This window comes from Alosa pseudoharengus, unplaced genomic scaffold (genome assembly GCF_046254945.1).
Source record: "Alosa pseudoharengus isolate Yale_2024_CS ecotype anadromous, Long Island Sound unplaced genomic scaffold, YU_APseudo_1.1 YU_APseudo_1.1_scf_10, whole genome shotgun sequence".
Taxonomy (NCBI): Eukaryota; Metazoa; Chordata; class Actinopteri; order Clupeiformes; family Clupeidae; genus Alosa; species Alosa pseudoharengus.
This window is the reverse complement of record NW_027468565.1, coordinates 310,631-454,809: the sequence shown is the minus strand read 5'-3', so window position 1 is coordinate 454,809 and position 144,179 is coordinate 310,631. Positions and strand designations below refer to the sequence as shown.

Here is a 144,179-nt window from a genome sequence, read left to right as displayed (position 1 = left end):
AAGCCCTAGAAACTTGACATTTTCAAGTATTGTTACCAGTACCCCCCACTACCCATAACCCAAAATTTGGGGTACTGCACCCAAAGGTGGCGCTCTTGTCAAAAACGCTTATTTCTCCTTACCAGATTGACCTAGACTCAAAATTCTTTCATCATATTAATCTCTACATTCAGATGCATCTTTTTCACCCTGGTCTTATGCTCTAAAAATGTTTACTTTTGCCACAATTTCAGAGAAAAGCCAAACATCATAAAAAGTTTCACAGGCTTCAAAAATTATCAAATCTTCACCATAATTCTCACAGACAATGTTTAGACAAAGCCTCACAAAAGTTATCAAAATAATTTGGATGTGTTGTTCCATTTCAGAGATATAGGCCAATAAAGTTCGACCACTCAGCCCATTTATCCTATATCACCTATATTCCTATATGAGTAATTTTTTTTCTTGGATAACAACCATACAACCATCATTAGGTGGATACCATTAACAGTGCACATTTTCAGATCTGTACTCTTTTTTATAAAGCCCTTAAAGGAGAAGTTCGGTGTGAAATTGACCTTAGCTGTACGGAAAGATGTTGCCGAGTACTTACATGTGTCCAATAGGCACCTTCGCTCACCCCCTAGCATTCCGAATTACGCCGTTTTTAGCCAAGTAGCTGTGGGGGGCATAGCGTAGCCTATGCAGCTAAATCGCTATTTTTACACAATTAAAAAGGTTCCAAGACCCTCAGAAGTCTACCAATGCAGTGTGGAGTTACTTGGAACCTTTTTAATGGTGTAAAAATAGGGATTTAGTTGCATAGGCTACGCTATGCCCCCACAGCTACTAGATTAAAAACGGCGTAATTTGGAATTCTAGGGGGTGAGCGAAGGTGCCTATTGGACACATGTGAGTACTCGGCAACATCTTTCAGTACAGCTTAGGTCAATTTCACACCGAACTTCTCCTTTAATTCTATTGTCAAATGTATGCTAGGAATTTTCTTGATGTTGTGTGTTTGCCAACACACATTTTCACCATGTGAATGTGACAGCAAAATATGTAGGATTGTCAGTAGCTCAGTGGGATAATGCCTAGTGCTGGTGTTTGTTAGGTTGAGAGTTCAAAACCCCGGTAGTGCTTTAGGCTCTAGATCGAATACTATTGGTTATTGAAGATTCACACCATTGAACAGCACCTGAATGACATCAGGCAATCAACATACACAGTCATTAGCCCATTTACTCCTAAAATGCCTGCTAAAAACGCCTATAGAATCCTATGGCATTCTAGACTAAATAACATTATTTCCTGAGGGCTTTCTGAAAACATACTAAAAATTGTCAACGTCTACCAACATTTAATATCTAAGCCTCTGTAGCACCTAGAAACATGAAATAAAAAGCATGCTGCACTACGCAGCATCCAGCGGGAGGGTCAATGTTGCGTCATGCAGCATCCAGCGCAAATGGGTTAGTTGCCAAGAATCAGAATGCCGAGACACTCTGACATTTAGGGGAACTTCTTTGTTTACTATTTTTCCTTCATCATATCATATTTATATTTCATCCATTAGTGTTCTTCTCTACAAATGTCTAATTGCCCCAGAATTTCACCAAGTTTTCAGGTGTACTCTTTCAGGAAAGCCCTTCATTTTATTGTCAAATGTATGCTTGGAGTTTTTCTTGTGTGTTTACCAACACACATTTTCACCATGTGAATGTGACTGCCCATTATTTAGGATTGGCAGTGGCTCAGTGGGATAATGCCAAGTGCTGGTGTTTGTTAGGTTGAGAGTTCGAATCCCTGGTAGAACTTTAGGCTCATGGTCGAATGCTATTGGTTATTGAAGATTCACACAATTGAACAGCACCTGAATGACATCATGCAATCAACATACACAGTCATTAGTTGCCAAGAATCAGAATGCTGAGCCACTCTGAAATTTAGGGGAACTTTTTTGTTTACTATTTTTCCTTCATCATTAAGTCTATCATATTTATATTTCATCCATTAGTGTTCTTCTCTACAAATGTCTAATTGCCCCAGAATTTCACCAAGTTTTCAGGTGTACTCTTTCAGGAAAGCCCTTCATTTTATTGTCAAATGTATGTAGAGTTTTTCTCGTGTATTTACCAACACACATTTTCACCATGTGAATGTGACTGCCCAATGTGTATGATTGCCAGTGGCTCAGTGGGATAATTCCTTGTACTGGTGATCCTTAGGTTGAGAGTTCAAATCCCGTTTGAAGCCTTGGGGTCTGTCTCATTCCGAATACTTACGTCAGTGCACTGCTAATGTGCACTGACCACTTACAGCCGTAGTGCCCACTTTCGATCGTTAGTATTGTTCCAAAAGGAACACTTATGTTAAAAAGCTTACCGGAAATGACGGTATGACGTGACGAACGCAACACACGTGAACGCGAATTTTCAGCCCGCCAAAAATATATGCCGGCGTTTGTTTACAAACACACACGTTCATTAACCAATCGTTCACAGCATGTGGAAACTACATCGCCTCCGACGCCAACGCAGGATCCTCCTACTATTGGCTGAACATGAGGTATGTTCATGTATTTTACAAACACCTATCATGCACAAATTGCAGTGCAGCAGTAGGCTACACCAGTAGGATTAATCAGTCACTTTACCTTTTCAAAACAGTCAGGAGCAGTTCCTTGCATTAAGTTGATGAATTACTAAATGTACACAGCAGGTTCACAGACGTTTTACCATTTCATGTCACAATACTTCAATGCAATTACTAAATGTTTTTTCACTGTCTATATAAATGTTATGCAGGACAGTGACAGTAAGCTGCTAGTTATTATTTTACCATCAGTACTTCAGTGTGCTCCAAGTGGATAAACAATTAAAAGCTCTATCAGTATAAGACTTCACAAAAGTGTATGAATTTGTGCTCAAAATGTTAAGTGATCTTTACACTAACATACACCAAGCAATAGGCAACAGAATAGACAGGCCTATTGATATGCTCTATCATGTACTAATTCTGATGAATGTTAAGAAAAGACAATGAATTAAGGAAAACACAGTAACAGAACCAGATATTCACTTTATTTTCAACAAAAAAACATAATTAATTCACTTTCCTCTCCCCACTCACAGCGTCCTCCCAGCCCCAGAAAGTACTGCCAGATTAATAACACAGTGCCAGTGTTGGCACTATACTTTGATGGCCACAGTGACATGAGGGTTGACTATCGCCTTTCAAGGGTGTCCTTCAACATGGATGTGTTGGGCAGGGAATGCGACCATGGCTGGGGCCCAGAAATCGACACCCTGATCTTTCTTTTCTGGCTTGCCACGCCCTCCTCCTACCGTGTGGTTGCCAGGGCCTTTGCCATGCCCCGGGCAACTATTCACCGTACGTAGCGTAATACAACTGGTAATGCAATGTACTTACTCGAATCCAGTAAAGGTCGCATTTCTCCTCCACGTAAACAAATCTGCGTTGGCAGCACGCCATGGGATAAGCTCCCTTGTATCTTCGTCCGTCCCTAAAACCGATCAAAATACCTCGATGAGACAAAAGGAACTCACCTTGCCCGTCAATAGTATACGTGATATCAAACATTACAATGGCACAACACTGTATTCACGAGCACATAGTCACGAAGCCAGTTTCATAACTTACTAGCGTTCACACAGATAACGTGCTCGTCCCAATGGATGGTTTAACGTGTTAGGTAGCATTAACATATAACGTTACGTTAACTCGCCAAATGATTATGTCGGCTTCAATCTGTGAGGCCACGTAAGTAATGCATTATAAGTAAGTCAGTAAACGTTTCGTATTACTGCTGTTACTTGCATTAATACGATAGAGTTCACATTTATAACGTGCTCGTCCCAATGGCTGGCTTAACGTGGCTTAACGTTGTAGGTAGCTAGGTAGCATTAACATGTAACTTACGCTAATTAACTCGCCAAATTATTATATCGGCTTCAGTCAGTGAGGGACATGTAAGTGATGCATTAGACGACAGTACAATGCCTCGTATTACCACCATTACTTACATTTATACGATTGCGGTGTCGCAGCTCCGGCTGTCTCGGCTGAATTGTCCGCCATTATTTTCAAAATTGGAAAATCTTCCCGACGTCCCTGGTCCCTCCCTTTCCGCTTTGTAGTCAAGATGGCGTCCGTTTAGTGCGAGTAGGGACCATCGTTGCACACTGAATTTTGTGACCGTTTTTAGGGGGTCATCCGGGTACCTGCAGTGCACTGACTTTTTGTGTTATCTACACTATATACTTAAAACTAAGTGTTCGAAGTGTAGAAGTAGGCGGAATGAGACAGACCTTTAGTGTTAGAATGCTGTTGGGTTGTGGAGGTTAGCATACTAGAATAGAATGCTGTTGGGTTATGGAGGTTAGCACACTATAACATTACAGCTACTTGTCAATATGGACTTGTAGTGCAAGGCAAGTATAACTGTATAATTATAGGCTGTTTATAGGCCTGTCACGATAACAAATTTTGCTGGACGATAAATTGTCTCAGAAATTATTGCGATAAGCGATAATATTGTCGTTCTGAGAATTTTCCTCGGGAAGAAGAACACGGCCCACTTGTTGTGTTTTTTTTTCCCCAACTGGGAAAACTGCAGCGGATGATTGTGTTTTAGATGCATATGCATGTTTGTTGTGTTGCCGCTTTTAATTGCGACTGTTTTCCAACAAATGCGACACACCGACTCGCACACGTTCAGTGGTTCACCACGGGCATTCGGTTTAAATCCGAAATGCTCCCACACTGCAGCTGTCGCGTTTGGCTTAGAAACCAATTCCATCTTTTTTGTCTTCATTAGGCGTAGCCTACTCGAACTCGCAACTAGCTTTCTCTCTGCCTAGTGCCTACCGGTATACTTCTCACGCGGCTCTTTAGCTGCACTCTGTGGTAGGCTACGCCAGTAGTCCCGCCTCCCCACACACCATGCGACTGACAAGTGAGTGACATGAGGGTTCACTCATCGTTACTCTAAGGACCCGAGAGAGAGAGAGGGAGAGAGACGAGGAAAACAAACAAGCATGCAAATGGCATTTATCGCGGCCAGAAAAATGATCGAGCTAATTTTAATTATCATGCGATTAATTGATTTATTGAATATCGCGACAGGCCTAGCTGTTTATCTTATTGACTCCAACACAGAACCCACCCCCCCCTTCACCTACCACCACAAATACAATTCAATTCTGTGGGAAACACTGCCTTCCATTATCAAACCCTTCATCTTATCCACAACAAATAAATAGGCCTGTAGAATCAAGTATTGTTAGAATACTTTTGGGTTGTAGAGATTAGCACACTACAATAGAGTATTGTTAGAATACTGTTGGTGAAAAGACTACCTAAGTTTATATATATATATATTTTATTATTATTATATTGATTCTCATTTTCGAATGTACACTTAAATCTGCACAAAGTCCTTGAGGTGAAAGTGCTGTGGAGAAAATGCAGAATTGTTTGGCTCTGCAACCTAACCACGCCCAGTTTACCTGCTGGGAAACCCTGTAGCTCTGGAGCAGGGGCTCAGACCAGGATAAATTGTTTGCTCGCCCTTAGTTCACTCTTTTGTTCATCTCAACCCAGCACTCCAGTGTGTCCTGCTCTGTGTGCGTCTTTGAGTTAACGTAAGTCATCACTTTAATGACCCTCACTATGACTTTTGTGATGTTTATCGGTTTGTAGAGTATCTCTGCCATCATGTGTAAAGTTAAGGTCTTTGTTTGTTGGTTTGGTGTGTTGGAGTCCCATGTGAGAGATGATTAGGTGATGTTGGTTGACTTGGGATGTCAAGTATTGTTTAGCTGTATCTTATATAGCCATATGATTTCAGTTTATTGCTCAAATGTCAATTGGTTTGTTTGTGAGTTGGGATCTGTACTGATTTACTCCATTTCACTGATTACTCCATTTTCTGTTTGTTTCCTCTTTGATGCAGCACACATACAAGTAAAGAACAAAAGAACAGATGAATTGAAACTCAAATAAAGTTCACTTGTGTTGCACCGAAACCTGCCATATCCGTGTCATCACTCCATACCATTGAGCCTTCTGACCGAGGCTCTGCCTGCTCGCCACACACTCACACTACCTCGACCCACATCGCCCCCCTACAGTTCCTTCATTTGGGTTGTGGAGGTTAACATACTAGAATAGAATACTGTTAAGAATACTGTTGGGTTGTGGAGGTTAGCACACTATAACGTTACAGCTACTAGTCAGGACTTGTCGTGCAAGGCAAGTATAATTGTATAATTATAGGCTGTTCATCTTATTGACTCCAACACAGAACCCACCCCACCCCCCTACCACCACAAATACAATTCCATTCTGTGGGAAACACTGCCTTCCATTATCAGACCCTTCATCTTACCCATGACAAATGCATAGTCCTGTAGAATAGAGTATTGTTAGAATACTATTGAGTTGTGGAGATTAGCACACTAGAATACTACTGTTAGAATACTGTTGGGTTGTGGAGGTTAGCACACTAGAATAGGGTATTGTTAGAATACTATTAGGTTGTGGAGGTTAGCACACTAATGTTACAGCACAGGGAAATCCTAATTTTATGCATCAAATTTATTCCAATCCAACTCAAAAGTTTTGAACAACACAAAGTGAAGGTTTTATCCAGATCAAAACCAAGAATAGATTATGTGATCTAATCCAATTTCAGGATCCTTGTTTCCCTTTGAACAACCCATTTTCAAGATTTGATCCAATCCGATAGCCGAAATCCGCTAACTGAAATCCGATAACCAAAATCCGATCACGTTTCTTTTGAACAATTGTGCCCAAACAATCAAAGCATATGTAAAACTAAAAAGCTATGCTACCTCATGTTCGTTTTGCTTGGACCCTGTAAATCACCGCTTGCGGTTATATTTAATATTATTATTATTCCCGTCTCCCTAATTTCTTTCCAGCTCCTGTGCGTAGGCCCTTTGAGACAGAGACACCGTTCCAACTTTAAAACGTCCGGGCAGTACCGGTGTAACTTGCTCGAGAAGATGACGTCAAGTGGGCGTGTCGTTCGTCCGCCATATTGAATTGAATAGAAAGCGAAACTAAATTTACACAGGTCACAAATTTGGTCCGAACGCCACGAAACTTGATGTACATTATCCTTGGACCAAGCCTCACAAAAGTTACTAGAAGGATTTTTGATTTTGGAAAGCGTTTGCCCGTCACAGCCAAACGAAATCGGCGGCGAAGCTCCGAAACAGAAAGTCGTCCATATCTCAGGAACACTGTCACATATCGATACCAAATTTTGTATATGAACTGGGGACTCCAGTGTGAGGGTGCATAAGCAAAAAAAAAAAGAAATATTCCAAAAGTTTCCATCATTTGGCAAACCACCCACAGGTATTTGGTAACTCTCACCATTCACCTTTGCACCATTCCCCTTCTATCACAATGCCTTCCAAGTATGCTCACTGTCTCTGGGTAGCCAGAATGTCTCCGGGCAACCTTGCCCAATCATGAAATCCTTGCTCTGCCATGGGATAGTATGGACTTATGAACTGAAATAGCAAGGAGAACACTAGCTATATATAGCTTACATAATAGACTTTTCACATTGACGGTATTCAAATTAAATTTTTCCTTATTGTTAAATATCATGATGGGAGAGTATTATTAAAATGTTACAAGTATGCAAATTCATATGTTTACGGGAAATTAGGTTTTACTGGGTTGTTTTGTTGTAAAGACATGCAAGGCATTCTGGGCCATGTAATAGATAAACAGTGGTCGGCAACTTGATTTCCATACGTATTAATATGAATAGGTGTTTCTGTAAACCTAGGGACAATAAACAGCAAAAACGACCAGGTTATCGCTCACTGAAGAGGAAACTATGATAAAAACATTGTTTTCCTCAAAGCATGGATTTGACGACAGTACAAGCCGGACATGTCACGTTAATGTTAAATAGCCTACATCCGAACGCTAGGTGGCAACGTTGTATTACATGTCACATACATACCGTGACATCTTTAGAATTATGTGAGCTTCACAATTAAGGAAGTTGCAAATATTATGTAATTTATGATGGGAAATTATTGGAAATGTTATTTCTTGTTTATTCTAATTGCAAACCACACACATCCATTCGTAATCACACGTACACATTTAATACTGAAAGACCCTAATTTCGTTTATTTGATGTTGCCCCTAGCAACCCTGGTGGGTGCAGCCTGTAGTCCAGTTTCAGAGTGATGAGTTCGTGGCCAAACAAGTGCCCAAAATATCGGTTTCCATGTGTAGAACTGTGCTGGATGGTGTGTGTCCTTTATGAAAGTAAGTGTTTTATAGAGTTACAGACATGAGTCATGTTGTTGTAGTGGTCAACATAAATGTGCCCCTTCTGTTATTAGAATGCTAAGCGGAGAAGCATGCTAAGCAGAGATTAAGTATCATTCATTTCTTGTGTGGCTAGTTATAGGGAGGAGATGTATGTTGCTAATTGGGATTTATGTTGTTTAGCGTAATGTCATGGTCATTTGATATAAGATGCTTGTACTCGTAACTTCGTCACTCGTAACTTTAGGACTCCTATTTTTTTTTACTAAGAGTAATTCAGGAAGCATTTTAGCCCTAAAAGTAGCGCCTGAGTCTGTGACAGCTTAAAGGAACACGCCACCCAAAATCAGTAGTAATATATGTTCTTACCTTAACTTTCACGAGTTGAGTCATACCTCTCCCGCGCCGGTAGGTGCACTCAAACGCTCTGTCGCGCGGCGCGAATGTGTTAGCATGTTGCTATGCTAGCGGGCTCTGCCGTGGCCATAGAGAGAGGAACATAGCAGTAATCAAACACCTCCCCGTTTTCCCTACTTAAATACAGTTGCACGAGTAGTTGATAAAAATGTGTACAACATGAAACGTGTCGATTTTCCAAGCGAATAAACAGGAGAACTACAATGTGTGGCGCAATAGCACTTGCGAGTACTTCGACCTAGCGTGGTAATATTATTAACACCTAATTGTAGATCCTATCCACCACAGAGTTTAGAATCCATGCTGGATCGACCCTCAGCCTCTCCCTCCCCTCTGAGCGAGAGAGAGGCACACACACTAGAGATGCGCTGATGGGCTATTATTTCAACCATAACTGCATAGCAAAACTTATCATACATCAGCCATCCATCAGCACCAAAGTTTGTTGACCAATTTTCAAAACTGCACCCGCCCACCATCCGTTGGTTGTTTTAATGTAGGCTATATGGGTGATGCAGCGCTGCTGACGTGAGGCTAGAAAGCCCTTGCCTGTTCTAGAAAGACTGATATAATGCAGCAAATATATTAAAAGGCTAAAGTCGTACATTGGCTAGGCCTATCCCCAGAATATCAGCAGCAAACACAGTCTCTGTCGCGCAAAACAGTCTCCAAATAAAACGCACATCAGCCTGTTGCCTATTCTGCCAGCTTGTGACAATATATCGTCCAAAATGCTTGATTGCATTGCATTCTCCACATTTTTAGCTAAATTTTCATGTACCACATCAGCATTTTTGTTCACTGAACAAAAATGCTGATGTGCGCGTCTTTTTCACACAGACATCGCAATTCATTTTATAGCAGGCCATCGGACAAATATGACGCCTCGATATTAAATAAACTCCGACTCCATTCATTCTGAAAGTCCACCGCACAACAGTGCAACGTGCATGTTCACATTTTTAGTAACAACTGCCAAACTTGCTTGCTTGCCTTACACATTTAAGTTTTCCGACTATTTTTCTTACCTTCTTTTTCCGCTGTGGATGTTATTGAGTTTGTAGAAGTTTTAGCTCTTACGTTCTGAACATCTCGCACTGCCATCGCCCGATGTCATTTCTGAGTCATATCACTCTCTGTCTCTCTTTTAAATGCCTATTCCCTGAATGGTAGGCTACAATTATGTGTTTTATATATAGGCTAATATCTAAACAAAATAACCCAGGCAGTCTCATCTAGGATATAACACAGGTTGAAGTCAACGTGAAGTTGGTTCTATTTAGGGAGGTGAATGTGTGTAAACATCTGTAGATGACTCAGAAATGACATCGGAAGACAAGGAGTGAATAGTGGCAAGAGGCAAGCCGAAGTCTGCTGACAAGGGCCCGACGGTAATTCTAAAGCAATTTACAAAAGATTCACTGAACAAAAATGCTGATGTGGTACATGAAAATTTAGCTAAAAATGTGGAGAATGCAATGCAATCAAGCATTTTGGACGATATATTGTCACAAGCTGGCAGAATAGGCAACAGGCCGATGTGCGTTTTATTTGGAGACTGTTTTGCGCGACAGAGACTGTGTTTGCTGCTGATATTCTGGGGATAGGCCTAGCCAATGTACGACTTTAGCCTTTTAATATATTTGCTGCATTAGATCAGTCTTTCTAGAACAGGCAAGAGCTTTCTAGCCTCACGTCAGCAGCGCTGCATCACCCATATAGCCTACATTAAAACAACCAACGAATGGTGGGCGGGTGCAGTTTTGAAAATTGGTCAACAAACTTTGGTGCTGATGGATGGCTGATGTATGATAAGTTTTGCTATGCAGTTATGGTTGAAATAATAGCCCATCAGCGCATCTCTAGTGTGTGTGCCTCTCTCTCGCTCAGAGGTAAGGGAGAGGCTGAGGGTCGATCCAGCATGGATTCTAAACTCTGTGGTGGATAGGATCTACAATTAGGTGTTAACAATACTAGTACGCTAGGTCGAAGTACTCCCAAGTGCTATTGCGCCACACATTGTAGTTCTCCGGTTTATTCGCTTGGAAAATCGCCACGTTTCATGTTGCGTGGCCGTAGCATTTCTATCAACTACTCGTGCAACTGTATTTAAGTCGGTAAAACGTGGATGTTTTTGATTACTTCTACGCTTAGTTGCCGTCAAAGCCCGCTAGCATAGCAACATGCTAACACAGTCCAGCCGCGCACCAGAGCGTTTGAGTGCACGTACGGACACGGGAGAGGTATGACTCAACTCGTGAAAGTTAAGGTAAGAACATATATTACTACTGACATTGGGTGGCGTGTTCCTTTAAAGCAGGCAGGGACAGCACCAGATGTCAAACAGGAGTTGATAACTAGCTGTATGGAAGGGCCCAACACATCAAAGGCATCTTTCAAGATAGGAGAGGGGACAACATCACCAGGGGAAGATGTGGGTTTCATACAGAGGACTATGTCCTTGAGATCTGCTAGCGATACATCAGCAAAGTGACTGAAAGTAAATAAAGGGCCTGAAGACACCTTAACTGGCGGGGAAGGCAGAGGAGGGGGAGAGAACAGTGCTCTGATGTTTTCGATTTTATCAATGAAAAATGTCTTACATTTCTCACAAGCATCAATACTTGTGAAGAAGCCTAGGAAGAATAGTACAGTGCATTTTCATGCACTGTAATATTAAGAATACTTTGGAAGAACAGCACAGTGCATTTTCATGCACTGTAATGAAGCACACGGAGAAGCAGTTCACATCACCTTGTCTGTATTTCAGATGCAGATCAAGCATGCAATCAAGCATTTTGGACGATATATTGTCACAAGCTGGCAGAATAGGCAACAGGCCGATGTGCGTTTTATTTGGAGACTGTTTTGCGCGACAGAGACTGTGTTTGCTGCTGATATTCTGGGGATAGGCCTAGCCAATGTACGACTTTAGCCTTTTAATATATTTGCTGCATTAGATCAGTCTTTCTAGAACAGGCAAGAGCTTTCTAGCCTCACGTCAGCAGCGCTGCATCACCCATATAGCCTACATTAAAACAACCAACGAATGGTGGGCGGGTGCAGTTTTGAAAATTGGTCAACAAACTTTGGTGCTGATGGATGGCTGATGTATGATAAGTTTTGCTATGCAGTTATGGTTGAAATAATAGCCCATCAGCGCATCTCTAGTGTGTGTGCCTCTCTCTCGCTCAGAGGTAAGGGAGAGGCTGAGGGTCGATCCAGCATGGATTCTAAACTCTGTGGTGGATAGGATCTACAATTAGGTGTTAATAATATTACCACGCTAGGTCGAAGTACTCCCAAATGCTATTGCGCCACACATTGTAGTTCTCCTGTTTATTCGCTTGGAAAATCGACACGTTTCATGTTGTGTGACCTACACATTTTTATCAACTACTCGTGCAACTGTATTTAAGTAGGGAAAACGGGGAGGTGTTTGATTACTGCTATGTTCCTCTCTCTACGGCCACGGCAGAGCCCGCTAGCATAGCAACATGCTAACACATTCGCGCCGCGAGACAGAGCGTTTGAGTGCACCTACCGGCGCGGGAGAGGTATGACTCAACTCGTGAAAGTTAAGGTAAGAACATATATTACTACTGATTTTGGGTGGCGTGTTCCTTTAAGCGAGGACTCCTAATAAGACCGATTCACAAACAATGTTTTGTGGTGGCATTTCACGTCGCGATGTTTTGAAATGCGTCTAACAATCACAAGGGAACAATTTTGCATTGTAGGCATAACTAAGGGATGCAGTAACACCACCAACAACAACCAAAACTAGCCTACTCATTGTTTACATGTACATTAAATGTAACGTTTCATTGTGAATCAAATTAAAAGATTCTCCTCTTTGCAAACGTTGGCATAGGCATATGGTGACAGATTCATTTAATAATGTTGCTGCGTGAATCACGGTAAGCGCGAATGAAGTGGCCACTTCTTAATAGGAGTCACTGTATGGAAGTAGGCTAAGTAAAATAGAGATGTTTAAAATAAGATAAAGTTAGGATATGCCCGCTTGACAACGGCAGAGATAACTGGCCTTTGGCCATAGCAACCATCCATTTAGAACGACTGGCCTTCATAGCAACCAAGGATCTTAGCTGTGATTCATGTAGCTACAGTATGCATACAATGTGATGCAAAGTATAGAAAGGTGATGAAATATACAGACAGGTCAAGAAATATAGTGCAATGTAGTTGATGTGTGTTGATTTACAGAAGGTGGTTTAGAGTAATATGAATTAAATATAAATTAAATATAAATATGTGCAGTGTATTAGCAGTTATCTCATACAATAAGTAGAATAATGTATGTAGTAGTAACATTATAATAGTATAAATAATAATATAGATATATGCAGTGTATTAACAGAATATAATAAAACAGAATAAATATAGATATTCAATATGACATATATAACAGATATGTACATAACATACAGCTATGTGCAGTGTGGAAACAGTGTCATTGTAGTGCAGAAACAACATTATAAGAGTAGTAAGAATAAGTTTATGTGCAGGATGAATAGTATAAAGATCAGTAGAATAACTGTATAAATGTAATTACAGGAGGCCTATGTACATTTGTAAATAAATAGAAAACTATGGGTGAGAGGGATAAATTAATTTTATTTAATTGTAAAAGTAAATTGCATTCAATTCAATTGCAATTAAAAATCTTTCCAGTAGGCTTTAATGTCACGCAAAAAGTACAACCAAAGCTGAGCTTGATCAACTAGAACGTCTAAAGAACCAGAACTTGAGTGTAGTTTTTTGCTGGGTCCCAGGCCATGTTGGTCTGAGGGGAAATGAGAAAGCGGACAGTGCTGCTAAGCAAGCCCTCAATGAAGTCACAGAATGTCAAATCCCTGCCCCAGACCTTAAACCAATACTGAACTCTTACATCTCAGATAAGTGGCAATCTGAATGGGATTAATGTATCAACAACAAGCAAGGAATGTGAATTTTGGCACATTTTCATGATCCACTGGGTCGTTATGGGCCACACAAAATACGGTGTTGCTAAAATTACTCCTATTGTGGCTATTAGAGACATGCGTTCATGAGTATCCAGCTACATTCAATGAGTTAAGTAAAATACATTCACACACACAAAAAAAACCCATCACTAATGTTGTGGACATTCCTTTATTCTTAGATACATCAATAGGCTCTCAAAACAATCCCAAACAGACATAAGGTCTTTATAGAGCAAATCCATATAGATTATTTGTCAAAAAAACCAGTAAAACAGAATTAGGGGATGGAATATATAACATTCACACTCATAGTGTCAGGGAAGTGCAGTAGGACCCAAATGCAAGACTCCACCATGTAGAGTTACGGACAAAACAGAATTTATTCTTCACACAAACTTCACATTTAATCTTTCTTTCTTACGTACATACGGGCTTTGACAAGACAAACAGAGAGACGAGCCGACAGGGAACAGAGAAACAGGAGGGTAGAAATACACATACCAATTAACAGAAAGACAGGACTGGACGAAACCACCGACACAATAACAAGGAACAGGTGAGGAGGCAGAACTGGAGGGAAAACAAACGAGACAGGAAGCATGACAAAATAAGGAGATGGGGCGGTGACAAAGACAGGTGACAGGCAGGTAACACAAAGCACATGGGAAACACACAAAATGGCCACCAGGGTGGCACAAACTCAAAGGTCCGGGCCAGATCCTGACAGTACCCCCCCCCCCTCAATGGACGCCTCCTGGCGTCCCCTGACAAGTCCAACCAGGGTGGGCGGAGGGGGCCTGGACGGATGGACTGGTCCGACAGACCGTAAACACGGGGCAGACTCAGACGGGGCAGACTCAGAGGGCTTGGGCAGGGAACAAACAGACAAAGACTGGATTGACTCGGGCAGGACGAGAGACTCAGACACGACAGACTCAGACACGACAGACTCAGACACAGGGGCAGGGGAAGGGACAGGAACAAAGACAGTGACAGGGACAGTGACTGGGATGGTGACTGGGACGGTAACAGTGACTGAAATGGTGACTAGGATGGTGACTGGGACAGAGACAGAGACAGAGACGGGCACAGTGACGGGAACGGTGACTGGCACAAAGACAGGCACAGTGATGGGGACAGGGACAGACCACTCAGGAGAGACAGGAACAGAGAAGGGCTCGGGCAGAGGCGGGACCGACTCGGGCAGAAGCGGGCCTGGACAGACAGGCAGAGGCTGGGTTCCCGGCGTGGCGTCGGGCGACTGGGCTGCAGGCGTGGCGTCAGGCGACTGGGCTGCAGGCGTGGCTACAGGCGTGGCGTCGGGCGACTGGGCTGCAGGCGTGGCGTCGGGCGACTGGGCTGCAGGCGTGGCTACAGGCGTGGCGTCAGGCGACTGGGCTGCAGACGTGGGGTCGGGCGACTGGGCTGCAGGCGTGGCTGCAGGGGTGGCGTCGGGCGACTGGGCTGCAGGCGTGGCTGCAGGGGTGGAGTCGGGCGACTGGGCTGCGGGCACAGGAGCGGATTCGGCTGCGGGCACAGGAGCAGACGCCTCTGGGCTGGTCACCGGAACGGCAGACTCGGCTGCGGGCGCAGGAGCAGACGTCTCTGGGCTGGTCACCGGAACGGCAGACTCGGCTGCGGGCGCAGGAGCAGACGTCTCTGGGCTGGGCGCAGGTGCAGGCCTCTCTGGGCTGGGCGCAGGTGCAGGCCTCTCTGGGCTGGGCGCAGGTGCAGGCCTCTCTGGGCTGGGCGCAGGAGCAGACGCCTCTGGGCTGGGCGCAGGTGCAGGCGTCTCTGGGCTGGGCACCGGAGGCATGGTGTCAGAGGACCGGGTTGGACGACGCTTGGCACCACGTCTCCTTCGGGAGGGAGGCTTGAGGGCAAGCCTGGTTCCACAGAACTGGGACTCCTGCGAACCCTCTGAGTGTGGAGAGAACTTGACCTGAGCAGGCTGAAAATCTGGAGTGGTATTGGCTAGTTGGAGGCTCAGCTGTCCCACCCTAAGCCCCTGGCACACTGGCCCGAAGCCAGGGGATGTAGGGACAGGATCGATCAGGCTGGAGGCTAGCAACCTCGGTGGAGGGAGCAAGGAGTGCCTGCAGGCTTCTCCTAAAGCCAGTGGTCTGAGCCAGCAACTTCGGTGCTGCCGGAAGTGCTGCCAGCCAAGATTTGGAGGAGAGATTCCTCTCGAGCAAAGTCACTGCTGCCAATTTCCTCTCCAAAGAGGTGCTGCTATTAAGGACGGTGTTGAGTCGCTCAAAAAAGTAGCCGATCTGCTGAGGTTCCTCCCCGGATGGTTCGGGGTCTGCTGGGTCCATCGTGGTCGGCTCGTACTGTCAGGGAAGTGCAGTAGGACCCAAATGCAAGACTCCACCATGTAGAGTTACGGACAAAACAGAATTTATTCTTCACACAAACTTCACATTTAATCTTTCTTTCTTACGTACATACGGGCTTTGACAAGACAAACAGAGAGACGAGCCGACAGGGAACAGAGAAACAGGAGGGTAGAAATTCACATACCAATTAACAGAAAGACAGGACTGGACGAAACCACCGACACAATAACAAGGAACAGGTGAGGAGGCAGAACTGGAGGGAAAACAAACGAGACAGGAAGCATGACAAAATAAGGAGATGGGGCGGTGACAAAGACAGGTGACAGGCAGGTAACACAAAGCACATGGGAAACACACAAAATGGCCACCAGGGTGGCACAAACTCAAAGGTCCGGGCCAGATCCTGACAGTACCCCCCCCCTCAATGGACGCCTCCTGGCGTCCCCTGACAAGTCCAACCAGGGTGGGCGGAGGGGGCCTGGACGGATGGACTGGTCCGACAGACCGTAAACACGGGGCAGACTCAGACGGGGCAGACTCAGAGGGCTTGGGCAGGGAACAAACAGACAAAGACTGGATTGACTCGGGCAGGACGAGAGACTCAGACACGACAGACTCAGACACGACAGACTCAGACACAGGGGCAGGGGAAGGGACAGGAACAAAGACAGTGACAGGGACAGTGACTGGGATGGTGACTGGGACGGTAACAGTGACTGAAATGGTGACTAGGATGGTGACTGGGACAGAGACAGAGACAGAGACGGGCACAGTGACGGGAACGGTGACTGGCACAAAGACAGGCACAGTGATGGGGACAGGGACAGACCACTCAGGAGAGACAGGAACAGAGAAGGGCTCGGGCAGAGGCGGGACCGACTCGGGCAGAAGCGGGCCTGGACAGACAGGCAGAGGCTGGGCGCAGGAGCAGACGCCTCTGGGCTGGGCGCAGGTGCAGGCGTCTCTGGGCTGGGCACCGGAGGCATGGTGTCAGAGGACCGGGTTGGACGACGCTTGGCACCACGTCTCCTTCGGGAGGGAGGCTTGAGGGCAAGCCTGGTTCCACAGAACTGGGACTCCTGCGAACCCTCTGAGTGTGGAGAGAACTTGACCTGAGCAGGCTGAAAATCTGGAGTGGTATTGGCTAGTTGGAGGCTCAGCTGTCCCACCCTAAGCCCCTGGCACACTGGCCCGAAGCCAGGGGATGTAGGGACAGGATCAGGCTGGAGGCTAGCAACCTCGGTGGAGGGAGCAAGGAGTGCCTGCAGGCTTCTCCTAAAGCCAGTGGTCTGAGCCAGCAACTTCGGTGCTGCCGGAAGTGCTGCCAGCCAAGATTTGGAGGAGAGATTCCTCTCGAGCAAAGTCACTGCTGCCAATTTCCTCTCCAAAGAGGTGCTGCTATTAAGGACGGTGTTGAGTCGCTCAAAAAAGTAGCCGATCTGCTGAGGTTCCTCCCCGGATGGTTCGGGGTCTGCTGGGTCCATCGTGGTCGGCTCGTACTGTCAGGGAAGTGCAGTAGGACCCAAATGCAAGACTCCACCATGTAGAGTTACGGACAAAACAGAATTTATTCTTCACACAAACTTCACATTTAATCTTTCTTTCTTACTTACGTACATACGGGCTTTGACAAGACAAACAGAGAGACGAGCCGACAGGGAACAGAGAAACAGGAGGGTAGAAATACACATACCAATTAACAGAAAGACAGGACTGGACGAAACCACCGACACAATAACAAGGAACAGGTGAGGAGGCAGAACTGGAGGGAAAACAAACGAGACAGGAAGCATGACAAAATAAGGAGATGGGGCGGTGACAAAGACAGGTGACAGGCAGGTAACACAAAGCACATGGGAAACAGGCAAAAACAAACACAGGACAACACACAAAATGGCCACCAGGGTGGCACAAACTCAAAGGTCCGGGCCAGATCCTGACACATAGCTCATATTTTTAAAATAAATCAGTGAAAAAGTATCCTGAAAAACAAGCAGCATTTTAATGCCTTAGTCATATTTCATTATTTCAATGATTTCTGATAGCCCAGTTTGAGAGGTGCAAGACGCGTGACATTTTTTTTTTTTTCAGCCAATCACTGCTGTTGTTTTATTTTATTGATTTGATTTTAGTCATAGAAGCTAAATTTGAAGGCAGGCCACAGGTAAAATCCAACGAACCGCATTTCGTTTTTGAGGTATTGCCACTGCTCCAACACTGAAAGGCACTGTTAGAATGCTTGGATCAAGCCAGGTTCAGCATAGCGTATGCCACTGTCTGTTTACGTTGGTGACCGGACCAGGGCAAGCACACTTTTGCAGTTCCCGCCGGAAATGCAGTCTAGTTTATATTATGCTGTATATTCATGTCATTTTTATCCTATGTAGGCTACTACACTATTATCAAGGACATGAATGAATTTATAGAGGAAATTAACATTTGCCAGGAACATGTTTGTTTTCCTTTCCTGTCGATAGCGGTTGATGTAGAAGCACGTAATAGGCTATAATAATTTGACTTTAGCGGTGACAAATCCTGCTGAGAGAGAGAGAGAGCAAAGAGAGAGAGGCACCCCCAAAGTGGTCCTGCGCGCGCGCGCGTGTGTGTGTCTCTGCATGGGGTTTAATTGAAGTCAGAGTTGGTCCGCTTTCAGGCCGCTCCATTATTAGATTAACGTCAGACAGCGCTGTAAAATGTGTGGGAATTTCTCGCATTATGATGGCTAGCGTTGCGGGACTTTTATTAGTATGCTCAATAGTTAGTAATAATTTATGCGCAATCCCGCGCTGAAATTTAGGCCCTGGTTTGAAATGTGCATCTTTTTTCTCTCGATCTCTCGGCGAGCATTTATTTTGCTGCCAGCTTGTGCCAATACGCTATATCGTCCAAAATGCTTGATTGCATTGCATTCTCCACATTTCTAGCTAAAATTTCATGTACCGCATCAGCATTTTTGTTCAGTGAATCTTTTGTAAATTGCTTTACAATAGCGTCGGGCACTTGTCAGCAGCCTTCGGCTTGCCTCTTGCCACTATTCACTCCTTCGTCTTGAAGATTACCTGTAGAATTCTCAATATTTTTGGCCTCAATGTGTTCAGTTACATAGTCTGTCTGTTCTTAGTCTTGGATTTTGTGAAATAAATTTCTAAATATCACCTGCTTGCTGCAGCTTCGGTCTGCACGTCCTTTTAATACCGCATATTTTTCTCTCTCGAGCATTTAATCTGCTGCCGGCTTGTCTCTCCACATCGTCCAAAATGCTTGATTGCATTGCATTCTCCACATTTTTAGCTAAATTTTCATGTACCATATAAGCATTTTTGTTCAGTGAATCTTTTGTAAATTGCTTTACAATTACCGTCGGGCCTATAGGCCTATCGCCTGGCTTGCTTCAGTCACGTCTAAAACTGCATCTTTTTCTCTCTTGTGAGCATTTAATCTGCTCCCAGCCTGTGACTCCACATTGCCCAAAATGCTTGATTGCATTGTATTCTCCACATTTTAGATACATTTTGGTGTACCACATGGTATTTTCTTTCAGTGAATCTTTTGCTTTGCAATGACCTTCCTGCCCTCCTCTTGGCTGCCTTCACTCCGTCTTCATTAACATTAATCTTTTTGGCCTCAATAATCCAGTTACATAGTCTCTGTTTTTGGTTTTGGATTTTGTGAAATACATTTCTAAATAAATGCGACTTATAGTCCGGTGCGACTTATATATGTTTTTTTCCTGTTCATGACGCATTTTTTGACTAATGCGACTTATACTCAGGAGCGACTTATAGTCCGGAAAATACATACAGTACCCTCCAGAATTATTGGCACCTCTGCTAAACCGGTATAAAAAACAATCTGTTGGTGATTAAATGTAATCTCACAATGATAAAAAAAACAGGAAAAATCCAACCTTGAAGGGAAGCACATTTATTTTGAGAAAAAGGAAAATCTCATAAAGAAATACATATTTTCAACTAAAACACGTTGCTCACAATATTGGCAACCCTGAAAAATCTTATATACAAAACCTAACAGAAACATTTTAATGTCTGAGCAATATTTTGGATTTTGCAGAGTATGTCTGCCCTAGATGTACTGTTGTTGTGTTGTGTTAATCTTTTCTTTGAGCCTTTTTTTCTTGCAGGTGTAATGCAGAACTTTTAAATAAAAATTGTATATATTGGCAGAAGGTTATGAACATATATATTCCATATTTACATATTTACGCTGTGAGTTCCGATTGTTAATTGTTATTTGTCCTAAATATACTGCTTTTGTGTTTCTGTTGTGTTCATCTTTTCTCTAAGTTGGTCACTTGCAGGTTGTATCCAGACTCTCAGTTACAATCAGTTTAATTAATTAATTAATGAGTCATTTTCCAACATCGGAAAGACAAGATAATACACTAAATTTAAATAAAAAGAAAGTGTGTTAACAATTGTAAGTCAGAAGGTACTAGGTACTTAGTTGAAAATGCCTATATTTACAGTTAAAACAATGATTAAAAGGTTCTAATTATCTGGAAATGTGACAAACATGCTTGGACAAGGACCCATGGTTATCTTGCCCCCACGCACAGTATGGAGGATGGTAAGAGAGGCAAAAAAAATCCATAAGAACCACTGTTGGAGAGTTACAGACAAAGGTATCATCTTGGGGTCACCAAGTCCCCCAAAAAATCTTCTTAAGTGACCTCACTGCCAATAGATTATTTAGAGGGCATGCCAGGTAAAAGTGCTATTGTGGGGCTGTTTATATTCCCAAAGGCCTTAGGAACCCAATTAAGGTGCATGGTATCATGAAGACCAAGAAAAATCTGGACGATCTGGGGAGATTTTGTAAAGACAAAATGTTTTTTAGTCAACTTTAGCAGAAGTGTCAATAATTCTGGAGGATACTGTAGGAATCTGGACATTGGAAAAGGTCATGTTCAAAAGCCATGTTATAGTTTGTTGAAATCATACAGTCAAATATCATAACTATTGCCGTCAATCGATTAAAAAAAAATCAAAGTCATTACATACTCTGTGATTAATAAAGTAAGGGATAATGGACGACACGGTGGTCTGTTCACAGAAATTAATGCACGGTCGAGGTTGTAAAATGGCCCCGACGCGAAGCACCAAGGTAATGTCTTGAATACCCCCTATGATTTATCCTTTTTTTGCTATTCAAACATTTTGTAGATTTTTGTTCACATCATTACTAGGTTGTTGCCTTTTCTATCCAGTAGGTGGCAGTCCAGGATAAGAAATGTATAGAGACAAAGAAAGCATAGCCTACAAGTGCGAACGGAAATGTAGTGTGTTCTTGGAATGGAAATAAATGTAACCACCTTCAACATACTTTTGAAGACATTATGTGTCAAGTGTGCAATAAATGTAATGAATTTATTAAGGGAGTTTGTCGGTTAGTCGGTCATTCATTCAAAGCAGTGCTTTCTCGTCTGTCTCCTTCAGTCACGATAGCCAGACTGCACTGGGTCAAATGTCACTATGAAAATGTGATTAATCAGCGTTACATTTTTTGACACATTATTTCTGTAATTAATTAATCGAAATTAACATGTTTTTTGACAGCCCTAATAATAACAGAATGCAACTAATACGAGGAGCTGATTCCAGTATTTGAATTGCATGCAAAAACTTTGAGATACATGTTTATAAACACGCACACTGAAGTTGAGTTGGATGTCTGTCTTGTGTTTTAAAAGAAATGATAGGCTAGGTGGATCAACTTTATGTTGCCATTCTGATAATCTGATTACCTGTGTGGCAAGAGGTAGAGCTCGTCAGGAATCCCCCCAGGACATGATGCAACTCGGGAGGGTCTTATCCTGTGCCTGTTCCACATCTCTGCACATTCATCCAGGTCTTTTTGTAGAATGTTGTTGAAGCAGAACCTGAGCAAGCCCCAATGTTCGGGGGTGTCGTTGAATAGACCAGAACATCTCAGGTCCCCAAACAGGTCCATCCAAAATTGAGCTCTAAGGAATACAATGTGAAGTTATGTAGACCACAAAATGAGATGTATGCATTTGCACATGTCTTGACACACTTTGCAATATTAGGAAGATTACACCTTATCTTAAGCAGTATTCAACTCTACTCCTTGTCCAAACTATGGTTCTTTCTAAGGTAGATTACTGTAATCCAGTTGTAGTTGGTCTACCTGCATGTACTTTAAAACCTTTACAGATGATCCAGAAATTAGATTTTTTTCTCAATCAAAGAGGATTTATGATATGCCTCTATCTCTATTTATAAACATAAAATGTTCACACTAGTATGCCCATAGTTATACTTACAAGCAGAACTTTGCAGAGTAAATCCCTGCACTGTTTGATGTTTCCTTTGTAGTTTTGCACTACCACCAAAGTATCTATCTATCTGTCTTTCCTGTCTTTGACATGATTCAGCCTTACACCCCATGGTGGTTATGGTATACATGTAGGCCTACCCTAATATGTGTCTAGCTAGCAGGGCTGTAGTCAAGACCACCTTTGTCGAGTCCAAGACAAGACCAGGACTAGTCGAGATCAAGTCAAGACCGAGTCCAAAGAGGTTCGAGTCCAAGACAAGACCGAGTCCAAAAAGGTTCGAGTCCGAGTCAAGACCGAGTCCAGGACAGGAAAAAAAGTCTTATGCATGACAGTATCAAGACATCATTTTGGGTTATTATTATTATTATTATCTAAAAGCAAAAACAGTGTGACAACACCCAGGATTTGTAGCCATTCTCCTCCAATATTATTATAGGGCTGTCAAACGATTAAAAAAATATATTTTGAAATGAATTAATCTCGATTAACCGCAATTAAAAAGTTCCTAAAGACTAAAGCTTCTTAAATGGCATATTAAATACAACATAAATCACAAAATTAATGAGTAACCACAAAGATAAAAGTAAAACACTTTTATATTATTTAAATGATAATACTGACACAGTAATTGTGTTTTAAAGTATTAATTTCTTAACTCATTGAATGCCAAGCTGTTTTCGGGAGCTTTGCCCTAGAGTGCAAGCAATCTAGACCATTGTTGATGATTTTTGTACAGCCACAGCATATTCTGTGTTATAGCTATGAACACATACAATGGCTCGTTTAAAAGGTGAGACTTTAAGCTCTCGGTGGGTGCAAACCGTGTATTTCTACACGCCTCTGTTCCTGAGAAATCCCAAGCTAAACAGTGGCTAGTTTTCATCAAAATCACAGTTTTTTTCTAGAAATGGAGATATAACGTCTTTCATGAAATATGTGTTGCCTGTTACTTACTTGTGTAAACTTTCCGGGAAGTGATCAGCGAGACCTGTCGAGACCACCTAGTGATAGACCCACGAAAATGGCCTGGTTTTGACCTGACGTGCATGCGTCACTGATTCGACCCAAAGTGGCAACCGAGTTATGATAAAATGTCCAGATAAAATGTCCAGATTGTGCGTTTTCATGAGTTTTCGATCGTCATATATTTCATTTCCATTAATGAACCTAGCCAACTTAGACCATGCCTAGGTTGGTTAAGGGTATTTGGATGTTTGTTGTGGTAATATGGTGGCAGCATGGGGCGTAAGCTAACTGGCTAATTTGTTTTGTGTTTGTGATGGGGCCTAAGCTAACTGGCTAAGCTAACTGGCTAATTTGTTTTGTGTTTGTGATGGGCTGTGCCTAGGTTGATGGTTGGTTGGCCAGGGTTTTTATGGCGATGGTTCAGTCCACATCAACAGGACGGACCAACCTAGCCAACCTTGACCATGCCTGTGGGGTATTCCAGAAAGGAGGTTTAACAAACATTGAGATAAAACTTAACCTCTGGGTTGTCTGAACCTGTGGCGACTAAACCCGAGCTGTCGGTTCCAAAACACCGGTTACCAGTTAGTTCAATCAACCCTGTGTTAGATAACCTCGAGTTGTGCGCGTTCACGGCGAACTTATAAAGGCATCATCTATTGAGAGTCGAAACCATGAGTGAAACCGGCGAAACGAAGAGCACCGTATTTTTCAGAGGCGGAGTAGCAAGTTCTCCTCAAGGCTTACGAGGAGGAGAGAACTGTGATAACAAAAAAAGAGCAAAGGAACGAGACCTTCCTTGACAGAGAATAGCCTAACTGACCGTGTAAATGCGTACGTTTAGGATAGCCTATGTCAAAAGCACAATTAAATAATTTAGTGGACATTACTTATTGTATTGACTGCTTTGAATGATGCTTTCTTAAACTAGCCTACCTTGTCACAGATTGAGTGGGCCATAGACTCCTTGAGAATCACAAATGTAATTTTCTATTTAAACGCGGGTTCTGCAGCTGTTAAACATTAAAGTTAAACATTTACGCTCCAGCATCGGAAGGGTGATGAATGTCGGAAGGCATGGGTAGCCTATCCTCTATCCCCCAGTAGCATACCCATCAAGTTCTCCTGTAATTGCACATATAACATTAAGTTACAGCCTACACATTAATAAGTCTGTAGCGGATCTGATAATATTCTAGTAAGGTGTAGGCCTGCCTTAACGCACTCTGTTGAAATGTGTCGCTCAAATTAGACTCCCGGATAGGCTACATCATTCCTGGCATCATGTTGGCCTACTTGGCCCTGCCATTTCGCCTCCATGTTTGTGATAAGATGTGAAGTATAATCACATATAAAAAGAGAAGTGGCCTATGACCTATCCATTCGACCATAAGGACATTCTGAAAAAGCCAAAGCCCGTTAATTGAAGCTCACCAGCTAAGACAGCCTATCGTCGGTGCACATTTGGAAAACGTAATAATTGATGCTGACCTGCCAGTTGGGTACTAATGATCCTCGTGGGTTTGTGTCCATGAAAACGAATGAACTGCTTTAGCGCAAGGCAAACTTTACGCACCGACCGACACTACAAAAACCCAGTCGGAGAGCGCGTGTGTAGCCTATTAAAAACTATTTTGTCCCAAATGCCATCAGCATTCTTAACCAAACTTAGTGACAACACGCATAGCCCTACCTGCATGACAGCTGTTATGCAGTCTTTATTAATTTTCTATATGTTTTCCCTTTTTTGTAGGCTACTGTACTTGTTTTAATTATATCTTCAATGTGTCTGAGATGTTGTTTGTCCATCTGTCTGGTGGGCCAAAGACAAATGTCCACTATGGTGTAGGCTAGCTAGCCTACATTAAAGATTTATTTTATTCTATTATAATCCACCATGCGTAATGTAGGGATGGAGAATGCTTTTCAAGCCTATAGCCTATATTTAGGATTCAGCTGAAAAACTCTAGCGCTTTTGAAAAACTCGTTTAGAAAAGAATGTATAGGTTATCATGTGATGTCATTTTCTATCGCCCTCTCACGGTGAATTGCACGGATGAATATTAGCCTATGATTTTGTGCTTCTTTGTCAATCGGACCTTCGTCAAAATGAAACGCCATTGTGTGACAAGTGTAAAAATAGCTGCCTGGTTGAACATGCACTGAAATAACCGAACATAATTGAACATAACCTGAACAAAACCTACCCCAAACCTACCCCCTACCAGGTTAAGTTCAGAGCCTATGTTACCATAGTTACTTACATAGCCTGGTCATTTTTGAGCTTTCTGGAACTGAAATCCCAGGTTTACCATTTACTCTGGGTTTACATACCCAGTTAAGTTCAGAGCCTATGTTACCATAGTTACTTACATAGCCTGATCATATTTGAGCTTTCTGGAACTGAAATCCCAGGTTTACCACTAACTCTGTGTTAACATACCCAGTTAAGCAAGTAAACCTGCTTTGTGGAATACCCCTCTGGGCTGGTTAAGAGTATTTTGGGTACTGGATATTTCAATGTGGTAATATGGTGGCAGCATGGAGGGGAGTGTCTCCAGGACGCTGGTTTCACTGTTAAGCCTTCATGAGGTGTCGTGGGCCTAACTTAACGAAACATCGGTGAATGAGGGTGCCCACTTGATAACCCCAATGACATGCCGCATACTATATATTGCTGTTGGATGGGCCATTTGTATTGTGCTTGTGACCATTTGTTGGCAGATTTGTGGGTAGTGTGCTTTTTAAAGTTAAACTTGAGCAGGGGCTTCTGAATGTGTTTTTACCTTGGATTTTGGCACAAGGGATTTTAACATCTAATCCTGTGTATTAATGTAATCCATTAATCACAGAGTTCCCAAAATCACATATAAGGTGTGTTAGAGTGTCTAGTTTCGTAATTTAAAAAAAAAAAGCTAAAAACGTAATATTACGTTTTTGGCACTCAACACATGGGAAGAAAAAACGTAATATTACGTTTTTGGCACTCAATGAGTTAACTTTACATGTCATAACATCAACTAAACATAAGTCACACATTAATTCTATTACTTGTAATATGAACGTAGCCTATTTCCTACAACTAGGTGAGATAATTGGCTATGTTATACTGAAGTTCCACAGTTAGCTAGTAAGCTAACCGTTTTGCATGGGATATTATGGTAAGTGTACATGCTAAATTTGTTCTCAACATGGGGTATTGCAAACAAATTAGGTTGGTAATGTACATAGTTTCGACATGAGTAAGTTACATAAACATAATTCTTCATAATTGTCGTGTTAGTAAAATTATTGAATGTCCTGTGAACTAAAAAATAGATGTAACGTCAACGTGTGATTACTAGCTGTCTTTCCCGGAATCAATGATATAATGTTAACTTGTTTTCCTCTAAAATGGGGCGTGATGCAGATTAAATGTATCTTTATGATGATGCGCCGTTAGGCTACATAAAGGCATGCTGCACACACTTGTTTGGGCTTATAAGCCGGCCAAAGTAGTGGCCAGCCGTGGCCCACTGGTTAGCACTCTGGACTTGTAACCGGAGGGTTGCCGGTTCGAGCCCCGACCAGTAGGCACGGCTGAAGTGCCCTTGAGCAAGGCACCTAACCCCTCACTGCTCCCCGAGCGCCGCCGTTGTAGCAGGCAGCTCACTGCGCCGGGATTAGTGTGTGCTTCACCTGTGTGCTGTTTGTGTTTCACTAATTCACCGATTGGGTTAAATGCAGAGACCAAATTTCCCTCACGGGATCAAAAAAGTATATATACTTATATACTATATATACTTATACAAAGCAGTGATGTAGTACTCGAGTCCGATTTATGCTTTCTCGGACTCGACTCGGACTTGTTCCTTCAAAGACTCGGTCTTGACTCGGTCTCGGACCACAGTGGGAGGAGAAGGACTTGTAATTTCAGAACGATTCCTCGAGACCAGCGCATTTTTTTATGTTCATATAAAAAAAAAATGAAAATGAAATTTCACGGCGGCCACATCTTTGCCCCTTGCGTTGGCCTTGGTGCCCCCTTCTTTCAATATTCTGCTTTGCGTCCGTTTAATAGCGATTTTTATTTAGCCTATAGCCTTTCAAAATAATCTTAGCATCACAGCGCAAACTAATTCATTCTTACACAGTGGAGAAAATGACAGCGCATGGCAAGACAGAAAGTGCGTCCAAACTCACCCATTCTTCTCAGTTGAAATACTCGTAATCATTAAGCCTACTCATCACACAGACACATGTATCACATCACATGAAAGAGTTTTTTCTCAGCTTTTAAAAGATGTTAGCCGCTAATTGCTGTGGTGAACGGTTCGTGTGAAAAGTAAATAATATAATTAAATGTAATATTACATAACATCTACATAAGGTGCTATACCCATCTCCCCTACCCATTCATGTCGGTGGAATACTTCACGAACCCTTAGTTCAACACATGACAAACCCCAGTCCCCGGTACAGTAAGCCGTTCCAGAGTTCCGGTTAAATTAAAAATGTAATCTGCAGCAAGGTCTATATTCATGTCTCCAACTTTGGTCTTTCAAAATTTGTTTAAATAATTCTTCATGATTTCATAACAGGCCAAATACATAATAAATGTTACAAATATTGCCTAGATATAGGTAAATATTAAAATCAGAGGATATACAGCTGAGTAAGAGTTTGTGAAAGGAGTTTTAATGATCAAAAAATCGTCCCCTTAGAATTATAAGGTTCTATCTGACATTTTTGCCAAAATTGAGTTATTTACATATTCTTATTCTGTGACACCTTAAGAAGATGAGGTGAAGTGTTTCTTGTAGTTGTATGCATTTTTGGACATTATATCTGAAGAGGTTTGTTCCACTTAGCAGTATAACTCTATGGAATTCTAAGACTTTGAAGCTCAATATCTCAGAACTACTCAGAACGCAGATAGAACCCTATAATTCTAAGGGGACGAAATGCTAAGCATGCATCTAGGCTATTTGAGTTTCTTAAAGCTGAGCTGTGCTTAAATTGTTCAATACATGATTCCATAACAGGCCAAATATAAAATAAATATTAAATATAGCCTAGACATCTAAATATTAGATGATCAGATGAATTACAGTTCTATGTAATATGTCATGTTTCATGTTTTTGTAATGTTTCATACAGTGATGCAGGTCTACTGCTGTGAATAGGCTAAATACAACTTTGATTATTTTTATAGCCTACTACTGTATAGTTAACTTTGGCCTTGGTGCCCTGACATGTGGCCTTTGTGCCCCCCACCAAATATACCCAACTGAAGGCCAAGTGGCCTTGCCCCTAAAATGGTGAAATTCCAAGCCTTGGCCTAACTGTTGATTATTAATTGGGGTGATATTAAATAATGAATATTAAATAATGAATATGAAAACTGACATGTTTTTATGGTCTTGGTCTCGACTCGGTCTCGACTCCTAAAGGACTCGGTCTCGACTCGGACTTGCTACCTCAAAGACTCGGTCTTGACTCGGACTCGACTGTATTTGAAAACCAACGGACTCGGTCTCGACTCGGTCTCGAACCTTCAAAGACTCGGTCTTGTCTCGGACTCGGCATCGTCCCCATCACTAATACAAAGAGTAGTAGCTTAGGCTGACGCGTTAAATGTGTGCCGCCAAAGATTCTTTCACCGTCACTTGTTCTGTTATCAACATTCCTTTTTGGCTGCTACTATTTGCGATGCACTCTGCTTTCGACAATTATTTACATTAGATTCCATTCTTTTCAATACAACTCCGCACAGCAGCATCGCACTTTGCCGCCGTGTAAATCACAATTCAGTTATATTTGGTCGACGCTGCTCCATAAAATCCATTGTTCATCCAGTGTTTGCCTGTTAAAAACTTCTGCGCTGATGTGTGTGGCAAGTGACAGTGCACCATAGACTGTAGGCCTATAAAATGGCAATGCACTCATGTTGAAAACGTCCTTATTTTCAACTGAACTCAAAAATAATTAATATAGTATGAATATAATATTTTCTGTTTGTTATGCCCTTTATAATGTGTGTAGGCCTACATTTTGTGCACGCACTTCTGCGGTAGCATTTATTTCAGTTTATATCAGCTAGATTTCTGAAGAATATATTGTGTTGCCTCAGGTCTGCTGCACATCTTTTGAAATTTGATTTGAAATAATCAAATAGACCTACGTCTTAGTTAAGTTCAGTTAATAAAGCTTGCTTTGCTTTCATTTGAATCCCAATCAAGATACACAATAATTGCTTTATTGTTAATATGGACTCCTGGAAAGTTCAGAAATGCAAAATAATAGAATTTTAACCATATGATAAAATATGTGATTAATTGTGATTAACTATAGGAATTCAGCGATTAATCGCAATTAAAAAAATTTATCGTTTGACAGCACTAATTTTATTTTATCTTTTCATGGGACAACACTGAAGAGATTATGCTTTGCTACAATGGAAAGTAGTCAGTGTACAGCTTGTATAACTGTCCCCTCAAAATAACACAACACACAGCTGTTAATGTCTAAACTGCTGGCAACACAAGTGAGTACACCCCTGACTTACATTATTAAGGCTCTTATGCATGTTGCTGCTGACAGCTTTGCCTGTCTAACGAATGTTATCTCCGCGATTTAAGATTGTTTGTGTAATGTATAGGCACGGCACGCACTATTTTTACAATTGGCTAGCCTAACAAACGCATTTTATTTCAAAAAGCAACCTGGTCAATCGCTAACAACTAAGTGCACCTAGGCCTACAACTTTCACATCCAAAAGGGTGGAAGCTTCCAGTAGGCTATCATAACTTTTTTTACCGTTTAGTCTGTGCATCGGCGCAGCCTAGTGACAGCTGTTGTTGCGGTAAACTTAAGCTCCTGTCTCTAAATAGTGTAGACTAGGCCTACTTGCTATGTTGCTTGATTTTCTGTAATAAATGCAGCCTGTAGCCTAGGTTACTTCAATAAACCCAGACCAGTTGTGGCATCAGTTTCGCTTTTAAAACGCAACAGTGTAGCGTGATGGGGAGAGTGCTTGTTGCGGGCTATTTAATTTACAGCATAGGCATGACGAGCTCCTTTGTGAGCGCACTAGGTAGTGACTAAAATTGTCATATGGTGTGACATGAAAGTTATTGTTTGTAAAATTATAATGGGGTATTTTGTTTTTAATGTGAGCAATGTATTATAATCTTCTATCATTACTTCGTCAAGATCTAGCATTTCCTTGTGCAAATGTATTACATTTTACAGTATATTTCTTCAGCAATACACAGAGTAAGGCATATGTCCTCAATCTTTCAATAAACGTCATATTCATTTTAACATACCTTGATATAAAAGAAAGAAAATGCTTGTGACTTTTGCTGACCCTATTTTCTATCTGTTCCATTGAGATTTGTATGATTTAGAACACAAAAGCCTTTTTATTTTCATAATTTCTTGATGTCACACCAAATGATATGGTGTCACGCCATATGATAAATAACACCACAAAACAATCTGTTAATACAAAAATGTGCTCAGCGTCATATCTAGATGTTGTCTTTGGAAAATAGACGTATGAGTGCTGCCAGTATTGCTGCAGAGGTTGAAGGGGTGGGGGGTCATCCTGTCAGTGCTCAGACCATTATGCCGCAGGCTGCATCAAATTGGTCTGCATGGCTGTCGTCCCAGAAGGAAGCCTCTTCTAAAGATGATGCACAAGAAAGCCTTCAAACAGTTTGCTTAAGACAAGCAGACTAAGGACATGGATAACTGGAACCATATCCTGTGGTCTGATGAGACCAAGATAAACTTATTTGGTTCAGATGGCGTCAAGTGTGTGTGGCGGGAACCAGGTGAGGAGTACAAAGACAAGTGTGTCTTGCCTACAGTCAAGCATGGTGGTGGGAGTGTCATGTTCGATGGCTGCATGAGTGCTGCACTGGGGAGCTATAGTTCATTGGGGGCAGCCGTGGCCTACTGGTTAGCGCTTTGGACTTGTAACCGGAGGGTTGCCGGTTCAAACCCCGACCAGTAGAAACGGCTGAAGTGCCTTTGAGCAAGGCACCTAACCCCTCACTGCTCCCCGAGCGCCGCTGTAGCAGGCAGCTCACTGCGCCGGGATTAGTCTGTGCTCACTGTGTGTTCACTGTGTGCTGTGTGTGTTTCACTAATTCACGGATTGGGATAAATGCAGAGACCAAATTTCCCTCACGGGATCAAAAGAGTATATATACTTATACTATACATTGAGGGAACCATAAATGCCAACATGTACTGTGTCATACTGAAGCAGAGCATGATCCCCTCCCTTCGGAAACTGGGCCGCAGGGCAGTATTCCAACATGATAATGACCCAAAAACACATCTCCAAGACGACCACTGCCTTAAGGCAGTGCTGTATATAAAATAATGGTGGCCACACAAAATATTGACACTTTGGGCACAATTTGGTCATTTTCACTTACGGGTGTACTTACTTTTGTTGCCAGCAGTTTAGACATTAATGGCTGTGTGTTGAGTTATTTTGAGGGAACAACAAATGTACACTGTTAAACAAGCTGTACACTCACTACTTTACAATGTAGCAAAGTGTAATTTCTTCAGTGTTGTCCCATGAAAAGATATAATAGAATATTTACAAAAATTCTACATTTTGTTGCTCACCGCCCACCCTCCGCATTGGACTCTCTCTCTCTTTCACAAACACACACACACACATACAAATAACAAAGACAGTGAGCAAACAAATGTAAAACACATTAGGATAACATAACTAGTATCAAGCCTTAGAAACTGCCTCCGACTACAGGAGCTGCAGCACAGCACTCTCTGCGGGCATATCTCCAGACCAGAGATTAGCTACCGCTACAAAGTCCATCACTAGATGTCCTTGAATGTGGATAGAAACAAGGAGAACATGGTTAAGCATCAGTTCCTACACCAGATCCCATTGCACTGGACTACCTTTTGAAGTTTGTCACTTGCAACTGTGCAGGCGACTGTGACACTCAGGTAAAAAGCAAGGAGTGAAGTGTATTTCTGCTTGTTGGAACTGTCATGGTAACTCTTACCAGAACATCAACCAGCCAGATGAAAACAGGAATGAGGGAGTGCAGGGGAGTTGAGGGATGAGGTTTGTTAAATCTTAAACTGATTAAGGAAGTTTTGTTTTATAATTGTTCAATAAATCCACTTGTTATGGATTTTTTATGGACTTGGAGTCATTTTTACTCAAAACTAGTACATTTACTTGAGTACAGTTTTGAGGGATCTGTACTTTACTCGAGTATCATTTTTGGGGAGTACTCATGACTTTACTCAAGTACATTTGAGAGGCAAATATTGTACTCTTTACTCCACTACATTTCTATCCATAGCCGTGAGTACCCATTACTTCTTCTAAAAAAAAAGGAAAAGGCAAAAATCTCAGAAACCCTCAATTTGTTGTTTCCCTCTCAAACGTGATTGGATTGTGCAGACGCCACTGATTGGGACAGCCTATCAGCAATCACCTTCAGCTTTCCGCCAAAGTCAACTCCATGGTTAGATTTAGATAAGAGACGAAACCATGGACGAAACAATGGATAAAGACGCAGCAGGTCCATCCCGGGAATGTGCCAACCTGTGGCCCCACCTTGCCAGAGTATTTCAATTTTCTGAACAAGTTAATGATAGTTTTCACTTACATATACAAATACGTATTTTAAATACATTTATTAGAAATACTGCCCATCCCTGGCAACATGGTAAAAAGATATAAATGACTTGATTTTACTTTCAATTCCTTTTACATTCTCCAAGGTATTAACATTTTTCATAACTCCATGTGGCAGTAGTAATGCAATATTTAGAAAATGTACTCTTGATACTCAAGTACTTTTAAAAACAAGTTCTTCAGTACTTTTACTTAACTCATTGAGTGCCAAAAACGTAATATTACGTTTTTCCTTTCCATGCGTTGAGTGCCAAAAACGTAATATTACGTTTTTAGCTTTTTTTTTAATTACGAAACTAGACACTCTAACACACCTTATATGTGATTTTGGGAACTCTGTGATGAATGGAAATGAAATATATGACGATCGTGAATCTCATGAAAACGCACAATCTGGACATTTTATCTGGACATTTTATCATTGCTTTGGGTCGAAATACACGGTTTGCACCCACCGAGAGCTTAAAGTCTCACCTTTCAATCGAGCTATTGTATGTGTTCATAGCTATAACACAGAATATGCTGTGGCTGTACAAAAATCATCAACAATGGTCTAGATTGCTGGCACTCTAGGACAAAGCTCCCGAAAACAGCTTGGCATTCAATGAGTTAAGTAGACATCTGTCTGTTGTACTTTTACTTGTACTTGAGTAAAATTTAGCAAAGGGTATCTGTACTTTTACTCAAGTAATGAAGCTGTGTACTCTGTCCGCCTCTGGTTAAAGCGCACGCGATGTTTAAAGCCATACACAACGGAAAATTGGAACAAAACTAAAGGTAAGCTAGGCTAGTATAGGCTGTATAAAGTTGTCCAAATTAATAGGTTGTAATTAGACGTTGTTGTTGTAAAGATATTGCATGTAGATGTACTATATAGGCTACAACATTTTTATGTGACCAATGCACGAACAAAACCGGGAAATGGACAAATATTATCAAGGCTTTGAATGTTTCCGTCTGTGCACGGGAGTGTCTGTAGATTGGTGTGCAACGCATTCATTCCTGCAGGCCTGTGGCCATGCATGCGCCCTTAAAATAGCATCTGAATTTGCGCATCAGACTTTAGACCAGGGAGTTCCTGGTCTGTGGTGGAATTGACCTGTCGCTAAGCCCCGCCCCCCATTGTTACCGTGTAAAAACTCGGACAAACAAACCAGACTTGATTAGAAATACATTGTGGACAATGGCAGCTGACAGTATATGAAAGCAGGCTTTGAGGACTTTTTGATCGATAAGAGGATTTACTTTCCTCCAGAAGCTAGCAAAAGGGACTTAATTATGCTATGGAGGGGTGTATTCAAAACTTTAGAATACATACAAGGTGACAAGCAGTTGTGGCGAGTAGCCGTGCAAATCACCGTGCAAAAACCACTGACGTTAATGCTAGCTAGCTAGCTAGTGGAAAATTGATACTAAGATATGTTAAGTTACGTTAATATTTGATGTAGTAAGAATATAGTAGTTGGTTAATGACCATTTTCATCTTGGGATTTAACAGGGAACCTGTGCCCACGTTGTTGGCTTAGTAGCCTACATTACGTCGAGCTGTTGCAAACGCGAGAGACGTCCTGTAGGCTACTGCTGATGAAAATATACCCCGTTTTCTAGCCTCTCGGGGTACCAGCTATCAGAATTACACGTCCCCCATGCAAAACGTTTGACCATGGTTATCCGTCGGGGGTTTTTGAGTTAATAAACTCCATAAATAACTATTAATTTGTCATTTTATGCCTGCTCCCTGTTGTTTCCTATGGAGTTGTCCGAGCTGATGTCCGAGTCCCATTGAGGCTGGACTGTCATTGGCTCATCAGCGTTCTAAGGGTGGCGCTTAGCGACAGGTCAATTGTTTTCTGAAACTGCAAAATATTAACAGGGAACGTTTGCGCTGGAACACGCCCTGTCTTTTTGCTGAACCGCACCCGTGGGCGCAATCGAATTCCCTAATTTACAGACATGTACCTGTGGAGGGAAAATTCCAATATGCGCTGACTGCAAAAAAGGAAAGACAAAAGCGTGAGTATACAAAGTCAATTGCGCTGGAGTGCAAAATAGCCCTCTGTTCTTGCTCTTGGATTTTCTGGAAAAGCTCTTGACTGGTTTGAATCTTACCGTAAAGGGCGTTCTTTCAACGTGTCTTGGCAGGGACAGGTATCTAAGTCTCATGACCTCACCACAGGTGTGCCTCAGGGATCAGTATTAGGACCCTCGCTTTTCTCTATTTACACCACTTCCTTAGGTGATACCATTCACTCCCATGGATTTGACTATCACTGTTATGCAGACGACACTCAACTTTACCTGTCTTTCCCACCTGATGACTCTAGTGTTTCCCACCGGATTTCTGCATGCCTTAAGGATATTTCAGCCTGGATGAAAGATCGGCACCTTCAGCTTAATCTCTCAAAAACAGAGTTTTTGGTGTTTCCAGATAAAACAGCTATTCCCCAACAGATTAACATCCAGCTTGACTCAATTTCACTGACCCCAACTAGATCGGCACGAAACTTGGGCGTTGTAATTGATGACCGACTTAACTTCTCTGAGCATATAGCTTCTATTGCAAAATCATGTCGGTTTATGCTTTACAACATTAGGAAGATCAGACAGCTTATCTGACACAAGATTCCACACAACTTCTTGTTCAGACCATGGTCATCTCTAAGCTGGACTATTGTAATTCACTATTAGCTGGCTTACCCGCTTGTGTAACAAGATCATTACAGCTGATTCAGAATGCTGGAGCACGCCTGGTCTTCAATCAGCCAAAGAGGACACATGTAACTCCTCTCCTAGTTACTCTCCATTGGCTCCCTATAGTAGCCAGAATTAACTTTAAATCTCTCACTTTGGCCTATAGGACACTAACTAGATCTGCTCCTAGTTATTTTAATTCAATAATCAAGCCTTACATCCCCAACCGCCCACTGCGGTCTTCTGGTGAGCGCATGTTGTGTCGACCAGTCATGAAAACTGGGTCTAATTCCAGACTCTTTTCTTCAGTGGTTCCATGTTGGTGGAATGAATTGCCCAGTGCTCTCCGTTCCTGTGGTAGTTTTGGGTCGTTTAAGAGGGGTCTAAAGACATTCCTATTCAACATATACTTAGTTGTTTAAGCGCTTATGCGTTATGGTTTGTATAATGTTGTTTTATTTTAATTGGGCTGTTAATTAATTTGACATTATTGTTTATTATTGATATTCTCCTTAATGTAGTCTTAGCATGTCATTGTTTTCATATTATTGATTGAATGGACATTATTGTTTATTATTGCCTTTCCCCTTTTTTTTCCATTGCTTTTTTATTAGGCTATTGATTGAATTGATATTATTGTGTACTATAACTATTCTCCTTACTATTTGACCTACATTCTAATCTGTTCCCTGTTCAATTTTAAATATTATTATGTTGTTTTGTATTTATGTGTCGCTTTGGACAAAGGCGTCTGCTAAATCCATAACCATAACCATTTTGTGAAATCATTTTTTAAATAAATGCGACTTATAGTCCCGTGCGACTTATATATGTTTTTTCCTCTTCATGAGGCATGTGACTTATACTCCGGAGCGACTTATAGTCCAGAAAATACGGTAATAGGTTATTCTAACTGGTATGCTCGATTTGAGGTAGTTCTGTTTGACCTAAGTATGCAAGTGGCATAGTGGTGCAAGTTATGTAAGAGCAGCAGAAGTGTGTTCAGAAGTGTTTTCAGGACACAGGACAACAACAACAAGTTGCAAAGTGTGCAAGTGTACAAGTGGAGTAGTGCAAGTGGAGTAGTGCAAGGCAGCCATTGTGGGTCCAAAAAGTCCAGGATGTTATGTGGCTGAGGGTGGAGGGGGGAGAGGGGGGAGAGAGTTCAGCATCCTAACAGCCTGGTGTATGAAGCTGTTGGTGAGTCTGGTGGTGCGGGAGCGCAGGCTTCTGTACCTCTTCCCAGAGGGCAGTGGATCAAACAAATTGTGAGCAGGGTGACTTGCATCACTCACAATTGTGGTCGCCTTGCGGGTGAGGTGGGAGGTGTAAATGTCCTTCAGCACCAATAATCCTTCCAACTGTGTTCACTATGCGCTGCAGGGCTTTCCTGTTGTATTCAGTGCAGCTTCCGCCCCACACAGCGATACAGCTGGAGAGGATGCTCTCAATGGTGCCTCGGAGGAATTGATCCTCAAATTCAAGTTGAAGATGAAAAATACAAAGGCCCGCATGTCTTAAGTAAGACCTACGCAATGCTGTTTGAAAGAAGTTTCTACGTTAAGCGGTTGAAGCTGCGTTTAGTGCATTAGAAGAAGAATTTTCGTGCACTGTAATAAGAAGAAGACTTCGGATAACAGAACAGTGCATTTTTATGCACTGTAATGAATTCATTGATGGTGATGACTTTCAGAGGGATTGAATACCTTTACAAGTGTATGTACTACACCTTTAAACAGAGAGCTGAAGAAAAAGCCTGGTGCAAAATATTTTTTGCCATACATGGCAAGTATTACCCTTACCAAATTTATGGCCACTTGGCAAGCCCTCAAAACCTTTTCTATCACTAAACCCAACCACAGACTAAACAACATGGTCTTTTAGATCTAGCATAAGGATACATGGATTGAACTATAAGGAATTGTATTTATTTTCTTGGAATCATTGATGTTGTGTTCATTGGTAACCTTACTTTACATTTTTCTGTTAATTATCTATACAAGTTGAGTTGGGTCATACTGCACGGTAGGAAGTAGTGTTCTTCAACATGTTTTATGGAATGTAGGTGACAGACTTTTTCCAGTGTTTGACAGAGGAGACTACACAATGTCAGGAAATGGAAACAATGTAGGCATTACTCATTACTTAGCTATTTTAAAGTTAAAAAATGTACACAGAAGTCTGAAGAACACCTTTCTCCACAGAAATTCTACAAGACAGCTTAAAGAAATAATGAACAAGCAACTTATTGCCAAATCGAGCTCTCATCTAAATACGTAATATCCCAATAGTATCCCAAATTATAATGACATTGTTTAACTTGGATTAAAATGTCAATTTCTCTTTTTTTTTAAAAAAACATCATGGACATTTCTTTGGTGTTGGAAAAAGTTCCTGTAACAATGTTCCAGTAACAATGTCCTATAACTGTGGAAGACACTGACTTCTCTTCAGTGTCTAAAATTCCTGAACATGATGTCATAGCTATGCAATGGCCCAAGCATTTCCATTTTATAGGTGTGGCTTTGTGTCAAGGAGTCTTTCGGAGTGTATCACAGAAATGTGATACATGGATTAGCAATCTAAGAAAATAAGAATTTACAGAGGCAAAACAAGACTGACCTTTATAGCCCTATAAAATAAAGTAAATCAGGAAACATTCCCAAGAGTGACAAACATTTCTTGCTTAAATGAAGAAAAGCCTCAGTACTATCCTCCACCCAAGAGAGAGTGAACCCTCTTTGAAACCTCTCATGAATAAATACACACACACACACACACACTAAAAGCATGCAGTATTCAGTATGATAATACAAATAATGGATGTATTATCCATTTTAAACAGGAAAGGAAACTGTATATCACTTGTACTAAGTCTACTTACAAGACTTAACAAACTACACAACATACAACCAAAGAGTGCACAGAAAACTAAAATAAATTACAAAATAATTAATAAAACTCAGTGCTTTCAGTATTTTGACACTGATATGCCTCTTCTCAGAACATAAGTCTGATTGAGTACATAATATTTATTTCAGATCTGAGATTACTTTTCCCTACTGTTCATACCTTTTATTAACATTCACAGAAGTATTGCACTATTCCTTCCACCATGACAAAAACAAGTTATTCTAGGTAGCAGATTAGGACACTGAAAAAAGAAAGGCAGACTGTATCAAGAGAGGAAGACTGCCCTCTACAGGAACACACATTACAAAAGCATGGCCGTCAAGTTCCAAGTGTGCATTCCAAACTAAAACAATGAAATGGGTCATGTATGTCTGTAAATTACAAAGTGAAAAGTACAGGACACTGTAATAGTTTAGAGGTTGTGTGTGAAATAAGTATGGTATGAAATGGTATGAATGAATAAATATAGTATGAGATCACCTTGGCCATAATATAGACATTCCAACCTGTGCTACATGTATTGACAAGAAATATTTTGCCAGAGGAGACAGATATGTTGGCTTCAGTAAGGTGAGACAAGGAGATGTGAAATGGTCATCTTCTCAGATTTCAAGTTTATCATCATGATAAAGATGTCACATCAATACCAGTACTGAAACTCTTAGGGCCCGAGTTTGAGATAGTAATCTCCCAGGCAGAAAGCTATATCAATGATAGAGAACTCTCCGGTGAAGTGAATTTGAATTTACCAATCACATGCAACCAGCATTAAAGGTACATTGTGCAGGTTTAAGTATGTTTGGCATTTCTCGGTAGCGACTCCCTACGTCTATGCTGTATAGCTATGCTATACTAAGTGAATGATTGGCCTATTATAAGTTTGTTTACCATCAATTTTTTTAAATTATTTATTATTATTATTTGTCTTTTGTCTATTGTTCTTGTTTTGTTATTTTGATCATTTGAATATTGTTTTATTATTGAATAAAAACGGTTGATGATTATGAAATTGGCTTTGTAAAGGTTATATGAAGGCGAAAATCTTGCATAGTGTACCATTGCCTGCCAGATCACAGTATTTTTCAAACCTTATTGCCACCAATCAAAACACTTCTAGATTCCTGTTCAATACCATTGATCACCTCCTGAATCCTACTCCTGTCACTATATTGGTATCCTCTGCTGATGAGTGTGAAAAGTTTTTATCATTTGTTAATGAGCCCCTCCTAAAGCCCCTCCTAAAGAAACCTGGCCTTGGTCCATTCTAAAAAACTTTCATCCAATCTCTAAATTACACTTTTTCTCCTTTCTGGAAAAGGTGGTCTTGATGCAACTTTCTGAAGTGTTAAAGGGTAATAGCATCTTGGAGAAATTTCAGTCAGGTTTCCGTCCTATGCTTAGTCTGCTTAGTCTGTCTGCCTCTCCACCCTCTCCATGTTTGAGTACGGACTGCCCACTACTGCTTTACTACTGTTTTACTATTGTTTTACTAATGTCCACAGCCTAATGTTTTTACTACTGTTTTACTGCTACACTGTTTTTCATGCTATATTAGCACACATGACCAATGGCTTCTGCTACAATACTGAATGGCTGTAACCCTATTACCTGAAACCTGTTCTTGCACTGACATAGTTTTTTAATACCTTGTCTATATTACACTTTACTCTCCTATTTGTCCATATTATTTATTATTTATGCTGGTCTCTAGACCTTATTCTTGCACTGTTGCACTGTTGGACTACTTTTTGCACCTTCACCATGACACTCTCTCTTGAGCACCTTACAATGCACACAGAACTACAGGACTACTGTTGGACTACTTTTTGCACCTTCACCATGACACTCACTCTCTTGAGCACCTTACCATGCACACAGAACTTAAGGACTACTATTGGACTACTTTTTGCACCTTCACCATGACACTCACTATCTTGAGCACCTCACCATGCACACAGAAGAACTACAGGCCAGTCCCGGCCCTGTCAGTGCAAGTGTCTCATGCTTGATCACCCTCAAGCACACTGTGGATTTTTTTTATTTAATTTATATAGTATATTTAGTATTTAGTTTGTTAGTTTTTCTTATCTTCTACTGTCTCTATTGTACAGTGGAGTTTGGTTATATTTTTATACTTATACTTATATGTACCATTTCTGCTGTAAGTGCATGTTGTGTGTGACAGTCTGTCTGTATGCTACTGAGACCTTTGAATTTCCCCTTGGGGATCAATATCTTGGGGATCAATATCTATCTATCTATCTATCTATCTATCTATGCATAGCACTGAAACTGCTCTTATCAGGGTAACCAATGATCTACTAAGGCCCCGTTTGCACGAAGGGAAGACGCAGATATTTTTTATCACAGAAAACGATTATTTCTAAAAACTCCGGCCAAAGTGGAGATTTCTGATAACGCCGGTTATGTGTTGTCATGTCAACTGGGTGAAACGGGGTTTTAGGTTCTAAAACGTCACATTACGCGCCAGAAAATGCTTAACGTCATGTGAGGGCCTTAGGTTTACAGTTTGTTTGGCTACTGATCATGGATGATATTAAGGTGGTACTCATTTTTACATTTGTGCAAATGCTTTTGGCCTGTTTGCATTTGCAAATACAGTTCAAACAAGAAATAGGAAGTGATTTGTTGCTGTTGCTATTTTTTTCGGGATTCTGATTGGCTATCTCCTTACACTGTCACTGACAGGTTTGGCATGCTCTTGACGACATACACGGAGTGAGATTTGGTGGGGCCAACCAAAATTTTGCTGCAGAAATTTATGTTTGGCTCATTCAGCATTATAACCGTACAGTAAAAAAAAACGTACATCAGTGGTTCTCAGGTGTAGGGACCAGGGTCCCAGAGTTTAATTAACATTGATATCAAAGGGATCTACTACTAGGACCTCGGCCTGAACCTGCGTTCATCTGATGCTGTGTCCTAAGGGTGTTTTGTAAGAATTTAAGAAATGTTTGTATATTTAAATTTTTTAATGCATCAATCAGGTGCACTTTCAAAATAAATTCAGAGGTCAGACTTACTTATTTTTATGGAAATATTTGTGCTGTAGCCTAAGCTATGTTGCACTTCAGAATTATAACCATGCACACATGGTGGAATAGTTATGATGATATTGCAATAAGTTCACAACCACAAAACATATATGCTATATTTCACAGTTCAGAAATGTTCAAAAATGTGTGTACATTTTAGCACTCCATGAAATTATGCAGAAGTAATAATAATAATAATAATAATAATAATAATAAGCTTTATTTGTATAGCACCTTTCTTACACAGAATGCAGCTCAAAGTGCTTTACATTTGAAGCATGTAACAAAATAATAGTCAGTCAGTCATTATCAATCACATTTCTTCATTGCTGGGCCGTTTATGATCCACTCAGCAACATATCAAAAATATAGAAAATGACATGTCATAAGACTGGCAGCCTTAACCCTCTTACCCCCCACAAGCACGCCATATGGCAACTGTGGCAAGGAAAAACTCCCATATTCCAGGAAGAAACCTTGAGCAGAACCTGACTTAATAGGGGGAGCCCATCTGCTTCTGGCTGGCTGCGCCCTCCAATAGCAGCAGATGTAGAATAATCTGAAAAAGTAGTCTACAGGATAAGATGAGTTAACTAAAAGCTTTCCTGTACAGGTATGTTTTCAGATCTTTTTAAAAAATATTTACTGAACTCGCCTGCTTGATGTACAGAGGCAGGGTGTTCCATAGCTTGGGGGCATAATGGATAAAAGCAGCTTCTCCACTTTGTTTGTGGAGCACTTTGGGTACGATTAAAAGATTAGAATTGGATGATCTAAGTTTCCTTTGTGGTTGATAAGATATTAAAAGCTCAGAGATATATGAAGGTGCTATGCCATTCAGAGCTTTGTAAGTAATTAACATAACCTTAAAATCAATTCTATAGGAAATAGGGAGCCAGTGCAGTTCAGCCAACACAGGGGTGATGTGTTCTCTCTTCTTAGTCTTAGTTAAAAGTCTAGCCGCAGAGTTCTGTATGAGTGCCAATTTCTTTAGATGTTTTTTGGGAAGACCAGTGAAAAGTGCATTGCAGTAGTCTAACCTGCTAGTGATAAAGGCGTGAATTAGTTTTTCTGCATCTTGTTGAGTTAAAAAGGGCCGCACTTTGGCAATGTTTCTCAAGGGGAAATAGGCTGTTTGAGTAACTTTACTGATATGGGGCTTAAAACTTAACTCTGCATCTAAGATGACACCGAGGCTTGTTACTTTTGGTTTGACCTGGTGTGCCAAGTTCCCCAGATTACTAAGAACAATATCTCGCTTTAGTTTTGGTCCCACCAAAAGTACCTCTGTTTTGTCATCATTTAGTTTTAGAAAAATGTTGCTCATCCACTGATTAATGGAGGTTAGGCATGCAGTGAGGGAGCAAAGGCCATCTGGGTTAGTTGGCTCCACAGAAATATACAATTGGGTATCATCTGCGTAGCTATGGAAGTTTACATTATGCTGACTTATGACGTGGTCAACTGTGTTATATTAGTAACACAGTTCAGTTTAGTTCATTTAAGATAATATATGGGTCATTGTAATGGCCATCTAGCCTATAGCCTACATGCTCTTCCTTTTTCAGGATGTACCCATATCTGGGAACGTATGATGTGAATGTTTGCATATGGCTTATGTCAGGCTTTATATCAATATTTGTGTCTCATTTGATTTTCTTAATATTTTTGCATTAATGTCACTAGTAAGCATGCCAATAGAAATACCACTTATTGCACAGAGACATGCTTTATATCCTCGTATTCGGTACGGTTCACTGTTTATTGTGATATTGGGTTTGCCACGTGTTGTGTTAAGGGTTAGTAAGATATTTAACCCAGAATAATGGGTGTGCACTTTGTGCAAAATGCAAATATGATTAGCCTAAATTGCATGTCGGTTCAATGTTAATTTTCTCGCGAACCATTTATCACAGCAACTTGGCGCTAATATCATTGGAAAGCCTAGATTCCGCTCGTTCACATGAAGTGTGATATGTATAGGTTTAGTTTAGTTGAACCTCATCTGCCAGGTATTTGACCTACCAGGTTGACACTTCAGCGTGAAAAATACTCAATACTCAAAGCATACCTGAAGCCGGGGAAATGCGCCTGGGATGGCTTCTGAAGTAGCATCGCAAATGAGAGAAAATTTAGAAAATTCCACAGACAGGGGGTGCTCTTGAACCCTCTCACCGTCTCTGAAAGCATAACTAGTCGATCAGTGGCTCAACAGGTAGATCTATAGATAGGCTAAACTCATTTTTCAGGCATCTGACCGACCGGGTTGACACTTCAGCGTGAGAAATCGGGGGTGTGGCGTGTGTGCGTGTGAAACTAATCAAATGTGTGTGTCTCACGGCCAATGCGTGAGAGTTAGCAGCTCTGCTGACAGGTGTGCATGATGTTATTTTTGAAAACGGAGAGGGTGAAATGTCCGTTTATGAAAATAGCCGGCCATTTATAAACGTAGCCTAATGGCGGCTGATTCTGGTGAGCACTCTGGTGTTGCTGGATCTCACAGCTGCTTTTGATACCATTGATCATGCTATTTTAATTTTAAACAGACTAAGAGAATGGGTTGGCATAACGGGACCTGCTTTGGACTGGTTCAAATCCTATTTGTCCAACAGGACATTTTTTGTTTCAATAGGTAATTTTACTTCCTCTACCTCAGCTATTACTTGCGGTGTTCCCCAAGGTTCAATTTTAGGACCTATATTGTTTTCCTTGTACATGTTACCTCTAGGCCACATAAATAATCATTTCACTGCTATGCTGATGACACACAGAGCCTCTCAGGCAATCCAAACATGCTTAACCCTTACGTGCCCGACCATTCTAATTTTGTTACAATTTTAACAATGACCAATCGTCAAATATCTCAGCTGACCAATGACTGATTTTATTTCTGAAATCTTCCCCGTAATGCTGACAACATAAACTTTAATTTGATATGATTGGTTAAGAGGTTTATGGCGCGAAATGTTTTGGATACTTGAAGATGAGTCATGAAAAAATAATGTCACTTCAGTCGACTTGGACATTGACGTGGACAGCCGGATGCCGTCTGCACTTCGGGAGATTACATTGACTGATACCCACTGTATGGAATTAATCCTGCTGAATTATATGAGTGATATCATTTCTCCAACCAAGATAAAGTTATGATGTTCTGATGGCAGGCCAGACGGTTTGGCGCCAGGTGAGGTGTGAAACACCAACGATCACAGAATGGGTTTTGGGGGTAAGCCATTGCGAACCATCCCAGCCAAAGGTGTGAGGTTAACTCAATTATCATACATAGGACAAAAGGCTATCTGGGTAGAAGCCAGATTAATTTGCATTGAGACCAGCATATAATGTCTTGACTTGGTAACTTTTAGTGAGTTCAGGCAGACAGGACGAAGGAGAGAGAACTCTCGAGAATATGCCGAGGACAGGCATAGGTTGAACCTTTGTGAACTTTTGTGAACCTTTCTACCATTTTACACTGGAATAAACCAATTACTGTATCAATCCGAAGAAGAGAAAACCTTTTCTATTTTTTTCTTAGACCACACAGCTGGATAAACTGAGGTAAGATATATTTTAAATCTGTTGTAGTTATGGTTTATCTTAATCTGTAGTCCTAAAATTATGTTATTTGACAGTAATACCGTAAGACTTCAAATAATAGCCGAGTCCCAAATAGACGCCTGTCTCTTTTAAACGCCTGGCATGGGTTTGGGTTAAAGGCCGGTCTCCAATAGAGGCCTGTGGCCGGTTGCACAAAGCACCTTAAGTTTTTTCCCTTAAGTATGACCCTTAAGGCTTAATTTCTCCTTAGGTAAGGGATTTACTTAAGGGTGTTGCACAGATATACCTTAAAATGTTTCCTTAGTTAAGGAAAAAACGTGAAGGGATTTACTGCATTGAAAGGGATTTTCCGGCACGGAAATTCTATAGTTTCCACGGAGATTGTTCAACAGCTGTAGCCTACTAGCTGCCTTTGCCGCGATGCCGTTAGTTAACCCACCGAACACAGTAAAGCTTAATGATCGTATCATTCATCTTACCTTAATAATATTCACGGAAATTATCCAGGTAGCAAGTAAAGCATATTCAGTTATATACATTAACTGAACAATACTAGTTGGCAAGTTAGAGATGATCCTGACTGTCATCAGTGCACCAACGTTTTGCCTAGCGAACCGAACCGAAGCTCATAGGCTAACAAGACATCCACATGAATTGTTAACGTTAGCCTACGTAGGCTAAACCACACAATAACAATACGGCATGTTTCTGATAGGCCTATTTGACAGAGTAAGCATATTAACAGGGAGGTTTTATTTTTAATTTTCAAAAGTAGTTAATATACTTCATTTATCAGCATCAATTCAGTTAATAATATGGTTAAGGTAGAGTCAGATGTCCCTTAGGTTTTTCCCCTTAGTTAGAGGTTGTTTGTGCAACAGTTTAAGGGATTTCTTACAAGATAAGGACAAACCCTTAAATACTTCAGGGATAATGTTAAGGAAACCTTAAGGAGAAAACTTAAAGGTGTTTGTGCAACCGTTTTTATTTTAAGGGACCCTTAAATCAGATTTTAAGGGAAAAACTTAACTTAAGGTGCTTTGTGCAACCGGCCACTGGTCTGTTTTTTAGTTTCGGGTTATATTTAATGTTGTAAAAGATCGTCTGTTTAAAGCCCAATTCATACCAAATTTCGCAATGACACGAAAGGAGTTGCAACGGTGTGAATTAGACGTTGCATGCCGTTGCAAAGCATTCACCATGTCTAGTCACAGTTGCAAGGTTCTAGAATGTTGCATCAAGTTGCTGGTTAAAGCAGTTGGCAAGTCTGACAGATTGAGGGGACTTAGCCAAAATGTTGAATGTTTACAACTCTCATGCACCTCCACCACTACCACCAACCACACTCTCATCGAGTTTGTGCCCGTCAGTATGCACCAGACTGCACTAGACTGTGATTGACAGTCAGATCTCAAACAGCCCTGCACTGATTGGACCAGAAGAACCGGGAGCTGTGGATTTGCAAAACAAATAACAGGCTCTAGGTGGAGGAAGAACTGCGGGTTTTTTTCTAAAACGGACTGATTGATGTTTTTTTGTCGGAGCATAGTGTCGGTTTCAGTGAATATGATCAAAAAAATCTTGCCAACTGCAGATTTAAAGCAAAGATCCTTGATTACTAGCAAGATAGAGCAACGTAATTCGTTACTATGGGAGCAAAACGGGACAGTTCCGGTCTGCATAAGTGGGAGTGTCACCTTACGTCACCAAATAAACTTTCTCTCTTAATAAGTCAAGTCAAGTCAGATTTATTTATAAAGCGCATTTAACATGCACATAGTGCAATCCAAAGCGCTCCACAAACAAGACACATAACAACAAGACAAAAGATGCCGGATGGAGCGGCGTAGTCGCCAGCGTACCCATGACATCAATACAAGACAAATACATTTAAAAAATAACAAATACAAAAAATGCCGGACGGAGCGGTGTAGTCGCCAGCGTACCCGTGACACCAAGACATACAAAAGACAGACAACAAAACAAATAAACAAAAAAAAAAAGAAAATATATTTTAAAAGAGGAAAAAGTGATGTTAAAATTAGTCCAATTTCCAAACCAGCTGAAAATGTCCAAGGGCAATGATGATCCGTGAAAACTGCGCACAGAGCTGTGTCCTTACAACCGATGCCAATGCAATGCCAACAAAGTTCTTTAGCAACTGACCAACCCGGTGAATTCACTGGCAGTCTGGAGATAATGTTAACGTTAGAAGCTAGGCCTGCTAGACTGCAGTCTGGAGATGATGGAAGCACAGTCCAAAGTACTGAGCGATCGTGTAGATCCGCAATTCGGTGGACTTAACAGCGACTTTGTTGCTCCGTGAGAATGCAGCTCTTCACCGCTAACGTTAGTTTGCAGTTGGCAAGGCAGCTCGCAGGTCAGCAACAGCTCGGCGGGCACGGTAGATCTTTCGCAGAGAAGAGCCTAGGTCCGGCTGTCCCGAGAGATCCACTCGACCAGACAGTGAAGTGCACTGTTCACGGATGGATGGAAGGATGTCAGAGGCCCAGTTAGTCTGCAGTTGGCATGGCAGCTCGCAGGTCAGCAACAGCTCGTGCTGCACCGCTGACGGATAGATGGAAGGATGTCCGATGCCCAGCTAGGGCAAAAGCTATCCATAGCAAGCTCCCAATGGACAAATTTCAACGACATCAGCTGACTTAGGAGTAAAAAGGACTAAGAATAACACGAAAACTATCAAAAATAGCGTAAATAAATAGGGAAAACATTTAACTAGACAAACCAATACAAAAAATAAACATGACATTACATAAAATTACAAACATTACATAAAAACAAACAAAAACATTATGCCAGACGGAGCGTCGTGTCTCGCCAGCGTCCCTGTAACCTAGCAACCTAATAAGCAATAAGAGCAGATAAACATAATTGTGTTCACAGTATTATTGTCTATAATCATGTATGATACCAATGAATCATTCTTTAGGATATGATATGAGTAATTTAATTAGTTATGTGAAACAAGCTAGATAGCTAGCTAACGCTAGCTTAAAATGCTATACAAGTGGATGGGAGTAGCTATGGCAATACAGCTATGCGCTAACAAGTGATTAGTAGCTGAAGGACTTTGCTTAAACTTAATATACTATTGCAAGTTCACTTGGGTATAAACTATCCACTTTAACTAATGTCAGTAATGTTATTCAGCTAGTTGTCATTTCAAAGAAATTACACTTCTCCGTTTAAAATGTTACCTTAGCTAGGAGGCTAGCTAGCTTGCTAGCAACCGGGCAGTAACTGACAGCAGCATGGTCTGATAATAAGTTGTTGTTTTTTTTTACAAATCCGAAACCTAAAAGATTACAAAATTAGGCTTGAAATTATCCTAAACACTTACAGATTATGACAAAAGTTTCCAAAAACCCCTCAACAAGTCTCCCATTGACATTAGTGCAGCGAGGGCTTACTCTGGTCTGCATAAAGGGGGATATTCCCCCCTCCCCCTTGCAATAATCGAACGCGGAAGTTGTCGAACGCCTCTCGCTCCGCTTTAACCCTCTCTGCTTAAAGCCTGAGAAACTGACAGTTGGTGCAGGTGGCCTGGCCACCTGGCCCAGGATTCTAATTGCTTAATGGCCCTTTTGTGATGTCATTAGCCCAATGTTAAGTCTATGGGGAAATTTTGAATCATTTTTAATTAATAGTTAAAAAAGTATAAAAGTTACAAAAATAAAAAATACAAAGCCCGGATGTCCTAAGTCAGACCTACGCAGCACAGTTTGAATGAAGTTTCTACGTTAAACGGTTGAAGCTGCATTAAGCGTGTTAGAAGAAGAAGAATAAGAAGTCTTTGGAAGAACAGTACAGTGCATTTTCATGCACTGTAATAAAATGCCCAGGAAGAACAGTGCAGTGCATTTTCATGCACTGTAAAAGAAAAAGTAAGTAAGTAAGTAAGTAAATTTAATTTATAGAGCACATTTAAAACAGTTTCCACTGACCAAAGTGCTGCACAGAGGATATGGCTAAAAAATAAAAAATAAAAGCAAATCAGAACAAGCAAAATATAAAAGGCAAGCACAGAGAGAAGCAAGACAAATACAGAAATACAACAGACAAATAGACAGCCCTAAACAAATAAATAGCAACAGTACAGAAGACACTTGAATATGAAGAAGAGAGGAGAGAGATGGACAGCTAGGAAGCAGGGAAGGCCAAGGAGTAAAGGTGGGTCTTTAGTCTTGATTTAAAAGTGGAGGCAGACAGTCTAACATCTGGGGGCAGACAATTCCACAGACGTGGGGCTTCTACCGCAAAAGCTCTATCGCCTCTTTGCTTGAGGCGGGTGCGGGCCACAGAGAGAAGACCCTTGTCGGCAGATCTAAGGGACCTGGATGCTGAGAGAGGATGGAGGAGGTCTGAAATATATGAGGGAACCAACCTATGTAATGCCTTATAAATAATCAGAAGGACTTTGAAGTGGACCCTAAAGCTAACGGGAAGCCAGTGTAAGGAGGCCAGAACAGGGGTGATGTGTTGGTATTTCTTGGTGCCAGTAAGCATCCTAGCAGCTGCATTTTGTACCAATTGCAGACGAGAAAATTGGGACTGGGGGAGACCAAGATAGAGGGAGTTGCAATAATCTAACCGGGATGTAACAAATGCATGAATTACTGTTTCTTAGTCCATGGGAGACAGAGAGGGTTTGAGATGGGAAATAATTATCAGCTGATGGAAGCTACTCTTGATAACAGAACTAATCTGCCTTTTAAAACAGAGCTCTGAATCAAGGATGACACCTAGATTTTTGGCATGTGGCTTGACAAAAGAGGAGAGGTGGGCTAATTTTCCTTCAATCAGGGGTCTAGCTTTAGAAGGACAAAAAAATGACCTCTGTCTTATTATCATTTAGCTGAAGGAAGTTATTATTCATCCAGCACTTAATATCCTGGAGACAATCCAGAAGAGGCTGAATGGAGTTATCAGATCTTAAGGACAGGTATAGCTGGGTGCCATCAGCATAGAAGTGAAAAGAGATGTCATATTGCCGGATGATGTCACCAAGGGGGAGCATGTATAAACAGAACAGCAAAGGGCCCAAAATGGAGCCTTGCGGGACCCCATAGGAAACAGGAGCTGAGGAGGAAGAGGAGCAACCAAGGGATACTGAGAAGGTTCTGTGTCTGAGGTAGGAGCTGAACCAAAGTAGTGCTGTCCCCTTTATGGTCCACAGTATCAAACGCTGCGCTGAGGTCCAATAGAACCAGGATTACATTTTGACCTGAATAGAGAGTGAGAAGCAGATCGTTGGTGACTTTTAGCAGAGCCGATTCAGTACTGTGGAGTGTTCTAAAACCTGACTGGAAGGGCTCAAGGATGTTATGCTCAGTCAGGAAGGGAAGCAACTGGGCCAGCACTACTTTCTCCAGTACCTTGGAAAGGAAAGGGAGTTTAGAGATAGGGCGGTAGTTATTCAAAGAATTTGCATCCAGGTTGGGCTTTTTAAGCAGGGGTTGGACCACCGCATGCTTAAAGGAACACGCCACCCAATGTCAGTAGTAATATATGTTCTTACCTTAACTTTCACGAGTTGAGTCATACCTCTCCCGTGTCCGTACGTGCACTCAAACGTTCTGGTGCGCGGCTGGACTGTGTTAGCATGTTGCTATGCTAGCGGGCTTTGACGGCAACTAAGCGTAGAAGTAATCAAAAACATCCACGTTTTACCGACTTAAATACAGTTGCACGAGTAGTTGATAGAAATGCTACGGCCACGCAACATGAAACGTGGCGATTTTCCAAGCGAATAAACCGGAGAACTACAATGTGTGGCGCAATAGCACTTGGGAGTACTTCGACCTAGCGTACTAGTATTGTTAACACCTAATTGTAGATCCTATCCACCACAGAGTTTAGAATCCATGCTGGATCGACCCTCAGCCTCTCCCTCCCCTCTGAGCGAGAGAGAGGCACACACACTAGAGATGCGCTGATGGGCTATTATTTCAACCATAACTGCATAGCAAAACTTATCATCCATCAGCCATCCATCAGCACCAAAGTTTTTTGACCAATCTTCGAAACGGCACCCGCCCACCATCCGCTGGTTGTTTTAATGTAGGCTATATGGGTGATGCAGCGCTGCTGACGTGAGGCTAGAAAGCCCTTGCCTGTTCTAGGAAGACTGATCCAATGCAGCAAATATATTAAAAGGCTAAAGTCGTACATTGGCTATGTTGTAGCCTATCCCCAGAATATCAGCAGCAAACTCAGTCTCTGTCTCGCAAAACAGTCTCCAAATAAAACGCACATCGGCCTGTTGCCTTTTCTGCCAGCTTGTGAAAATATATCGTCCAAAATGCTTGATTGCATTGCATTCTCCACATTTTTAGCTACATTTTCATGTACCACATCAGCATTTTTGTTCAGTGAATCTTTTGTAAATTGCTTTACAATTACCGTCGGGCCTATAGGCCTATTGCCTGGCTTGCCTCAGCTTCGGTCACGTCCTTTTACAATTTTATCATTGTAATAAAAAACGCAATTTGCCACATAATTTCAACATGCTCCTGGCCTACTAATTAATGCCTATTGTACTTTATTTTTTGCAAAAAGAAAGAAATCCTTGATAAAATAACAAGTCATTCACATTATAGGCTACTTTACACACTGTTATGTCAGGGTGACTGAAAGCCTGTTCTGAAGACTCCCATTCATTTTGACTGCACGAGCGCGTCTTTTTCAGACAGACAGCGCAATTCATTTTAAAGCAATTTACAAAAGATTCACTGAACAAAAATGCTGATGTGGTACATGAAAATGTAGCTAAAAATGTGGAGAATGCAATGCAATCAAGCATTTTGGACGATATATTTTCACAAGCTGGCAGAAAAGGCAACAGGCCGATGTGCGTTTTATTTGGAGACTGTTTTGCGAGACAGAGTCTGAGTTTGCTGCTGATATTCTGGGGATAGGCTACAACATAGCCAATGTACGACTTTAGCCTTTTAATATATTTGCTGCATTGGATCAATCTTCCTAGAACAGGCAAGGGCTTTCTAGCCTCACGTCAGCAGCGCTGCATCACCCATATAGCCTACATTAAAACAACCAGCGGATGGTGGGCGGGTGCCGTTTCGAAGATTGGTCAAAAAACTTTGGTGCTGATGGATGGCTGATGGATGATAAGTTTTGCTATGCAGTTATGGTTGAAATAATAGCCCATCAGCGCATCTCTAGTGTGTGTGCCTCTCTCTCGCTCAGAGGGGAGGGAGAGGCTGAGGGTCGATCCAGCATGGATTCTAAACTCTGTGGTGGATAGGATCTACAATTAGGTGTTAACAATACTAGTACGCTAGGTCGAAGTACTCCCAAGTGCTATTGCGCCACACATTGTAGTTCTCCGGTTTATTCGCTTGGAAAATCGCCACGTTTCATGTTGCGTGGCCGTAGCATTTCTATCAACTACTCGTGCAACTGTATTTAAGTCGGTAAAACGTGGATGTTTTTGATTACTTCTACGCTTAGTTGCCGTCAAAGCCCGCTAGCATAGCAACATGCTAACACAGTCCAGCCGCGCACCAGAGCGTTTGAGTGCACGTACGGACACGGGAGAGGTATGACTCAACTCGTGAAAGTTAAGGTAAGAACATATATTACTACTGACATTGGGTGGCGTGTTCCTTTAAAGCAGGCAGGGACAGCACCAGATGTCAAACAGGAGTTGATAACTAGCTGTATGGAAGGGCCCAACACATCAAAGGCATCTTTCAAGATAGGAGAGGGGACAACATCACCAGGGGAAGATGTGGGTTTCATACAGAGGACTATGTCCTTGAGATCTGCTAGCGATACATCAGCAAAGTGACTGAAAGTAAATAAAGGGCCTGAAGACACCTTAACTGGCGGGGAAGGCAGAGGAGGGGGAGAGAACAGTGCTCTGATGTTTTCGATTTTATCAATGAAAAATGTCTTACATTTCTTACAAGCATCAATACTTGTGAAGAAGCCTAGGAAGAATAGTACAGTGCATTTTCATGCACTGTAATATTAAGAATACTTTGGAAGAACAGCACAGTGCATTTTCATGCACTGTAATGAAGCACACGGAGAAGCAGTTAACATCACCTTGTCTGTATTTCAGCCTTTATCTGTCCTCGCCACAATTGATTTAGCCTCTTCAGCGTACAGTAAGACACCCCATATTGAGCTATGCATCTTGTTTTGATGGTAAAACATGTTATTTGTATTACATGACCATTATATCTGTATTTTTGGGTCAGATGTCAAACCGGGAAATGAAAACATCCTACTCTTTAAAAATTCTACTTGCTACTGTGACTCGCAGTTATGATAAATTGATTCTGTGTTTTTCACTGAGGAGAACACAACACTATCTATCTTTTACACCACAATAGACATTAGGTGAAAAGTAAGATACATCTTGACAAACTGATATTTTTGTGTTTTTTGATGTTGAATTTTGAAGATATTGTTTAAAAAACAATGTGTGTTACACTTAAACTTATTTACTATGATGTGTACCAATTTAAAGGGCTAGTTCTCCTGATTACAGTGGTGTGTATATCTTATCGCTGCCATGTAGCATGGCCACACAATAAGCCATTTTGTCTCACAAAGGCATCAAGTATGAAAAAACGGAATGTTTTTCAAAAGGTGACACATTGATTCTGTTTTCATCACTGAGTAGAGGACAAAATTGTGAATCTCCCATACACTCTATGTTTTTCTCTATCTACAACAGAACTTGGGAGACAAATTAGATTAATCTTAACAAACTGATATTTTCGTGTTTTTTGGGGTTACATTTTAGATATTTAGATATTTTTTAGAAATTATGTATGTTCTCCTCAAACTTATTAATTATATTTTATATAATTTGAAAGGGCTAATGCTCCTGATTATAATGGTGGGTAAATTGTATCTCTGCCATGTACACACACTTTTTGTGCCATAAGGCCATTGAGTATGAAAAAATTGAATGTTCGGCGCGGTCTGTAGTATTGCCCATATAGACAGTAAAGTGCTCAGAGTGACAGGGAGAGTGGGGCGTGGGTGTCTTTGGCGGAAAGTTTTTTTCATATCCAGCACTCAGATGAATGTTGCATTTTGTTCGCAAAAATGACATTGTGCTTGCCTGACGAGCCAGACCCACATTAAAATGTAGGGTCTGGGCACTCACCGTTTGCAGTGCTCAGTCCGAGGGGCAGGATAATTGGTTGTCTTTTAAATTCCATCTGCACGCAATAGCATAGCGCTATGAGTCCCATGTGTTTTCCCACCAGCGGCGCTAGTTGGCTAGTTCAAACTTTTCCCAACTTAAAAAAAGCTATAACTCGTGTCATGCTGTTCGCCAACATCCATCTTCTTTGTTTTCAAGTAGCAGGGAATTCAAGCCAAACCTTTGCAACTCTGCGATCAATCATTATGTTAAGCCCGCCTAACGTTTCTATACACGATGTGATTGGCCCTATCGAAGTTTAATTTTTCCAGCTCGCAAGCCAACGGAGAGTTGCTAGACTAGCCTGGACAGCAAATTACATTTACTGCCGCTAGGCTGCGTCTAGATTTCTAGGCTAACACTGTGCCCTATCTTGGCGATCAGAATGGATGGTCAGGGGGGTAAAGTTTATAGATATTAAAGGCGTGGCCAGTTCACATTCACTTAAAGAAGCCCTATGCAACAATTTTAGCAAAAATGACCTTAATTATGCAGGTTGAGAGACGTTCTGATGGTTCTACAACACTTTCTGGGTTGTTTGGTGGGTGCTTCATCTCCCCCTATCGCTTCTCCGTGGAAAAACCGAATATGCAACTTTCTGAACCCGGACCGGGTAAATGCGGATGTGACTCAGCGGAAGTATCCAATCGCGCCTCGAAAATGTAGTCAGATTGTAGTTTCTAAGAAGACTGCAAAACGGACGCCGACTTGGCTTTGTTGCTGTTGAAATTGTAAGTAGCCTACCCTTGGGTGGTTTGATAGTCTCTTGAACAATGTGTTTGCTCGACCGTTTTATAGTGAGCCCTGTATGTGTTAAGCTTGGTTTCTTGATGGCTATCTCGCTAGCTAGTGGGGGTTTAGCGTAGCAGTCACTTGCTACCAAAGCTGCAGGGGGAGCTATGTCGTGAAAAATGCGAGCCCAAATCCGGCGAAAACCTAGAAACAGCAAAGGAATAACCAGACCTGCATAGGGCTTCTTTAATTAATGGCGTGATTTTGTGATCAAGCGCTGGACATTGGGCGCAAAAGGGTTGTTCTTAATCAGTCATGGGTGTGTTTTGGGCATAACATCCTTTAAACCATAGTTCGAATTACAGAGAGACAGAAATATCAGTTTTGGGGGGGGTCAGATATTTTTTCTGAAAAAATATCATTACAGTTGGCTACAATACAACTCCTATTTTCACTAGGAAAAATTGAATGTAAAACGATTTCAGACACCCCTTTCATGGACCGTACCATTTCTGACCACCGTGGCGCTAGAAGCAACGGAGATAGAGAACGACTTCAACTTCTCAAGCAAGTGTCAACGTTGAATGACAAAATGCTAGGTAGAGTCGTCCAGTAGCCTAAATTCGGTTTACTGCTGACGTGCATGGGTAAATGTAAGTTGCTAGCAGACGTCTAGCTTCTTGAAAATTTGCTATTTTACAACCTTCATGTATTAACGTGTTTTGTTCTTTCATAGCTCATGTCACGTCTTCATACATTTAATCACCGGCTACTTACCTGCTACTTACCCACGGAGGCTAGTAAAGTGGACCTTGGTTAGTTAGCAAGATAATTCTCTGTTTAAATCATTTATTATTATTATTTTACATTGTGGTGAGGTAAAATTGATTGTCATTTCCAAGGAGATGAACTCCAATCCATAGCCTAGGTGTCCATTCTCATTTTATCTTGAATAAATTATTGTGCCCTTTTGAAATTAGTTTGGCACAGATCCTGTGTTGTTTTTATATTATGCACAAGAGGGTCTGATGTAGCTAAGCCTACATAACATCAGTGAAACCTGTGGAAACATAAAAAGAGCCAAGTAGCCTAGGCTAAATTGTATATGCTAGTATTTGTTTTTAATTGGTTAGTATTGTTTTTACATTCTATTATTTCATATTTTAGTTCAATAAATGTAGTTTCATCTGAGAACCCTGATACTATCTTAATGAAACTAGGATTTGATTTTATTCACAGAGACACTATGAGGAAAAGGAAAAGTGTATGTGTGCATGTGTATATGTGACTCATTTGTACAGTAGGATAATGATGGAGACGAGACCGCCTATGCCGAGTCCGAGTCAAGACAGAGTCTTTGAAGGGTCGAGACCGAGTCGAAACCGAGTCTGTTGGTTTTCAAATACAGTCGAGTCCGAGTCAAGACCGAGTCCCTGAGGAAGCAAGTCCGAGTCGAGACCAAGACCATAGAAACATGTCAGTTTTCATATTCCTAATTTAATATCACCCCAGTTAATGATCAACAGTTAGGCCTACAGACGGCAGTATCTTTGAATTGCACCATGGGATGTCATTTTCAAATAATGCCCATCAACATTGCATTTTATTATTATTGTTGTTATGTGTTGTGTTTTTTTTATATAAACATAAAAAAATGCGTTGGTCTCGAGGACTCCCGAGACCGAGTCAAGACCGAGTCTTTGAAGGAACAAGTCCGAGACTAGTCTGAGAAAGCAGAAATCGGTCTCGAGTCCAAGACCGGACTCGAGTACTACATCACTACAGCTTGTTCTGGTTATCGGATTCTTGTAGGTTACCGCTCTGTAGTTCTTCTGTGGTAGTATGTTTTTTTCATAGTATGCTCCTTAATCACATTAAAGATTGCTCAGGTTTCACATATCTCTAAGCAAGCTGCAAATGCACACTGGGTGCAGCAAATATTTCAGCTATCCACAAGTTTCTTACATCCCATATGTCTACTTAATTTTAGTAATTTTCGTTGGCTAGCCTATTGCGTAATACAACCTGTCCAAATATAGCATTTAGGGTTCATTATTTGTGTAGCCTAAAGTGACTCAATATTGATTTGCATTGTTTATTATCACATATGAACATCACATTAAATAACCTAGGACTTCAGAGACAGGGCAAACTTCTACCACCATTCCCAAAATGTTATCCCAACCAATTTAATAAATTTCAATTTCAATTTATTTCAATTTATTGTGCTTATAGAGCGCCAAAACATAACACATGTATCATGGCGCTTTACAGAATGTAGGCAATCAGAGAAAGACGGAAAGAAAGGAAGAAAAGGAAAGCAAGAGAGAGGCCCATGGGTAACAGGGGCGAGGAAAAACTCCCTAGAATTGGAGATATATATAGGAAGAAACCTCGAGCAGATCCACGACTCAAGGGCCTGACCCATCTGCCTAGGGTCAGTACATGACAGTAAGGTCTGTATACATGACAAATGCATATGATAGTCGGGTGTAGAGAATAAGACATGGTGTTAAGCACTTGAGCTGAAAGTTACAAGAGGTGGGATGATTACGTATCCGTTATGGTAATTCGTTATTCCTGATTTAGTGACAGAAAGTTCAATAGTCCAGCATTGGGATTGTCCAGGGGAAGGGAGTTTCCGAGGGGCATGTGGTGGGTTGGTGGATGGGCCAGTAATCCAGGCAGAGTTGTCATAGGCTGGTGGTGGGTCGCTAGGCTGTACGGGCCAGGAGTCCAGATAGGGGGCAGTAATAGGGCAGTCGAGGATGGGACTTCAGGTGAGATGGGTGAGAGGAGGGCCAACACACGGATGGTTGATGGCTGGTGATGATATACCTCACAAGTGAGGTACAGTAAGGGGGAAGAAAGAGAGATGTAGAGTGGGTTAGTATTACTGAAAATCAGAATGGTTAATGTCAATAAGTAATCAGTAGTACTATATATTGTTACAGTATACCATGGTGGGAATAGGCAAGAGAGGGAGAGTTGAGAGAGAGAGAGAGAGAAGGGGGGAGAGGAGAGGGGGGGGGTTGTACGGCGTGACACATGAAAAGTCCATGACAGCACTATGCTATAGCAGCATAACTAAGGCATGGTGAGGGGTAGTCGACACCAGCGCAGGTATGGTCAGTGACCACCATCGCACGTGCGACTGGGGTGCCAGTCACACGAGGACTCAGCAGGGTGGTCCATTCCAAAAAACCCTGAGGTGGGTGAATTTCCACGCACCATACCTAACTATGGGAGGCAGTAAAGAGGTATGTTTTAAGTCTAGACTTAAAAATAGGGAGGGTGTCTGCTAGTCGAATTGAGGTAGGAAGATTATTCCAGAGGAGGGGTGCGCGATAGCTGAAAGCTCTGCCTCCTACTGTAGTTTTTGAGATTCTTGGAATTACAAGAAGGCCAGTATTCTGTGATCGTAGCGGTCTGGGTGGGTTATATGGAACTAGGAGATCTTTAATATATTCTGGTGCCTGGCCATTAATGGCTTTGTATGTTAGAAGTAATATTTTGAAGTCAATGCGACTTCTAACAGGCAGCCAGTGTAGAGATGCCAGGATAGGGGAAATATGTTCATATTTTTTTTAGTTCTAGTGAGTGTGCGAGCAGCTGCATTTTGTATAAGCTGTAAGCTCTTTAGACAGGTGTTATTGCAGCCAGCGTATAGAGCATTGCAATAATCAATCCTTGAGGTGACAAAAGCATGGATTAATTTCTCAGCGTCTGGTAGGGATAAAGACTTCCTTATCTTTGAAATGTTCCTTAAATGATAGAATGAAACTTTGGTAATCTGTTTTATGTGATTACTTAGTGATAGGTCTTGGTCAATTGTAACTCCTAGATTTTTAACACATGTGGATGAGGATAGTCGGAGATCAGTAAATGTAGCCTGTGATGAGGATAGGATATCCCTCATCTTTTTAGGACCTAAAACCATGACTTCTGTTTTATCTGAGTTCAAAAGCAGGAAATTGTTTGTCATCCATGTCTTTATGTCTCGTATACATGTGTCAAGTTTGGCTAACGGAGTCAATTCGTCAGGTTTTATGGAAAGGTATAGTTGTGTATCGTCTGCATAAGAATGAAATTTAATGCCGTGTTTCCTAATTTCTGAGCCTAGAGGAAGCATATAGAGAGAAAATAACAGGGGCCCTAGTACTGAGCCTTGAGGCACCCCATATTTTACCATAGTCTGGGTAGATGGTTCATTGTGAACCTGTACAAATTGTCTGCGGTTGGAAAGGTATGATCTAAACCAAGCGAGTGCTGAGTCTTTAATGCCTATCGAATGTTCAAGCCTGTGGAGTAGTATGTTGTGGTCTATGGTGTCAAAGGCAGCACTGAGGTCCAGGAGGACCAATATTGATATATGTCCATTATCGGCAGCGATGAGGAGGTCATTAAAAACTTTAACTAAGGCTGATTCAGTACTGTGGTGAGCTCTGAAACCAGACTGATATAATTCTTGGATTTTATTCATATGCAAGAAGGTACCAATTTGTTTCGACACTATTTTTTCTAGTATTTTTGACAAAAAAGGGAGATTAGATATAGGCCTATAGTTGGCCAGGTTGTTAGGGTCAAGGGTAGGCTTTTTGAGGGATGGCTTAATGACAGATAACTTAAACGACTGTGGTACATGGCCTGATAGCAGTGAGTTATTTATAATCTGGAGCAAAGCATTATCCAACAAAGGAAGAGCAGTCTTCAGAAGATGAGTAGGAATAGGATCTAGTAGACTAGTTGTAGATTTTGATGAAGAGATTGTGGAAGTGAGGTCTAATATGTCAATAGGTGTAAATGAATTCAACGTTGTTCGTCTCATCTGTGATTCAATTATGTTTTCGCTACCGTTCAGCAATGGAGTATAAATATTTGGTGAGACTGACTGGATATTAATCTTATCTCTAATTGTTTCAATTTTGTCATTGAAAAAGTTCATGAAGTCATTACTGTTTAGGCAAATAGGGATAGATTCGGTTACTTCGGTGTGGTTCTTCGTCAGGCGGGAGATTGTGGTAAAGAGAAATTTTGTATTGTTTTTGTTTTCTTCGATCAGCGAGGAGTAGTAAGTTGACTTGGCTTCGTTGAGTGCTTTTTTGTAGGTGATAAGGCTATCTTTCCATGCTTGGCGAAAAACTTCCAATTTAGTGGTACGCCATTTTTGTTCAAGTTTACGCGCTGTTCGTTTGAGTGTTTTTGTCTGTGTGGTATACCATGGAGCACGCCTTACTTGTTTTCTCATTCTCTTTTTGAGTGGTGCTACTGAATCAAGGGTTGAGCGTAATGAGTTCATCACATTATCAGTTAACAAGTCGACCTCGGCTGGATTAAGGAATGGGCCTTCTGATAGGCCTACTACATGAGTCCGGAATGGGGCAAGCGTAAGCGAAATTTTTTCTAGAAAGTCTGCATTAGTTTTTTCAGATAAGCCGCGGCTGTAGTATTCAGCTAAATTGGGTACTGCATGTTGTAATGTCATTGTAAAAGTAATTAGATGGTGGTCAGTTAAGGTCGGGTGTTGTGGCAAGATTGTTAACTGCTCTATGTTTATGCCGTATGATAAGACTAGATCAATAGTATGGTTATGTCGGTGCGTGGGCGAATTAACATTTTGGCAGAACCCGACATGGTCAATTAGGGATTGAAATGCAATTGTGAGACAATCGTGCCCATTATCCATATGAATATTAAAATCACCCAATATAAGTATTTTTTCTGTTTGGATAGTTAAAGTAGAAAGGAAATCAGAAAATTCCTCTAAGAAATCAGTGTAGGGGCCAGGGGGTCTGTACAATGTGACCACAGTTACAGGCTGATTAGTTTTCCAGTCTGGCGGTAAAAAATTGAGGACTAGAACTTCAAAAGATTTAAACTTGTGTGTGAGCTTGGGAGATGTGAGAAGACTAGATAGATAGATTGTAGCTACTCCACCTCCCCTGCCAGTGTGGCGTGGTACATGATAATTCAAATGGGAGGGAGGTGTAGACTCATTTAATGGAAGGTATTCATCTGGTTTAAGCCAGGTTTCAGTAAGACACATAACATCTATATGATTGTCAGTAATAATTTCATTAACCAAGGCAGTTTTACTTGACAGTGATCGAATATTAAGTAAAGCAAGTGTAAGTTGCGTTTTTGGAGGAATTTGCTTCACCGAAGAAGTTTTTATCGTAATAAGATTGCTACGAATAATTCCCCTAGTGGGTCGAGTAAGAGTTGACAGTCTTGGTACAGACACGCTCTCTATTTGGCCTTGTGTGCCCTGTATACCTGGGTGACTGTTAGGACGGCAGAGATCTGTGTAAGACCTTATCTCTGCTTCCTGGATCTCTGGTTCGTCAGGAACTAGCCTCGGTTAAGTGACGGTCTATGTTCCTTGAAAGGAGGGCAGTACCCTCCCATGTGGGATGGATACCGTCTCTTTTCAACAGTCCAGGTTTCCCCCAGAAGGAGCTAAAGTTATCTATGAAGCCCACATTGTTATTGGCACACCACTTTGACAGCCATCGGTTGAGGTCCGAAATTCTGCTGAGCATTTCATCACCTCTTTTAATGGGTATGGGTCCAGAGAAAGTTACAGAGTCAGACATCTGTTGCGCGAACCTGCACACGGAGATAAAGTTTTGTATGGTGATCTCCGATTGACGCAATCGGACGTCATTAGTGCCAGTGTGGATAACTATTTTCGAGTATTTACGATTAGCTTTAGCCAGCACTTTCAAATTTGATTCGATGTCGTTAGCTCTGGCCCCAGATATCGATTTTACTATGGCCGATGGAGTCGCTAGCATCACGTTTCGTATAGTAGAAGCGCCAATGACCAGAGTAGCAGGTTTCTCGGTTTCTCTAGCTAGGGGGGAGAATCTATTAGAAACATGAATAGGTTGGTGGTTAGCAGTGGGCTTCCTTCGTTTGGATTTAGATCCAGGCGAAACAGGCCCAACGGGCTGCTTTCGCTTGGGTCTGGCTCCCCTAACAGTCACCCAAGAACTATCCCCTTGCTGCGAGGGGGCTGTCATGGTTGCGCTAACTGTGCAGTCGGCTGGTGCATCCACACAATTTACCAAAGGTTCTGCCACTAGCTGTTTGCTAATCTGATCCAGTGTGTGGATACGATTCTCTAGTTCACCTATCCTCGCCTCCAAGTTAGCTATTAGTCTGCATTTTTTACAAGTAGCATGTCCACTAAAGGAGGCTGAAGAGTTAGCTAGCATGTGACACGCCGGGCAACGGAGAGAATCGGAAATAGGAGAGGCAGGGGCAGCAGAGGACCCTGCCATCGTCCTTAAGATAGATTAGACAAGTGAATTATATTAGACAAGTGAATTGGCTACACGAGTGGTTAAGAGTGGAGTTTTTACGTAAATAAAACCTAGGTGTAGTCTAATTTAAGTGGATTACGTGGAAAGAAAACAGGAGCAAGCTAGCGTGAGAGCAGCCACTCTGACACTACAAACAGGAAATGACGCGATTCGCTTACCGTAATCCCTCGGAATAGATAGACACACATAAATTTGCACTTATAACGAGGTGAAGCGCGTTCCCGAACAACTTCTTTTCCTCTGAGGGAATGTCCAATCTTCATCAACGACATACCGTTGTACCTTGCGTTGTCTCCGTCTGTAACGTGGAATCTAATAGGCTAATTCTAGCTGGTGACGGAAACGAACACCCATGAAACGCCATTTTTGTAAAGGCCTTGGTGGCTGGCATCTGTGTAGAGGAGAAAAGGCAAACTGAAATCAGCAAAGGACAGAATTGGGGCCTGGGTCAAGGCTTGCTTTAGACGAGAGAAGGCCAGATCACATTCTTCTGTCCATTGCCAGGCAGGACCTGGCACTCTGGGTTTGGTCTTCTTCGCTGGGTACCCGCCTAAGAGTTTGTGAAGAGGGCCTGCTGTTTGGGAGAATCCCTTGACGAATCGGCTGTAATACCCTGCAAGGCCGAGGAATGCTCGTAACTCAGTTGGTTTAGCTGCCACTTTCCACTGCTGAACCGCCCCGGATTCCATTTGCAGACACGATGTGGCCAAGGTACTGGACGCTATCGCGGAGGAGTTTACACTTCAGGCCCTGGGCAGAGAGACGGGAGAACACATAGTCAAGACGATCAAGGTGAGTATCAAAATCGGCCGCATAGACAATAATATCATCTAAATAAATTAACAGAGATTGGTAATTATGTTTTCCCAGGCAACTCTCCATAAGGCGCTGAAATGTAGCAGGTGCATTGCATAATCCAAAGGGCATCCTTTGGAATTCAAAAAGCCCCATGGGAGTGGTAAAGGCTGTCTTTTCTTGGTCTTTGTCATCCACTTTGACCTGCCAATAGCCTGCCTGGCTAGAGCTTCCTCTACTCGGGGTAAGGGATAAGAGTCTTTCCTAGTGACTTGGTTTAGTTGCCTATAGTCGACGCAGAATCGGATGGAGCCATCTTTCTTGCGTACTAAGACTATGGGTGACGACCATGGGCTTGAGCTTGGCTTGATGACAACAAAGATATTTTGCCTAACTTTTGGTAGGGGTAAATGACTAGAGGGGCATTGCTGATGTTGCGCACTCGTACCTGTGTCCGTCCGCTCCCAACTGTCACCAGGGCCCGAGCTACCAGGAGTCCATCTTGTGTGGGCAGTGGCTCCATCAAGGCTTCGTACCCTCGACCTCCTGGTCCGCCTCTGGCTCGACAGTTCAGTAGCAGCTCCCGGTTCCCAGGTACAGTCACAGGCCGATGGCTGGCAAGACGGGCATATCCGATGAAGCCATCAGGGGTGACGAATCCTTGCTCCTTCTGGCAAACGTGCATGGCCTCCTGCCACAGGGTCTTGTCGGGATCATTTAGTTTTGGTGGGGTCTTCACTCTGCAGGGTGCTGTGTTCTTGAATAAAACTTGCCATACTTGTTTAGTCACATTCATTCCTACAAGGCCTGATACCTTTAACCCTTTGCAGACGGCCCATTCTAATTTCGGTACCCCAGTACCGATGACGTTCAATCTAATAACTCCGCCATACCCCAACCAATTTTATCAATGAAAACTTCCTCAAAAATGTCACATCATAGGCTTTCTGGCGATATGATTGGTTAAGGGATTTGTGGCGCGAATTTCTTTTACTACGTGTGAAGGAAAAATCAAGAGTTGACGTCTCCCTCCACTAGAGGAAAAACAGCAGGAAGCACTATGCATTGTTGATCTTGACGTCGTCTAAAGGAGAAACTACTGGATCATCTGAGGTAAAAACAAGTCTTTTTATGTTATTATTACTGGTTATCCATGTTATTACTTCAAAATCGTTTTTAAAAGTTATTTTTGCTGGTAATTACACCTTGTATGCATGGCCGTAACATAATGCGTGTATGTGTTCACTTCAGCTGATGACAGCTGGTATTTTAGCTAGGGTTGGGTATCGGTTGAGTTTTATCCGATACCGGTGCCTACTCGGTATTTTTTAAACGGTTCCGGTACCTAAACGGTTCTCAAACCGGTACTTAAAAAAAACAAACCAAACACACTTTGTCAAAAAACAATACCCTTTTATTTCCAGGGCCAAAATGAACACAATATTAACTTAAATCTTGAAACAAAATAAATACAAGTACCATATGGTAATAATAAATAAACCAATATAAAATAAAAATTCACATTGATAAAACAATATTGTATCAAACAATATAATAATACTGGAGATTAATACTATTAAAATAGATACAAATATACACACAATATAGAACAAGATATTGCACAACAGTATTGCACCTTTAAAGAGGCTTTTGTGACTGGTGAGGACACTTTACATCAGTTTTTTTAACAATTCTTCTGCAGGAATATTACCATATTGGCCTTCTCTGGCAATATGCAGCATCTCTCCTGGCTTATAGCATGCCCAGCACAGGAGAAAACCCTCTCAGAGGGGGTTGATGAGGCCTGCACACACAGGTACACCTCTGACAGGACAAACAAATTAGGGAGGGTATCCCTCTTACTCGCCCACCAGGCCACAGGGTCTTGTCCAGATGGGATAGCTGGCAGGCCTTTGTATATCTCCATCTCTTTCTGGACCTGCTCTGTGATGGAGAGGGCACTGCTTGTTGTTTGACTTGTATGGAGAAGTTCTCTGTCTTCATCCTCAAACAACTGCTCCAAGGCTGACATCTTGTGAGCTCCTCTTGGCTGGAAAATACAAGCATGTATAGCACAAAAAACAACTATTCATTGTAGACTAGATAGATAGTATATGGTTGAACTTACATGTATGCCTCCTTGGTCCTCCTCCTCACCTGCCTCACTCTGATGAGGGTCCTCTATTGGAAGCTGTAGACACAAACAGATCGCCCATAAAACAGCAATGCTTAATTACAGAAACTGTAACATGGGCATGGACATAGTGCATATGAAAAAAGATGAGCAATTAGTACACCGTCTCTGACAAACATGCAGTAAAATACCTGAGCTGCCGTAGCATTGTCAATCACTGCTTTCTCAAGCCTATCCCAAGCTTCCGCAACACCAACTTCCAGCCTTCCTTTAAAGCGAGGATCCATCAATGTGGCCTCCTGAAGGAAGTTCTGAATGTCTTGATCCTGTAATGAAAACATGGTTTAGTGTCTAATGGGGAAAATGGTGTAGTCTGCCTTCTTTCTTTGTGAACATAAATATTGGCTGCAAATGAAAAGTACCTGATATCTTTTCTCGAGATCTCCCCAGACCTTCTCTTTTATAGCAGCCATAAAGACATTGTCATCATCGGAGGTTGAATAGTGTGCCTTCAGCTTCGTGAGGATTGGGATGATTTGGCTGCATGTGGGGGACTTGTCACTTGAGACGCAGAGGGTTGAGGTGTACAAGACTTTCATGCATTTCATGAATTCCTCTGCCTTCTCAAAATCACTCTCTGTAAGCCTTTCTAGTCTGTGGAAAATAAACAATAATGTTAAGAACAAAAGGTAAATTGATATTGTTGCAAGTGACCCTCTTGTCCATCACCTCACCTGTCCCTCTCCATTGGCCTCCTTAGCCTTTGATCAAGGCAAGCTGCCTGGATTGCAGGGAACTGCTCCACAAACCGCTCCACCATGAGGTATAGAGAATTCCAGCGAGTCCTCACATCCAGGATAACATTATGCTCTGGCAAATCTAAAGCACAGACATTTGAATTACAATAAACAATAGCTTATACTTAAAAGAATTACTTTTCAAGATCTATTTAAAATGATATCTATGCTATTTACTGAGGAGTCGCTGCTTTTCTCTCAGAACAGTTTTGCTCATGGTGGAGCGCTTCAGCCACACCACCACTGCGCGAATCTTTGCACACCACCTAGTTACAGCTTGGATGCCGTACACCTTCTGTGCTGCCAGGTTGAGTGTGTGAGTAGCCTCGGATTGAGTAGGCTGTAGCCTCGAACAACAATTGTCCCCCTCCCCCTATCGATATAGCCTCAAACACAGGTATAGGAGTAGCCTCGAACAATTGTCCCCCTCCCCCTCTCGATATAGCCTCAAACACTATACCTTACCAACCTACCGTTTCTGATTAAACTAAACATTGCGCCGCTTAATACTGATGTAAAACACTGAAGTTCAACATTTTGTCTTCACATATTATGACTTTTACTTTAAGCAGAGAAATATCTGACACTAAGCAGAAAAATTTAATACACAGTATAGCGTCGTATATCGAGTGTAAGCCAGGTGTAACCTCGAACACAGGTCATGTAGCAACAGCTAGCCTACCATCTTTAGCTAACCTATCTGTTGCGTCCCTGTGTAACGTTAGTTGCAAATTGCGCCTGCTAAATCTGGTGTTGAAACTTAGTTAAAACATTTTGCATACATACACAACTTGTTATAAGTTTCATTATTATGCAGAAAGTCAGCGGACACTGAGTGGACATAGTACACGTTCACTCACGCTGTTGAATGGCAATGATGTTTGCTAGACTGACATGCATGATTTGCGGTTGGCATTAAATTACTAGACTTACCCGAAGAGGAAAGGCTGCTGCTGTCATCATCATCATCGGTGATGTCCACCACCACACTGGCAGGGCTGGGACTCTCTTCAATTTGTCCGGCGAGGCCGACACTGGCTGCGGCTGCTGAAGTGCTTGGCCTTGCATCACGTAGGCTTTCAAAGACGGTGCACTGTTCAGCTTTTAAATAAATTCCATGTGTCGCCAGATGTTTCATTAAATTTGACGTATTACCTCCCTTGCATGCACATGTTTTGTGGCATCTGTTGCATGTAGCAGAGTCTGCATCCTTAGAAGTGAAATGCAGCCAAACCTTTGAGCGTTTTGCTTTCGGCATCTTCACTGATCCTCTCACCTACCAGTTCTGATCAACAAGTGTGCTGAGTAGCGGTACTGACGTCACGCAAGTTGACACCGGAACACCAGGGGGCGGTAAAAAAAAAATCAGGCACCAAAATGAGGCACCGAAATGTTCGTTCTTATTCGGTCTGGTTACTACCGTTTACGTCGGAACCGGTGCCCTATTGGTACCGCGTTTCGGTACCCAACCCTAATTTTAGCACACCGTAATCTTTAGTAAACTCATAATTTTCAGTCATTTTTGGGGGGTTACTATATGTCAACCAGGATTACAGACCTACTAAGACTGACACTTTAACGATTTGTTCTATTTTGAACGATGTTGCTTGCTTGTTATCTGATAGAAAACTAGCTAAGTTAGGTAACGTTAGCATCAGGAGAGGCTGCAACATGTCCTTGACGCGTAGTCGCGATAAAGTTCACTCCCGTGCTTCATGACTGCCAACTTTATGTCAAGTACACCTAATCGGTATTTTATTGTCAAATAAACCTTTCATTCCTTCGTAATATGTATAGCACAATTTACAGTTGTTTGTAGCCAAGTTGCTTAGCTTAATTAGATAGAAACATCTGACATGAATGACAACGTTAATGTTACGTTACCGACGTGAAGACTGTGTTGATCACCGATGGTGTAACGTAAGGATTTTATTCATTGACTGCTGTTTTCATGAATACATGACTGAAGATTTGTTATAAATGTGTCTTAGTATTGTTTAGCTTTTAGGCTGTAAGGTTGGCTGCTACGATTATGAGGTTTTTGGGTGGCTAACTATGATGGGAGCTCATACACCCAAGCCTACTCGTCGACACATTATTTTCTAAGGGGGTGTTTTGTCTTTACGCAACTGCAGTAGCCTATGCACGGTGTGTATGTGTATGCATACGCTGTTTAGATGTTTTCTGTCATATCTCCTGACTCATGTTAATTAATCAATTTTTGCTTGTAAACTGGTATGCTATGTATGGTTTAGCCAAGGCAATAACACTTACTGTAGTGAGCTCTGAGACTAATGTTACCTCTCCAAGCAATATTGGACTCCTCCAGTGACAATAATACTTTTAGTGAAAAGAGTCATGGTTGGTGGTGATGAAGATTATGTGGAAGTAATGTAAAATAAAACTAAACAACTTATTCACTATCAGACCTGTGATTTTTTTTTGTTATTTTAGATGGAGGGAGAGAAGTACGTGCAACTGGGGTGAAAGCAGCCGACTGCTGATGGCAAATAAGACCCCAAGGACCACGATGGCATGGACATGGGACATGGATGGGTAGTTTCTGGATGAAGAAGAAGACAATGATGTGCTACAGGAGGAGATAATCTCCCATCATCCTCAACTGGGTAAGCATGTTTGTGTGTGTGTGTGCGTCCATCTGGGCGCAAGCACATTTCTGGTTGTGATAAGAGTGTTGCTTATAACAATAATGAGAGGGATTATAGTGATAATAGTTTGGTTAGATTTGTAATTCAATTTCTATATTTCTTATCTGACAATTTCTTTATTTTGAGTTTGGTCAAGTCCGGTAGAAAGCATACATTTTGCCTATCCTTCCAACACAGACAGAGACACCAACTCCAATAGCATTTACACCCCATCGTCTGCTAGGCTTAGATGGACACACACACGCATGCACACACACACACACACACACACACACACACACAACCACACAACCATGCCACAGCTGTGATAATGCACACACCACGGATCTGGTGTGAATGTGGCGTTAGTGTATCACCTTATGTGTAGGGCAAATGATATCGATAATTATATATTGTATCGAATTATATGCTGTATGGTTGTTAAATGTATTGAATTTCTTCTAACGTTTTAATTGTTTATATAGATGTGTGTGAATGTTAGTATGAATTGATGTTTTGTTCACCATGTAAGATTTGTTGATCTTTGTTATACTGTTGTCTTGTCATTCTTGTAGTTCTAATAGTTACTGCATGTTTGTAAACATATGTTTATGTTTTTTAGCTGAAGTTGTTGTTCCTGGTTATTTAATCACATTGTTTAAGACTTTTCTAAATAAAATGATTTATTTCCCCTTTCGTAAACCTAACACATGTGCCAGTGTCTCTATATTCTTGTTTTCATAGTAGAATGAAGCACACGGAGAAGCAGTTACAATAAGCTAGTCTGTCTTTCAGCCTTTATTTGTCCTCCCCACAATTGATTTAGCCTCTTCAGAGTACTAAGACATCCCATATTGAGCTTGTTTTGATGGTAAAACATTATTTTTTTACATGACCATTATATCTGTATTTTTAGGTCAGATGCCAAACCAGGAAATGAAAACATTCTACTCTTTAAAAATTCTACTTGTTACTGTTATGAGTAAATTAATCATAACTTCTGAACCAAAGGTGATAAATTGATTCTGTTTTTTTCACTGAGGAGAACACAACACGGTCCGTGTAACGCTTTGCAGTGCTATGTTCTATTTGCAGAATTCACATGAAAAAATATAAAAAAATAGGCTTAAAAATCCGTTATCCATTATTTAGGACGGCACAGTAAATGGGTTATTGTTGCTTATTTTGATTTTCAATTGAGCACAGTTACGGTTTTCTGTTCAGAAGTTCAAAATTGAAATGATGCGTCAATTTTCCAATTTCCCTTTTTTGCGCTTGTGGTTGGACTGAACCACGAGCACCGGGGGGAGAACACCATCTTGCTGGGCCAGGCTAGATGGTGGAAGAGAGCGCCGCCTGAAGTTGTTTGTGATTTTGACATTACTTTAGAGATTAATAACTAAAACAAGGCACGTTAAACATAACTTTCAGCCTATGTTGAACATATCTACAGTAGGCCCTAGCCTATATTTGAATACCATGGCCATGCCATACCAAATAATTCCCCAAAGCAGAATGCTTTGCCATCGACGTCAGTCTTGGCTATACCGGGCAGGCTATACCCCAAGCACTGTTTGACATGGCATTTTTGCTTATTTAACGCTTTACGCTAGACTAGGTTTCATTAGGCTAAACGAAGACACAACAGTGAGCCTAATTTATCAGTTTATCCATTTATTAATTTCAACAGCAAATAGCCTACATTGGCCTGTAGGCTAGGGCTCAAGTCCATTGGTAATGCTCATGTAGGTCTTCAAAGCCTCCCAGAACATAGGCTAGAACACGTAGGCCTACTCATAAGTGTCAGGACGCAGCAATGTCTCCCTCTGCATCTAAGGTTCTGATCTCGAGCTGACATTATCAATCGCTTGGCACCTTGATGCAAGCTGAACTGTGTTTGATAGCCCTCTATCTCTACATCCGCTGATAAAATGTGATTACAACACCGCGCGCCAATATGTATCAGCCCCCCCCCCCCCCCCAAACAGTAAAAAAACCCCGGCAAAAATCCAATATTAACTGAATTTTACTTTTGTTTCCAATCCAGTTTCTGTTTTCTTTATCCTGCGTGACTAATGACACATTTAGAAAATAGCAGCAATTATCTATTTGCTGACCAGTTAAAAAAAATTGAAAATTGGATTATTGAACACATTTTTTATTTGGATCAGATGGATGGAGCAAATAGAACAAAGCACTGCAAAGCGTTACACGGACCACAACACTGGCTATCATTTGCACACTATATCTACAACAGACATTAGGTGAAAAATTGACAAATTGATATTTTCACGTTTTTTGATGTTGAATTTTGAAGGTTTTGTTTAAAAACAATGTGTGGTACACTCAAATGTATTAACTATGATGTGTATCATTTTAAAGGGCTAGTTTTCCTGATTACAATGGTGGGTATATCTTATCTCTGTCATGTAGCATGGCCACACAATAATCCTTTTTGTCTCACAAGGGCATCAAGTATGAAAAACTGAATGTTTCGTGCCGTCTGCAAAGGTCTAATAAATTTATCATAACTTTTGAACAAAAGGTGACACATTGATTCTGTTTTTATCACTGAGTAGAGGACAAAATTGTGAATCTCCCATACACTCTATGTTTTTCTCTATCTACAATAGAAATTGGGAGAAAAATGAGATTAATCTTGACAAACTGATATTTTCGTGTTTTTTGGGGTTGAATTTTAAAGATATTTTTTAAAAATTATGTATGTTCTCCTCAAACTTATTAATTATATTTTATACCATTTGAAAGGGCTATTTCTCCTGATTACAATGGTGGGTATATTGTATCTCTGTCATGTAGCATAATCATACAATAATCCTTTTTGTGCCATAAGGCCATCGAGTATGGAAAAAATGGAATGTTCGGCACAGTCTGCAAAGGGTTAAACAGCTGTCTTACTACGATAACCCCCACATTTGACAATGTCACCCCAGATGTCCATCTGAACTTCTACATACCCTAGGTATGGAATCTCTTGACCATTTGCTGCCTTCAACCTCAGCCAAGAAGCTGGATCTTTCAGGTGCTGAAAGAGTGTGTCTAGTGTCTCTGTAGCCACTCTTGACGCACCATGGACACCTGGGAGCCAGTGTCTAGTAGGCAGGAGATTTCAATGCCATCCATGGAGACTTGAATCATGGGACAGTCCCCTACAAGTCCTGCAGGGGGCACTGATGTTTGCAGGTCACATGCTTGGGTCAATGTGGGGGTGGATCATTTGCTGTTTGGCCCACTGTTAGATCCACAACAGTGGGGCAAGCTAGGGGCAGGTGGGTTTTGTTTGGGGCATTGGCGTGCAATGTGGCCTGGTGTTCTGCATTGGTAACAGATGGGCCGCCCCTGTTCGTCATACTCATTGGGCCTGGACTGGGCCCTTGTTTTCTGTTGCCTAGGGCCTGGTGAAAAACTACGAGATCTTTGTGGCACAAAGGAAGGGGTGGGTGTCTGGATTGACTGACTCAATCTTCGCCTTGCGGAACTCCTCCCTTATGCCCTGCAGGAGAGATTGGGACAGGTTATTCACTTGAGTCTCTACCTCCTTTGCCAGTTCTGACTTAAGTTTTTGCAGGTCATCTTCCCAAGGCTTCTTAGATGTGGTTGCTTTCACCGCTCCGCAACATACTTGCTCATTTTCCTCCAGGCCCGCCCGTAATACAGCCTCCTTCTGCACATCTGCAAACTTAAGTTCGTTATTCAGTGTTACCTTCATTCTCAACTCTCTCTTCAGGCAGTCATCACAGAGCCCTGCAACAAACTGATCTCGCATTAGTATCTCCGGGTTCAAGATATTTTGTACATCCTTGATCATCATCTTCTGCCAGGACTCCTGTAGGCGGAGGGCAAAAGCCCTTACACTTTCTTCAGCCTGTTGCCTACAGTTGAAAAACAGCGAGCGTGAGACAGAAGCAGGGACAGCACTAGAATACAAACTTGATAACTTTGTAACTACTTTTGCATCAGTATTTTTCTCGTCAGCAGGTAAAATGGCCACTTCTCTCTTTGCTTCCCCCTCCAAACAACTCAAAACCCAGTCTAACTGATTTTCAGCAGGGATGCCATACATTCTAAACCACATTTCAAGGTCATTTTTCCACTGTTTGAATGTACATTCATTTGTCCCTCTACCCCCAGAAAATTTAACACAAGGCATCATAAATGGGAAAAAGGTAGGCACTGAAAAAGACCTTGGTCTCCCCCCTTCTTCATTCTCACTTTGAGACATCCTCAATCAAATTACAATTTTTTCTTTTTGTTTCAAGTTGATCCTGCCGACGTAAGCAGATGTAAGCAGGTTCGGTCGACCAACGTGAGACAATAAAGAGTCAAGTGTCAAAAAATTTTACAATTTATTTGAAACCAAGCTCATGGGAGAAGGAAGGAGGAGTCAGAGGTTGCCACCCACCACTGGGACCTTGAATAAATAAGATAACACCAGATCAGTCACAAGGAATAAATAAACCTCACGTGGAGAGTGCAAAACTGCAATAAAGTTCAAAGTGCATAAATATTTTAGGTTCACGCATTACACCACTATAAACACTACACACTAAATTCATACACAGCACTCAATGCCTACTGATAGCTACCCACGCATCAAATGTCACACAAAGGCCCAGTAGTAGGTGTACACACAGTGGCTACAGCCTGCAGTCCCCAGTCCTGGTAAAGTTCATTAATATTAACATTAAAACCATTTAGAATACATCATTACTTTATTAAGTTTACACTAATTAAAAAGGCAAAGGCCACAACAAACCACCATGCAGCAGGGACTACACTACTGGACCTCGGGCTGAGCCACTTGGGGAAGGCAGAAGGTGTGCAGAGTCCAGCACAGGTCGGCCGCCCTAGCACGGACAAACAAACAGAACTAACACAAAGCAAACAAGATGAAAACACACAAAAAATAGCCTATAGAAGGAGGCCAGGGCTTAAGGCCTTTCTGGCTCAATGCTGGCACTCAATTAACCACTACAAATAGCTCTTCTTAAAGCAAATGTAAAGCAAACCACTCTATATCTACAACAAAATCAAATAAGGCAATACCAAACACAAAAGCACATAAATAACTCAAAACGAACAAAATAATCAAACTGCACACGATCCACCTTACCCACTGCTGACACAAAAGAGACCAAAAAAGAGGGGGCGGGCCCTCAACAGGCCCAGCTTTTAAAGGACTCTTCTTCGCCCCATGAACCCAGTCTTTCACAGCAGCAAATCCCACAGCTCCCCCATTGTCCTGGCCCCATTATTGCACCCCTACTCTCATCCAGTCCATCCGGTTACACTAGTAGTTAGAATGGTATTTCAGTGCACTTCTTCTAACTTCAACTTTTGAGAGTTGATCAAAACAGTTCTCTTTTGGATATAGCATGGGCAGTTCTAGCTTGTTTACAGTTGATTCCATTATTGCGAAGCCTGCAACCGTAGTCCTACTATGGTTGTTATAGTTACCATTCATAAGCATTGATATGGAACAGTGTCCTGTTATTCAGAATTATTCCACTGCTTGGTTGAATTTCCCATTGTCCTACGTAATTTAGGACGACCATTAACCGTATGTTATCTGCACACCTATGAAGTAGATCCATTTTTTGGCCGTATCACACTTGTATATTAATTCTCGCCACACTCGTTGTGAAGTTTAAATGAACTGTCACGTTGCATCCGAGCTGTAAAATGCAGACGTTCAGAACATTGCAACATTGTAGCATATGACGGAGGTGGCTTTTAGCTAGATGGATGACAGCAGGCTAAGTAAAATAGCGATGTTTCAAAGCTAAAGTTCATCAGAATCTTGGGATACGCCCGCTTGACAACGGGAGAGATAGAACTAATGACTGGCCTTTGGCCATAGCAACCATCCATTTAGAACTAGTAACGGCAGTTTGTCCTGTGAGTTGAGAAATTAGTTGATATGTGTCGGAAGAAATTAGTTCTACAAACAAGACAGTTTTAGCGATTAAAACGTTTAAATTGTAACAGGAAATGAACACAACGCAAGTGGCAACAGTGGAATAAGCGGGATAATGGACTCCACGGTGGTCTGTTCACAGAAGTTAATTCACTACAAGGTTTAAACAGCCCTCCGCTTCGTGTCGAGGCCGTTTTACAACCTCGACCGTGCATTAACTTCTGTGAACAGACCACCGTGTCGTCCATTATCCCTTACTTATAGCCACCCTACCAGCCAATCAGAAAAGAGTATTTCTTCTCTCCGGGTGATAACAATGAGATATTCTGTAGCGTACTGATTATCATGTTTAGACCTTGTATGTGTGTTGCACAACACATGTTGCACTTGGAGATCACGATGGGGATTGATATGGTAGTGGACCATGATGGTCATAGAAGTGAATTATGGTGGGGTAATTCGCACTCTGCTTTAAACCAATGACAATAACATCTGTCATTCCCTTTAACAGCAAGCAGCGCAACATCAAACAGCGCATCGAAATTTTGATCTTGTTTTTTGCGCCTGCTGTGCCTTGAATTGGAAAAAAAGTTCAACTGCAAGCTGAAAAGTGCCCGGGTTTAATGAAAATATAGTGCACTGTTTTATAAGCGGCAAAATGCATGCTGTCTGATCGCACCCTAACACTTTATATCCAATAAAACTTAGACTAAGAGGAAAATAAAACTACTACTTTTCTCGTTTACTCTATTTTATCTATTTTTCTACAAGGACACAAGGAGGTTTATTTGTCACATAGACATACTAACGTAAAGAATGTAGTGAAATTTCGTTTGGTGTTCAGCTTTCTCTGTGTGAGTGTGAAAAAAGAAAGATCAAGAAACATTTTTAATAAAAGCAAGAGAGAATATAAAATGCAGTGTGTGTACAGTCCATGTGCAAGTGCAGCTTGCAAGTGCAGATTTCTAAAATTACTTTAATAGTTCAAATGGTGTAGGCTACATTACATGTAGAAAGCTAGCTACACTTGCTTGGTCATCATCTTTGCTTCTCATGGTAGTTTTTCTGCATAAATGCAGATTTTGCAGATACATTTAGCATACTCTATTTTTTTAAAACATGTTTTTTGTTTTGCCTGGGCTCCTAAATTCTAAACCATTTAACTGGAATAGATTGTGATCACAGATTTGTGATCACAGCAACAAATGTCATTACCAGAACTGCAATGTCATCACCATCACCATGCATATTTTAGCCAATATATTATGCATAAAATACAATAAATGACAACAATTACATATTTTTGACAATGATGGACAGTCTAAATAGCCACTGGATTAAAACTAGGACTGTCAATCGATTCAAAAATGTAATCTAATTGATTACATACTCTGTGATTAATTAATCTAAATTAATCGCATGCATCCATTTTTGCTATGAACATTATCTTAAAAACAAGTTTGGCAGTAAGATGAGTGAATAAATGAACAGCCAAACCAACATTATAGGGAAGTTCAACATGTCTCTCTTTTATTATAATTTTCCCTTTGGGTCAAGCATCAGCATAGTGCCTGGTGTCAGATTTTTAGCATGATAAATGCAAATGACTGAAGTTACCACTCACTGTCAATGACATGTGCAGAATAGGCTTATCCTTTTTTAGTGGCCATTCAAAAAATGTTATTCACATAATTACTATGTTGTTGCCTTTTCTATCCAGTAGGTGGTAGTCCAGGATAAGAAATAGCAGTTCAAGAAAATAAACTAAATAGTAGGAACAAAGAAATTAAAGCAGCATAGCCTACAAGTGCAAATGGAAATGTAATGTGTGAAGTTATTGGAATGGAAATAAATGTAACCACCTTCAACATACTTTTGAAGACATTTTGTTTCAAGTGTGCAACAAATGTGGGCTAGTCAATTTATTAAGGGAGTTTGTCGGTTAGTTAGTCGGTCATAAGGTAGGCTCAGCAAAACGTTAGCAAAGTTAACTTTGACAAGGCTGGCGGCTAGCATTATTATCATCAAGAGGTGTGCTAACTCGTAGGCCTAACTCCGGAACTCCTATGGTAGGTAACGGAAATTCCTTACTGCAGAAATAGTAGATTGATGCTCCTGTCAACAGTATTGGTCTGGCCGTTCTTTTTAAAACGTAGGCTAAATGTTTCATTCAAAGCAGTGCTTTCTCGTCTGCCTCCTTCAGTCACGATAGCCAGACTGCACTGGTTCAAATGTCACTATGAAATGCGATTAATCAGCATCACATTTTTTAACGCATTATTATTTCTGTAATTAATTAATCAAAATTAACACATAATTTTGACAGCCCTAATTAAAACAGATTTTATATGCCATTTATTTCCAATAAATTTATATTCCAAGCCCAGGTCGAGTGATGAATCAAAAACTAAGATAGGCTAGGCCTACTTCAACGACTATAATTTATGTTGCAAGTAATATTCAATAATTCTGATCAGTTCAAGATAAAATAGACTTCATGTGAAACCATAAAAGGTTGTAAAAGCACTGATTTATTAGCCTGGAAAATCCAGACCCTGATAATCTAGAAAGATTAAGGGTCTGGCAAAGAACAATGTAATGGCCCAACTCGAGGGGCGGCAACAAGCATGCATTTAAAAATCTCACTGCACGCAATTGGATAACACTAGACCATGTTTACTCTGAATGATTTCGGACTTTGACGCAATCTGATAGCACTACGACCAATGTGTACTGTCCTCCAACGTTGCAGCGCTGTCTTCATCAGTTTAGCTGGTTCCCCGGAATGTTGGGGTAAAAGTAACGTGCATCATTGCTCTTTGCCAGAGTGTCTCGCAGAGACAATTCCATTGTGCTCTCGCGAGAACTCTGGATTTCCAGGGTACTGATTTATCATTTCATCTTTAAAATGTGCATAGGCTATAGGCCTATATTAGATGATGTGGTGGTTATTAGTTCAGTTAATTAATGAATTTCCTTAGGCTAGACCTATATTAGGCTATGGTCTCAACCAAGCTCACAAGGTCGCTCCTATCAAAAGGACTGATCATTTGATGTAGTATAGGCCTAGGGCCTACCAATTAGTCCATTTCCCCCCAAAATATCCGTAACCCAGTTTTACCCAAAATCTGAAAAATACCCTATGAGTCTTGTATCAATACATCAAAATTGGTTGAAGACAATTGGATTTTTCGAATGTGTCGAAATCAACGTCCAATATAAACCCAACTTTACCGCGGTGACCAAATAATGGTTCATTTTACAGCGGAAGAAAAAAATGGGAGTAGCCCCAAAGCATTTTATCTGGCGGAAGTGAACGGAATAGCTTCGTTTACAGTCACACCGTAAGTCCAGTCCAGTTAGGCAGGATATAACTTGTTGTGTTATTTTAATTATTCAACATATTGCAGAGTGACACAGAAGATGGAAATACAAAAGGAAATGAAAAAGGTATGCTGATGTTTCAGTTACGCTTTAACATTTCAGGGAAATCCTGCAATGGTGAGGAAGGCTTTCTTCCTTGGTTAAAATGTGAGAGGGTGACTGACAAGCGTAGCCTACATGTCTTGAGGTAGGTTAGGCTACTTCAACTGCTTGTCTCCACATTTACATTTAGCCTAGGCTAGCCTACTTACTTTTGATAATTGAGGGACTAAATAAAGCTACCACTTAGCCTACGAGTTGTCCGAATTTGGGGACCTAGTAGGTTAAGTGGCAAGATGGCTTAGGCTACTTCTACCCAATCTCAAAGTGCAAATAGTTCAGGCCTAATTAGGTAGGCTACACAGTGCAAAAGGTAACTTAGGCTATAATGTTTGGGATGAGGTGAGGTGTTGGGAGGTGACAACCTAGGCTAGTCTGGGTCTTCAGAGTGTTATTGAAGGCTATAGAAGGATGAGCCGCTCTACCAGCGAACTTTTTTTTGTTCCCAGAATGTATGTTGGTTTGGTTATGCCGTAGGCCTATGGTAGCCAGGAAAGTGTTTCTGACAGAAATATAAAGTTCCTTTTTCGGCGAGGCTGTGTTTTGGTTAACAGAGCGTTCTCCCAATGTTCTCTAAGGTTTGGATTTTGAGGACCACGGAACAACCTTGGCATAACGTAGGCCTAGCCTTTGGGTTGTATTCACATGCAATAACTATAGGGCCTATTCAGACCGCAAACGTGGCGTCTGTATTCCGTCTGTGTTCCAGGGCTACTGCGTTGCGTTTTATGTGTATTCATACCAGAAACGGCTCTGATGTGGCGCTGTTGTGGCCAGTCTGCCTGACACTGCCGATGTGAGTCGCGCATGCTCAGACGTGTTTGTTGGTACCAAAAACGGACACAATGCGTGAACAAAACAGGCATTAACTTAAAGTTTGCATGGTAGTTCATGAGAGTTCCAGCATATAAAGATATTTTCTTGGACTATCTACTAATTTATTGTAGCCTAGCTAATAAATCCCTACAAACTTCTTGGAAACCGAAAGTTGAGAGATGGGAGGGAACTTCCCCCCCCCCCCCCACCTTGACAGCTTGGACCAATGATCGCTTCTGCATAGGATGCTCTCGTGTTTCCTCGCGTATCAGCCCTTTTGCCTTTCTCCTCATTCTCACCTCCCCTGGTTGCAATTATGATTGTGTTCATAGGAATGCATACATACTCGATGGGGAAGTATTATCTCAATGGGAAAGTATTATATCACATACAAACACATGTAATGTTAAAGTTAAAGTTAAATGTTAGAAGTGAATGTGAATGTTGCATAGGCTACATAGTAGGTAGGCTGTCATGAGGAGACCGGTGTTACATGGTAACTGGCTCCCATGGTAACTGGCTGCGTTGATGACGTTGCACGATTGATGACGAGAGTTTGACAGATGCGCCTGCTTGCAGATTTGTCACTTTAAACTAGAGACGAACACAATATGCATGACATGTTTAAATGTCAACATTGTCTGTAGTACTATGTGCACTGGACCATGAATATGCCACCCAAAAAAACACCTTATTAGCATAAATTAACTTCAAGTGGGCTTCGAACCACTAATAAGTTGAACTGCTCGCTTGATAATCAGATGTCCACCTGCTTGCGCCACGAGCCAGCTGACGGCAGAAAGAGAAATTGACTTGACTGTACGATTGAAAGAAGTCAGCTAACGTTATTATCATTGTAACAAGTTAAAGCTCATCATGTTATCTGGCAACCGTGTTATCTTGCTACCGTTGCCCAAGCCATTTACCGTATAGGCCTTCAAAATATCATGGTTAAGTTTTCACTGAGGTTAGGCTGTGGCCGCCCCTACCTGAAGTGTCTGTAGAGGCACATGATCGCCAGCAAATAAGTCAAATACAAATGTGTTGCCTAATTGGGTATCCTTTTGTCCAGTAGCAAGAATTCAGTTCATGAAACATAGGCATTGAAACACACTGCAATGGACAGGAGAAGTCTATAATGTGTCCATATTTGACACACAATTTGCGCACAGGGAGAGTCAAAACTCTCAGCTTTATAGGCTATTAAAGTTAATGTTGCTGACACGGAAGCATAGGTAGCCATGGGTTTGATGTTATTTTGATACTTTATTTCTAGATTTGTCAATCATTATCTCCTGTGGCGCAACAGGTTAATGTCTACACATTTTTATATCACGCTAGTCGACATGGAGTTCAATTCTCGCGCATCGTAGTTTAAAAAAAAAAAGCAACACCAGCAATGCTTCCTTAATTTAGGCTACAGTTAGACTAGGTGGCCACAGCCTGACCAGCAGTCAGTGAAAGGTTTGAAATCTTAACCATGATACTTTGAAGACCTGGCTTGGGCAACTGCAAGATGACATGGTAGCCATATACCATGATAAGCTGTTAACTTGCTACAATCATAATAATATATATATCAGCTGGCTTCATATAATTGTATAAGTCAAGTAAATTTCACTATGATCTGTCAGCTATTTCGTGGCGCAAGTATGGTTTTCATGTAGGCAGTATTTAGGAGGCAGGTTTGATACCCACGTGGAGTTATTATTAGGCTATTAAGGTATTTATATTTGGTGGCATATTCATGGTCCAGTGCATGTAGCATACTACAGACAATTTTGACATTTAAACATGTCATGCATATTTGTATTTGTTCGTCTCCAGTTTCCATCAGAAAGTGACAAATCTGCGAGCGGCCACATCTTTTGAAGAAACATCATCACTCGTGAAACGTCACCAACGCAGCCAGTTAACATGGGTGCCAGTTGCTATGTAACACTGGCACTAGGCTACTGAACGAGACTGAATGTAACCGTGGCCGGATGTTTTATCCAATATTTGTTGTGCAGATGTATAGTCCATATTATACACACCCATTGAACCAACAAAGAAAATGCAAAAAGAGACTTTTGTGTAATAATTCCATATTTTGTGTAGTCATTCTATATCAGAATCTCTGACATACAATCCAAATAGTCTACAAGAAACCTCAGAGTGTTACCTTTCATTTAAGACCAGGATTATGCTTCTACACCAATAGGTTGCCACACAGTAAGGCTTTTATTGTCAGTATGCATTTTGGATAACCAAAAGTCCTATGGGGAGTTTCCATATGGCATTTTACAAAACACATGAGCATACCTTGTAGGGATGCACGATATATACATACCTCACATACATACAGCACACTGCTTGCTACAGTAAGCCTCCTCTACATACTTGCTGCACACTGCCCCCCCCCCCCCACCTACATACACAGGACATTGTCTTCAGGATCTTCTCCAACACACATCCTCTACATACTTACAGCACACTGCCCCCACCTACCCACACACACACTACACGCACACACACACACAGTCACTGCTCCACTCCCCTCCCGCCCACACACACATCTTCACTGTCATCACTCACATACATCATACATACAGTACTCTGCTTGCAATAGTAAGTCCCTTCACCATACTTGCAGTACACTGCCCCCCCCCTCTCCCCTACATACACAGCACATTATTTCATCAGGAAGCTTCTCCAACACACATCCCCAACATACTTACAGCACACTGCCCCCCCCCCCCCCAATACACAGCACATTGTCTCATGAGGAAGCTTCTCCAACACACATATTGCGCACTGCCCTCTCCCCACATACACAGCACACTATTCCATCTCCCGTGTCATCCCCCCAACACACACACCAAGACCCCTGGCAGTTGGGTTAGCCCCTTGAGCCGTGGATCTGCCCAAGGTTTCTTCCTTGGTAAGGGAGTTTTTCCTTGCCCCTGTTGCTCTTGGGTGCTCCTTGTTGGTGCCCCCCAATCCCAATCCTCCCCCACCTTTTTTATGCAGCCCTTGCCACTTAATCTACTAAACCCCTCTTCTACTGCACTTTTTACCCTCCCCCCATTAATGCACAAATAGGCTGACACCAGACATAATTTCACTGCATTTCTTACTTCCAGTAACTATATGCATGTGGCAATAAACTTCCTTGTATCCTTGTATATCGGCGGCCGATATATTATTGGCTGATAAGTGAAAAAATTAAAATATTATTATCATTCTGATAACTGATAATTCCGGCCGATAATTTGTGCCGATATTTTTTAAAGCCCTAATTTTCCGACTAGGCGTCCACTCATTGTGGAGACATGAAGAGGCTTGGTAGGTATTATATGAATCATTTTGAGAGCTGTGAATGCAAATAAAGATGTTTCTTAATCAATATTTGCCAGAAAAAGTTGGGGCATTGTGTAAAATGCAGATAAAAACAGAATGTGATAATCTACAAATCTAATAACCCATATTTAGCTATAAAAAGGACATAGACAACATATCAAATGTGACTTGACTATTTCATGGAAAATAAACACACACACACACACACACACACACACACACACACCTCAACCTTCAGCCTTATTGCATATGTAACTAATGTAGTGTGTTTATGTAAGTAGCGTTGGGCATAAGTGTCAGTCAAATACCATACCATAAACGTAAACATACCTAGGACTGTAACTATGCTGCTGAATTATGTTCATTGATTAATGTTGCTTATTATATCTAGATGTACTGATAAGTTTGGCCTATAAAGAAAATGTTAGAAAATGGTGAAAAAAAGTGATTCCCAATGTGAAAAATCCAGGAAATCTGTGCAGAGGAAATCAATTATGTTAATCAGTGTATTTGAATCACAGTCAAAAGCCTCAAACTCAAACTCATGCATAGTAATAATAACACTGCGATTAGTGAATGTGTGGGTCATTCCATGTAAAATCAGATAAGATTTTTGTTCAAACCTTGTCTATATCAAGAAAACCAAGGCCTGTATATTATTCTCAGCCTTTGAATTTACTTCAGTTTTGTGAAGTTGTGAAGTTTCAGTTTTTAGCCTGAAAATCACAGGCTCCACAATAAGGTATTTCTGAGAGTGTAAAAATTATACAAAATCAAGGGTGAAGAAATGTGTGAAAACATTGGAATTTAACAAAAACTATTTTACAGGCCTTAAAAAAATGATATGGCACAGCGGCCATTTTACTGGATTTTAGTGCTGGGCGGTATGACCAAAAATGTATATCACGGTATTTTTCAAAATTCTTACGGTTTCACGGTATATGACGGTATTTTTTTCCCATGCATAATCAGATGTTCACAGCATTTTCTACAAGTTGAGAGAGGAATTGCTGCAGTACATTGAGTAAAGATGGTCTATTTTACTGTCATGATGTAGAATAACTCCACACTAGTGGTAATGCAGTTTTGCATGGCCCCAGAAAATGATGCTGTTTACAAAGAGCCACTCATGATTCTAATGAAGAATCTAATCAGAATGCAAAGACAATTGCAGTCAAAATACAGAACTATTACTGTGCAAATTTCACAAACATCTTGTATAAAAATAATACAAAAAGTAGTGCAACTTGCAATAATTATACTTTTTTGAAAATTATACAATTTAAAATAAAACATCTCTGCTAATATGCTTACTCTTTCAAATAGGCCTATCAGAAACATGCCTTATTGTTATTGTGTGGTTTACATGACGTTAGTGGTAGGCTAACGTTAACTTCATGTGGATGTCTTGTTAGCCTGCCATGAGCTTCGGTTCGGTTTGCTAGGCAAAACATTAACAAAAAAAGCTCGTTTTGGTGCACTGATGACAGTCAGGATCATTTCTAACTAGCCAGCTAGTATTGCTCAGTGCATGTCTATAACATGCTTTAGGCCTACTTGCTACCTGGATAATTTCAGCGAATATTCTTAAGGTGAGATGAATGATAAGAACATTAAACTTCACTGTGTTCGGTGGGTTGCTAACTAACGACATCACCTACTAGCCAGCTAGTTACAGCTGTTGAACAATCTCAATAGAATTTTTGTGACGGTAAATCCCTTTCAATGCAGTATCCCTTAACGTTTTTCCTTAACTAAAGAAACAATTTAAGGTATTCTGTGCAACACCCTTAAATAAACCCCCTACCTGAGAAGAAATTAAGGCTTAAGGGTCATACTTCAGGGGAAAAACTTAAGGTGTTTTGTGTTTACCCTCACTATGCCTCGCATTGGCACCATGCGTGCGTGTGAAGAAAGTCCTGTCTGAAACACTGTCGCGCGGCGTAGCGTTCCAAACGTTGTGTAATCAAATACACCGGTATGGCGGTATATTAAAAATGTATATCATAACGAAAATATACACCGGTATATGGTGTGAACCGGTATACCGCCCAGCACTACTGGATTTTGTCTGATTTGACACAGAATGATCCATGTAGACCACTTTTTACCTTGCCATGAATAATGGCTAAATGGGAAATGCCTGGTAAAATATGCTCTGTTGTCTGTACAGATGACTCTTGGCCATGAAATTGGAGCTGGAGCAATGTGTTTGAAATGCAAGGACAAATGTGAAGGATTTGAGCTGCACTTCTGGAGGTATAGTATTACTTTTTAATTGTTATATCAGTGTACTTGTAATCTCAATATAGATTAAATTCATCATGTTCTAGCATAACTGGTATTGCCTGTCTTAATGTTTTCAAAATCTCTTAATTCGTTTTCTCTGGAATATTTGAAACTCTAGTGACCATCTATATATCTATTAATGACAGGAAATTCTGTCTATCTGTCTGTCTGTTATTCGCATATCAGAATCAGCTTTATTGGCCAGGTTTGCTTAAACAGACAAGGAAATTGACTCCGCTTAATCTTTGCTCTCAAAGTACAACACTCACTTAACACATAAGAATATAGGGTATAGGGTAATGCAATTGACCTGTCGCTAAGCGCCACCCTTAGAACGCTGATGAGACAATGACAATCCAGCCTCAACGGGACTCGGACATCAGCTCGGACAACTCCATAGGAAACAACAGGGAGGAGGCATAAAATGACAAATTAATGGTTATTTATGGAGTTTATTTAACTCAAAAAACCCTGACTGATAACCATAGTCAAACGTTTTGCATTGGGGACGTGTAATACTGATAGCCGGTACCCCGAGAGGATAGAAAACGGGGTATATTTTCATCAACTTTAGCCTACAGGAGTCTCTTGCGTTTGCAACAGCTCGACGTAATGTAGGCTACTAAGCCAACAAAGTGGGCACAGGTTCCCTATTAAATCCCAAGATGAAAATGCTCATTAACCAACTACTATATTCTTACTACATCAAATATTAACGTAACCTAACATATCTTAGTATCAATCTTCCACTAGCTAGCTAGCTAGCATTAACGTCAGTGGTTTTTGCACGGTGATTTGCACAGCTACTCGCCGCAACTGATTGTCACCTTGTATTAGGGGTGTAACGGTTCATGTATTCGTATTGAACCGAAGCGGTACGGGCGTCACGGTTCGGTGCATGAATTTACACGGAGAATACACGGTATAAAAATACATAAAACTCGTGTGCGGATTAATTAATGTCATGCGCAATTACTGTTAAGTAGAGTTACGGGAGTTCTTTAGCGACACCTAACGCTAATCTGTAGCCTCGCCTTAGCTCTGAAGCTCTGATTGGCGCCTATGTTTTTTTTTGTCAGGTCGTCAGTCGAGTCCGTCAGTCATTAGCAGCACTAAGGTTAGACCCACAAGAGTTAGAGGATCCGCTGGTCTATTTAAGATCGCAAGTTTGAGAACTTCAGTTACAGTAACGTTAGTACAGGCGAAAGAGTGGTGGATAAGATGAAACTGTGTGTCAGCGTTGTTCAGCAGTTATTGGGTATGTGAGTGGAATAAATGCTACACATATTCGAAGCCATCACCCAGATGATGTAGGCTACCAATCACTGAAATGAGGGGAAAAAAACTTCCCCTGCGCTTCAGCAGCCTTTGGATACACATACAAATAGGGCCAAAACCTATGGCTTAAATTAAATGATTTCGTAATGACAGAAAGCTATGTAAATCGCGTGGTAATTACCTTTATGTTGGGGTAACTTGTAACTTCTCACATGAGGAGCTGGTAGTGTTAAGTGCATAGACAGTAAAATAAAGTGACAACGCTAACCAGGCTAATAAACAAACCATGCTAGTACGGTGAGTTAACGTCAAAGGGCAAAGTCACGTAACTTCTAGTTGTAGTCTGTTTATGAAATGAAAGGAGCAATTTCGTTTTTTTAAAAAAAGGCAAAATAGTGTGATATTTTCACAGTTAGTAGGCTAGATTATTACTTTACACACAATGAAAAATATTGAGGCAAATTGTAGACCCTTCCATTTACTCTATCTCTATCAGAAAGACGTTCCAGACACTGGCTACTGTTCATATACAAAGCCATCAAGAGTGAACTCCCACCCTACATCTCTTCACTGCTACTCTGGCAGTCACATGTCCACCATACCCGCTCTTCTAACCATCTCCAGCTCAGAATTCCCAATGTTCACTCTGAACTTGGTAAGACAGCCTTTAGCTTTGATGCCCCTAGAACCTGGAACTCAGCCCAACAGTCCCTTGGTCTGAGCTGGCTCATCTCTTATGGCCAGTTTAAAGCTTTAATTTCAAATCTCCCCAGCCCAGTCTGTAATTGTTTTACTTGACCTCTTAATTACGCTTTTACCTCATTGCCATTTATTGGACAAATTGTTATATTTTTATTGTATTTTAATTTTCTATTTACTAATTCTTTTATTGTGTGTTTTATTGATATTTTATGAATTTACCTACAATGATTTGTTAGTGGCCTACACTGGCCTTATATTTTGATTATTATGTATCTCGGCTACATTGGAAAAGAGGACTGCCCTCAACTGTATTTCCGAGCATGAAATAAAGGTTGAATGAATGAATGAATATACAACTAAACACAGATGTTGAAGGTCTTGCTTGTGGATTTTTAAAAATCATTTTTTTATGTAATTTGCACTTTCAGAAATAAGAGATGCTGTAGGCCTATTTTCAGTTTTATAGCTGATTGTCTTATTTTGTTTACAAGTTACAGATGGAGTCTGGGTACTTATTGTACTGTTTAGCCTACATCTTACACACTTCAGGCTGTTGCAGATAGCTCAGGGAAGAGACTGTATGACACTAGGTGGTACAGCCTGAGACATGCACAATAAAAAAAATGCTTTCTGCATTTTTGTTTTGCTTTTCCCTCCATTGTACCGAACTCGTACCGAACCGTGATGTCCGAACCGAGGTATGAACCGAACCGTGACTTCTGTGTACCGTTACACCCCTACCTTGTATCTATTTTAAAGTTTTGAATACACCCCTCCATAGCATAATTAAGTCCCTTTTGATAGCTTCTGGAGGAAGGCACAAGCAAGATGCAATATACATTATAAAGAGGGTGGGAATTAGGGCTGCAGCTATCGATTCTTTTTGTAATAGATTAATCTAGCACTTTATCGATCGATTAATCGGATACATTTTTTTTGCATTTTTAAACAACCAATACAAATAATGCATAACGAAAATGATGTGGCTGTAAAATGATCAAGCAATTGGCACAGAGGTATTTATTCTAACTCCAACATTTGGCTCCAAAACTAAGCCCATTTGTTGCAATTTACACATTTAGTGTTTATAAGTGCCAGTGCGAACAATTAAACAATGTTAACAATGTTTAAGGCATACTCTTGCAATTGAACGTGAATAAGTTTACTTAAAAACATCTAAGCTAAACATCATATCACGACATCGCTACAAATACAGTATGCGATTAAAATCAGCGAACATCAATGTATAGGCTACATAGATAAATAGATTGATATACTCTAGGCTACTTTATTGATCCTTTATTGATTGTTTCAGCGACGCTTGGTGAAACAGCAATGAGTGGATGTTTTCGGTTCAAATGCTTGTTCTCTTCCTTTTTGAGTATGTAATGATCCCAAAACTTTAGACATTCTCTGCCATTTATGGACATCTTGACTCCGCCATCGCGCCAACTAAATGTATCACCAAAGAGTATAGAAGCCTCTATACTCTTTGGTATCACACGCTAGTGGTGTGCTTCCTGAACAACGGTCCGTGTGGAACAATCAGATCCCTGCTCGTATAGTGCGCGTCATAGGAATTTAACGAGGCTTCGAGCAATTTTTGTAATCGAGTTAATCGAGTAACTTGAAGAATCGTTTCAGCTAGAGATGTCCGATAATATCGGCCCACCGATATTATCGGCCCGATATTAGCATAAAAATGTAATATCTGTTAATATCGTTATCAGATTTTTTTTGCCTTAAAACCGATAAAATAATGCTTGCGTTACACCCAAATAGTGCCTATGCGCTCCTGAAGCGTTTACCGGCGCACAGATGATGACCTCATCAAGCTGCGTCTTGAAGCATACAAACAAGCGTGGATGGCTGCAGTAACAAACTTGCTCGCTCTGTTTCAACATTATGTCTGTGGTTTGGAATTGGCCATGGCCGTCGTAGCCCTTTGAGTTGGCCGTGACGCCCCTTTGAAAATCAGAGGTTTACAGGCCACAGTGGCCTTGGTGCCCCCTTCTTTAAATATTCTGCTTTGCGTCCTACTAATAGCGATATATATTTAGCCTATGGCCAAATTGAAAGTGACAGCGCAAGAAAGTGCGTCCAAATTAACCCATTCTTCTCAGTTGAACTACTCGCGAAGTAGCCTACTCATCACACAGACATCACAAGTATCACATGAAAGAGCTTTTTCTCAGCTTTTAAACGATGTTAGCCGCTAACTGCTGTGGTGAACGGTTGGCGAGAAAAGTAAATAATATCATTCAATCATAAATTCTACTGAAGGTTTTGCGTCCATCTCCCTACCCATTCATCTCGGTGGAATACTTCACGAACCCTTCGTTTAACATATGACAAACCATATATCAGAATAAACAGCAGACCTTACCGAACAGAAAGGTGTAAAGCAGTCCCCTGTACAGTTAGCCGTTCCAGACTAATCCCGTTTTGAATTTGCAGTAAATTTCAACATACACGGATGTCTCCAAATTTGGGATTTAAGTTTTACACTGTGTTTAAATTGTTCCACATTATTTCATAACGGGCCAAATACAAAACAAATATTACAAATGTCGCCTAGATATCGGTACATCAGAGGACAGCTGACTGTAAGAGTTTGTGAAAGTAGCCTTAATGATCACAAAATGCTAAGCATGCATCTAGGCTATTTGAGTTTCTTAAAGCTGAGCTGTGCTTAAATTGTTCAATACATGATTTCATAACAGGCCAAATATAAAATAAATGTTAAATATAGCCTAGATATCTGAAAATATTAGATGATCAGATGATTTACAGTAATATGTCATGTTTTATGTTTTTGTATACAGTGATGCAGGTCTACTGCAGTGAATACAACTTTGATCATTTTTATAGCCTACTACTGTATAGTTAACTTTGACCTTGGTGCCCTGACATGTGGCCTTTGTGCCCCCCACCAAATATGCCCAACTGAAGGCCAAGTGGCCTTGCCCCTAAAATGGTGAAATTCCAAGCCTGATTGTGGGTATGGCCCGTTATGTACTTCACCTCAAACCTTTTTTGTAGCTCAAACAAATGTTTTCAAAATTGTGCAGTATAGTTGCTTGCCACATTGTAATTGACTCATATTTGTGCATTCATTCAATTAAGGTGATTGAGTTTTAGTTAAAGAAACAGTTCATGAAGCATCCTACAAATGCAGGCTCATTTAACACAGAAAAAGGGTAGCCTGTCATACACTATGCCTGTTATTTTAGTTGGCTTTACATTCTGCTATGTTGCACATAGTTGTTCAGGTACAATGTTTTATCATTTGTGAAGAAGTCAAATTTGCCCTATTTGTTGTGGGCATTGTCAATATTATCTCAGGGAGAGTGTAATCCAAACTGTTGTTTGAGACAATTAAAAAATAAACATGGCACTTTTTCCCTAAATTAAGTTGAAGTATTTTTCTTATTTTGCACAGACAATGTTAACATTTGGAAAGCCTTGTTGCATTCGAGAATGCATCCAGTGCGGCATCACAATAACATTAAGCATGTTGTGTTAATTCCACAACAGGAGATATGTGATGTTACCTAAATTAGTTTTGAGGAAAAATAACCCACATATCGACATCGGTATCGGCTGATATCGGAATCGAAATTTGAGAGTTGGACAATATCGGCATATCGGATATCGGCAAAAAAGCCAATATCGGACATCCCTAGTTTCAGCCCTAGTGGGAATAGTGCAATATCAGTATAGACTGATTAAATATAAATATAGTGCAAGGCAGTTCGGTGCAATGATAATGTATTAATAACAATTATTTTAACTGTAAGATTGAAGTACACATGAGGTAGATGAGCAGAACAGTGTTGATTGTAGAGATTTTTGCTGCCCTTTTCCTGAGCCTGGACTGGTACAGGTCCTGGATGGAGGGAAGGTCAACTCCAATGATCCTCTCTGCAGCCCTAATTGTCCATTGCAGTCTGGCCCTGTCCCGTTTGGTGGCTGACCCAAACCAGACAGTGATGAAGGTGCAGATGACAGACTGAATAATGGCTAAGTAGAAAGTGGTCAGCTCCTTAGGCAGATTAAACTTCCTTAGCTGTCTCAGAAGTATAACCTCTGCTGGGCCTTTTTCTGGATAGCGTCAATGTGGTGAGACCATTTTAGGTCCTGTAAAATGGTTGATCCCAGGAACCCACATTGGACACTGTGTCGTTCTGAATGGCGAGGGGGGGTGAGTGGAGGGGGACTTCTCCTAAAGTCCACTGTCATCTCCACAGTCTTCTTGGGGTTGAGCTCCAGGTGGTTCTGACTGCACCACTGGACCAGCTGTTCCACCTCCTGCCTGTTAGCAGACTCATCACCATCCTGATCCAGCAGACCATCCTGGATCAAACCAATGACAGTGGTGTCATCTGCAAACTTCAGGAGTTTTACAGAATGGCTCTTTGAGGTGCAGTCATTAGTGTAGAGGGAGAAGAGCAGCGGGGAAAGGACACACCCCTGAGGGGCACCTGTACTGATGGACCGGGTTTTGGATGAGCTGTTACCCAGTCTGACATGCTGCTGCCTGTAAGTCAGGAAGCTGATGATCCACTGACAGGTAGAGGCAGGTACTGAGAGCTGGGTGAGCTTCCGATGTAGAAGTTCAGGCATGATGGTGTTTAACACTGAGCTGAAGTCCACAAACAGGATCCTGGCATACGTCCCTGGGGAGTCGAGGTGGTGCAGGATGAATTGCAGTCCCATATTGAAGGCATCATCCGCCGAACTGTTTTCCCTGTAGGCAAACTGCAGGGGGTCCAGCAGGGGTCCTGTTATGTCCTTCAGATGGCTCAACACCAAAGGATTTCATGACCACAGACATCAGGGCAATGGGCCTGTAATCATTTAATCCTGTGATGAAGGATTTTTTGGGGACTGGGATGATGGTGCATACGTTCACAAATGTACGTACATCTGGCCCAGAGTGTATCACATTTCCAGCAAGTTCTGGGTAACAAAAAATAATGAATTGAAATATCCCAAAAGTTATGATAAATTTAGTGATCAGTGTAAAAAAATGCACAAAACCGGATTTAGAATGTTGACAGAATTCATTCTCTTTCTCACCAACAACATAAAAGTATGCATACAAACTAATAATTAAGTCAGACACAATGGTTTAGATTTATTTGGTCTATAAGAATAAACAATTTATTTGTATATAAGCAAATGATTGTCAATAAGAAAAAACATTACCAGTAATACAGTAAGTAAATATCCTCTATATTTATTTAAAACCATTAAAAGGCATACTATACATTTGATTCAACAGATACAACTCAGAGTCCTGCACGGGTCCAATTTTTTAAATCCGCACCCACCCGTACCCGTCATGTTTAAAACCGCATCCGACCCGTTTTCCGACACCAGAGCTAGTTAAAATCCGTACCCGACCCGACCCGCATTAAATAAAACTGACACCCGACCCGTACCCGAGTTAAACAGACACGTTTAAGGAACTAATTACACAACCATTAACATTGCAGATCCAACTTCAGCTGCATATCCTACATGATGTATTGTGGTAGCCTGGCTACTTTTCAACACCAGAGTGATAACATTTTACCACTTTTCAAGCAGATGCGTCTACAAGGCTATGCCTAATGCCTAATTTAGAATTCAAACACGGCCTTGCACACACAACTTATTAACAGTAGTAGTAGGCTAGCCTACATTAAATGAAGGAATGATTCGGTCATAACCTACACCTGATTATGCATTAGCCTGTGAAACTTTATGGAAATAGGCATAAGACGTGTGACACTATCCCGTTTATTTGAGTGCAAGATTGAATGGGGAAAATGTGGCCTACCTTTTCCCACGCATAGGAGAAATCTCGCTCGCTTGCAGGGATGTCAATAGATCTCACAATCTAGGCAATATTGGGAATTAAACGAGCATGCGCTCTCCACCATGACAACATGTCTAAAGAGTCATCTTTAGGCGTTTTTTTTATCAATGTGCAGCCACTTTTGTTCTGAAAGACTGCAGGCAGATCCCGCGCATGTGATTTTTAAAAGTGAAATTAGCCTATAGGCGCCTGTTTTGGGAAGGCATGTACGAAACGTGCATTTCAAATGCTTTTATCAACTTGAATTGCAGGCATATTATTTAGGATGTGTTACTGTAGAAAATATTGTTACATATGCACGTGATGTTTATGAAAGGCCAATTCCGACCCGTGTCACCCCCGTGTCCAACCCGACCCTCACCCGCATCCGACACAGTAGAATATTTTTCACCCGTTTCATCAAAATGTGCGGGTCCCCCGTTGGGTACCCGCGGGTACCCGAACCCGTGCAGGACTCTGATACAACTTCCTTATATGATATATATCAGTATACTATGAAAACTATATACATATATAAAATATATTATTACTAGGGCTGTAACGATATACGATTCGAAACCGAAATTGCGACATTCATATCAACGATACTGTGTCGCGGTGTGAAAAGGCAGAATCGCGACACACCTTTCTAGTGTTTCACGCAGTGCTTTGCATCTTACGCGGCCGCAAAAGCAACCCACATCTCCCACTTTACTTATCGGTAGCCTACGTTGTCCAAAAACAAACAAATAAATAAATAATAATTTCATACCTCTCCTTACTTTCATTGTAGACTATGTGTGCAACTTTACCAAACAGTATAGAAGTAAACCCCCTCTCCTTGCCCCGCTCTCTCTCGCGCTCCCTCCCTCTCCCTCTCCCTCCCTCTCCTGCTCAATGAACATGCGCGACTTAAATAAAACATTCACAATCGTGAAAGCAAGGACACATAGAAGACGACTAGCTAAATTACTATTAAATCCGCTTAGCATCATTAGCATGCTGCACATATTTGTTTAAAACTCTTGCATTGAAGTTGACTGATCATCTCAATACCAACGTTTCCCAAAAGGGCCTGTCCCAAGGAGAACAAGTATTACCTTGAAACTTAAACACACGGGGAAAACTGAACAGTCCAATCAGTAGACTATGATAGGCTAAGCTAGCCAACTATGCTACTTTGTTTACAATATTTCCAGGCTTCAACCAAACAGCTGAATTAAAGAGGTAGAGTTGTAATAAAAAATAGTAGGCCTAGGCTATAGGCTAATCTGCATAAAGTGTGCTGTCATAAATATCAGTCATTCAGAAAAATATTTTTATATCAGGATATAAAATAATAGATATATTATATTGTAATCCTCTGGTGTTCTAAGGGAGGCTATTAAAATGTTATTTAATAAAATGTCTAGCCCCCCCCCAAAAAAAAAAATAAAAAATCGAGATTCGTATCGAACCGTGGGTCAAAAATCGTGATACAAACCGAATCTTGAGGTTGGTGTATCGTTACAGCCCTAATTATTACCTATGAAAAGCTAGGAATACAATCACCTTCATCGTCACTCAAACATCAATGTGTTCTAAACATTTAAAAGTAGATTAAATAGTAGAACAAGCCTGTGGAGAATACACACATACAGTACACGCACATATACACACAAACTCACACACACACACACACTCACTCACACAGAGGAGGGTAGGGAAGGGGGATGGGCTGGGTAACCTGAAAGTTGAACACAGAAGTTCTGTGACTCATTACAAAACGCATCCCCTTCTGCAGAATGCCAAATCTAAAAGCAATTTTGTTTACCAGTAAAAGAAAGTTGCCTACACTCATGCCATACAAGCTTTATTCTCCTTTTTAAATTTTTAGAACAAAGTCAACAATTTCTCTCTGGCTTCTGCTGTATAGAAATATGTACTTGATGTACACCTTGAGTAGTAGTTGGAGCAGCTGCCAAACTTGAAATAATCAGAAACTATTGACAACGGCAATGTCCACAAAGTGGAGAAAAGGCGTTTTACACCTTTACATTTCATAACATACATAGCGTCTGGCCACTTTCCATTGCCTAGCGTAGCGTTAACTTCCCAAAATCATAGAAATGAATAACATTACAAGACACTTAACTCTTCTATGATCCAAGAAAGATTTAATTCGAGTTATTTTTTAACATTTTTTAACTAATGATATAGGGGCAAATTCTCCCATGTGCGTAAGTCAAAAAAGTGTGCAACTAAACGCTATTCAGCCTGCGCACATTCTGCCCTTTACTTAAGTCTGTCCAGGGCTCCAGAGTGCGACCAATTTGGTCGCATATGCGACCTAATTTTTCAAAAGTGCGACTAAAAAAAATCGGAGGTCGCACTGGTGTCTACCTCTACCTTTGGTTCAATAACAGACACATATTTGGCCAATATCGTGGTTTAAACAAATCACAGATAGTGAAGGGCGGGACCTCCCCTCTGATTGGCCGTGGCCCAGTGCCTGTGTAAATTTGAAAATGCGTGTGCTGCAGAGAGAGAGAGAGGTCAGAGACCCGTCATATATATAAACAGAGAGTGGATGTAGTTGCATTACAGTGTGGTCACATAGGCCTAGATAAATGTCCCCTCTCCCCACTGCCTTTCGGCGGCTGGCAGCAGCAAACCGATCAGACGAGCCCGAGATGATGATCAAGTTTGTCGTTGCCTACGATAGGCCTAGTGAAACTTCCCTTCACCAAGTTCAGTCCGAAATAATTATTCACCAGAAAAATAGTTTGAACGTAAACCCGACGTACAGGAATGCCACTTGCGCCAAATAATAGTCATTGCAGATGAAAATACGTCTTAAAATTGCGAACAATGCATACAAGGCCTTCTCGAACGACAGAAATACAGATATCACCGAAAAGGAGTGCGTCATTGACCGCAGTTACATGCAGGGAGTAACCTGGTTTTTAACAGCAATATTCGTTTTGCGCGCGAGTTGTGTAAACTCATTCTGATGGCATCAATCAATTTAATCCGGTATTTGGCGCAAACCGAATATCGCTGCTACATTTAAAGCCCAAATATTCCCTGCATGTAAAACTGTGGTCATTGTGTAGGCCTACGGTGAATTGAATGGACACATTTAGATCGAGCATGGCAAGTCATTGCAATAGCCTATAATAATAGGCCTACCATTTCGTTACTACATTAACTATAGTGATGTTCTTATTGAACATTTAAAAATACTAAAATGAAAAAGTAAATTGCATTGTGGGGCTGTCAAATGATTATTACAATCATCATTGCAAAATCACATAAAAATCCCCCAGGCTACTTAAAAAAAACATCTCTTTAAATTGTGCTCAAATACATTTCTATGGAAGATGCTAGCATGGCGAGCTGGTTTAGCCAAGGCCTAAAGATCATGAAGGATAGTATGTAAGACATTGCGCCATGAGATGTGCAGTTTGAAGCCCTTAAAAGACGTGCACTGTTAATTTACTCACTGTTATGTTTTAAGTTTAAATTTCAGCTCAGTGAAGCACTTAAAGCACCAACACTTCATTAAGTTACTTTTCTTGTAGAATTGTAAATCATAAGTCATAGGACAACCTATATAGGACAGTAATTAAGGAAAAAAAGGGAACCTGCTGCGGTGTTAAATGCCATGTGGTTGAAAATTTGGGTGCACCTAACTTTTGTGCTGGTGCACCTAAGAAAAAAAAGTTAGGCGCACCTGTGCAACCAGTGCAAAACGTTAGTCTGGAGCCCTGTATAATATTGAAAAAAAAAAATGTAGGCATGTCATAATTACAGTTATGCCGCTTAAATAATGTAGCCTATATGCTTTTTTAATGATTGATGACAGGATAGAGACTTAAGGAAAATTATGTAGACTAACAATATACTAAAGTCCTAATGATCAGCCTAATTATTTGTATGTCCCACAGCTGACATGGAACGTTAATTTTAGGGTTGAACCGAAAACCAGAAACGTTAAAATACTGTTTCTGTTCGGAACGAACCAATTGGGAAAAAAATCTGGTTCAAAGCCCTGATTAAAGCGATGGTTCGGAGTAATTTCACCCTAGGGTCCTTTGCACCATGACCCCGAGCCAAACACCCTCCCAGAACCTGTTTTCCCTTGGTCGAACCCTGGTCGAGTAGCGCTGTCAGAAACTAGTTTCTGCAGTCGTAATTGGAACCAACTTTTATCTCGTAAATTACCCCACTAATAATGCCCTGAATGGTACGAAACTTCTACAGTAGTACAACTATGTTCTTTACTCATAAAACGAGGCATTGAAAAGTTTGTAAATACACCAGGAGTTTATTTAAATAAGACTTGCCTGATGGATGCTACTATCTGCTACTATACCGCTGCGTCGACGTTACTTCCGTGATTTGGGAAAAGCCCGTAAAAGACGGCCCCTTGGTTAAAATGAAATGACAATACTTTAATCATATTGCTTAGGTTGTGCTGGAAAAAGGATATAACATCAGTCAGTATTGCACATTCCTAAGACCTATAAAGTCTATTAAAATATAGTACTGCAAAATGCTGTGAGTTTTTAAGGGTTAATATGCTGATACAGCTTTATGTTTTTTCCCATTACAGTGTCACAAGGTGGCATATTTCCCGACATTACCTTATCAATGAGGCTATACACAATTTGAGGCAGCCGTGGCCTACTGGTTAGCGCTTCGGACTTGTAACCGGAGGGTTGCCGGTTCAAACTCCGACCAGAACCTTGAGCAAGGCACCTAACCCCTTACTGCTCCCTGAGCGCCGCTGTATCAGGCAGCTCACTGCGTCGGGATTAGTGTGTGCTTCACCTCACTGTGTGTTCACTGTGTGCTGAGTGTGTTTCACTAATTCACGGATTGGGATAAATGCGGAGACCAAATTTCCCTCACGGGATCAAAAGAGTATATATACTTACTTATACGTACGTATACATTGTTAAATAGAGAAAACCCTGTTATCACTCCGTTTAGATATTGGAGCTTACCGCCTTGCCTTACCTAAATAGTGTGATCCACTGGTACGTGCAGACTCATATAAATCTTTTCAATAAATCAGCCATAACCACTCAATTTTTTTGTAGGAAAATATGTCGCAATTGTAAATGCAGCCTTGAAGACCATGATGTGCAGATGAATACAGCTGAAAGCAAGAAAGTGGGCAAGCTGTTTGAGGACACCAAGTATACTGGCCTCATAGCCAAACTGAAGACTGATGGTTTTCCTGCTTATAAAGGCAATATGGTCACCCTTCCAGTTGCAGGACAAGTCAAAGATATTGGGGAAATGGTCACCTTTGAGTGGGCACCACCAGTTGCAAATCAACACTTGGTAAGATTTGTGTCCCCTCCCTGATTTAAATAGTTTTCTATGTACACAAAAATGCATATAATTACAACATAGCCAAATGAATGGCCAAAAGGATGCAGCCTTCAAAAAGGGAGGACTAAGGTAAGGTAAGGTCACTAAGGACTAAGGAACCATGCTTAAAAGTGCACAATAGACAAGACCATCTGGTAACACTTTATATTAAGACACGCATATTCATTATTAATTAGCTGCTTACTAACATGTATATTAGTAGCATACTAGCCATTTGTTAGTCATTATAAGTCACTAATTAATACCTTATTCTGCAAGACCTTATTCTACCCTTACTAGACCCTTAATTAAGAATTTCCCCTATGTAAGCTCCTAATTACCCCTTATTCATAATTATTAAGTAAGTTGTTGCATATTGATTATTACCTAAATATGCATGGCTCAGCATGGGGCTTGTAAAGTGGTAGTACCACAAGAACAGTTATTCACCCCTAATTATACTTATCAAAGATTAATTCACAATTAATTTGGCACTTTTTAACCCCCATGTGTTCCCTAAACTAAAGTTGCCTCCTATTCACACTTTTTAAGTGTATTACAGCGCACACAAGTAGCAGACAGCCAAGTTAGCACAAATACAAAAATCATATTCTGCATTCTTCTGGATGACGACTACATCCTTAGCCACCGCTGCCCACATTGTTGCCGCTATGCTAGCGAGAAAACATTCAAACTCATTTTTTTATTTAATGTAGTTTGTGTTTATCTATGTAGCGTAGCTAGTGAACACATATAGCAGTAATGTGTGACTCCCTCCCCTACTTATATTGTATATTTGATATTGTGGACATGATTTGTGAGACTGTATTTCTAATCATAACCATTTATGAAATCATCCACTTGTTTGCCAGGCAATCAGAAACATAAAATTAACCTGAAACATTGCTTCCATTTATCTTTTTGTCTAATACCTTGTTGTCAAATGTATAGTTTAATCAACCAATAATCCTTTTCCATCATTACAGGTAGCAAGATACATGGAGCTGTTACCACCTGAGAAGCGGCCAGTTGCTGGTACTCAAGGTGCTGAGTATCGCAAGCGGCAGATGGCCAAACAGCTTCCTGAGCATGATCAGGATCCCTCACGCTGCCACGAACTCACACCAGGAGAGGTTAAGCTCATGCAACAATATGTGCGGAAGTGCAAGGATGAGGCTCTTGGTGTAGGAGACCTCAAACTGCCGGAGGATTTGGTTGGGGGGGTGGCACAGTCAGGAGGAAAGGTAGACATTTACCTAGGAGTCAAAACTGAAACTGATTTGAAAGATGCAACCAGACCTGAGTCTGGGTCAGAACAGGCTTATAAAGGGACCATCTCTACAACTGGATCAGCCGGTGCCCAAGGAAGTTCAGGCAAAGAATCCATGGAATCAATTTATGTAAGTGCAATTTTTATTTGCAGGCTGTACATCTACACACTGTTTGAATATGTGACTTATATTGACATAATAGTAACATATTAAGACAATGTATTAGAAGGCTATAATTTTAATCACGATTAATCGCAGAATTCCTATAGTTAATCACGATTGATCACATATTTTATCATATGATTAAAATTCTATTATTTTGCATTTCTGAACTTTCCAGGAGTCCATATTAACAATAAAGCAATTGTTGTGTATCTTGATTGGGATTTAAATGAAAGCAAAGCAATTTACTTTATTAACTGAACTTTAAGACGTAGGTCTATTTGATTATTTCAAATCAAATTTCAAAAGATGTGCAGCAGACCTGAGGCAACACAATATATTCTTCAGGATTTGCGGTTTAGTATGTTGCCACAAAAAGAAAGGGAAGGGAAAAGAAGGGGTTTGTGGCTCCAGGCAATCAGGAGAGAGAATCCCGATGGGAGGCTGTGGGACCCGACGTCTAAATTTGTTTACGTCTGCGGCAAACACTTTGTTAGCTAAAGTCAGTCAGTCATGCTAGCTAAAGTCAGTTGATGTCCGATGTTAAATATGTCTAATCTAATAATGAAGGAATGAATGAAACTTTGCTGAAATGGAGCTGTGATTACATGTCATAGTTCAGCTCCGAGTTAGCCTGCAACACCTAGCACTAGTGCTATTGTAGTTACCATGGTAATGATAAACAAAGCCGTTCTCATATTAAATGCTACACTATCGTGGTTGCACTCTGCATGTTAAATGCGCTATAAAATAGCGACACCGGTCAGGACTTGGAGGAGAGTTTGTATAACTCGTCTGCTGGCTGGCCATAGCATTAGATCGGTATAAATAGCTATAACACTTGGGTAAGGTTAAAAAATGTAATGCACTGAAATTCTCATAGACCCCCATTCAAATATTTCCGGGTAGTTTCACCTAAAAATGCCCGGATGTGTCAAAAAAACGGATTACCCAGATTGGTAATACCCAGATTGTTGGAGCCATGAATACAACGTTCCATTCCATTCGTCAGTGTGTATTGTTTAGTTTCCGGTCTAGCTAGATCCGGTGTGGTGTTGTAGTTGTTCTAACGTTAGTAATTGTTGCAAAAGCATGTGAAAAAACGACAACGTTTGTTACACCAAAAAGAATGTTAATCTCACGATAAAAAAAAAAAAAATAGGTTTACGTTAACGCCGTTAATGACGTGTTTAACTGACAGCAATACTATAAAGTTATATATCAATAACCTTAGATCAAGACCAACTAGTTGCATATTAAGGATTTACCAAGAATAAATCATCTACAGGGCTCCAGACTAACTTTTTGCACTGGTTGCACTGGTGCGCCTAACTTTTTTTCTTAGGTGCACCAGCACAAAAGTTAGGTGCACCCAAATTTTCAACCACATCGCATTTAACACCGCAGCAGGTTCACTTTTTTTCCTTAATTACTGTCCTATACAGGTTGTCCTATGACTTATGATTTACAATTCTACAAGCTTTAAGTGCTTCACTGAGCTGAAATTTAAACTTAAAACATCTCAAGATGTATTAAATAAAAATAGCAGTGAGTAAATTAACAGTGGATGTATTTTAAGGGCTTCAAACTGCACATCTCATGGCTCAATGTTTTACATACTATCCTTCATGATCTTTAGGCCTTGGCTAAACCAGCTCGCCATGCTAGCATCTTTCATAGAAATGTATTTGAGCACAATTTAAAGAGATGTTCCAAGTAGCCTGGGGGATTTTTATGTGATTTTGCAATGATGATTGCAATAATCATTTGACAGCCCCACAATGCAATTTACTTTTTAATTTTAGTATTTTTAAATTTTCAATAAGAACATGGTTAATGCAGTAACGAAATGGTAGGCCTATTATTATAGGCTATTGTGATGACTTGCCATGCTCGATCTAAATGTGTCCATTCAATTCACCGTACACAATGACCACTGTATACATGCAGGGAATATTCGGGCTTTAAATGTAGCAGCGATATTTGGTTTGCGCCAAATACCGGATTAAATTGATTGATGCCATCAGAATGAGTTTACACAACTCGCGCGCAAAACGAATATTGCTGTTAAAAACCAGGTTACTCCCTGCATGTAACTGCGGTCAATGACGCACTCCTTTTCGGTGATATCTGTATTTCTGTCGTTCGAGAAGGCCTTGTATGCATTGTTCGCAATTTTAAGACGTATTTTCATCTGCAATGACTATTATTTGGCGCAAGTGGCATTCCTGTTAGAGTTTAGATTCTCTGCCTGAGCCCGAGCCCGAATTTGACCCGACCCGACCCGCGGGCCGGGTCGGGCCGATATTTTCAGCCACTATCCTCGGGCCGGGCCGGGCCGGGTCCTTGATCAAGCATTTATTTTTTTAAATCATTAGCCTAGGCTACTTGGGTGGGGAGCTAAAGCTATGCCATAGTCAGACTCAGAAATATTATAGCCTATATTTATCAAATTAGGCCTAAGTAGTTAGTAAGTTAGGCTCAGAGTTACAAAATGTCATTTGTAATGTCATCTGCGCAACACGTGTCATGCGCAGCTTCTCCACTCGCACACATCACACCGGGCCTGCTGTGCTGTAGGCCTATTGTGTAGCTTAAGTGCAACGTGAAGCTTAAAGATGTAAAGAAAAAAAAATGAAAACAGGAGAAATAACTTCGAGCAAGTTTGGAGAAAAGTCGGAGGTATGCATTTGTCAGGTATGCTTTGTTGCGTGCATTAAGTGCGCACAATGTTCACCTATGACAGCAAAAAGACTTTAAGATGAACATGAAGCAGGCTTGCCATGACAGAAATAATGATAGCCAGCCTTCAATGTCCTCTTTTGTCACTTCTCCAAGCATACACCTGAGAGTGAAGCAAGCCCTCACAGAGAAATGCGTTGAGTTTTGCTGCAGGGACATATTTTTACGTTGTAAGTGACGTTTCTTCATTTGGATTCATTTGCAATCCATTCCATTCTGAATAAACAAACATAGTTTAGCCTACATTCTTCATCCTCCTTTGCATTATTCATTAATATAATTCTAAACGGATTTCTGTAGCTCAAACAGCTCAGAATTGTAGTTGAGAACGTCAGTTATAATGGCCCACGTATTTAAAAAATGTCGGGTTTAAATCGGGCTCGGGCTCATAATTACAGTTAATGTGTCGGGCTGGCTCGGGCACAGTGTGCACGGGCTCGGGTAGGGTCGGGCTTGATTTTTTGGGCCCGATCTAAGCTCTAATTCCTGTACGTCGGGTTTACGTTCAAACTATTTTTCTGGTGAATAATTATTTCGGACTGAACTTGGTGAAGGGAAGTTTCACTAGGCCTATCGTAGGCAACGACAAACTTGATCATCATCTCGGGCTCGTCTGATCGGTTTGCTGCTGCCAGCCGCCGAAAGGCAGTGGGGAGAGGGGACATTTATCTAGGCCTATGTGACCACACTGTAATGCAACTACATCCACTCTCTGTTTATATATATGACGGGTCTCTGACCTCTCTCTCTCTGCAGCACACGCATTTTCAAATTTACACACAGGCACTGGGCCACGGCCAATCAGAGGGGAGGTCCCGCCCTTCACTATCTGTGATTTGTTTAAACCACGATATTGGCCAAATATGTGTCTGTTATTGAACCAAAGGTAGAGTTTCAATGCGGACACTTTTTCCTCTCTCGAAGAGCTGGTCGCACTGGTGCGACCTCCGATTTTTTTTAGTCGCACTTTTGAAAAATTAGGTCGCATATGCGACCAAATTGGTCGCACTCTGGAGCCCTGGACAGACTTAAGTAAAGGGCAGAATGTGCGCAGGCTGAATAGCGTTTAGTTGCACACTTTTTTGACTTACGCACATGGGAGAATTTGCCCCTATATCATTAGTTAAACATTTTTAAAAAATAACTCGAATTAAATCTTTCTTGGATCATAGAAGAGTTAAGTGTCTTGTAATGTTATTCAAACTGGGTTACTCCTTGCATGTAACTGCGGTCAATGACGCACTCCTTTTCGGCGATATCTGTATCTCTGTCGTTCGGTCGTTGTATGCATTGTTTGCAATTTTAAGACGTTTTTTCATCTGCAATGACTCCTATAAATTTGGCGCAAGTGGCATTCCTGTACGTCGGGTTTACGTTCAAACTTTTTTTCTGGTGAATAATTATTTCGGACTGAACTTGGTGAAGGGAAGTTTCACTAGGCCTATCGTAGGCAACGATAAACTTGATCATCATCTCGGGCTCGTCTGATCGGTTTGCTGCTGCCAGCCGCTGAAAGGCAGTGGGGGAGAGGGGACATTTATCTCGGCCTATGTGACCACACTGTAATGCAACTGCATCCACTCTGTTTATCTGACGGGTCTCTGACCTCCCTCTCTCTCTCTCTCTCTCTCTCTCTCTCTCTCTCATCTCTGACCAACAAGCAGCAAGAGCTACTGAGTTATGTATGACCACATTTTTAGAGGTTTTGCAATGTACATATTCATACACATGGTCCTAGGCAGAAGGGTTACACTTGTTTACATGACACTCAAAAAAATTGTTTTAAGATTATTGTGTTAGTTCAATTAAAACCAGACTAGTAATACATATTACTCTGACTGAAATTGGAGAAAATTGAAGTTCTTCTACTCAGACTAACAAACCCAGATAATGGGATCGAAACTCCTGCATCTATACACTCAATCGGCCTCATATTGGCCTATGTACTCTGTGCATGTGTGCCTCTGGACAACACTACAGTCAGCACTGTGTATTCAGCTTTTCTAGTTTGGTTAGCAGCAAGCTAACTACCTAAGCCTTATGCCACAATGCTGCATACTCCATTACATCCCCCAGAATGTCCTTATTTTCAACAAGTAATGTCAACTGTTTAACTATTTAAAGTATTTAACCACACTGATGATGCAAAGTTCCCTAAATAGGAAAGAGGACAAGTTGCCACTTAGCGTAGTGGAGGAAGACGTGTACTTCAGTCAATAAACCGATTCCCTTCCAGCGTATGAATGCCGTGGCCTACTGGTTAGGGCTTCGGGCTTGGAACTGAAGGGTTGCCGGTTTGATCCCAGACCAGTAGGAAAAATGTGGGCGGAGGAAGTGGTTGAGCACTGCTCTCTCATGCCCACATCCACGGTTGAATTGCCCTTGAGCAAGGCACCTGACTCCTCACTGCTCCCCGAGTGTAGAAAGGCAGCTCACTGCTCCGGGTTAGTGTGTGCTTCACCTCACTGTGTGCTCTGTGTGTTCACTAATTCACGGATGGGATAAATGCAGAGACCAAATTCCTTGTATACGCAAATATACTTGGCCTATAAACCTGATTTACGTGTATACTCAGACAAGGACAGTAGTCCAGTTAAGTGACCTAGTCGAGCTATAACTGTAGGTCGACTTAACTGTGAATGTAATTGTATAGACTTTTGCAGGGGTTTTTTGCCCAAGGTTTCCTTCTGTTAAAGGGGACTGTCACTGCTACTGTTAACTAATTGGTGTTTAGGGGTTGAAGCACCTTGAGACAATGTCAGTTGTTAATTACAGTATGCTGTATAAACATGTAAAAATGTAAATAAAATGAATGAGCTGCAAACTCAGTTGGTGTAAATATTTAGATATTTTTGATATTCATCTTTGGTTATCCATCCTACAGTGTTGCAACCAGTGCCACCAGCAAATGAAAGAAGGTGAGCCAGCAGTATATGCAGACCGTGCAGGTTATGATAAGCTCTGGCATCCATCATGCTTTGTATGCTGCATCTGCACTGAGCTATTGGTGGACATGATTTACTTCTGGAAGAAGGGCAAGCTGTACTGTGGTCGGCACTATGGAGAAAGTGAAAAACCCCGGTGTGGAGGCTGTGATGAGGTCAGATCCACTTTACACATATACAAGATATTACTTTTATGGTCTTTTCAAAATAATAATCCACACTGAAAGACTGTTGTAACTGATAAATTACAATGCTTGATTTTGATTATTTAAAGTTAAGAATTGTAATGTGTCAGCATTTCTGAGAAAGATTGGTGAAATGGTTTAGAGAGAGAGTACTGTAAGTGTTTGTGTGAGTGAGTGAGTGTGAGTGTAAGAGAGCTTTTTGGGGTAACGTGTCAAGCCTGTAACAAGTAGGACCAATTTGTCCAACAAATATGCATGTAAAACTATATTCAATATTCAATAATGCATTCAATAGTGCTATACATTCAGTAAGGCATACTAGAGACTATAACCCCTGATCAATACAGACATTCTTTACCCTTAAAGGGACACCAGGCAAGCTTGATGCTTTTTCTCTACGAAACTCCCCCTCGCTCGGTCTGAAGCTCTTTTCCTTTTCTTTGCATCTTCCGTCAAGGGTTTTCGCTGCTTCTTTGCTGGCTCTGCCATTATATACACGATATATATATAACGAATCACTAGCGTTTCGTTAGCCTGCCTCTGTGCTGTATGCAGGATGTAAACTGATCCTGCTTTGGTCGGCGGGTACGATACACTGAAGTTGCAAGCGGGATATTCTTCCTACAGGCAGTAGGGGCGGGCGAGAGATTCTTCATTCGCCCTGTATCACTGGATCTAGACAAACTTTCGAAGTGGCTTAAATAGCATTGAATGTAGACATGTGGCATCATTTCTATCTAATAAATAGTTTTAAATGTAGGCTATAGCCATTTAAACATGATTTACCTGCTAGGCAGCAGCTTACCCACATAACACGGATTCCCTGGCAGGTGTAATATAAAGAAACAAAATTCCAGTGGATATTTCATGTCTTCTCAAAGACTGGCGGCTGTTAAGAGTGACGTTTTTTGCTTAAAAAATAAACCCAAAATATGTCCGTGAATTTAAGGATTTTAACAGCATGCTGTGAAATTACATGCAGATCTCTTTTATGGAGGAAACCCATGCTAAAATAAAACTCTGTAGTCACAAATTTGATCGTGTTGGTGTGAATATATAGCCTAGAAATCTGCCAGGCTGCCAGGGCTAGTCTAGCAACTCTCCGTTGGCTTGTGAGCTCGAAAAATTAAACTTCTATCACCAGCCACTTTGGTCAAGAAGTGTTTGCTAAATGTAATGTAAAATATCAGGCCAATCAAATCGTGTATAGAGTCGTTAGGCGGGCTTAACATAATGATTGATGGCAGAGTTGCAACGGTTTGGCTTGAATTACTTGCTACTTGAAAACAAATAAGATAATGTTGCTTTTGGCGAACAGTGTGACACGAGTTAAGCTTTTATTAAGTTGGCAAAAGTTTGAACTAGCCAACTAGCTCCGCTGGTGGGAAACGCATGGGACTCATAGCGCTATCCTATTGCGTGCAGAGGGAATTTGAAAGACAACCGATTATCCCGCCCCTCGGACTGAGCACTGCGAACGGTGAGTGCCCAGACTCTACATTTTAATGTGGGTCTGGCTCGTCAGGCTAATGAATATATGTTGTAGTATGTGATTCCTATAGTGTAAAAAAATATACTAACATCTTAGAAACGTTGTAAAATTATTGAAATAGATTAAGAAAGCCACCGCTAATGGTGATTTCAATGGTTAGATTGATTTGTTTAGATCCAGTGAAATTGCTGCCTTGGCAACGCTACGTCATGGCTTCGGTACTCTATTCATGACTAGTAAGTACATACTGCATAGGTATTACTGATGATAATGTGCTTGCTGCTAAGGAACCAGTTTCCACTTTAGAATGGGAACCAATCTCCCAGTTGTTAAGTGCTGTTTGACACAGCAACCTGGGCAGTGGAGTGCAGCGAGGTTGATCCATATACTTGCTTATTCTACCATTGTTCTCCCACTATTTTCTTGAATCTCCCCTTGGGGATCAATAAAGTCTATTTGCGATTAAGCGATTACATCAAAGTTTTTTGGTATATCCAGTTTTAAATATTTTTTTCCGAAGTGTTTACAACTTAGTGTTAACTAATAATTGTTGCAAACTGGACTACGAACAAAATATTAGTGCATTCCTGGATCTACATCCTTATGCATGCTTCCTGCCAGGACTTTTACGGGCTTTTCCCAAATTACGGAAGAAACGTCGACGCAGCGGTATAGTAGCAGATAATCAGGCAAGTCTTATTTAAATAAACTCCTGGTGCACTTACAAACTTTCTAATGCCTCGTTATTGGACTAAAGGTCATAGTTGTACTACTGCAGAAGTTTCGTACCATTCAGGGCATTATTAGTTGGGTAATTTACGAGATAAAAGTTGGTTCCATCACGACTGCAGAACGTCATTAGTTTCTGACAGCGCTACTCGACCAGGGTTCGACCATGGGAAAAAAGGTTCTGGGAGGGTGTTTGGCTCGGGGTCATGGTGCAAAGGACCCTAGGGTGAAATTACTCCGAACCATCGCTTTAAGCATTTCTTATTCTTATAATAAAACCCCAGATACTTAATTATAAAAACTAAACAAAAAATACAAATATCACAATCAACAATAAAAAAATACTAAGCAAAAGACCAAGACAAAAAGGCAACAAGGGCCATTCTTATACTGAATTATACAATAAACATGATAAGCTCAGTCAGGAAACACTGATTGATGCAGTTGATTGGATTGTCCAAAATCTTTCTTTTTAGTAAACTATGTGTACACGAACAATGTTCTTAATGCTCGAGTTCATATGTAGAGACACTGATGATGCTTCGATCAAAGTTTCAAGTTATGTCGAGCCTTCTTAGTGTGAAAAATAGAGATTTTGACCCGACCATGTAGCCTATTAAACTACAGTTTGACTCGGGTACGTTCGTAGCCTATTTCAAGTGACAAAATCTATGACTAAAGTTTAGCTGACGATATAACATCCTACTCCACTGTGACTTTGTTCATGACACTCCTGTTAATAGGCTTAACTATTATTTACATTTGCTCAAAGATTTCATAAGTATAAGTCCTTTTCACTCCCTACGTTGATGCATTGCAAGCGATCTGCTTCAGGGGCGGGGACGTAGTAATTGAAACACCATGCCTGGGTACGTAATCGCTCTCAGGGACGCCCTCTGTTCGCTGGTTGGTCGGCTGCCCAACCGAGCGTGAATCAACCTTTTCCAGACGGAGTACTGTAGGGAAAAGAAATCGACCGGAAGTACGTAGACAGGCCAAGGCCAGGCTAAGCTCCAACAACTTGCCTCCTCAAATGCCAGCACTTCTATCGATGAAGCTGTGCTCCACCTTTGCCAGGCTACGGGGATCCTTCGGAGGAAGCGCTACATGCACAGAGGGTCGCGTCGCTCCTTTACCATCTATCATCAAGCAACGGAGGATGCTTGATCCCGACTCTGCAGTCCCGGTGTGGCTCTCCTGTGTGGTCCACTCCTGTAGGCAACTCTGCTCACCGCAAGAAAGTCTTCCATCAACACCTCATCACCATATGGACTATGCCTGTTACCGCTACTGCTGCTACTGCTGTTGGAGAGGCTAATCTCTGCCGGGTAAATCTCTCTAACTGCGGCCCCTTCCAAGAACGTCATGAACTGGACTCTTCTTTGGTTAAGTTTGCTGTTTTAAATGCTCGCTCTGTTTCCAACAAAGCATTTATTCTGAATGACCATTTTACGTCCCACCATCTAGACTTTCTGTTTATCACCGAGTCTTGGCTAGGTTACGGGGACGCTGGCGAGACACGCCGCTCCGTCTGGCATCATGTTTTTGTTTGTTTTTATGTAATGTTCGTAATTTTATGTAATGTCATGTTTATTTTTTGTATTGGTTTGTCTAGTTAAATGTTTCCCCTATTTATTTATGCTATTTTTGATAGTTTTCGTGTTATTCTTAGTCCTTTTTACTCCTAAGTCAGCTGATGTCGTTGACATTTGTCCATTGGGAGCTTGCTATGGCTAGCTTTTGCCCTAGCTGGGCATCGGACATCCTTCCATCTATCCGTGAGCGGTGCAGCACTTCACTGTCTGGTCGAGGGGATCTCTCTGGACAGCTGGACCTAGGCTACTCTGCGAAAGATCTGCCGTGGCCGCCGAGCTGTTGCTGACCTGCGAGTTGCCATGCCAACTGCAGACTAACTGGGCCTCTGACATCCTTCCATCCATCCGTGAGGCCATCCTTAAAAATATTTTCGTTTGCCGTAACCCGAACGACCCTGTCAATTTAGAACCGACCCAAATATTTTTTTTCCCCCTTTTAGTCCGACCGACTTGCCGGTTGTAAACTTGCGTTAATACCGACCGATTGTTTTTTTTACTCTAAACAACCAATACAAATGCAATAAAATAACATTTATTTTAGTAGGCCTAAGTATTGTGAATATAAATTGCCTACATGCAAACGTGGCTCACTTAAATAAAACCCTGTGGCGTCATCTCTACACCATTGGTTTTACGCATGTCACACTATGGCTTCGTTTCATTCACACAAACTGATTTTACTTGGCACGAAGTTCTGGAAGAACTGTGGCCAGATCCCTTCTCCCCCCCTAGTCTAACGGTGACCGTGTCGGAGTATTGAAATTGGTTGTGGTCTATTTAGCATTTCTCAAAATATGGGTCCGCAACATGGAGACTGCTGTTCCGCGGAGTCGTGGAGTGAAATTTGGCCCGGTGCTTCATTTGATAATTTGCTGCGCAGTTGATCAAGAAACCGCGGATCGACGAAAAAATAAAACAAACGTGTCTGCTATCGATGTCATTAAACATGGAGCCCTACAATTAAGTGGTGGTATGAGCATTCATTCAATGCGCGTCTGCGCGAGAGAAACTGAAACTAATCGATAACGTTGGTATCAAAGCTCCGCTTCAACCTGTTGGAAGGCTATTTATTTATTTAACGAAACTTAATAGAACGACGTTTTTTGGAACTTCCCTAGAAACAGAGCAGAGACTGTATAATACACTGTATAGCATTGAGTACTGTATAGTCAAATTTCAATATAACGTAGCCAAGAGTTATTGTAGCCTTCTTTCTGGGTACATGTAGATGAGCCCTATGACCCCAAAGTCTGCCATGACCGGGCCTCAGGTCAAAGAAGTTTGAGAAAGGCTGGTCTATATAACCTGCATCAGAATGAGGTTGGCAATGGTGCGCCTGAAGGCACAGGTTGAAGACCCAGTCAGTTACGTCACGATATGCACATTTGTGTAAATTCATTCCTACGTAATCGCCATGACCAAAATTATACTTTTTTTTAACTTTGAATCTTGAAAAAAAAAAATATTGACCTACCTACCGACCCATTTTTTTTTTTTTTGGCTGTTACTGCAAACAAAGATATTTTTAAGGATGGCCTGAACAGTGCACTTCACTGTCTGGTCGAGTGGATCTCTCGGGACAGCCGGACCTAGGCTCTACTCTGCGAAAGATCTACCGTGCCCGCCGAGCTGTTGCTGACCTGCGAGCTGCCTTGCCAACTGCAAACTAACGTTAACGGTGAAGAGCTGCATTCTCACGGAGCAACAAAGTCGCTGTTAAGTCCACCGAATTGCGGATCTACACGATCGCTCAGTACTTTGGACTGTGCTTCCATCATCTCCAGACTGCAGTCAGGCTTAGCTTCTAACGTTAACGTTATCTCCAGACTGCCAGTGAATTCACCGGGTTGGTCAGTTGCTAAAGAACTTTGTTGGCATTGCATCGGTTGTAAAGACAAAGCTCTGTGCGCAGTTTTCACGGATCATCATTGCCCTTGGACATTTTCAGCTGGTTTGGAAATTGGACTAATTTTAACATCACTTTTTCCCCTTTTAAAATATATTTTCTTTTTTTTATTTGTTTATTTGTTTTGTTGTCTGTGTATGTCTTGGTGTCACGGGTACGCTGGCGACTACGCCACTCCGTCCGGCATTTTTTGTATTTGTTATTTTTTAAATGTATTTGTCTTGTCTTGATGTCATGGGTACGCTGGCGACTACGCCGCTCCATCCAGCATCTTTTGTCTTGTTGTTATGTGTCTTGTTTGTGGAGCGCTTTGGATTGCACTATGTGCATGTTAAATGCGCTTTATAAATAAATCTGACTTGACTTGACTTGGCTCTCTGGTGATAACATCATTGCACTTGGTGACCTTTGCCCTGCTCACTGTAGTTTTTTAAACTCACCTAGGGTCTCTGGTCGTGGTGGTGGTCTAATTACAGTTTTAAATGTAGAATTGTACCAACTGATCTGTTTTCTACTTTTGAACTACAGCTGTTTAAGATCAATGCATCTGTACTTTGTGCCGTAGTCTACCGTCCACCAAAAATTAATTGTAATTTCATTCAAGCATTTGCTGAACTTCTATCTTTTATGGCCTCTCGTGCTGATAAGTTATTAATCTTGGGGGACTTTAACATCCACATATGCTGCCCATCTAAACCTTTGGTAAATGAGTTTTAGGCCTTGTGGACTCTTTTAACCTTGTGCAGTCAGTTATGGCCCCAACACATCAGAAGGGTCACACACTAAGACCTAGTGTTGTCCTCTGGTTTCTCAGTTTCCAATGTTAAAATAGTTGATACTGGTGTGTCTGACCATTTTATGATTTTATTTGAATCTTCACTGTTTTGTCCCCCCCCTCCACCCCCCTCATCCTACTCTATTGTCAGAGCTATTAATTCCAACACAGCCTCACAGTTCACTAATACTTTTATACTCTCTTTCACCTGCTGTCTCAGATTCTCTTTCCACCTGCACCGACACTGAGGATCTACTTACTCTTTTTAATACATCTTGCCTTGCCACTCTTGATTCTGTAGCTCCTTTAAAACAAAAGTGGTGTAAATCCAATAGGTCAACTACTCCTTGGCTAAATTCCACTACCTGTTTGCTCAGAAAGGCTTGTAGGAAAGCAGAGCGAAAATGGAAAAAAGATAAACTACAGGTCTCCTATGATATATTTAGAGATTCTCTTAAGGCTTATCAAATCACTGTCAAAGCATCAAAGGCAGCTTTCTATGCTGAGCTTATTCACAAAAATGCTCACAGACCAAAAGTGTTGTTTAACACAATTAATTCTATCATAAATCCTCCTACTACAATGTCCTCTCTTCCTGCTACAACAGAAACCTGTGAGATGTTTCTCAATTTCTTTATTGACAAAATTGACAACATAAAGTCTCATATCACACCCTCAATTTCTGATCCTGCTTTGTATCAGTCTGTAGTTTGCCGCCTCCAACAATTCCAACCAGTCTCTTCCTCACAGTTGTCAGACGTGGTCTCTCATATGAAGCCCTCTTCTTGACACTCTGATATTCTTCCATCTCACCTTTTCAAAGAAGCTTTTGCGGCTATTTGCCCTTTAATCTTGAGCATCATTAATAGCTCCCTGGCTAATGGAGTAGTACCCTCTGGCTTTAAACACGCTATTGTGCAACCTCTCCTGAAAAAACCTTCCCTTGATCCCATTGATTTGAAAAATTATAGGCCCATTTCTAAACTGCCCTTTCTCTCTAAAATCTTAGAAAAAGTTGTTCTGTCACAAGTCTCTTCCTATTTAAACACCTCTAATATCCTTGACAAGTTTCAATCTGGTTTTAGACCACTTCATAGTACAGAGTCTGCCTTAGTTAAGGTCCATAATGATCTATTGCTCTCTGTTGACTCTATTGGTCTGTTGACTCTATTGGTCCTGTTAGATCTTAGTGCTGCTTTTGACACCATTGACCACAAGATCCTTTTAAAACGCCTGGATGTTGAAGTTGGTCTGCAAGGCACTGTATTAAATTGGTTCAGATCTTACTTAACTGATAGATCTTTTTCAGTGCATTTAGGCAATGCTTCATCGTCATCTGCTCCCATTAAGTGTGGTGTCCCCCAGGGTTCTATTTTAGGGCCTCTATTATTTTCTTTATACATGCTTCCCCTGGGCTCCATTTTCAATCAATTCAATATTCGTTACCACTGCTACGCGGATGATACCCAATTTTATATACCGGTCGCCCCTGAAAATTCCTGCTCATTGACAAACCTTTTTCTTTGTCTTAATGACATTAAGAATTGGATGGCTAACAACTTTTTACAGCTAAATGACAGCAAAACAGAAGTAATTTTTGGACCACCAAATTCTGTCAACAATGTAAGCAAGTCTCTTGACCATCACAGTGTGGTCAAGAACCTAGGTGTTTTCCTAGACTCTTCTCTGACTTTTAATAAGCAAGTCAACAACTTAGGACAATAGCAAAGCTCAAGTCATCTCTCCTACAGTGATTTAGAAATCCTTATACATGCCTTTATTTCCTCTAGGCTTGATTATTGCAACTCACTGTATGTAGGTGTAACTAAATCTACTCTAAACAGACTCCAGCTGGTCCAAAATGCTGCAGCCAGATTACTGACTGGATCTAAGAAACGTGACCACATTTCACCTGTGTTGGCTAAACTGCACTGGCTTCCTGTGGAACAAAGAATTAATTTTTAAATTCTTCTGTTTGTTTTCAAAGCTTTACATGGTTTAGCACCTCAGTATTTATGTGATCTTTTAATTCCTTACTGTCCTCCTAGACCTCTTCGCTCATCTTCCCAGTGTCTTCTTTGTGTTCCTTCTGCCTCTCTTAAATCCAAAGGTGACAGAGCTTTCTCTGTCTATGCTCCCCAGCTTTGGAATAGCCTTCCTGATGTTGTGAAATCCTGCCCCACTATTAGTAGTTTTAAATCCAACCTAAAGACCTACCTCTTCTCCCTAGCTTTTAACACTCCCTGACTCCCTCACCTCTTCCTTTTTTTATATGTTTATATGTATGTATATGTATTATTGTTATTATTATTATTATTATTATTATTATTATTATTGTTATGTATTATTATTATTATTATTATTATTATTATTATTATTATTATTAAAGAAATGTAAAGCACTTTAGTGCAATGCTATTGCTTTGAAATGTGCTATGTAAATAAATTTGACTTGACTTGACTTGACAAAAACCAACGCTGCACACCCATTACTCTCGTTTGAATTACTCACGGACCTGTGATCGGATAGATATGCCACGCATGTCAGATGAAAGAGGAGACACAGAGCTATAATTTGATACTAAGTACATATAGCTTACTTCATATAGCTCGACTTACCTCACGTTTTTGTCTGTTTTTGTGGCAAAGCATGTTTATAATCCAACGCTATTGTGTGTTTTTCTATGGAAAAGAATGTTCATAATCCGGTTTTGAGATCCTAGCAAATTCCTGCATGGCATCCAATTCAATGCTCATATTTCTTCCCAATGTGTTTAACAAAGAAACACCTTTTTTGCCTTTACTTTGTTCATGGCAATGCAGTAAAAAAGTTGTAGAGAATCATGAGTGCAGACACCATAGGCACAGACAGGCTAACACGTACACTCGGGTCAAGTCAGGTCAGATCAGTTTGTGTCACAGATATGGAGCGCAGGAAGGTCATTTTTAATCACTAAATAAAAAAAATATTTCTGTAAGGCGCACACCACAAATGTCTGTAAATTGCTCAGCCCCAGAGAATCCCTCCACCATGGCAATTATATTGCCAGATTCAGGACCGTTTGCCCTACACACACATGAAATGCATGTAGAGCTATGAGCTTGCTGTGGTGAGATACATGTCAAAATACACATTCTTTAAAAATCAAAATAAAATCAATGCTAGTACTAATACATGAAATGATTCGACTCTGCTGAAAAAAACAATATATAATATGTGTGTGTGGCACTTACAATGACCAGATTAAATCCTTATGAATAAAGGTAGTGAAAATGCCCTAAAAACAGCTTAGGGTTCTAAGGGTTCATGGGTGTGTTTGGGGCGTAACATCATTTAAACCAATGAGAATGACATCTGTTATTCCCTTTAACAGCGTGAAGCGCGACGTCAAAGAATGCATCAGTATTTTGACAGTCAACGGCGCATTTGAAGGAGTCTGCTTGCGAGACCGTATGGCACAGTCATTCTACTAAACCATGCTTTACTAAAACCTAGCATAGTATAGCCTTCACGCATTTGCACTATTATTTGAACTCATTGGCAAAGTAAAACTAACTTCACTGTGGTGTCAGTCAAAGTCAAAACAGTTATACACAGTAAGTTACTTTCACTATTGACTGACAATGGGTTACCATCGAAAACATAGGCTGGAAAAAGCAACACTTACCCTAATATTGTTCAAATGACTGAATAAAACAACGTTTATCCTGCAGAGGAGTTGCTTATATCTCGTGACGGTGCTCCATATGTGTGTCTCGCCTCTCCCCTAATCACTTTTAACTGTAATTACCAATTTGCAAATGATGGTGAATAACTACTCATCGTGAGCTGTATCTTTAAAAATGTTGTGCGGTGTGCACCCGCCAATATGACTGTTGACAATGGGCTCTTAAAATAACATCTCTTCTTTCTCTTGGTCAGTAGCATAATGCGTTTTAGGTAGTGTACAATAGCGATTTTTAGACAATGCGCTAGGCCACTCCCTAGGTTGTTATTTACCACACCCCTGGGCTCATTGTTTAAAAACTAGACGTGCAAAATAAGAAAATAAACTTTGCGCTGGGTGGAAAACGAGTTATATGCCATGCGCCAGGGTGCAATATAGGGGCCTTATTTTTCTATTGCCTTACCTTCTATTACCTTGCCTACTCTCTTATATGTCCATATTTATTTTATGCTGGTCCATATTTATTTTATGCTGGTCTCTAGATTTTATTCTTGCACTGTTGGACTTACTCATTTGCACCATCACCATGACCCTCACTCCCCGCACCATCACCATGACCCTCACAGAGCACCTTACCTTACCTTACTATGCACAGAGAATCACAGGCTCAGTCCCTGCCTCAGTCATTGCAAGTGCCTCATGCTTAATCACCCCTTGTGGATACTGTTTTAGACTTGATTTAGATTTAGTGTTATTTAGTATAATTTGTATTTTAGTATATTCTTTATCTTCTACTGTCCTTATTGCTTAGTTGTGTTTTTTATATTATATACTTTTATTACTTTTTCTGCTGTTAGTGAATGTTGTGTGTGATGTCTGTATGCAATTGAGACCTTGAATTTCCCCTTGGTATCTATCTATCTATCTATCTATCTATCTATCTATTGCATTTCACATTATCCATTAAGTCAACATTGTCTTTGTACCCTAATCCCTAATATAGGTGAAAATACGGGATCATTTTCAATTAGCGAAAAGTGACTATAGAACTTCAAAAAGTCATATACCACTTGTTTTTCCATTTCACTTCCAAAATAGAATAATGAATGAACGCAAAAGTACACAGACCAAATTATATGCCATTCCTAAATGTTTTGTATCTGAATCTGAACTATATATTTGCAAGATTCACAAAAAAAATATTGGCCAGAATTGTTTGTGATCTATTGTTCAACATCTTAGCACAAGAAATAGCTTTTTGAAAAGTTTATGTTCACACAGAAAATCAGAAAATGGATTCATAACATTCTTACTGTTCTCAGATGATGCTTAAGTTGTGCTGAATACAAGTATATGTGTAACTTCTGTATCTGGTTTTAGATAGGTGGAAAACATGACAAGGTGTGTCAGACTACCTCAGAAGAGTGTGTCAGACTCCAGAAGTTTTTTTGTTCAATGAAACTTTGGTCTGAAGGATAGGACAAATTTTCACCTGTGTGTGTGTGTGACATTTGTTTTTTAGTTGATCTTCAGTAATGAGTACACCCAAGCAGAGGGCCTAAACTGGCACTTGAAGCACTTCTGTTGCTTTGACTGTGACTGTGTCCTGGCTGGGGAAACATATGTAATGGAGAAGGATCATCCTGTCTGCAAGTCCTGCTACATGAAGAACTATGCTATGGTGAGGACCAGTGTTACACATCATTCACATTATTGGCTCATTTAATTCTTAATTAATTGACTTGGACAAGCTGGTACAAGATACACCAATTTTTGTTTCCTCTGGACAATTAAAGTGTCTCTCTGTCTGTCTGTCTGTCTATACAGTAGTACAGATAGTCAATAAAGTAACATAACAGTTAGTTATTTACCTTGATTAATTAAATTCAATGTTATTTATATAGCGTCAAAACAACTTTTTTTCTCAAAACACTATTTTCTCAAGGCACTCTAGTACGGAACATTCTCTCATGCACGCCAATATCAAGGCACAGATGCCTGCAAAGTAGGCCTATATAGGATAGCCTACCCACTCCCCATACAGTGATATATGATTGACTTGATGAGCGATAGAATTAATATATGTATATATACTCTTTTGATCCCATGAGGGAAATTTGGTCTCTGCATTTATCCCAATCCATGAATTAGTGAAACACACTCAGCACACAGTGAGGTGAAACACACACTAATCCCGGCGCAGTTAGCTCCCTGCTACAACAGTGGCGCGCGGGGAGCAGTGAGGGGTTAGGTGCCTTGCTCAAGGGCACTTCAGCTGTTCCTACTGGTCGGGGTACAAACCGGCAACCCTCCGGTTACAAGTCCGAAGCGCTAACCAATAGGCCACGGATGCCCCAATTAGCGCTAATGAAAGTAATTATTATTGAAGTAATTATATTTGAATCAGCTTTTTACCACCTTAAATTGCCAAACCTAGAGGGCTGTAGTGTTGTCACGATACCAAAATTATGACTTCGATACAATATCTGCCATAAATGTCTCGATGCTCGATACTGAAACGATACCACAGCGAAATCCTAAAATAGCTGGAAAAGAAAGGACGCAGACTTCCTCCAAGTATATTGAGTCATTTGTGTTGAATTTGGTGCACTTTTGTAATGTGCAGGTCAATTCTGGGTTCTAAACTTTTAAACTTCCTATATAATTATTATTAGTAATATATAGTTCATTTCATTTACATATAGTTATAGTTCATTTACATTGTGTTTTGTTTTATTCAGAGCTGAAAATGCAATGGTAGCCTATTTGACAGAAGACAGATGTAGGTTGTTAGTGACAAAATATTAGCTTTCAGTGTGTACGATCTCTCTGTAAATTATGTTTAATTCAAGTGTTTCAATCATCCCAGCTCTCGAGATTTTACCTTGAGCATTTTTTATGTTTTCTTTGAATGACCTGTGTGTATGAAATGCGCTATATACATAATTAAAAGTGAATTACAAGCCTGGTAGGCACCTAGCTATGTGAGAGATATGCGTTTCAATTGGCATACCATGTGCTTCATGTAAATGCTTAGATTAAGTGAAATAAATTATTGAAGACTTCAAAACTCACTAGTTCCATTACACAATGGCAAAGACCACTCCATTTCCAGATCCATTTTCCAAATCACAGTGAGTGCAGCCTATGTCAAAGTGCCCAGGCTCTCACAGTCTATAACAGTAGTGGGAACCGGATAACTCGGTGATCTCTTGAATTTCTTCTTTGTTGCTTTCATGATTTCCTTTTAAAAGTTTTGGTAACACTCTATAATAAGGTGCCATAATAAATAGCAAACTAGTTTTTAATTACTTAAAAATTATTTTAGTAACAATTAACAAGTATTAACAAAGGGTTAGGTAATTACAGTGGGTATCAGTTAAGTTTGGACGGTTTCCTGCATTATTTCACGCACCCATTTTCTCGGCAGAAATGGCACAAACTGCAGTTGACCCAAACAACCACCAGGTGGCTCTTGGGAGTTCTGCCACTACTATTTTTGATGCGACTTGACTTACTGCTTCCATGACGCATCCAGTTTCCAAGTCAGTAGAACAATCAGAGACAGTTGAGCCATTATCAAACATATATGATAATACAATAGCGTGAGTTTATATATCTTATCAGGGGCGTTGCCAGCCGATTTTGCCGGGGCTTCAGCCCCGAATGTTTTGAGTGTAGCCCCGAATGTATTTTGCAAAGTTGACTAACAAATATGAAACCATTATTCGGATCATGCATTGGAACTGTGAGATGAGATATGAGATGGACCTATTTATCAAATGTAAAAGCAGGACACGGGTTTCCTCTCACTCTCCTTCATGCAGCAGATCTAACTTGAACGTTAGGCTACCATAATTTAAAACATAGGCTGCTTAGAGCACGCGCACGGTAGTGCTGGGCGGTATACCGGTTCACACCGTAAACCGGTGTATATTTTCGTTATGATATGAATTTTTAATATACCGCCATACCGGTGTATTTGATTACACAACGTTTGGAACGCTGCGCCGCGCGACAGTGTTTCAGACGGGACTTTTTTCACATGCACGCATGGTGCGACTGCGAGGCAGGCATAGTGAGGGTAAACACAAAACACCTTAAGTTTTTCCCCTGAAGTATGACCCTTAAGGCTTAATTTATCCTTAGGTAAGGGGTTTATTTAAGGGTGTTGCACAGAATACCTTAAATCTTTTCTTTAGTTAAGGAAAAAACGTTAAATGATACTGCATTGAAAGGGATTTACTGTCACGAAAATTCTATTGATATTGTTCAACAGCTGTAACTAGCTGGCTAGTAGGTTGTATAGTTAGCAACCCACCGAACACAGTGAAGTTTAATGATCTTATCATTCATCTCACCTTTAGAATATTCGCTGAAATTATCCAGGTAGCAAGTAAAGCATGTTATAGACATGAACTGAGCAATTCTAGCTGTTAATTTTCTAGTTGTTAATGTTTTGCCTAGCGAACCGAACCGAAGCTCATGGCAGGCTAACAAGACATCTACATCCACATGAAGTTAAGGTTAGCCTACCACTAACGTCATGCAAACCACACAATAACAATAAGGCATGTTTCTGATAGGCCTATTTGACAGAGTAAGCATATTAGCAGAGAGGTTTTATTTTAAATTGTATAATTTTCAAAAAAGTATAATTATTGCAAGTTGCACTACTTTTTGTATTGGTTTTATACGTTTTATTGGTTATATAAGATGTTTGTGAAATTTGCACAGTAAAAGTTCTGTATTTTGACTGCAATTGTCTTTGCATTCTGATTAGATTCTTCATTAGAATCATGAGTGGCTCTTTGTAAACAGCATCATTTTCTGGGGCCATGCAAAACTGCATTACCACTAGTGTGGAGTTATTCTACATCATGACAGTAAAATAGATCATCCTTAGTCAATGTACTGCAGCAATTCCTCTCTCAACCTGTAGAAAATGCTGTGAACATCTGATTATGCATGAAAAAAAAATACCGTCATATACCGTGAAACCGTAAGAATTTTGAAAAATACAGTGATATACATTTTTGGTCATACCGCCCAGCACTAGTGCACGGTCAGTCAGTTCCAGGGTTGGGCATGTCATTGTTTACATTTCCTATTTAGTATAAGAAAGTTATAAGGAAATCATAAAGGCAACAAGGCAGGGGCGCCGGAACGAGTTTCAAAGTGGAGCCCAAAATCGCATGCGCTGTATTTTCTCTTTCTTGCGCAAACAAAATGTGTGCAAATAGCCTGCGTAATTCTGCTTCATAAAGTTGAACAAACACATGTGGTAATTTTATAGATAAATAGAAATAGCCTACTGTCATGCAGTTTATGGGGTAGGCCAACTTGGAGTGAACTTACACACGGGAGATTCTTTCTCTAGGCTACTCATAGCTGAGCCAAGTTGGGTGTAACGTGTCATTAATCACGTTACAGTTCCTACAGTGTGCGAGCAAAGGGCAACCAGAATATTGGCAAAAAATAGAATTCATCGAAGTAGGCTGTTTGTTACCTTACTACTGAGTGGGAAACAGTGCTCAACTAACTAGCTAATGACTAGTCTGATGTCAATCACACCACGGCTACAAGCCAGGACTGTTACTGTTTTCAGTGTGAATAAGAGCATCTAGTATATTTAATTACAGAAGGAACGCAACTCGCAAGCGCACTTCACTCAAAGCAGTTCAATGTTTTACATGTTGTGTGCGTGTCACCATTCAACATCGTGAAGGAGGGTGCGCGAGCTGGGCAGCACTTCCATTAAGGTCTCTTTCAAAATGTCCTGTTACAATTGCAGCTGCTTCCGATTGTTGAATATTTAGAAAGAGCCTACATGACGGTAATACAGAAATACATTTTGGAGGTACAAACTCTCCCTGCTCCTGCTTCCATTTTACATTGACTTGACATTTTTAAAATTGAATTTTTGCGACGTTCTCCTAATGTGCCTTTTGCACAAAAAAAAACATACTCGCCTGTTCTGCTACTAGGCCACTGAAAGGAACAACAGAAAATCTGTTTAGGCAGTCGATAGGCTATATGGTAACGAGCTGTGTGCGCCTGGAAAGACGATAAAAGATATGCTTTCTGAATAGCACAAATGTTCTTCCCAATCGTTTCCATAAAATAGGCTAAGTCAAAGAGAGAAAACTAAGTCTTATAATGACATAATGGTATAGTCTGTTTTCCATTTAGAATTATAAGGCTTTCATGGTGGACCACACACTTTTTCTTGTGTCAGGAACTCTGCACATAGGCATAGTCCATAGCCCAGCTCCAGCGAAGATGGCTGTGGTCATCCCATCTTACCCTCCCCCCACTTCCTCTATAGCCTTCCATTCAGGCTATGACGACCTGCGGGGAGCAAAACGACTTGTTGCCGTTTTGGGACATTAAGTTACGTTAAGCTTTTTCACGTTAAGCCCCCCACCCCCTTCTTTCACAAGTGCAGTGCAGCTTTCTGAAGCGGTGCTTTCTGAAGATAATGTAACAACAAATATCACCAATATTGTTGTGTGGCAATAAAAGTATCCAGGGTTTGCGCAAGTAGCCTAAATATATAAATAAATTAACAAAATCCTTAACGTGAAAAAGCTTAACGTAGCTTAATGTCCCAAATCGTTTTACTCCCCATATGCGCTCAAAATGAGCCATCAATTAATCACCAAACGTCTTATAAACAAGTCTTGCCAGGAGCAACACCTTGCCTAGGCCTAATAATGGTTGGAATGGAAAGATGCAAGTTATGTTAAAAACAAATGCTGCCGTTACCCCGCAGAAGTTTCAAAGTAGCCTACACCCAGCCTAAGCCTACTTCAGAACACCTCATCAATTGTCTGTAGTAGGCTACAACTTCGATTCAATAAAAATAGAAAATAAACATTTCTAAAGAAAAACGTTGCATCATTACTCCTTCCTGGATTCGAACTCAGGACTGCCTGAAAGACCAGACCTGCTCTGGAGACACGTGCATTAACCCACTCGACTGTCAGACAACGCTAGCTGCATTGATTATTGGGTAGGACTGTACACTCGTTGCTGTGCCTTGAGTGACATGTTGGATTTTAAGGAAGTAACCATAAATTCTGACACAGAGTCAAAAACTGTGGTGCATTTAGGCTAGGCTAGGCATTTATGCACAGTTTTAACTGTGTGACTAAATCGTGCACTTGCCTGGGCTCAATCCTTCTAATTTGCCCCCTAGAGGCTGGCACGCTTAACCTGACATTAGCCAGATAATTTCGTTCCGCTTAGCTCCGCCTAGCTTCACTCACATCCATCTGGGACCTCTTCCATTGAGAGTGATTTCTGCAACCGACTTTATGGTTCAGCCAATCAGGACGCAGGGCGGGAGTTTCATAGATGTGACGTAGCATAGAAGCGACTGTGAGACTGTTATTAGCGTCACGGGTTGGCTTCGATGTGAGTGGTTGAAGTAGCACGTCAATAGATGATGGACAAGTGGCTTATTCAATCATATGCAAGCATTTTTTGATTAGGCCCAGCCTTCTGAAGCAACACTTCAATGGATCGGTTCCAGATGGATGAGTGGAGCTAGGCGGAGCGAAATTCATCTGGCTAGGGTCAGGTTATGGCACGCTAGCAAGGAGCCTAAAACCCATGGATGCTAGCGTCTGTCAAGTCTCTTAAAGAAACATATGCTGCTTCGGTCACAGACAGAAAAGCAGTTTCAGTAGAATGACTCTTGAAAACAGACTGCATAGGGTCTAGCAGGTTGTTATGATATAGTAAGTCCAAGACTGATACATATTCCATTTTTATCCTTCTTGACTGATTTTTCACTAGTTTCACATTTGGCTTGGGTCAGTGTCACTACTGGTAGCATAAGCCAGTACCTGGAGCCTACAAAGGTTGCACAGGTAGTCCAACTCCTCCAGTATGGCACACCAATACGTTCCATTGCCAGAAGGATTGCTGTGTCTCCCAGAGCAGTCTCAAGAGCATGGAGGAGATTCCAGAAGACAGTTGCTAGGAGAGCTGGGCAGGATGGTAGAGGGTCCCTAACCCAACAGCAGGACCAGTATCTGTTCCTTTGTGCAACAACAAACAGTAGGAGCCCTGCCAGAGCCCTACAAAATGACCTCTTCCAGGCCGCTGGTGTGAATGTCTCTGACCACACTGTCAGAAACAGACTTTATGAAGGTGGCCTGAAGGCCCGATGGCCTCTGGAAGGACCTATGTTTACTGCCCAGCACCGTGCAGCTCAATTAGCATTTGCCATAGAATACACATTTGGCAGGTTCGCCACTGACACCCTGTGCTTTTCACAAATGAGACCAGGTTCACCCTGAGCACATGTGACGTCTGAATATGTCTTGGAGAATGCAATGCTGCCTGCAACATCATTCAGCATGACTGGTTTGGTGGTGGGCCAGTGATGGTCTGGGGAGGGATATCCTTGGAAAGACACATTTTTTCACTTAGATTTTTGGGGGGTCTTTGAATTCAGTCCTCTGTGGATTGGTAATTTTCATTCCCAAATAACGAAGTGGCATCCTTTTGTTATTACCCAGTCCATATCAGTTTAAATCTTAAATCACAGGACGCTTGTTTAACGTATCATGGCTTGGACAGCTGTCCGCACCTCACCATTTCAGGGGGTCCCCCAGGGCTCTACTGGGCCCCCTTCTCTTTGCTATCCACACCACTTCTTTGGGACAGATTATCCGTTCGCACAGCTTCTTATACCACTGCTATGCAGACGACACACAGCTCTATCTGTTCTTTCTACTTGATGGGCCCTATCATGACATACTAAAGTGCATCGGCACTCGTCAAAAGTCTATTCAAATTTAGTAGGATGTCCAGTTCACATTGAGAGGGGTTCCGTTATCAAAAGTGGAGCGCATGGCGTAACAAGGTGTTCCTAGGTCTTTTAATCAGTCATATGGGTGTGTTTGGGGCGTAACATCATTTTAAACCAATGAGAATGACATCTGTCATTCCCTTTAACGGCGCAACGCGCGATATGTCAAATAAATGCATCGGTATTTTGGCATTCAACGGCGCATTTGAAGGAGGCTGCTTGCGAGACCGTATGGAATAGTCATTCTTAAACCATGCTTTACTAAAACCTAGCATAGCCTTCACGCATTTGCACTCATCTATTATTTGAACTCATTGGCAAAGTGAAACTAACTAAGGAGTCAGTCAACGACAAGAGTTATATGCAGTTACTTTCACTATTGACTGACAATGGGTTACCACCGAAAACATAGGCTGGAAAAAGCAACACTTACCCTAATGTTGCTCAAATGACTGAATAAAACAACATTTATCCTGCAGAGGAGTTGCTTATATCTCGTGACTGACAGTGCGTCTTCAGCTGTGCTCCATACGTGTCTCTCGCCTCTCCCCTAATCACTTTTAACCGTCATTACCAATTTGCAAATGATGGTGAATAACTACTCATCATGAGATGTACAGTATTTCGTAATATCTTTATTCTAATTATGTTTCCCATTGTAATCGTGCAATTTGTAATGCTTTGCATGGACGTGCGCTGGTGTGCGTTCATGAATGATAGAAGGATGGTGCGTGCACCTGCCAATATGACTGTTGACAATGCGCTCTTGAAATAGCATATGAACAACTCGCCATTGACTTCTGATCAGGTTTAGGTGGTGTATGATAGCGATTTTTAGGCAACGCGCCAGGCCCCTCCCTAGGTTGTTAATTGCCACACCCCTGGGCGCAATGCTTAAAAAATAAACGTGTAAAATACCAAATTCAACTTTCCGCGGGTGAATAACGAGTATTACGCCATGCGCTGGTGGCCCAAAATACAGCCCGATGACTCCTTGGTCTCGGCACGGATCTCGGATTGCCTCTCAGACATATCTACATGGATGAAGACACAATCACCTCCCAGCTAAACCTACTATACATCATGACATCAACATCAAAATTGACTCTGTCTGTTGCAAGAAATTTAGGAGTTGTTCTCGACAACCAACTAACCTTCTTTGATCATGTTGCCTCGGTCGCCCGGTCATGCCGTTTCACACTCTACAACATATGGAAAATCAGGACTTGACTCAAGATGCTACCCAACTCCTGGCACAGGCAAGTCACAGTGAAACCCCTTCAGATGATCCAGAACGCGCCGGCGTGTCTGGTCTACAACCAACCCAAAAGGGCACATTACCCCGCTGCTCATCCAGCCACACTGGCTACTATGGCCGCCCACATCAAATTCAAGTCTCTAACGCTTGCCTACAAAGTAGTCTCCAGTTCTGCTCCCTATTCAAATGCCCTCAGACAGGCATACCTCCCATCTGTTGCGCTCCTCAGACAAATGACACGCCACGCTAAGGTCAATCCAAACTTTTACCAGTTCCTACTAGAGCAAGGGCATCCCTCTCAATCTTCAAAAAAACTCCTGAAGACCCAACTCCAGAGAATATCTCCTCTCGTAGCACAACTTACAACTAGATAATTCTATCACTTACCACCTGACTAAAACTGACACTTGACTGTATAAAAACAGCACTCACTGATGCACCTTTTCCTATTGTTCTCTACCTTTTTGAATTGTTTTAAATTGTTCTACAATTGTTGAGAGAATTGTTTTAAAAGCTTTAAACTGTTTACCAGGTTGTAAGTCGCTTTGGTTAAAAATGCGTCAGTCAAATGTAATGTAATGTAGATGTCCAGCATGATGTTTTTTCCCCATTGAGATCTGATGTGTTTCATTTTTTAAAGTGTATATTTTTTCAGCAGTAAGAGTTAAGGTTTGCTCAGAAAGAGAAGGTAGAAAATATAGAATTTCTGGCTTATTTTCTTACACGGTGGCCATATTGGAATCTTACCAGATTATATTTAATGCCTCATATATTATTGAGGTTGTGATAAAATGACTTTTCAAACTTTGAAATTGTTTTTGAATGATATTCTATCATGAATAACAATAGAGATGGTCTATATTTTCACATTTGGTATCCGCCATATTGGATTTCAAAATGGTCAACATCAGGTTTGTTTGTAAATCATGTCAATAGCTTCCTTGACCCTAAAAGTTAAGTGTTAGAACTTAAAAGACATTTTTATCTTGCTTAATTTTGAAGTTGTATCAACAATTCTATTAAGAATGGTGGCCATATTTGAATTCAAAATGGTGGCCACTAGGGGGCGCTATGTGTTGGGGTCCATTTAAATTTTTGATCACTAGGGGTAGTAGTATAACTGTGCCAAGTTTCATGCTTTCTGCAAAAACTGAACGATTCCGGTGCTTAGCCGCTGTACTATTAAGGAAATGCTATAGGCAAAGGCTATTTCAACCTCGTTAGTGTAGTAAAAAAAAATCTGAACTATTCACAAGGTTTCTGGGCAGCATATTTATGTTCTGTTAGCAAGCGAACTTCTCATGACTGCCGACAAAGTAGCCTACTGCCAGCTGACGAAGCTCTCATTTTAAAACATTACAGAGAGACAGAGGCACTGTACAATCAAGAAATCCTGCCACTGAATCCAAAATTATGTTTGACATTATGTACAAAGCTTATAGGCTACAGTGGACTAGCATGTTGCAGAGGCTGCTAAAAACACAGACAAACAACACAATGAAAACTCGGCCAATCACAGCCCTTGCCGTCGAACGCTCCTTCCGGTTCGACCGCGGAACGCCACAGCGGACTTATGCTGCCCCCAAACGGCTGCAGTTGTACTACATTTCACGCAGCTGCGTGAATCACGTTTTTTGTGAATGAAGTTTTAACCAGTACCCACTGTACTAGTTTGCTATTTATTATGGCACCTTATTAGTATTATCAGACTCTTTGAGCAAGCACTTTCACTAAAGTCAAGTCAACTGTCAGGCTCTGAAGACTTATTTGATCACTTTAATGCAAAAATGGCAAACATTATGGATGACATTGCTCCATTACAATTCAAGAAAGTTAAGGACAAACAGAAAGCACCATGGAGGCAAAATCCAGCAGTTAAACTTCTAAAAAGAGAGTGTAGGAAGACTGAAAGAAAATGGCGTAAATGCAAACTTCAGATCCACTATGAAATCCATAAAGAGATGCTCCGCACATATAACTCTGAAATATGCAAAGCAAGACAGTCTTTCTTTTCTAACATTATCAATAGAAGTTCAAATAACACTCGTATTCTATTTTCAACTGTTGATAAGTTAACAAATCCCCCCTCACAATTAGCGACTGAACTTCTCTCAACTAATAAATGCAATGAGTTTTCATCTTTTTTAAAAGGTAAAATTGACAAAATCAGACTCAACATATCTGCTCAATTACAAATTCAACAACCTGAACTTCCAGCAACAAACAGAGGGAAACTAAACTTGATGTCAGAGTTCAGCTTGATAGACTACGAAACACTTGAAAAAACGGTACAGAATCTCAGCTCTTCCACATGTGTCTTAGACACTCTGCCTACCAATTTCTTCAAAACTGTTTTTCACCTCATAGCGGAGGATGTCCTTCAAATTGTAAATGTATCACTGCTGTCTGGCACTTTTCCTAAGTCACTGAAAACAGCTGTTGTAAAGCCACTTCTCAAGAAGAATAACCTGGATGCCTCCATGCTAAACAATTACAGGCCCATATCCAATCAACCTTTTATTGGCAAAATTATTGAAAAAGTAGTCTTTAATCAATTAACCACCTTCCTAACATCAAATGGGTATTTTGATTACTTTCAGTCTGGTTTTCGGGCAAATCACAGCACTGAAACAGCTCTCATTAAAGTTCCCAATGACATACGCCTCAACACAGATTCAGGTAAAACATCAGTCCTAGTGCTACTGGACCTTTGACAGCATTTGACACTGTTGATCACAATATTTTACTACACAGACTAGAACACTGGGTTGGATTTACAGGCATAGTTATCAGCTGGCTAAAATCATATCTACAAGAAAGGAGCTTCTTTGTTGCCATCGGAAACTGTACCTCAACACCAACATCTTGGGGCCACTATTATTCAACCTCTATATGCTCCCACTTGGACAAATCATTCAAAATAATTTCATTTCATATCATCGCTATGCAGATGACACACAAATTTACTTAGCTCTATCACCAAATGACTATGGTCCTCTTGAATCTATGTGTCAGTGTATAGAACAAATCAACACCTGGATGTCTCAAAATTTTCTTCAGCTGAACAAAGAAAAAACTGAAGTAATTATATTTGGTAGAAATGAGGAAAGACTTAGGGTTGCCACTCTCCTTGACACAAAAGGGTTGAAGGCAAAGGATACTGTTAAAAATCTTGGTGTATTAATTGACAGTGATCTAAATTTCAACAGCCACATGAAAGCGATAACTAAATCAGCTTTTTACCACTTCAAAAATATTGCCAAACTCAGAGGGCTGATGTCAAAACATGACTTAGAAAAACTCATTCATGCATTTATCTCCAGCAGGGTTGATTACTGCAATGGACTGTTCACAGGCCTTCCTAAAAAGACTATTAAACAGCTTCAGGTGATACAAAATGCAGCAGCTAGGATTCTAACAAAAACTAAAAGACCTGACCACATTACTCCAAGTCCTTGCACTGGCTTCCAGTAAGTCACAGAATTGACTTTAAAGCACTATTGCTGGTTTATAAATCAGTAAATGGAGCAGGACCTAAATACTTGTCAGACATGCTTCAGCAGTACACACCTTCTCGTCCTCTCAGGTCCCAGGTGAAAAACCTGCTAGTAAAACCTACAGTTAGAACTAAACATGGTGAAGCAGCTTTTAGCTGCTATGCGGCTCAGCTGTGGAACCAACTTTTGGATGACATCAAAAAGGCCCCAACTGTAGCCAGTTTTGAATCTAGACTTAAGACCAAACTGTTCTCAGATGCTTTCTGCTAACTGTGCCGAGTTACAAATTCTGAATCTGCCTTGATAATTATTCTACTTTGTCTTTTATTACAGTGCATGACAATGCAATGTACTGTTCTTCCTAGGCAACAACTTATTACAGTGCATGAAAATGCACTGTACTGTTCTTCCTAGGCAACTTCAACAACTTCTTATTACAGTGCATGAAAATGCACTGTACTGTTCTTCCTAGGCAACCTCTTCTTATTATTATTATTCCGCTTACCACTTTTTCCGTACGCAATTTCTCTTGAACAGTTAAACTTAGAAACGTCATTCAAACTTTGTAACGTAGGTCTTCAAACAGATCGGGTTGGTATGACTTTTCAACTTTGAAACTTTTATACTTTTTAAACTATTAAAGAAAAACTTTAAAAATCCCCATAGACTTAACATTGCCGATTATGACATCATAATACGGCCATTAAGCAATTAGAATCCTATGGCAGGTGTTCAGGCCACCTGCAGCCTCAGGCTTTAAGCATACAATCTGGGTCAATTAAGACTACACATCCTATTCAACTGTTTCCTCTGGCCAAAACTGTTTCAAAATAAAAGTCCTCACTACAATAATCCACTGTTAAACAATGTAACCCATTAAACTACTGAACTTTTTACATTCAACTTTTAAACGGTCTACTTTTAAACTATCATTAAACTATCTATCTATTAAACTAGCTGTCTATCAACAACTTTTAAACTATCTACATTCAACTTTTAAACTTTTAAACTATATACATTCACTAGCTGTCTATCAACAACTTTTAACTTGTCATCAACTATGTCAACACTTTTCATCAACTATGACTCCTACCCACTGTAGCTAGTTAGCATGGTTAACAAAGTTAGCATGTTAGCATTGTTAGCATTTTAAACAAAACTGCTAAAAATGATTAGCTAGGTTACCTAAGTAACATGGTTAGCATGCTAGCATGTTAGCATGCTAGTTAGCATAGTTAGCATAACTACTGAAATGATTAGCTAAGTTAGCTAAGTAACATGGTTAACATAGTTAGCATGTTAGCATTGCTAACATAGTTAGCATGTTTAACAAAACTGCTAGAAAATGTTAGTTAAGTAGCATGGTTAGCATGTTAGCATTGCTAGCACTGCTATAAAACATTAGCTAAGTAACATGGTTAACAGAATTAAAAATCTTAGCATAACTGCTAGCAAACATTAGAGCCATTCCAACTTTCAGTTATCGTCAAATATCTACCTATACACAGCCATTAAACTATTTGAATATCAACATTCATTAAACTGCTAGAAAACGTTAGCTAAGTAACATGGTTAGCAGGTTAGCATTGCTAGCACTGCTATAAAACATTAGCTAAGTAGCATGGTTAGCATAGTTAAAAATCTTAGCATAACTGCTAGCAAACATTAGAGCCATTCCAACTTTCAGTTATTGTCAAATATCTACCTATACACAGCCATTAAACTATTTGGTAACACTTTATTTGAAGGGGTTTACATAAGGGTGACATGTAACCGTCATAAGAATGACATGACACATGTCATGTACATTAATGACACATTATTGATGTTTATGACTGTTGTCATAATGTGTCATTCGGTTTTTGGAATGTCAAGTTGACATTGTTTGGGTGTCATCATTATGACAACTTGACATTAGCCAAGATGACATTATTTGACAGTGTCTTTGTCATGACAACTTGACATCAGCCAAGAAAATGTAACCCGTTTACAATATTGTCATGACGACTTGACATTAGCCAAGAAAGAAATGCAAGGTGTTTGGCCTGACTTATCTTCTAGGTTTCTGAAGGGATGGGCCTGAAAAATTGACTGTCATGACACCATTATAATTGTGTCATGAACACTTTCCTTGGCATGATATTGTCATGACAACTTGACATAATTGTTTAATTATTACATTATCATTCACTACATACAGTACATGAAACTTCAGCACTAGCATACCACTCGGTGAGTTGCACAGTTTTGAAAACGAACGTTAATGGTTGTTTTAGGACATGTTTGAGTATGCCTGTTGGCAGCCACTCTGAGTAGTCAAAGGCGATTCAAAACGAGTCAGAAAAGTCGAGACAGGACCAATCGTCAAAATTTCAGTGTCCACCACTCTAGTTCATCCAAAACAAACCAGAAAAGGGACTACTCAAAGTGCTAAAACCACTGCCACCTACTGGACAAATACGGTGTGCAGGGAAAACATAACTAAAAGTAATCAAGAAATTAGATATAATGTAATCCTATTAGTAGGCTATTTTCGAGTGGGTTACATCTACAATGTACGTTCAATATTGTAATGAACTGAGTCTAGCTGGTTTATGACTGTGCTCCCATGATGCTGTGCAGTGTGATGTGTTATGTTGTATGTCATGTCTGTCGTGTTTATGTTTTACAGTGAGTTGGAGTGTTAAGAGCCAGGTTTGGCTGGTGTGTGTTTGCATGCAGCCTAGGGCAGACGTTCAGTGCTGGGGCATAAGGGCCGGGTCTGGCCCGGCATTACTGTTCGTGTGTTAAAGTGTCTTAAGCCAATAAAAACCATTCTGAGACAACATTGCAGTTTGCTACAATATGTTGAGTATATCTAATTTAAAATGGTGTCATGACAGCCAATTTTTCAGGCTCATCACTTCATAAACCTAGAAGATAAGTCAGGCCAAACACAGTTATATGTCAAGTTGTCATGACAATATCATGCCAAGGAAAGTATTCATGACACAATTATAATAGTGTCATGACAATCAATTTTTCTGGCCCACCACTTCACAAACCTAGAAGATGAGTCAGGCCAAATACAATTATATCTCAATTTTGCATTTCTTTCTTGGCTAATGTCAAGTTGTCATGACAGAGACACCCTCAAATAATGTCACCTTGGCTAATGTCAAGTTGTTATAATGATGACACCCAAACAATGTCAACTTGACATTCCAAAAACCGAATGACACATTATGACAACAGTCATAAACATCAATAATGTGTCATTAATGTGCATGACATGTGTCTTGTCAATCTTATGACGGTTACATGTCACCCTTGTGTAGACCCCTTCAAATAAAGTGTTACCAACTATTTGAATATCAACATTCATTCAACTTCCAGTCTGTCAACAACTTTTAAACTATTTACCTTCAACTTTTAAACGGTCTACTTTTAAACTATCATTAAACTATCTATTAAACTAGCTGTCTATCAACAACTTTTAAACTATCTACTGTCTATCAACAACTTTTAAACTATCTACATTCAGCTTTTAAACAGTCTACTTTTAAACTATCAACTTTTATTAAGCTATGCAACCACCATGTCTATCCTAGCATCACCGTAGTAACCATCTCTGTATTATCTGTTTTAACTATACATGATATTATACATCACAACTTTAGCATTTTCATGCACTGGTAATTCCTCGGAATTGCATTTCTAGTTACTTTTTTTACTACTTTTGCCTTTGTTTTTGCTTACTAATTATTCTTTATTTTTAAATGATTTTACCTTGTGTTTTTTGTTTTCTTTTTATTATGATCTTTACCTTTTAACTATTCTTTGACTATATTGCCCTTCTATGCTTTTATTTGTTATTATTGTTTGGTTTTGTTTATGTAAAGCACATTGAATGAGCTCTGTGTATGAAATGCGCTATATAAATAAACTTGACTTGACTTGACTTGACTTGACTTGACTTGAGTGTTACCAACGTTTCTTATATTAAAAAGGAGATATCAATTATCAACAATGACAAGCCAGCTGGAACCTGCCACTCTCTCTCTGTCCCTCTCGTGCGCACTCAGACTAATTGCACATTCCCAATTAAATGGAGTAGCATAACGTTCAAGTTAGATCTTAATGGAGACTGAAAGAGGACCCGGAAAGTATCATCATTATATAACATACTGTTGGTGTATTTTGACATTGTAAACGTTCTCTAATGAGTGAAAAGTAGTTTGCAGTAAAGATACTATTTATTGGCTAATTTTGGTGCCTCCTCTGTCCCTTGGTGCTCTACTTTCCACGCTGAGACTTTAGACCCTGTCCTACTGTAAATTCAAATGAACTGCTAAAATTGACTGCAGCAGTCTTTCGCCCACTGATTTGACGCTACCGGAACAGAAACTGTCCTTGTTATAACCTCTCTGTACACTTTCAAAGTTTAAAATACTTCTGTTTGTCTGTAGGGACCTTATCCACACTACAAAGTGTAAGACTATTTTGAGCCACGTTAGTTGTTTGAAAATAGCGATTTATTTTGACATGGCACGCTTCATTTCATTTGACGATGATGCATGAGAAGAAACACAGTCGACTCCATGTATTGTTTCTCCAAATCGCGTCATGCTAAAATGAAGTATGCAAGAGGCATTGCTTTTATTTATTTATTTAATTATCATTTAACCAGGGTAGTCACATTGAGACAGAGGTCTCTTTTATTTCAAGTGAGCCCTAGCCCAGAAATGCAAAACCTAATTAAAGGGGATAAACATCATACATAAAAAACAATACAACAATACAGCACAAATAGGATGTTGAAAGAATAAGAAGTGCCTGCGCTGAGCAGTGCCCTATTGCCTGCCATTGACTCTGCTGCAGCTTCCCAGCTTCCTAACCCTCCTTCTGTTGGCATACCTGTAACTCTGTACATGTCTTCTGCTGTCCTTGCTGTTGTTGCTGTCACTGTTGCTGTTGATCTGTGTCTGTCTGCTGTTGTAGGTCTCATACTGTATTTATGTGTTATTTTGTACAGCACTTTCCTGTCTATGGTAACAGTAGAAAAAAACCTTCTGGAGCAATAATATTAGATCGACTGGAACAGGGGATTGTTGTTGTGCAACAGGTTAGAGGTCTGCGCGGTACTGATTTTTCAGTCCCGCGCCCGCCCGCTCCGGCAATATTCTGTCCCGCTCCCGCATTAATGTGTCATTTTTAGTCCCACTCCCGCCCGCATCTGTAACATGATGCCCCGCTCCCGCCCGCTAAAGCCCGCATGCAGGAGGGATAGACTATTCAGTTTTTCTTTCTGTCTCACGAAAGGAGCACACACACCTGAGAAAGACTCCAGATGTCTGATTTTAAGTTTCTTGGTTCTGAATGTAGGCTAACAACTGAAGTAGCCTAGGCCTAGTCTGGTGCCCTCTTCCTCTGTCATGCTTTCGATTTCAAGTTTTGACAATGAGCAGCAGGAACAAATTGAACCCACGTAAACAATAGGCCGGCCTGCTATCTCAGTTATGCTTAAAAACCCCGTTTTTTAATGCTGCCTAACAGAACATCCAGCTGAACTATAGTTATGAACACTATAATCATTTCCATATTTAATTTTACGCACATATTTAATTTGCGGGAGTGCAGTTAATCATCGGTTTGTCCCGCACCCGCGAACGCACCTCTCTCATCCCGCCTGCTCCCGCAAAGAGCTTTCAAAAGTTGTCCCGCGCCGCACTCTTTTGCGTCGGGACCCGCGGGTCTACCGCTGGAGTGCAGACCTAAATACTAAATATATTACTGGAACAGAATTGACACAATTAATTAACACAATAGCACAGTAAGAATAGTTAAGGTTACATAGACATAGTCAGTGCGTAATATTTAATTGTGATCAATCAGACAGTTAACAGTGATTGTACACAGTGTTTAAATGGTATTCTATTGTATTATATTTTTGACATTGTCTTTATATTCTCTGTGTCTTCAGATCTGTATGGCTTGTAAGATCCCCATTGAACCTGAGGCACAGCGTGTGTCCTATGGAGAGAGCCACTGGCATGCAGAGCCACAGTGTTTCCGATGTTCCTGTTGCTCCAAATGTCTTATTGGTCAACGTTTCATGGCTATGAAAAACATGCTCTTCTGCTCTGTGGAGTGCAAGAAAACTCTTCAGTAGACCACCCCTGTCACAAAGTTTGCCATCTTAAGAGCTAAGGGCATTGCTACTGGTAATTTAATAAGGATCTGTGGCCTTTGTGCTTATCCTACTGAATACTGTACCTGTGTTTAGTTAGTAGCTGTTTTAACTAGTGCAGTACCTGATGGCATATCTATCACACAGTTATGCAATAAAAGTTATTTGCAGTCTTTTGTATTCTGTTAATCCTGTGAAGCTATGAAACAATTATTTTTACCAAGATATTATGGATACCTAATGACCTGTTTAAAGATTTAGGCAGGCAGTTCAATTGGTCTCAATTTCATGTTGATTTTGTAAGCATAATGTTGCTCTACCTCTTCTGCCATGGCACATTTTACCAAAGAATATAAGGTTGTGAAGTCCCTCAGACAGTTGAGTTGTTGTAGAGAATCTTTCTGATTAAGAGTATATCATAGTTGGACCCACAGATGCTGATGCAGTCATAGTTGCAAATTAGCAAAGGCTTTCTCAATGAAGTGATGATTTAGGATTAATTTCTTATTATACAACAGTTAGGTCTAGTCAAACTATTCATTAATTTCTGATTGGACAAGAGGCATTCAATGAGTCATCACGAGTGGTGATATCTCAGTACATCCCCACTTGGGCGTTTTTTGCAGCTAGTAATCACTCTGTATATGGCATTGAAGGATCTAACGCGAATATTCCATTCATTCAAAGCGACAGCAGCAATTTCATGTCACATTTGAGTGAGAAAAAGAGTGAATAAAGAGTAGGTGAATGTTCAATTTAAAGCCCCCCTTGGTAGGATTAGCTATATTTCCCCCTCTGCTGGAGAAGTTATGCTATTTCAAACTATGGAAAAAAGTAATGATAAAGCATATGGATTTGTTTACAAGCTAGCGAAATGGTTAGCATAAGTTCGGCAGAACAATGTGGATGTTACAAGGTAAGAAACATGATTTAAAACGAGTTTCTTGTTTCTCACTTCTCTTACCGGGATGGTAGTCCCAATGTTGCAAGGTTGGTTTTCCGCCTAGGGACGCTAGGGGGAGCGGGGAAAGTCATTTTCACTGGAACAGTCATTTAACCATCCAAATGATTTCTAAACGGGTTTATTAAGTTGAAATATTTGCCAAGTTCCCCTTTAATATGAGACGTATATACAGGCTCTTCAGCCAGCACATTTATTTCTGGTGGAGCGTCAGTAACGGCATCTTCTGTGTCTTTTCGTGTTCACTCTGACACTGAATATTTAGTTTATGCCTAACAGGACAACTCTATTCATCTTTGACTCAAGCATAAATCCTTCAGCATTTTAACATGCTCATTCACTAAGTGCAACACCCAACCAGGTCCATGTAAACAGGTACGCTAAAACAATAGCCGCTACAACACCGGTCCATTGGAAATGTTTGTGCTGACTGAAAAGCCTTTCAGGAAGTGTGCAGCATATCCAATTGCTCAAGAATGTGCCCCTGGGTCTGTGCAGGTAGCTGTACGGTTAAAAAAGCCACAGACACAGCTCATAGCTTTAAATGGCTCATACGGTAGAATGCAAAACCGAGTGTACCTTGGTATAGTTGAATAACGGCAGCTCGGTGGGTAAAATGGACATACAGAGCCTCAAAATCCCATTGTCACCTCCTTCATGTGCAAATCTCACTACTTGAAACTGCTGCTATAAAACAGGCGAATCTCAACGCAGCTCAGAACTGATGTAAATTCTGGGACACAGACACACACACAGAGAGATATACACTCGCACTTACAGAATCTGACACACAAAAAGGCATTGTTATTAACATGACCAGTCAAAAAACTGGTAGTCTCACTACACACCACACACTCTCCTGCTTCTCTCTGTCTCACACACACACACAATAACACTGACCTGCCTGTACATTGCAAACATAGGAAACATATTTTTTGTATGATTGAGTACAAGAGATTGCAAACAGTTGTGAGACAAACAATAAAGAAGGTTTAAAAATAATATTGGAAAAGGTTTTGTAATTCATGAAGAACCACACCAATACAAAAAGTGAAGTACTAATAAAGACCTTAGTAATTTAGACGGAGGAAAGGAAAGGAAGGGAAGATACTATAAGATACAAATTTGAGTTGGGTAATGATACTGAGGAAGGTGGTGTGTATTATATGAAGGAATTGAATTGTGCTTTGAGGAAAGTGGGTAAATTAAGGAACGATAAGGTTTGTTACTCAATGCTAATATGGGTAGAAGGGGTAATCCCATGCGCATGGAAGGATTCAATCATCACTGTCAGGAAATCTGAGAGAAGATGCTGAAGTGCCTGGTAATTAGGTATTTTGCCCTTACATCTCAGATGTGAAAGGCCATGGAAAAATGGTAAACGACAGACTGGTACTCTCATTAGAGACTAAAGAGTTGATACAGAACTATCAGAGTCGATTTAGGAAAGGTAGGGGGACCATGGACCCAACAGTTACTTGAAAAGATGTCATAAGAATGGCCCAGATAAACAAAGAAACTGTCTTGGCCATATTTTTTGACATAGAGAAAGCATGATGTGGAAGGAGGGGCACACATATACACTACAAGTGCGTAATATTGCAAAAGTTGAAAAAATAAATGTGTTTATTGTAGCCTACAGAAAATAAATAGCCTATCATACTGTCAGCTAATTGCCTACAGTGCAGTGAAGAGTTTGGACAGTAAAGTTATAGGGCAACTTGAAGTTTTATGAAAACTAGATGTACCGCAGAGCGGTACAAAATATGACCGCCATCCAGTCCAGCACATTTTTTCCACAAAAAGAAATCACGCTGAAAGGCCTATATGATTCTAACTGTCTCACTAAATTGCATTATCCACACTCAATTCTCACTGGTATCTGCTAGACAACAAGTACCAAAACATGATTAGTTCATAGATTTCACATGTAAAATTAATTTTATACAACCCCACCTCCATCTTGCCTGTTCATAATTCTGAGAAATTCTTGATTGTTTGTGTTATGTTTATGTTATGTGTGTGGGTGGGTGTGTGTGTGTGTGAGTGTGTGTGTGCGTGTGGGTGTGTGTGTGTGTGTGTGCCTGCGTATGTGCCTGTGCATGCAAGCGTACATATGTCTACTGTGTGAGTATGTGTCATACGTATGATTACTGTGAATGTATGTGTGTGTGTGTGTGTATCTGTTTCTGCACATGTGTGCACATGAAATGGGTTAACATGACCCCTGTAGGCAAACATAAGGGAAAAAATGGTCATCCTAGGCCCTACAGTTCTCAAGATATTCACAGAGAACTGTGTCTGCCCTACCCTCCTTTTGGGGGGTCCAGTCCAGCGGGGGGGCTACAGATCAAAACGAAAAATGACGGTTCCATGCTATTCATGTGGGGGTACATGCCCACCAAGTTTTGTGTACCCCGGTCTTTCAGTGTCCCGGGAATCCTTGTTGGTGTACGTCACTAAATGTACACATAAATTATTTTATTGTAAGGCCCCCCATGAACGAAAGTACACAAAACTTGGCATGCATTCGGAGGGTGTCATAATGATCCTACACTTTTAATTTCGTGCAGTTTTGACCTTGTCAGCCAGAGATATTGTGATGAAAACACCTATTTTTTTTGCTTTTTAATTTTTAACTAGGTGGCGCTATACATGAAATAAGTGGTAATGGGATGGGTTGACATGCCCCCTTAAGACCAACATACATAAAAAAGGTGGACCTCCTAGGCCCTACGGTTCTCGAGATATTCACAGAAAACTGTCTCCGGCCACCTACAGGCCAGTTGGTGTATAGTAACATAAATTAATTTATTGTGTGGCCCCCCATGGACGGAATTCCACAAAATTTGGCGTACATACAGAGGGTGTCATAATGATCCTACACTTCCAATTTCGTGCAGTTTTGACTATGTTAGGTCACAGATACCTTCAATTACAACACCTCATTTTTACTTTTTTGTGTTTAACTAGGTGGCGCTATACATGAAATGAGTGTTTATGGAATGGGTTGATATGGCCCCTTGAGATCCACATACAAAAAAAAATGGTCCTCCTAAACCCTACGGTTTTCGAGATATTCACAGAAAACTGTGTCTGCCCTACCCTCCTTTCGGGGGGTCCAGTCCAGCGGGGGGGCTACAGATCAAAACGAAAAACGATGGTTCCATGCTATCCATGTGGGGTTACATGCCCACCAAGTTTCGTGTACCCCGGTCTTTCAGTGTCCCGGGACTCATTGACGGAAATTTGGGCATGCGAAAAAAAAAAAAAAAATTCTGACTAAACCTATATGACTGCCGCTTCGCTGCGCGGCGGTCATAATTATTTGTAGCCTATGTGGTCGTCCTCACGTTATCTGTCATTGACTTGGGCTACATCGTAAAACTTTATCAGGTGACCAGTCGGCTAAAAATGCGTAGTTGTTTGATGCTGTATGAGACATTTTACTGCACAACAAAATGATTACACGTTGGGCATATACAACAGAAAGCGTTCTTCTTAACACATAAATTTGCAAAATCTACCGAAATTATTTGTATGTGGTCGTCACGTTATCTGTCATTGATTTTGGCTACAGCGTAAAACTTTATCTAGCTTCATCTAAGTAGTTTATCAGGTGACCAGTCGGCAAAAATGCTTGTTTGAGATATTGAGAAAATGAGACATTTTACTGCACAACAAAATTATTACATGTGGGTTTAGAGGGCAAACTGTAAGATTTTGCTTGATCTGTATGTTACCTGGCTTATGGGGCACGGGAGAAGCAGCCTGTCAGCGACCATGCCTGCTATCTGAAGACGCTTACTGAACTGCTATAGTGCTGCGCATCTGGCGTGCCCTGCGTGCGACCGCGCAAGTTCAAAGGAAGATAGCTAGGCTGGTCGGGTGTGCAAGGAGGTGGCTCATTTCGGGGCATTGTTTCAGTCGTTTTTAATGGCTCAGGTTTTCAAAAGATCATTTCAAAACCGACCTCAGTAAAATCTTAATAATATTAAAGGAACACGCCACCCAATGTCAGTAGTAATATATGTTCTTACCTTAACTTTCACGAGTTGAGTCATACCTCTCCCGTGTCCGTACGTGCACTCAAACGCTCTGGTGCGCGGCTGGACTGTGTTAGCATGTTGCTATGCTAGCGGGCTTTGACGGCAACTAAGCGTAGGAGTAATCAAAAACATCTTAAATACAGTTGCACGAGTAGTTGATAGAAATGCTACGGCCACGCAACGTGAAACGTGGCGATTTTCCAAGCGAATAAACCGGAGAACTACAATGTATTGTACAATGAATTTACAAAAGATTCACTGAACAAAAATGCTGATGTGGTACATGAAAATGTAGCTAAAAATGTGGAGAATGCAATGCAATCAAGCATTTTGGACGATATATTTTCACAAGCTGGCAGTATAGGCAACAGGCCGATGTGCGTTTTATTTGGAGACTGTTTTGCAAGACAGAGACTGAGTTTGCTGCTGATATTCTGGGGATAGGCTACAACATAGCCAATGTACGACTTTAGCCATTTAATATATTTGCTGCATTGGATCAGTCTTCCTAGAACAGGCAAGGGCTTTCTAGCCTCACGTCAGCAGCGCTGTATCACCCATATAGCCTACATTAAAACAACCAGCGGATGGTCGGCGGGTGCCGTTTCGAAAATTGGTCAAAAAACTTTGGTGTTGATGGATGGCTGATGGATGATAAGTTTTGCTATGCAGTTATGTTTGAAATAATAGCCCATCAGCGCATCTCTAGTGTGTGTGCCTCTCTCTCGCTCAGAGGGGAGGGAGAGGCTGAGGGTCGATCCAGCATGGATTCTAAACTCTGTGGTGGATAGGATCTACAATTAGGTGTTAACAATACTACTACGCTAGGTCGAAGTACTCCCAAGTGCTATTGCGCCACACATTGTAGTTCTCCGGTTTATTCGCTTGGAAAATCGCCACGTTTCACGTTGCGTGGCCGTAGCATTTCTATCAACTATTCGTGCAACTGTATTTAAGTCGGTAAAACGTGGATGTTTTTGATTACTTCTACGCTTAGTTGCCGTCAAAGCCCGCTAGCATAGCAACATGCTAACACAGTCCAGCCGCGCACCAGAGCGTTTGAGTGCACGTACGGACACGGGAGAGGTATGACTCAACTCGTGAAAGTTAAGGTAAGAAAATATATTACTACTGACATTGGGTGGCGTGTTCCTTTAATAATTAAAGAAAAAAACAAGGTTTAAAAGGGCATTTTCGTTGATAAAGTGCAAACTTCCTAGTGCTTTAGCACCACCTAGTGTCTATGTATGCACGCCTATGGTGAAGATGATATGATCTTTTATGAGTGTCTCATGCGTGAAGATGATATGATCTTTTATGAGTGTCTCATGCGTGAAGATGATATGATCTTTTATGAGTGTCTCATGTGTGAAGATGATATGATATTTAATGAGTGTGTCTCATGTGTGAAGCAAATTGGTGTGAAGATGATATGATCTTTAATGAGTGTCTCATGTGTGAAGATGATATGATCTTTAATGAGTGTGTCTCATGTGTGAAGTCAGAGGCTCCTGTATGCATCAACATGTTACCCAGGATGGATCCTGCAAGCCCCTCTTATCGCACACGACATGAAAACATACAGGCATGTGTACAGTATACATTTGACAAAAGTGGACTGCTCCCACTTGGACAAATCATCCAAAATAACTTGATTTCATATCATAGCTATGCAGATGACACACAAATTTACTTAGCTCTGTCACCAAACAACTATGGTCCTCTTGATGTATCAGTGTACAGAACAAATCAACACCTGGATGTCTCAAAATTTTCTTCAGCTGAACAAAGAAAAAACTGAAGTAATTATATTTGGTAAAAAGGAAAAAAGACTTAGGGTTGCCACTCTCCTTGACACAAAAGGGTTGAAGGCAAAGGATACAGTTACAAATATTGGTGTATTAACTGACAGTGATCTAAATTTCAACAGCCACATGAAAGCGATAACTAAATCAGCTTTTTACCACCTCAAAAATATTGCCAAACTCAGAGGGCTGATGTCAAAATATGACTTAGAAAAACTCATTCATGCATTTATCTCCAGCAGGGTTGATTACTGCAATGGACTGTTCACAGGCCTTCCTAAAAAGACTATTAAACAGCTTTAGGTGATACAAAATGCAGCAGCTAGGATTCTAACAAAAACTAAAAGAACTGACCACATTACTCCAATTCTTAAGTCCTTGCACTGGCTTCCAGTAAGTCACTGAATTGACTTTAAAGCACTATTGCTTGTTTATAAATCAGTAAATGGTGCAGGACCTAAATACCTGTCAGACATGCTTCAGCAGCACACACCTTCTCGTCCTCTCAGGTCCCAGGTGAAAAACCTGCTAGTAAAACCTACTGTTAAAACTAAACATGGTGAAGCAGCTTTTAGCTGCTATGCGGCTCAGCTGTGGAACCAACTTTCGGATGACATCAAAAAGGCCCCAACTGTAGCCAGTTTTAAATCTAGACTTAAGACCAAACTGTTCTCAGATACTTTCTGCTAGCTGCACCGAGTTACAAATTCTGAATCTGCCTTGATGATTATTCTACTTTGGCTTTTATTACTTTTTTACTACTTTTGCCTTTGTTTTTGCTTACTAATTATTCTTTATTTTTAAATTATTTTACCTTGTGTTTTATGTTTTCTTTTTATTATGATCTTTACCTTTTAACTATTCTTTGACTATATTGCCCTTCTATGCTTTTACTTGTTAGTATTGTTTGGTTTTGTCTATGTAAAGCACATTGAATGACCTCTGTGTATGAAATGCGCTATATAAATAAACTTGACTTGACTTGACTATATTTTGCAGAAAACATTGTAAATCTTTGCTCAGTTTGCTGTACAAGATATTGGTATCATAATGTGATTGTTTTGACATCAACAGATGTTTTTCTTACTGGCAATAAGATAAACAAGGCGATAAGGCAATACATTGATAATTAATGACAGTGACCTGCAGAGTGCACTGTTTGCTGTGTCTCATCTGATGCCAGGGTGAAAAGCTTCATTTTCTGCATGTACAATTGGTGTCCTACTGTGTTGTCTAGTACATAGTCTATGGCCCATTTCTTATTGGGACATGAACACTATAACACTTACAGCTGAGGATGGCACTCTTAGTTCGGGAATGGTTTGTTAATACAGGAAGCAAACGCTGTATCCTTCGACACTCTCCAATAGAAAGAACACCCTGATGCCACCACAAGAATGATGTACATGACAAATTGTCATCATACCTAACCTTTGTCATAGCTGATACATGTGTGTAGCCTACTAATGAGTAAAAGCTTTTTACTACAAGGTCATATTATAGAATTGCATTGCATTTATAATGCAAAAATGTGTATGGGTCTTACAGTTATAAACTAAAAGTAAACTAAGCTCCATAGCAGCTTCAAAATCAACTTAGTGGACTGTCTTCTTCAACCTTAGCATGCCACTGCATCGTGTGCAGATCCCATGACGGGTCCATAAGAGGCTAAAGCCAGAGGGGATTTTGTTCGGCTTTGCCCGGTGCGTTCACCAATAAGCGAGCAACACTCATCTGTTTGCTGTTGATGCAGCTCTGTCCACCTGAGAGGCTGCTGAGGGCCTTCCTGTGTTTTCACAGATGCCACAATAGATGGAGGGGATGAGGACCACACAGTTCTAAAAATCTTTTCATTTCGCTATATGACGCGATTGCAGGGAGTTGGCTTGAGGGGTATAAGGGGATGGGCTTTACATTGTTTGCCTCTGCATTCCAGCAGACAAAGCTATGTTGATAATAATGCACTTACTCATTTCATGCGTATGCCTTTCTGAAATGTCTCTTGCAAGCAAATATGACTAGAGTTCTTTGATTTAGATTCTGATAACTTTTTTAGGCGCTTCTTGTAGTGATGTCAAAAACCACTTTTCCTCAATTTTGGATTAAAATTCCAATTCAGTTTTGCTTTCTGGGCAGTCATTGTATTCATGAGCGTCAGTAATGGTGTTTCTCTCATCGTTGTGTCCAT

At 40.8% G+C, this 144,179-nt stretch overlaps 2 protein-coding genes across 2 annotated transcripts; one reads left to right on the top strand and one right to left on the bottom strand.

The window, feature by feature from the left end:
• Positions 1-60,879: 60,879 nt before the first annotated feature.
• LOC143141797 (uncharacterized) lies at positions 60,880-62,284 on the bottom strand. The gene has a single exon (XM_076302507.1). The coding sequence runs from the start codon at positions 62,223-62,225 to the stop codon at positions 61,545-61,547; it is 681 nt and encodes a 226-aa protein (XP_076158622.1). The 5' UTR covers positions 62,226-62,284; the 3' UTR covers positions 60,880-61,544.
• Positions 62,285-78,143: 15,859 nt separating this feature from the next.
• tes (testis derived transcript (3 LIM domains)) lies at positions 78,144-135,349 on the top strand. Its single transcript, XM_076302496.1, has 7 exons — positions 78,144-78,290; positions 84,655-84,740; positions 97,683-97,929; positions 98,946-99,359; positions 105,019-105,234; positions 116,951-117,109; positions 134,970-135,349. Exons 1-7 carry the CDS (start codon positions 78,264-78,266, stop codon positions 135,156-135,158), a joined length of 1,338 nt encoding a protein of 445 aa, XP_076158611.1. The 5' UTR covers positions 78,144-78,263; the 3' UTR covers positions 135,159-135,349.
• Positions 135,350-144,179: the final 8,830 nt, after the last annotated feature.

Excerpts from the sequence above, each read along its gene's own strand:
- LOC143141797 (XM_076302507.1), bottom strand. The coding sequence starts at position 62,225 with ATGACAGCCCCCTCGCAGCAAGGGGATAGTTCTTGGGTGACTGTTAGG.
- tes (XM_076302496.1), top strand. The coding sequence starts at position 78,264 with ATGGAAATACAAAAGGAAATGAAAAAG. Across the intron at positions 99,360-105,018 it reads AATCCATGGAATCAATTTAT|TGTTGCAACCAGTGCCACCA; the intron begins GTAAGTGCAATT and ends TCCATCCTACAG. Across the intron at positions 117,110-134,969 it reads ACATGAAGAACTATGCTATG|ATCTGTATGGCTTGTAAGAT; the intron begins GTGAGGACCAGT and ends CTGTGTCTTCAG.